Source organism: Drosophila novamexicana, unplaced genomic scaffold, assembly GCF_003285875.2.
Source record: "Drosophila novamexicana strain 15010-1031.04,08,12 unplaced genomic scaffold, DnovRS2.1 tig00000485-arrow-pilon, whole genome shotgun sequence".
Taxonomy (NCBI): Eukaryota; Metazoa; Arthropoda; class Insecta; order Diptera; family Drosophilidae; genus Drosophila; species Drosophila novamexicana.
The window spans coordinates 584,569-724,404 of NW_020824808.1; the positions used below are offsets into that span (position 1 = coordinate 584,569).

General features: G+C 40.0%; 18 protein-coding genes and 1 long non-coding RNA gene across 24 annotated transcripts in view; 11 read left to right on the top strand and 8 right to left on the bottom strand.

Moving 5' to 3' along the window:
- The first annotated feature begins 18,980 nt into the window (after positions 1-18,980).
- LOC115761719 (serine/threonine-protein kinase 32A) lies at positions 18,981-36,768 on the top strand. 2 transcript variants are annotated; one of them, XM_030703598.1, is made up of 9 exons: positions 18,981-19,222; positions 31,692-32,010; positions 33,042-33,097; positions 33,153-33,318; positions 33,531-33,601; positions 33,674-33,800; positions 35,224-35,349; positions 35,508-35,689; positions 35,748-36,768. In XM_030703598.1, the coding sequence occupies exons 2-9, from the start codon at positions 31,956-31,958 to the stop codon at positions 36,351-36,353; spliced, it is 1,389 nt and encodes a 462-aa protein (XP_030559458.1). In that variant the 5' UTR covers positions 18,981-19,222; positions 31,692-31,955; the 3' UTR covers positions 36,354-36,768. The 2 variants fall into 2 exon arrangements, with proteins under 2 accessions (XP_030559458.1, XP_030559457.1); XM_030703597.1 differs by lacking the exon at positions 18,981-19,222 and adding an exon at positions 31,473-31,570.
- On the bottom strand, positions 29,264-30,785 carry LOC115761720 (ubiquilin-2). Its single transcript, XM_030703599.1, has one exon. It carries the CDS (start codon positions 30,654-30,656, stop codon positions 29,493-29,495), a length of 1,164 nt encoding a protein of 387 aa, XP_030559459.1. The 5' UTR covers positions 30,657-30,785; the 3' UTR covers positions 29,264-29,492.
- LOC115761721 lies at positions 32,127-32,981 on the top strand. Its single transcript, XM_030703601.1, has one exon. It carries the CDS (start codon positions 32,254-32,256, stop codon positions 32,680-32,682), a length of 429 nt encoding a protein of 142 aa, XP_030559461.1. The 5' UTR covers positions 32,127-32,253; the 3' UTR covers positions 32,683-32,981.
- A 338-nt stretch (positions 36,769-37,106) lies between the features above and the next one.
- LOC115761717 (methenyltetrahydrofolate synthase domain-containing protein) lies at positions 37,107-42,244 on the bottom strand. Its single transcript, XM_030703596.1, has 6 exons — positions 41,886-42,244; positions 39,650-39,820; positions 38,867-39,582; positions 38,724-38,792; positions 38,453-38,669; positions 37,107-38,386 (listed from the first exon to the last, which is right to left on the bottom strand). The coding sequence occupies exons 1-6, from the start codon at positions 41,947-41,949 to the stop codon at positions 38,019-38,021; spliced, it is 1,605 nt and encodes a 534-aa protein (XP_030559456.1). The 5' UTR covers positions 41,950-42,244; the 3' UTR covers positions 37,107-38,018.
- Positions 42,245-42,398: 154 nt separating this feature from the next.
- On the top strand, positions 42,399-46,238 carry LOC115761716 (ATP-dependent RNA helicase SUV3 homolog, mitochondrial). Of its 2 annotated transcripts, XM_030703594.1 has the most exons (7): positions 42,399-42,499; positions 42,785-43,114; positions 43,173-43,676; positions 43,731-44,040; positions 44,101-44,235; positions 44,293-44,922; positions 44,982-46,238. In XM_030703594.1, exons 2-7 carry the CDS (start codon positions 42,799-42,801, stop codon positions 45,388-45,390), a joined length of 2,304 nt encoding a protein of 767 aa, XP_030559454.1. In that variant the 5' UTR covers positions 42,399-42,499; positions 42,785-42,798; the 3' UTR covers positions 45,391-46,238. The 2 variants fall into 2 exon arrangements, with proteins under 2 accessions (XP_030559454.1, XP_030559455.1); XM_030703595.1 differs by lacking the exon at positions 42,399-42,499 and having other exon boundaries at positions 42,731-43,114.
- A 56-nt stretch (positions 46,239-46,294) lies between these two features.
- On the bottom strand, positions 46,295-50,491 carry LOC115761727 (synaptotagmin-14). The gene is given in 5 exon segments (XM_030703607.1): positions 46,295-48,298; positions 48,361-48,564; positions 48,945-49,591; positions 49,655-49,816; positions 50,006-50,491. Coding segments are annotated over 5 exon segments (2,004 nt in total). The 5' UTR covers positions 50,046-50,491; the 3' UTR covers positions 46,295-47,347.
- A 375-nt stretch (positions 50,492-50,866) lies between these two features.
- LOC115761397 (programmed cell death protein 2-like) lies at positions 50,867-52,792 on the top strand. The gene is made up of 3 exons (XM_030703154.1): positions 50,867-51,038; positions 51,381-52,462; positions 52,518-52,792. The coding sequence occupies exons 1-3, from the start codon at positions 50,931-50,933 to the stop codon at positions 52,771-52,773; spliced, it is 1,446 nt and encodes a 481-aa protein (XP_030559014.1). The 5' UTR covers positions 50,867-50,930; the 3' UTR covers positions 52,774-52,792.
- LOC115761398 (F-box only protein 9) lies at positions 52,789-54,781 on the bottom strand. Its single transcript, XM_030703155.1, has 3 exons — positions 54,506-54,781; positions 53,742-54,450; positions 52,789-53,682 (listed from the first exon to the last, which is right to left on the bottom strand). Exons 2-3 carry the CDS (start codon positions 54,422-54,424, stop codon positions 53,043-53,045), a joined length of 1,323 nt encoding a protein of 440 aa, XP_030559015.1. The 5' UTR covers positions 54,425-54,450; positions 54,506-54,781; the 3' UTR covers positions 52,789-53,042.
- Positions 54,782-55,126: 345 nt separating this feature from the next.
- On the top strand, positions 55,127-57,080 carry LOC115761337 (DNA-directed RNA polymerase III subunit RPC3). Its single transcript, XM_030703074.1, has 6 exons — positions 55,127-55,474; positions 55,545-56,046; positions 56,102-56,207; positions 56,268-56,617; positions 56,681-56,848; positions 56,910-57,080. The coding sequence occupies exons 1-6, from the start codon at positions 55,200-55,202 to the stop codon at positions 57,075-57,077; spliced, it is 1,569 nt and encodes a 522-aa protein (XP_030558934.1). The 5' UTR covers positions 55,127-55,199; the 3' UTR covers positions 57,078-57,080.
- An 11,164-nt stretch (positions 57,081-68,244) lies between these two features.
- LOC115761612 (hemicentin-1) lies at positions 68,245-80,617 on the bottom strand. Of its 2 annotated transcripts, XM_030703414.1 has the most exons (16): positions 80,529-80,617; positions 75,923-76,446; positions 75,529-75,848; positions 75,250-75,453; positions 75,034-75,185; positions 73,452-73,596; positions 73,181-73,311; positions 72,944-73,103; positions 72,251-72,420; positions 71,945-72,068; positions 71,711-71,871; positions 71,024-71,165; positions 70,828-70,951; positions 70,379-70,764; positions 70,077-70,306; positions 68,245-70,011 (listed from the first exon to the last, which is right to left on the bottom strand). In XM_030703414.1, exons 2-16 carry the CDS (start codon positions 76,303-76,305, stop codon positions 69,778-69,780), a joined length of 3,066 nt encoding a protein of 1,021 aa, XP_030559274.1. In that variant the 5' UTR covers positions 76,306-76,446; positions 80,529-80,617; the 3' UTR covers positions 68,245-69,777. The 2 variants fall into 2 exon arrangements, with proteins under 2 accessions (XP_030559274.1, XP_030559273.1); XM_030703413.1 differs by lacking the exon at positions 80,529-80,617 and having other exon boundaries at positions 75,923-76,528.
- Positions 80,618-98,189: 17,572 nt separating this feature from the next.
- Positions 98,190-103,593, top strand: LOC115761419 (band 4.1-like protein 5). 3 transcript variants are annotated; one of them, XM_030703176.1, is made up of 10 exons: positions 98,190-99,054; positions 99,662-99,809; positions 99,870-100,046; positions 100,261-101,311; positions 101,373-101,507; positions 101,645-101,764; positions 101,849-102,003; positions 102,063-102,247; positions 102,468-103,064; positions 103,223-103,593. In XM_030703176.1, exons 1-10 carry the CDS (start codon positions 98,839-98,841, stop codon positions 103,379-103,381), a joined length of 2,943 nt encoding a protein of 980 aa, XP_030559036.1. In that variant the 5' UTR covers positions 98,190-98,838; the 3' UTR covers positions 103,382-103,593. The 3 variants fall into 3 exon arrangements, with proteins under 3 accessions (XP_030559036.1, XP_030559039.1, XP_030559038.1); XM_030703179.1 differs by lacking the exon at positions 102,468-103,064; XM_030703178.1 differs by lacking the exon at positions 101,645-101,764.
- Positions 103,594-104,964: 1,371 nt separating this feature from the next.
- LOC115761678 (actin-87E) lies at positions 104,965-106,433 on the bottom strand. Its single transcript, XM_030703534.1, has 2 exons — positions 106,379-106,433; positions 104,965-106,165 (listed from the first exon to the last, which is right to left on the bottom strand). The coding sequence occupies exon 2, from the start codon at positions 106,142-106,144 to the stop codon at positions 105,014-105,016; it is 1,131 nt and encodes a 376-aa protein (XP_030559394.1). The 5' UTR covers positions 106,145-106,165; positions 106,379-106,433; the 3' UTR covers positions 104,965-105,013.
- Positions 106,434-109,078: 2,645 nt separating this feature from the next.
- LOC115761462 lies at positions 109,079-112,384 on the bottom strand. The gene is made up of 3 exons (XM_030703229.1): positions 111,015-112,384; positions 110,369-110,897; positions 109,079-109,597 (listed from the first exon to the last, which is right to left on the bottom strand). Exons 1-3 carry the CDS (start codon positions 112,382-112,384, stop codon positions 109,079-109,081), a joined length of 2,418 nt encoding a protein of 805 aa, XP_030559089.1.
- Positions 112,385-118,830: 6,446 nt separating this feature from the next.
- Positions 118,831-126,218, top strand: LOC115761424 (major royal jelly protein 1). Its single transcript, XM_030703185.1, has 4 exons — positions 118,831-118,914; positions 124,464-125,163; positions 125,225-125,357; positions 125,423-126,218. Exons 1-4 carry the CDS (start codon positions 118,903-118,905, stop codon positions 126,195-126,197), a joined length of 1,620 nt encoding a protein of 539 aa, XP_030559045.1. The 5' UTR covers positions 118,831-118,902; the 3' UTR covers positions 126,198-126,218.
- A 2,516-nt stretch (positions 126,219-128,734) lies between these two features.
- On the bottom strand, positions 128,735-129,164 carry LOC115761426. The gene is made up of 3 exons (XR_004017740.1): positions 129,093-129,164; positions 128,884-128,996; positions 128,735-128,813 (listed from the first exon to the last, which is right to left on the bottom strand). It is a non-coding gene; the product is annotated as an uncharacterized LOC115761426 (long non-coding RNA).
- Positions 129,165-129,497: 333 nt separating this feature from the next.
- LOC115761463 (protein yellow) lies at positions 129,498-132,714 on the top strand. Its single transcript, XM_030703230.1, has 4 exons — positions 129,498-129,700; positions 131,344-131,704; positions 131,775-132,162; positions 132,224-132,714. The coding sequence occupies exons 1-4, from the start codon at positions 129,498-129,500 to the stop codon at positions 132,712-132,714; spliced, it is 1,443 nt and encodes a 480-aa protein (XP_030559090.1).
- Positions 132,715-132,926: 212 nt separating this feature from the next.
- LOC115761423 (dolichol-phosphate mannosyltransferase subunit 3) lies at positions 132,927-133,462 on the top strand. Its single transcript, XM_030703184.1, has 2 exons — positions 132,927-133,157; positions 133,225-133,462. Exons 1-2 carry the CDS (start codon positions 133,008-133,010, stop codon positions 133,357-133,359), a joined length of 285 nt encoding a protein of 94 aa, XP_030559044.1. The 5' UTR covers positions 132,927-133,007; the 3' UTR covers positions 133,360-133,462.
- A 445-nt stretch (positions 133,463-133,907) lies between these two features.
- On the top strand, positions 133,908-137,333 carry LOC115761651 (GILT-like protein 1). Its single transcript, XM_030703491.1, has 4 exons — positions 133,908-134,055; positions 136,375-136,509; positions 136,581-136,940; positions 137,001-137,333. The coding sequence occupies exons 1-4, from the start codon at positions 133,996-133,998 to the stop codon at positions 137,178-137,180; spliced, it is 735 nt and encodes a 244-aa protein (XP_030559351.1). The 5' UTR covers positions 133,908-133,995; the 3' UTR covers positions 137,181-137,333.
- A 1,097-nt stretch (positions 137,334-138,430) lies between these two features.
- LOC115761347 (neuropeptide CCHamide-2) overlaps positions 138,431-139,836 on the top strand; it is a 7,209-nt gene continuing 5,803 nt past the window's right edge. Inside the window, exon 1 of the mRNA XM_030703093.1 lies at positions 138,431-138,626. The gene's annotated coding sequence lies outside the window, so the exon portion shown is untranslated. The remainder of the gene's footprint in view (positions 138,627-139,836) is intronic.

Sequence of the window (139,836 nt, forward strand, 5' to 3'; positions counted from 1 at the left end):
AGAGTCTTTTGCATAATATTAAAAAAAAACGAGAAATTAAGTAAATATTTGGCACGCCGATGATTTAATACACTTTTTGTCAGCTGCCCTATGAGAAGAGTGATGCCTCGTAAAAGCTGAGGTTTATGAAAAACAGTATTTTTCATTCTTGGGAATTTGTCTAGGTATCTTGAAAAACAAAGAAAGTTTTCCCAACAAGAACCTTCTTTCGACCGATCTTAACTATGGCAGCTATATGGTGTAATTGTCCGATGTTAAAAGGATATATTAAATGCGGAGCTTGCTCAAGAAATTTGGATAAGCAAAAACATTTTCCATATCCTTCCTATAGCAGCTATATGACATAGTCGCCCGATTCATTTCGACATACGAACTGCCTGCAAGAGAAAAACGGACGGCAAAGTTTCAAGATGAAAGCTTTAAACCTGAAAGACTAGTTCGCATAGCAGTAGACAGACGAATGCTGACATATTAGGGTTGAACTTTCTTCTTCTACACATTTTATGACACAATTTGATACCCTCTATAAAAGTTTATTAAATGCAAGGCTTGTAGGGAAAAGATCAACTTTTGACAGGGCTTATTGTTTACATGAAAATTACGTTTTAGTTGACAGTAAAGGTCCATATATTTTTCTACCCCTGGAGAGGGGTCACGAAATGTGTAGTCAGTCTAGTTTACTTGCTGTTTAAATAATTGCAAACTCTTTGATTATTTTTTTAAGCTGACTACATAGAATTTGGCCCTGAGGTCCGTCAGAACGGACAGCTATTCCAAATGGTTGCCACAGGAACAGTTCGTCGAAAATGGAGACAATGCACATGTGCCACGTGTATCCAAGGGTATTAAATGTTTGGCTTTCTGTGCTTAAGCAAAGAGTTTTAAAATAGTTTTATACGGAATATGTGTGAGCCGTGCAAGCAACGTTCGCTTTAACCAGTCAGTTGCTCCAGGCTATTTGGCAACATGTGTAACTGTTTGCAGTATGTTGCATTTTTTTCACATGATAAAACAAATCCTTCATCTACTTTTACAAGGACTTTGCTAAGCTTACCGTTTGGCTGCTGCCGTTCAACGAGTTCCCTCGACAATAAGTCAGCTTTAAACTAAATCCGGTTATCCTCAAGGCAGTCCTCTTGGACCCTTACTCTTTACTCTTTTTATAAACGATCTCCCCTCGGTTATATCACATGGCTGTGTACTTATGTATGCGGACGATGTGAAACTTCATCTTTCATACACTAATTCCCTTAATCACTCTCGTCTACAAGATGGTGTTAGGCCAATCAATTGCATCTAAATTGTTCAAAGTGAACACCTCATCTTGTCAGTTATACAATCGACTCCATTGCAACTTATACTAACAGTTAAGGACCTAGGCGTTCTTTTTGAATCTAAGCTCTGCTTCAATCTTCATATAGCTTCCATCGGATCCTTTCTTAACAAAACTCCTACACATCTCTCTCTTTCGCCCTATCCTTGAATACTGAATACACTGAACCTTCTTTCCCACTAATAAAATCGTTGCTTTCAGGATAACTTCGGGAACGCACTGACCATTCCCAGGTATAAGTAGGGGAATATCTTTCCCCCCACTATCTCTTTAACCTATCTACATAACACTCTGTACATTTTTTTACTTTATTAATTCTTCTTTCTTTATTTTTTCCCATTTATTGTGTTTTCATAAATAACATAACACAATTAAGATAACTTATAATTTTTACTTAAGAACGATATTTTCTCTACTTACACCTTTCTTCTTAACTGTACGCTCTTACAAACGTGCACTTTCATCAGATAAGGTAACTAAAGTGAAAAATACAAGTTGCATACAAGATTTAAAAACCTCATATTAAAATGTATGACAATTGAAATCGCTGATGTGCAAGATTTTTCATTAAATATCCTGCTAAAATACCAGGATAACAAAAATCGACAAAAATTCAACAATTACAAAATTCTGCTGCGTGCTTTCAGGCGCAGCAATTGCAAGCGGTGCGCATATTTCCACATAAACCATTTACATTTTAACCAAATTAGCTTAAAACGGGATAAAAAGGGGTTATATAACAATTCTCGCAAAAATTGTCAAGTACCTGATTGAGATAATACAATATAATTTAATATAATATAATATAATATAATATAATATAAAATAATATAATACAATATAATATAATAAAATATAATATAAAATAATATAATATTATATAATATAATTTAATGTAAAATAATATAATACAATATAATAAAATATAATATAATATAAATATTAATTATTGCTGTTAATTAAACAAGCTAGGTGGAAATGAGATTTATGTTTGGAGGTAAGATAAATCACGGTAAATATATGTATATGGTATATGATATAATATAAAATTATTTTCGGATTTGCACTCTGTTGTTGTTAATACCTTATATTTGTTTTGTACATGGTTGAATCTGAAATAATTTTTTGTGTTTTTTTTTTTTTGTTAGGCCATAAATATTTATAGCCCGACAGGCACAGTTGCTGTCAAAATACATTAAGTTTGCCAACGTTAAATTGCTCATTAATTTTGTTATAAAGCATCGCATTCCTATAGAGATAGCATATTACATTGCCATCAATAATACCTACGCATATTTATATAATATAGCGTCACTTCAAAATATTTTCATTATTTCACTTTTGCGCCTGGAGACTCGCAACGAGTTTGCCAGTGTCGGTTTCCAGTCAGCAGTCGCAGTCAAAATCGATAAAAAAAAAGAAGAAAATTAAAGAAAAAAAAGTAAAATCATATTCAGTCGAGCAAAGGATACATCAACAAAATGGCAACCGTTGTTGGCGCCATTTACCGACGCCCAAGGCCCAAGGACCCACGCCCAACGCCCAGCGCCCATTTGCATATTTAATTTGTGATGTCAAAGAAATCACAACGTTTTGCCTGCCCCGACCATATTATGCCGCCATGAATACGCGTCTTTAAACAAGCTCTAATGACTATAGTTCGAGGACCCGGCTTGAGCATGATGCGAGTGCAGGCCCTCGCCTCAATTCCTGTTCGTGCGGTGGATTTCATTAAAAATTTTACATAAATTCACACTATTCCTGATGCCTTTGTTTCTTATGGTGCTTGGCTCTTTGTGCAATTGATGATGCTCATGTGTGCCACACTTGAGCCCAAGTTATGTGACAGTGACAGTGGCAGCCATCAAAATGCACACGATGTGACTTCACTCACATTCTTAACATCCTGCCAGTTAGCGTTGTCCTTGCCGTTGTCGTCATTAACGTAATTTCTGTCTCGTGCTCATATTTGCGAGCTTTCATACCCTTGTAGAGGGTATTCTAATTTTGTTATGAAATATGCAACGCTATACTCTCTTTCTATGCGATCCAGTCTCTAAGCTTTAAAGTCTTCGTCTTGAATAGTCCGTCCATAGGTCCGTCTTTCTCTTGAAGGCAGTATTAATGTTAGAACTGGGCACACTATATTGTATATATGCCATAGGAAAGATCTGTCAAAAAGGCGGTTCTTATATGGAAAACATTTTTGTTTGACAACATTTGTCGATCAAACCTGACATGCAATATTTAAACTATGCTACTTGTATGTGAGCCAAACATCGTATCAAGATTACACGACTATATCATGTATCTCTCTAGGAAAAATCTGTTGAAAAATTAGATTTTGTTTCTTATACATCTGCAAAACCGCAAGGCTAATATCTACAAGGGTATTAGATATTCGGAATGTCAAGGTTATTCGTACTTTCTCGCATATTTCTTCTAATGAGGGCGGCGTTTTGAATGCATGTTAAGCTTAAGGGCTATTTAGCAGCTACTTTTTTGATCCTGATTTAAAACTGATTCTCTATCATTTGCTTGCCTTTGACTTGAATTTAAAATAATTAAAAATAATTTCTATAATTTTAATATGCTCCTTTTCAGCTGCTGCTACTCTTTACATTTGGCCTCCCAAATACTCTCGTTAGCTTTTCCAGTCAACAGGTTGGTTCGCCTGACAACAACTTCAAAAGCTTGAAGCAAACCCAACTGAGTTGCAGCTTTCTTCAGCCCGGTGGCGGCTGTGGCATTGCCTCCACCTGCTCGACACATAATAAGGACACCGAGGCAACAGTGAAGCCATGCGAGTGCCCCATACGGGTACTGGCTGAGTATAGAGACGTTGTCGACATATTTTGGTCCTAACTATGGTTACCCTTTTGAGGATGTCCTTTTGAGCGCAACTCCTGTGCGGACGAATATGTCCTGTCGATGTATGTGGTCTGTGGTGAGCATTAATGTATTGTGCGTTATTATTGTCGGATTTAGTGTGCGCCCAGTCGACCAATAATGCAAAACAACTGAGTAGACAAAAGTAAACTGTGAGAGTATGCAAGACTGGAAGATACTCTGTGCTCCGAAGATTTTAAAAAGGCGTTCCTTTAAATGTAAGAGTATGAAAACTAATATGTCAAGATCTTATTCAAAAAGAGAAATTGGAGAAACATGAATCGTTTTGTTTTTTAATACAAAAAATAGCTGGAATGATTCCTTATTCTAGGCGTTCACAAAAGCTTGTTAACGCTTAAAGCAGCACAATTTGGGCCAAGTTAAAGGTTTCAGTTGCTATGGAAAGTTTTTTGTAGTTTTTGTTTTGGCACGCAATTAAATGAGGCGTGTCGACCTTTGCGCTGCTTGGCTCAATGTCAACTAATGACCAAGTCAACAAATCCACAAATAAAAGCACACACTCACACATACACACACACACAGGCAAACACACCCACAGAAAGAAATAAAACGTCTATAAATGCAATCGCTTGACAAAAGCATATTTATGATATTTATGCAACGATATTAAAAACAATGACACCCACGGGACGTCAAACATTTTCAGACGCCGGGCTGCAAATTGTTTACGTTAAATCGCGCCGCACCAGCTGCCGCAGCTCACATGAAATGGTGTTATATATTTGAATTTAGAGCACATTCGCCATTGAAATCCCGTCTGTGCCAACTGTAATGATTGGCATTTCAATTGTACAATTGTCTGCGGCACACAGTTCGTATACGCAATGGCAAATAAATGACAGCGACTGTGCGGCATGTTTGTCATTGCACAAACAAATTAATTGTATTTGTGCTGCTCTCTCAAGTGCACAATAAATAAACAATGACAACATATACAGCGACACACCTGCACAGGTGCCAATATATTTACAACAAAGAAGTACAGACTAGATTAAGTACAAACTAAGATTAGCTTGAAGTAAACAACAAATTATTTAAATACATATAAATTAAAATTAAATTAAAAACATGATAAAATCAGGTTTTTATTATTATTAATTGTTACTTTTATTCAATTTATGTGCTATTATAGAATTGTATTGGATATTCTAGACGTTTTCTTTTGTTTAAGCTGACAGCAATATAAATTTAAATGCATTCAGCAGATATTATAAAATGATGTCGCTTTGGTCAATTTTTATTTGCTTCAAAAAAAAACATTTATATGTTCATCTTTTTCATTTGACCCTAGTTGAATTTGTGTCGATTTAATTAACTGTCCAGCGCAGCGTTTTCGATTGTTCATTCAATTGTATTGTTTTTAAACAAATGTGCGAATCGAATAGAAGAGAAAATGAAATTAGGTTGTGTGTAATTGCCAGGCTTGAAGGATAGATAATTGTAACAACAATTTGCTATAAAGGCATTTCCTTCCTGGCCACGCCAACAGGAAAGCAACGGCAAATATGTACATGCGATAAAAGCCTGGCCAATGTAACAAGCCGTTAAGAGTTTGGCCAAAACAAGTTAGCAAAAAGTGCACATATCAAATGTGCGAATGTACATGACTTGTAGATACCCAGTATATAAATGCTTAAGCATTTGCTTGCTCTGACTATCGCTCACATGCACTCAACAAAATTTACAGGGTATTCTCGAACAAAAAAAAAAACGACAACATTATCGCTTGTTGACTGTGACTGTGTAGTTCCGGCTATTGCAATTGCTGTTGCCACAAATGCTCAGCTTCAAATTGGGCGCCCAGCAGCATCAACTCCCCCTATCCACGCTCACTATTGCCCTCCCCCCTCCCCATTGAGCCGCTCTTTCGCCCTCTCAAGCGCCTGCGCGTACTCCCAGCTAATGGCATCGCCTGACAAGTGTCTGAATGTCTGCTTTCAGTTTGTTTTTGGACATTGAACGTGGCAGTGCTAAATGTAAGAACTCCCACGCATTGTCGCACGTTTAATAAACTTGGCCAAAAAGACGACAACGCGACAGTCAAACTGTGTCTGCGTGTGCTGTGTGTGTGTGTGTGTGTGTTTGTGTGTTTGTGTGTGTGCGCGCTAACTGTGTGTGTTTCGAGTGTGTCAGACTCTGGCGCCAGCAATGTGCAAATAAATATCACTTACACACATAAACATCCCAGGAACAAGCCGACGGGGCTTGAGACATCATCCACTGGCGCCGCTTCGCATGCAAAAGCAACTTAAATACACGGTTCCAACGAAATACGGAACGGAATAGGCAAACGTGAGTACGGGCCTGTGAGTCCGGACAAATAGAAACGGCTTTTGGCATAGGCAATCAACAGGAGCAGGTCCAATTTGTGCTGCTCTAATAAGTCTTCTGTTTATTTGCAGCTGCCTTTTGTTAGCCAAATTGGCACAGAAGTTGGCCCGTTTTGTGTACCTTTTTTCAGCCATATACGAAATGCCAAATACGTGGCATTTTAAAGCACTTCAGCTAGTGGCATGCCGCAAATTCAATTAAAGCCTTTGTCGAGGCACTCACAAAAGTGTTGAGACCTGGCCTGGGGATGGGGAGTGTGTGTGTGTGTGTGTGTTTGCGTGGGCCACACTCTCAGGCTGTGGACTAATTGAATTTGACCAGAATGTAGAAAGCTATGCTCACAAAATAAAATAATGATTTATTTCGATGAGGCATGCCCCTGGTTTGCCGCCACGGGTGGCCCACCAAATGCCAATTTATTTAAACAAAAAGCTGTATAGCCTTTGACAAAAAACTTTGACTGAGAAAGGTAAATCCACAAAAAATTAAAAAAAAAAGGTGAAACTCGAAATGTCAAATTAATAATACTCGGGCACAAGAAAAGTGTAGTTTAAATGGGGTAAAATTTATTTCGCAAATAATAAAACCTCTAAAGTTAGAGAGCTATATAACTTAGGAGGAGCTGATTATACTCTGTTTACAAAGTGTAAACGAGTTTATTGATGCCGATCACGCTTCGGCTTATGGCTGTTGATTGGGTGCAGGCTCGCTGAGGTCAAAGCTAAACAGTAGCTGTCTGGAATTGCGACTTCGTCCGACTTTCTAGATTGCAAAAGCCAAAGAGAGAGAAACCTAATACCTAATACGCCCCTTTGACAAGCCTACGCACAGCGTATGGCAAGGATTTTAACAAACTGCACACGCGTCCTTTGATTAATGTGCGCCATTAGTTTAAGCTAGCGGCAAGTTTTAAAATCCGTAGCATGCTTTATGGCGTCGCAAGGTGGGTGGTTGGAAAGCTTGTTCTTTTTTCGAAAGCTTGTTGCGGAATTTGTGGGGAAAGCGACACGAAACTCATTTCCCGTCAGGCCGGGCCATGCAAATTGTTTACGGTGCGGTTAGTCTTAAACAGGATATTGTTTTCCTAACTGCTTTCGCTTTAAAGGGAAATTAGCATTTAATGTTGACTTTGTTGGTTCGTTTCGCAACATTGAATATGGTATGGTCAAAATACTTTGAAGTTGCGCCGACTACAAGCGTGACCCATGTTTTTGACAGTTTAATTAGAATCAGCCAAAGGACTCAGCTGACTGTCTCACCTGCTCCAAACACATATCTATCTATTTAACTTGGGCTTTCAAGCAGTTTCAAGCCCTTAAATGTTGCTGCCTTTGTGTGTTTTGGTTCCATTTAAATTCGAATATTCAAGTTTGACCTCATCCACATTGCCTTTGTTGGTCTGTTTTGAGTGAAAACTCAAGAGTTGAATAAACAGTGCAAACATTGAAAAGTTAACTTTCCTATTTGTATTTGCATACTCCATACTCCATTCGGTTAAAAGAAGACGCTGCTAACACACTTTTGACAGTAAGTGTAGCACTTAAAGCCAGAGACCGGAGAAATACCAGTAGCATCAGCAAAACCAATGGCAACACGTACTTCTGGGTAAACAGTGCGAAATTCAAGTTAAGACGATTGCCCAAGATTTTGGATATGCTTTGGTGGCATACTCACCCACCATTTCAAGCTCTGGCCGCACGTGACTCAACTGTTGGACTTGTTTTGTGGGGGCAAACGAACTCGACACGGCCATAAAACGCAAAATGAAACAACTGAATGTGTTTAATCAGAGCTTTGTTGACTGGTCAATACCCTGTAGCGAGGCTTTGAGGTAGTATACTTAGCCAGTCTTTCATTATGCAAGCACTTATACTTTTGTGACTTTTAGCCTTATAAGTCGATAAGATTAACAGAATGTATATTATTATTATTATTTGGCAAGTGACCTCTTCGAAAGGTATCTTTTCCCATCTTTAGCTCTTTCTATCTCTCCCTCTCTTTGCATGCTCATGAAAATTTCTCACTGTATTGTTCTCCCTCTCTTTCTTTCTTGGTCTCTCTTTCTCTCTTTGCAATACAAGTAGAATAAAGTTGAAATGTTTCACATTAATTCTAATATTTGACGCTACAACACACAACCCTGTTATAGCCGGGGGCTTGACCTGGAACCTTGAAAATTAATCAACTGATGACTGAACACTTTGAAAGTTTGACGTTATTTACGGCCGCCTGTTGCTCATAACTTAAAACCCATAACAGCCGATTTGAATGACTACAGGGTATACGCAATAAAATGTAACAATGCCGCTTGGCGATTGTTTAATGGCCTGTATGTACCTAAACATATATTAAATTGGATGAGTATCAATGGCGATTTGTTGATAGCGCACGTTACGGCAATTTCGTTCTTAAATAATCACAGGCGCGCTTCAAAATTAATGGCCAAGCCAACAAATTGGCCAAAATTGTGGCCAAGAGAACTTCGCTAAAAAGTTTGGGCATAGTAAAAAACTTTGACCGGCAATTACTTTCAAGTTTTACTCGAAATCCTAGCAATTGTAAACAACTTATGTTCTATTGTCTTTGCAGAAATATGAAAAGCATATCTTGAAGAAATTTCAGTAAGTTTTTTAACTAAAATAGTTATCAAGTTCAACGCGGCAAACTTTTCTCTAATTCACAAACTGAAATTGATATTTTGATAAAGAGAGAGGGAGAGAAAGAGAGAGAGAGAGAGAGAGAGAGAGAGAGAGAAAGCGACAGGCACATTCGTTTCGGCTTGGCAAATATTTGTGTTTTTCCTTTTCGTCCATTCTGGCATGGAACTGTCAGGCTGAAATGTTGACATTGCTTTCAATTACGTCAAGCATCAAATTGGCCAAAATGAACAAAGTGGCCAATTGGTCTAGTCTGGCTTAAACGCTGTGCAAACAAGTTTCAAATGCTAATTGAATCTATCCTACGTTTTTTGGCCCGACTGCTGCCAAATGAGCTTTGAGCTCACATACTATAATAAATTAGTGTGTCTGTGTGCGTGTCTGTCTGTATGTGTGCGCTTTTGGGTGCGAGCTAATCACATTAAATCATTTAACCAGCTAATTTGCATAACACGATACCATGTCAACGGACATTAATTAACCACACACACACGACTCCAAAGGTAAAGACATTAAACGGCATTTGGATAGAATTTAGGAAAATTAAACATAATATCTTAAAAATACGTTTGCGGGTTTATTCTATCCTCCCATTCTGTGGACTTTCTAACATTCGCAATACGAATTTAAAGTTTTTTCGCAAAATAACTAATTAAAACTAACATTTTTCAATTTGCACAGTGAAACACACTAAGTTTCAAAGTTTTCTTGATTTTCTAAAGCTTCACGAAAACAAATACATTTTACACTTTCTACCCATTTGCAATGGGTTCAGGTTGGGCTCTAGGCAGGAGAGTTGCCGGTTACTTATTATACACATACATACATACACTCATATTTACATACATACACATACATACGTACACTCTAAACAGATGTGGCTTCTCTTGTTCCATTAGTCTCACACTATAAATCATTTTTTTTACTAGCTTTTTAACTAACTAACTTTTTACAAAAATGCATTGTTTTTCTTAACCTTGCAGGAAGTGTAGTGAGATAAATATGTATGCATAAATATACATACAAAATTACTGTGGCTAGCATCTGTATTTATCGATTAGAAGAAAGTTGAGAGGAAATCTTAAGCGTCTTAAATCTTTATAAGCGGTATTGAATAAAGTATATTTTACAAAGAGAGAGAGAGAGACAGAGAGAGAGAGAGAGAGAGAGAGAGATAGAGAGAGATAGAGAGAGAGAGAGACAGAGAGAGAGAGAGAGAGAGAGAGAGAGAGAGGGAGAGAGAGAGAGAGAGAGAGAGAGAGAGAGGGAGAGAGAGAGAGAGAGAGAGAGAGACAGAGAGAGAGAGAGAGAGACAGAGAGAGAGAGACAGAGAGAGAGAGAGGGAGATCAAGTAGTGAACGGAACTTACAGACATATACTTATCTAACAATAGACATGTATAAAAAATAAATCAAACTCACACAAACAGTTTGCAATTCAAAATAGCTGCAGGATATAAACATGCTCATCATGTTAATCGTCTTAGTTATGATAAAGCTTTGGCAATGCGTAAACTTTAAAATGCTTGTTTGGCTTAGTAGCTGGTATCGTGGATATTTTTAAAATGCCTCCAATACATAGTTTTAAACACATTATGTTTGACAAAGCTGAAAGTTTTAAATAGTTTGTTATTTGCGAAATTTGAACTTCTTAACTTTGGCAACAATTTTTGATTGCTTTCAGCTGAAACTAAACAAAATACCAGCGATCACGTAGCTTAGTCTCACTTAACACACACTGACTGTCGCTGCTGTCTGGCTGATGTCCTTTGGCAGGATTTAAACGCCAGGTGTCAATAAAGTTCGTCTGCCATTTATCGTTTGTCAAAGTGAAACTTTTACTGCCTGCAAACACCTGCAGTTATTTACTTTGCGCTGTGTTTTTTTTTTTGACATTCTTAAGCCTGAAAACATTTTAAAGTCGTTTTTTGTTGTCTGGCAAATATTTCGGATGCTGCTTTTCGAAGATCTGATACACAGAAGAGTCAGAGGGAGAGAGAGAGAGAGAGAGAGAGAACAGCATTAATCTTATTTCTAGTTTTTTTACTTTTTGCCTTTTGCCTTAGACTTGGTCTCTTGACTGTTGGCTTCAAAAACACACCCGTCTCACCGAATGGAACACCCTGTTGGGCAGAGAGGGGTAGAAAGACATGACATCACGTTCGAGTGTTTTGTTATTTTAGTGGCAAGGAAAACACAGCAAACAGAGGCACAACAAGTCTTATTGCCAAAGACATATCGACTTTGCTATGTGTGTGTACATGGCCCAGAATTGCCTTTGGGGCGAAAATAACACACTTCAGTTGGTTTGATGCCTGTGCGCTTCATTAGATTAAAATAAGTCTGGGCCCTGGGCCCGGTGTCGTATACTTAATGAAGAGAGTCTTAGCCCAGGTTGTTCAACACACAGGTTATAAGCCAACACTCAAAACGCATTAGCTGGCAAAATGTGTGCAACCAAATACAGAATTCCAGCTAAAGGGCTTAATTAGTCAAACTTTGAAAGGCTCACTTTTGGATGCAAACCATGCACTCGCTTCTTGTGGCCTAGCTTGGCAAAAGTTTTGCCCACTGGCTTGGTCAGATTATTAACAGTTTGCCAACATTTTTCCCCGAATGTGGCAAATAGTGCAAGCACACGGGGCATCGCGTTTAATTGAAGTTGGGTTCACAAAATGTGGCATATGGGCTCTCGAAAATTTATTAAAACCCTGCGGGCTTTATACGTGGCAAATATTTTAAGCTATCAGTTAATTAACCATTCTAATTTGAGCTCCATTTTTACCAAGGGTCGTTAGTGTTAGTGTTTCATCTCAAACGATATTTTAAACGGATTTGTAAATATGAGCTTAAAATTTAAAGGCCGTGGTTCACCATTTTCCACCTAACGGGTAGCTTTTATGAAAAAGAAAATAGACTCTGGTTTGCACATTGGGTCATTTGCTGCTTGCAATTCTCAACAAGTTAAAGCTTTGCAAAGGGAACCAGGCGTCTGGAATTCTAAACTCGACTGCACAGTCTGCTGATGATAGAACGTAAAGGTTAACCTATTAACTTTTTAGTGTTTATAAAACTAGAGTATCTTCTAATCATGCATTCGTTGGTGGGCTTTTATTAACACTCTAATGAAATGTCGAAGATTGAGTTCTTCATAACAAAACTATTTTGTTAAACATGTTTTTTAATCTTAACCAAACAGGCAGCTGCTATGAGCCTCAATATATATCAACATATGAGTACATAAATAAAAAACATTATAAGAATTAAAAAACATACTACTCATTTTCTACATTCACATAAATGCATTTAATCTTCGGCTTGCTTTGCTTTGTTATTTATTCTTTACCATTTAGCTTTAGAAATACATTTTTGTTGCATACTTTTGTGCGCCATAATTGTGTGCCATGCACAATAAAGCGGCGCGTTAGCCGTTAGCGCGTAGTCAAGAGCCCTTTGGGTTCCGTCTCAGACCTCGAACCCAACAGTTTAATACTGGAAAAGAAAACATGTTGCGCGTATTTGCGTGTTTTAAATGAAAAGCATTTCTGCGGCAGCCTCTTTAATGCGCTCTGCCAAACGCACTGCCGCTTTGTGCAAGACAATCCCTTGCCAACACATCCCTCTCCTTATCTTCCCATACAGACACGTACAATGGAGCACACTCTCCTCTTGTGCTGGCATTATGTGTGAATCTCATTAACGGATGCAATGCGTGTGCACAACTGTGGGCGGGATCTGTGGGCGGCATCTACTTATTGAGTGCAATGGGCTTGATAAATGCAAGCATAATTGGCAGTGAAATGGTTAAATAACAAATGGCTTGGCCTGAGAATAAGTCGGTTTATTTAGGACTGTAAAAATGAAGAACATAATTTCCTGTATAGTTGCTTAATAAATCTCTCAGTTGCAATTGAGTTTCCTCATGTTTTCTGAAATACCATCAAAACTTTAAACATGTTATATACTTTAAACATTTAACTTTGTGTCTCGTTGACTAGGAAGAATTAAGGAAGAATTAAGGAATTAAGGAAGAATTAAAATTCATTCATTTGTAGACTGAACACATATTTTAGATAAATATAAATTTTAAATGAATATATATATTTAAATAAATATATGTATTGATATGGGTAAAAGGGTACCAATTTTTAATGGGTTCAGGGCATAAAAAGCTTATGTATCTATTTATATTATTATTATTATTTAAACAGTCTGTTATGCTTTAGGCAATAATAATGATTGTAACTCATTGGCAATGAGCCATTGTTTTCTCCAATTAAACCAAATAACCATAAATTTAGGATAGAATTTTATTCAATTGAGAGCGTTTTTATTTGTATTCATTTCTACAAAAAAAAAGGAAGTGCCTTTCATGTACTTGTGTGAAAATGCCAAAAATATGTGGCAATCGATCAATTGCATAGTCAAGCAACTTAATTATGTATTTATAAGGTGAACGCAATGAACGCCAGAAGCAAGGAAAATAATTTATGCGACCAGACCGTTTCTTGGCTCTGTCAATTATGCATGTGCAAGTTGTGTGGAAGCTGCGTGCTTCTGGCCATGGCCATAAGCCTGCTGGCCATTAAGAGCAAGCAGCAAGCAGCAACCAGCTGGTCAGCAGCCGTTGCTATCAACGCTGCGATAATTGTCTTTAATGACATGCCAGTTAGATAGATGGCTGGACAACCATTGGGAGTCATAAATGCCACTCACTGACGCATCGCCATTGAATATTCGCTCGGAGATGGATGTGTCCATCATATGAGACCCATCAATAAATGCAACCACTCCAAATGGGCAGCAGCGGGCACTTAGTTCTGTTATGAGCTCCACACGGCAATTCTGCGGGCCTTATCAACGTCCGTACCGCTCCGAATGGCCATGGTTGTAATTTTTTTTGTTTTTTTTTTTGTCGCCGTCGGGCGATTATTATTGCATATGCTTGGCTGTTATGACATCTGTTTCGACAACTTCCCGATCCCAGCGTGATGTGAAGAAGACAACATAATAAAAACGGCATGACCATAAAAAGGTTTGTTTGCCAACAGCAAACAGCCACCACCCACAATTTATTGTCCATTGGACCTGGGCTGGCTCTCTTGTTTATCACAACTGGAGGCGTTCAGGCGACCGTTGGCAAAGTTCAAAGCTTGTTTGCCATTAACCAGCAACAACAACAATATGAACAACAACAAATTTAAATCTCCTTTGGACTGCTGCCATTTGGCCAAAAAGTGTTGCAATATGTGTTACATGGGCTCGAGGGACCTAAAGTGCCGCAAAATGTGTTTTCCTCAATTTCAACATTGTTGCAAGGACAAACAGAAAATGTTGACAATTTTGCCTGGCATACGTACCACACACATACATAGGTAATAATTTGAGTGCATAATACATGCAAAATCTGCTGTTCATGAAAGAAGTTGAGAGGGACCATCAAATCCTTTGTGAAACAATATTATCTCATAACACTCTCTTCTCTAAGTAAAAACAATGTATATTGGTTTTATGCAATGTGTTTCCGACAGTAAATTCGTACATCTATCTGTTCGAAATTAACGCAATTATTATAGGCTTTAAATTGGGGTTTAAAATATTTTAATGCTTAACATAAGCTTTAACATACATTCTGTGACTTGATTATGTGACGTCACTAACCTACTACATTATCGCGTACTCCAATGTTAATAAATTTTTTAAATAAATATTTGTTTAATTTAATTATTTACAACATTTCACAGCTTTTGTTTAACAAACAAATCATAAATGTGTTGCTGTATTTGAACTCTTCATACTGTATGACTTTTTATCCTGTATGGATAAAAAAAAACTGCTTATAATTTAAAGTATTTTCGTGAACGTTAACCAAGTAAGTTGAGTAAACAAACACGGGCTGGCCACCATCCACAAATAAAACTACAATTAAAGTTGACTTTTCAGAGGATTAGTGCAGGTGTGGACTTTGCGAGCAACAAGTTAAGCCGAGCTCAGGCCTTCTGCACAATCTTAATTACCTGAATAACATTCACGCTGACAACATATTTGTGCCATTAATATTTAATGCAATGAAATCCAATGAATGTAAATGCTGTTAAAGACTCGCAACTGTGGTCAGCGCTGGGCGAGGATTTGGTTCGCACTCTTAATGTTGGTTGCATCACATAAGACCCTGATTAAAATCCATGCAGTGGCAGCGTCTAAAACAAGGTCAGAGGTGAGCAAAAAGTGCAACATAATATGAAAGGATTCCATGGAAATAGTTTTTGTGAGCCTGCGGTGCTTGTGTGCACTTTTTATATTTCTTTTTGTATTTGTTGAGCTTAAAGCGGCAAATGTGGGTTGTAGCTGGCTGCAGGGCAAACGGTCCACTCAACGAGGTTAAATCAATTGAGAAATGGCTGGGAATTAATGCGTTTAAGGGCCAGAAATAACGCGTTGAACTACGACGCGCTGGGCTACTAATTAATGCAATGCAATTACCGCGATGTCGGCTCATTAAACATTTTTTATTTTTTAACCATCTGTCATGAGCTGCGTCCAAGCTTAGCTCTCTGCCAATTAATCGTGCGCATTTCAGATTCCAACCAATTTCTGCATAAATATACCAATTTTACATGGCTTTTGTTAGCTTTGCAGCAATTAAAAATACAAAAGATACGCCACGGTTCCGCTTACAAATGCCAGTTGAAATAAGCGATGGGGTGTACGCGACCGGGAAATACCCTGTACTCAGCTTTTAAGTGATTAAATCGCACCCTCGGGTATAATATCATATCCTGGTTGAAAAAGAAAAACAAGTTTTCGCGTTAACAATGTACCGTATGTGACGAGGAAGTACCCTGTAAACAGCTTTTAAGTGATTAAATCGCACCCTCGGGTAATATAATATTGAATTTAGTATAGTATCTTACTCAGTTCAGTTCAATATTTTGCTTGCAGCAAAAGAAATGGAACTAGTTGTTCCTTCTAGGCTAAAACCAAAAGCAGCTTCCTGCTGATCCAAAAGTACACAGACTTGGTAAATATTTACCTAAATGTACACTGCTCAAGATAATGTAGCACTTGATGGGTTTGGTAGGCAAAAGAGAAAATCAATTGTTCTCCATTTTCATACACTCAACGCTAGCCAAATTCATCATTCAACAATGCTTAAAATGAATTTCGCTACACTTTGTAAGCAACGGATGAATGCATGGCAAAACCCCCAGCGAATGTGAAAACAAGTTTTGCAGAGAAATTGTTTCGAGGAACAGGGAAATGTTTGTGTCTGGTTTTTGTGCCGATAGCATTTCAATTTTATTGGATTTGAGTGTATTCCAAGGTTGAATCCATTCGATAAGCATTCGCTGCACGATTCCATGAATTTAACTTAATTTTCTGGGAAGCACTCTGATTTTTCTCGTTTAACGTCGGGCTTATTGTTGATGACTGAAGCACGGAAAGTGCAACTGTTTCTGATATCGACTGTCCACAGAACACGCCCCAACGCCCCCTCACCAAAGGTGGCTGTTGCAACAGCAAAACTTTGTCTGGCAATTTAAAAGCAACATGTAATTTAATTGATATTTTCCTTTGAGGCATCGTTTACTTTATTTGTTGTGCTGTGTTGCGGCTGTCATTTGGAGTGGCAACATGCAACACTTTTACGCAGCATTCAACAATGAAAATTAATAAGGCTGGCCTGACTTTGACGCGACCTTATTCTTTGCACTTTTCTATATGAGACGATAAAGGGAGCTGGATAAGGCAAAAAATAAAATAAAATATTTTCCGTCATGAAGCAAACGAACTACTCGTTTGACCAAGCTACGAGCTAGGAATTTATTAAATTCTCAAATTTCTCAAGCATTTAAAGGGGAAATTCCATTACAAGGCTGCATTTGCTAACATGCGAAAAATATCCAATAAAATGTAATTTGATACTTAAATAATAGAATACAACATTTTCACAAGCTTCGACTTGTTTTTTTTATTTAATAAATACGCTGCCATGCAATATAATACAAAGTAATCTGACTGAAGGGTAAAACATTCACCTCTGACTTAAAGGACTCGTCGACTGTCTTTGCTAAAGGTCCTGGCAAATAGCTCGTTACTGGCGGCAGGTGGCCAGAGCAGGTGAATTGGGAGGCAAATGCAAATAATAGCTTGAATACAGTGCTCAATGTTTGCGGCAAGTACGAAATGCATTCAAAATGTTAGAAGAAAAACACAAGTACTGCGCCCTCAACTCGTTTTATTTACATTTAAGGCAGCAAATTGAATTAATTTAGGCCTCAAATCCAGCTGTTTCTAATTTATCTGCTCGGCAACGGCAAATTCAAAATTAAAAGTTAACATTTTCTTTTTAACGTCAATTTTTTATGTCACCTTCCAAGATAAGCCCAGATACAGTCTATGTCGTCTGCGGGCGACGTTGAAACAAAAGCAACAACGACATTCGACCTAAATCTAAGGGAAAAACAAAAGAAAGTATAAAATACACCTACCCTGATACTCTTCACTCGCCGAATTTTGAATACACTTCGTGTTGTAGACACGAGAACTCGTTGGGCGAAAAACCAAAATTGATTTGATATTACTTTTACTTCAAGTGAAGCTGAGTAAAGTCTGAGTTGGTTTTTATACGGACATAAATTTAAAAACGTGAAATCCGCAAAGAAGGCATGTCCTAGCAGATAACAAACTCAAATGCTCTCGGCAAGTGTACAAAAAGTTGGCAAAACCTCGGATAAAGCATTTCCATGTGAGGCGCACATAGATGCAGACGGCCACTTGGCCGGGCTAAAAAAATGGCGCTTTAAGGCCCTTTGTTGACACAGACACACACCAACATGAACACACACACACACACACCAACACACAGGCGCCCGAGTAGGCTGTAACACACTTTAACCGAATTGGATTATTGGGCTTGCCGCGCATCGGGCACACGGTTTCGACTTGACTGAAATTAAATTCAGCTTAAAGCGGGTTTGTCTGCAGTTCTTGTGTGTTTGCTTTTGCTTTTGCTTTTTATTTTAATTTTGCTCTGCAAGGCAATACCAAAATAATCAACAATGAAATTGTGTAAACAATGCGTGCGGCGCACAGAAGTATGCTAATAAAAAAATTATGAACAAAAACGAATTGCCCAAAAGAAAAGACGGCACACCTGAGCCCAGGTGGCACAACGCAACAGCTCCAACATATCGCTTACGCAGAACAAAGTTTCCAAAGCAAATAGAGCTTACAACAGCTTAACACACACACATACATACATGTATGTGCATAAGTAACGAGAAAATCTACTCGAAGCATCATTGGATTTGACGCACCTCCCACCCCACAGCCCACACAATATGTGAGATAAGACATTTACTTAACTAATGTAGACAAAAATGTCGTAAAATATATTAGCAATCAATTTGCGTTTAAAGCACAGCAAAGCAGCTAACCCAATTTCTATGGCCGCCTTAAGCATAGGCATACGAATAATAATAATAATAATGATAATAAAGCCTGGCTAGCCAACTTGGCTAATTGGCGCTCATTCATAAAGCGCGCAGTCCAAAAAAAGAAAAACGACTCTCTTCGGCTCTCTTAAAAGCTAAGAGTCTGCGTGCTAAGCTAACGCGTTGTGCGCACTGTCTGGCAACGCTGGCCGCATAATAAATAATAAACAGTCAGCGTGGCGAACAACAGTTGTTAGTTGAATATTGGCAGCTCCCGCAAACGGTACTGCGACGCATTAGCCTGAGCAAGTTTCACAATAACGGTACTTCTGATAGTGCGTGCGTGCGCGCGTGTGTGTGTGTGTGTGTGTGTGTGCGCGTAAGCGCGTGTACTTTTCTTAACAATCGCGTGACTTTAGCTGGCAAAGCACAGTCATACCTAAGCGGCAGTTCAAAGCGAAATAACAGGAATATGTTTACGAATTGTTGTGGCCGCTTTGAGACCGCCTAACATGCAACAACAACAAATTCGCAACAATGTTCACGAGTGCAAAGGTACACTTAGAGAAAATGAGGTTCTCAATTGAAATTCATATCGTTTTGTTCATATAATTGTATGTGTGTATATTTATTTCTTACATGGATTTTCTTCAATTGAAAATGTATTATAATAGTATATATATGTATTGTAATAATAATGTAATATAAAATGATTTCTACAAGAATTTATCTATCAGAAGTAAGCGCAAAGCGTTTTTTATGATAGTTCTACATTTATTAATTGTTTAGTTGGCTGCCTCGAAGTCCGGCTTTGTTTTAATAAAACAATGAAAACAATTTTATTGAATCTTGCTTCCATGTTCTACATTTATAATATTTAGTAATCCTTGATTCCGATATTAAATATTAGTTTTACAAAAGCATTCGCCTGTATAAGGCTTAAAATTCAAATTATAAAAATTTTTCATACTTAATATAATATAATTCATATAATTCTTCATATGGAATTAAAACCTTTCTTGGAATGACTAATCCTTCATTTTAAAGTGTGCCATAATTGTAAATAAAACAAGAAGTAGAAAGTTCAGGTAAAATTTATCGAACTTTTTTAAGATTAGAGTTGAAATTTGGTTTTCCAATTAAGAAGCTTCGTGTACTTGATGTGATTTTTCTGTTAGTGTATGTAAATCTTCATACACTAACACAGAAATAGCTAAGATGTAACGAGTGCAATTTGAATAACTTAACTTGTGCAATTTGGATACGCGGTTAATATGCATATATGAGTGGCTCCAGCTAACCGGTAATGCCAATCGATAAATTCTGAAGGCGAGCCCCAACCACAGCCAAGGACCCCAAGCCACGAAGCTAAAGCGTTTACTCAAGTCATAAGCATAAGAATCTCAAATGGCGGAGCTGCCATATCAAAAATATTTTAAACTCTGGTCCCGACTTAAGTCAATTTTGTTTACTTTCCGCAAATAAATGTACGCATACATGTAGAAGAGCGTGTGTGAGCTGGATTATGTCCCTCTGTGTGTGTGTGTGTCTGCGTGTGTGTGTGTTTGTGTTACGTTTTATTCTTTTCATGTCATTGAACCCTGGTCCCCTGTTTTTGGGTGTCTCTTGATTTTTAGAGAGCCAGCGCCGGGTGGTTGCTTTGCCCGCCCGTTGGGGTTGCTAAGTATTCCAATCCATGTTGTGGATTGCCGTTTGTACCTTTGACATGCGATTAATGGAGCATCTTCAGCCGGATACGTTTGGCCAGAAAGAGCATTTTGATTTATCTATGCCCGTTTAAAAACGTTAAGACCTCAAGCTTTAAAGGACTTTTCCGTTTATGCAATTACTTTTAAAACCCAGAAACGCTTCGAGAAATCAAGCACACCAAGTGGCGACTCTGGGGGGCTTCTATATACATGTATCTATGTATATATATTTGATCGTAGACATGGATATAAGTATTCAATATGCGCTCTTAGATTGAGGATGACGTCACGGAAATTTGTCATCGTTGACGATATATTTTTGCTGTACAGAGAAAAAAGTTGGTAGCTGGGCGCTGAATTAAGAACTTTAATCGAACTTATAGGAGTCTTACAATTTTGTCATGAAATTTGTTAGCTGATGACATCTTCGACTCCTTAAAGAATATATATTTCCTAGATAAGCATCAACATTCGAGTTGATTTGGCCATGTCCGAACGACTGTCGGTCTGTCTGTCCGTCTGTCTCTCTCTATGTGAACAAGTCTCTCCGTTTTAAGGCTATCCTCTTGAAGGTCTGTCTTTCTGTACATACGTTGGCAGGCAGTACATACGTTGGAACCGGCCGGATCAGACCTCTATATCATATAGCTGCTATAGGAAAGATCTGTGGAATGGTAAGCAACTTTTTTGTTTATCACGATATCTTAAAAGTTCTGTTATAGAACCTTTTTTTATATTAAGATACCTTGACCAAGGTTGGGATTTATTTGTTTCATTATGATTCTCATATATATGCAAGATACTATCAACATCGGACCATCATATCATAAAGCTGCTATAGGAAAGGTCTGTGGGTTCTTATATGCAAAATATTCTGTTTCTAAGATATTTCAACAACTGAACCTTTGCGAGCTGCACTATTCTCACATATTTGCAAAAGCAAATGTCTACAAGGGTACTAAATCTTCGGCGAGCCGAAGATATCCTTATTTCTTTAAACTGTGAAACATCAATTTTGCGCAATTTTCTTTACACAGCTTATATAATACTAAAAGCTTTTCAATAATTTACATTAAAAAGATACTTTTTTAAATAAGTTATTGAATTTGCAAAACGATGAGGTTTCCGTAAAATGCAATCAATATTTTGTATCAAATGGCGCAATCAGAACTGACTTTCAACAATAACAACAATAGCAACAATCCACACAAGTGGTAAAAAAATGGATTACCTTATGGTACTTAAATGTATATTTTTTCATATGAAAAGCCACATCAAAGTTTCAGTATAAACAACCAAATAAAAAAATTATTGTTTATTTTTTTTTTGTATTCTTTTTCATTGATTGATGCAGCTGTGCGGAAACCGGACACAGATCGTGTGGTCAAGACAACGTAAAGCAGCATGCATATGCCATAAAAATTGCACGTGTCAACAGAACCGTTAACAAGTAAAAAATGCTTCAGTCGGGAATGAACGACTAGCAGTTGTCCTCGAACGAAAGGATGCCAAAAACTTAATTTACTAAAACGTCTTCAAGAAAAAGTTATTAAAAATGATTTAATATACTCGTAGGGTATCTGGGCAGTTATAATAGCCGAGCGAGCCGCTCCAGGGTATGGGAACGTCAGGCATAATGTGAATACCGCTTATTTAAGCCTGAACCATAAACGGAAACGGTCATAAAACGTCGCCATTTACGACCTTATTATACAGATTTTTTGTGTTCCCATCAAATATGTAACAATAACAATAACGAACATCTACATAAAGTCCGTGAATATTCAGTCTTGAGGTATCGGGCTTAACGGACAATATCAGCGTACATCAATGAGTTGTACACAAGGGAAGGTACTTGTGCTAATGCCGGAACGAGAGCACTTATCGCCAGATAATCCAGATATGCACACACTATCTTATCCAGTTGGCAGTAAACCATTTTATTGACTGCTATCAGCAGCAATTTTATTATTTGGCCCATATGGCAATAAAGCACATTTATTTATTTTATTTTACGCAGCACGTAAATATGAAATAAAATAAACAAAAAAATAACGAGAATGTAAGGTTAATACGGCGCGCCGAAGATTTAATACCCTTGTAGTCATTTCCCACCTGCAAAAATGTGGGATTATTGAAATATCTTTGAATACAGAATATTTTGTCATTTAAGATCCTGATATTCCACCGATCTTTCTTGTAGATCTAAGATCTTAAGATCTCGCATATATATATGTGAATCATAATGGAACTAGTAAATCCCAAGTTTGGTAAGATAGCTTATCTTAATAAAAAAAGGTTTCCATATTAGAACCAACTTTTAAGATATTTCTATAAGCAAAAACGTTTCCCACACAAAAACCTAATTTTCTATCGATCTTTCCTATGCTATTGGTATGATATAGTGGTCCGATCCGGCCGGAGTTTCAAGACGATAGCTTTAAAAGTAAGAGACTCGTTCGCATGGAAACAGACAGACCGACAGTCGGACGGACATGGCTATATCAACTAGGTTGATGCTGATCTAGAATTTATATACTTTATGGGCCGGAGATGTCCTTCTGTGCGCCACACATTTCATGACAAGACTATAATACCCTGAACAAGGGTATAAAAACGAGTTGATAAAATGAGATTCTGTGTTGCCTTTGAAATTGATGTCCAACATATTCATTAGGGCCAAATAAACGGAAATGGAAATGTCAGCAAGTCGTCAGGCGTCAATAGCTTTTTTCTGTTTTCAGCGAGATGGGAGAGGGGGGGGGGGGGGCTGCCCTTGCCTATGGGCCAAATTTAGCCCGATTTGCCGTCATAAAGGGTTAAGGCACGGCTCGTTGGCCACAACTTGAACGGGCTGCTGGCGCCAACTGCTGTTTAATTAGTTTTTCCGGCAAGAGCAACAGATTTTTGCTCCATGACCTAATGTAAATATGGAATAAATAAAAAAGGAAATGTAAAGCCGCCATTAATTAAGGAGTCCTTTCCAATTTGAGCAGGCAACTGGAATGACAGCGGGCCGCAGAGTGTGGGCAATGCAAAGGATCAACAAAACTTAGAAATTGTGCCGTCATTTTGATTGATGTCCCTTCATTTGTGTTGATAGCAGCAGCCAAATGGCCGAGTCTCCCTTTTGTTTGGTTCGTTTTTCTTTTTGGGATGAATACTCATATTCTGCCTACGTAATCTTTGATTAATGAAGCCTCGCGTGTTCGATTACACATACGTCTACTAACAAGAAGAATTTGATAGCTTAGCTCTATCTAAGCCACACTGAAAATATTCTATATCAAACGAAAAAAGTAACCTTATTAATTATTCACTATTTAGACCCCAAAACAATAACAATTAATACTTATTGCACTTTTAAACTTATAAGCCTCGCAGCTGCCAAGGAATTGCGTCAGGGCTTATGTTCTGCATACTTTGTTTTTTTAATTTTCATAAAAATAATTTCATTTAAAACAAAATATTTTTAAAATTTAGTTTTTCAAGATTTATTATTTAACCTGGAACTAAGGATATTTTCGGCACGCTGAAGATTTAATACCCTTGTAGACATTTCCCATTTCCATTTTGTAGATATGTGAGTTTATTGAAATATCTTTGAAAACAGAATATTTTGCCTAATAAGGCATCCTTTTATTAAGCAGATCTTTCCTATAGCAGCTATATGATAAAATAATCCGATCTTGATGAGATTTTACGACTTTACGATTTTTTGAATGGTCGCGTTGGATACCAACATCCACTAGCTGGGCATGGGCGATCCACCACCACCGATGAGCGCCGGCGGCTACGGAGATCGCATGTACGGTTGTGATCCGTATCCGTAGCCGCCTTTGCCACCGCCGCCGCAATGCCTGGATGACCGCAAAATGGTCGGCTTTAGGGATTACGATTAATGTGACCGCCGTTTCGAGAATTCACGCGATCTGTATGAGGGTCGCTATCAGTCGATTTCCCGTTGTTAACCAATGCCTCTGCCCTCACTGTCATGCAGTGTCTCTCGTGGCTGTAACATAATAATGAGTGAAATAATCATCATAGTCCTTCTTGGCATCCCTGTCATACTTATCATAATTCTATAGCACTGACTGATGATGACGACAACAATAATGTGGCAGGTAACAAATATGACCGCCATTATATAAGCTTCATCATTATTTCATAGACACAGACAGACGGACAAACGGACGGGCGGACGGGCATGATCATATCAACTCGCCTGTTGATGCTGATCTTGTACAGTATATGTATTCCTTAAGGGGTCGGAGAAGGTGACACCTTCTATGCATTACACATTGCAAGACGAAATTATAATACTCTCTACAAGGGTATAAAAAACTGCGAATGTCAAACTTCATATAAAAAACAACCCCAAGAACTGTTAAAAAATATTATTTGAATAGTACCCAAAGCTCTCTTAAATGCACTTTGCCTTAGAAAATGTAAATAACTGAATCAAATAATACCTTTGACCTTATGTTTGCGTCGGTGCCGTATTTGTCTTTCATATTGATGTGGCTTTCATTATTTATTAAATGATTTTTCAGATATCTTTTTCTTAGGGTCTTTCCTTACCCATCTTGGATGTAAAAAAAAGGAATGTTTGAAATTGAATACCTCTGAGCTGCTGCGTTTTAAGGTCAAAGATGTCTGCTTCTCATTCTTACATACATTTCCACGACTTTTTAATACCCTTTTTGGCCCATTTTAGTTGAGAGTTGGGGGTATAATTACGCGTAGACACCACCGCTGCACCATCCACGTCCATTATTGGGCTATTTTGGCGTACCCAAATCACACAATTGTTAATTATGTAAAATCAATAGGCCAGCCGCAGCAGGGAAAGGCAAACAGAAACAAAAACAAAAGCGGCTAAGTTAAGATATTCAGTGAGAGGGGGGCCATTGATTTTTGCCAAGCACTGTGGCGTAAAACATAACATTGACTGGATTCTGTGTGGTGCTTGCTTTAAGTAAATCTAGCGCAACTTGGCTTTAATCCTGCAATTCAAAGCCCAGGCATGCCCAAAATATTCTTACACACGAGCTGAACGTTTGCTCGCCATGGAAGAGAGAAAAAAATATATGTAAATACATTGGACTTAGAGCGGGTTAAGGCCACATAATGGTTTGGGGGGCAAGGGTGAACTAAATGAAGTGCTTTGCTCAAGCCCGAAACAAAAAACGAACAGCTGAAAGCACCTGAGGCGCCATCCTGCCAGAAATACTGGCAACGGATCGGAAAGCAAAACGAAACAAAAGATTTCTGGCAAAATCCTTTAACCCTGCTCTTCCACGTACTTCATCTCCATATAATGAGTTTAGAAATCGGCTGCAAGCACATGCTAAAATTTTGTTTTATGAGTCTTGGGGGGGATTACTTACGGCTTCTCACTTCCCTGAACATAAAAAGAGGTGAAAAATACGCGCAAAAGGATTTCCGTGTAGTCAACTTCAGTTGAATAAATACACACACACATAAATCTTAAAGTAAATAGAAAGTGTTTTTTTTTCGGTTTTTCTTTAAGACCGTTTGCAGCGTAGAAAATCAAAAAAGCTTTCAGTGGAAAATCATAAGCTCAACTACATAAATCTAGTCGGCAGTTCTCGAGTAGGGGATAACCTGAACCCTCTTCTACTGGACAGTCATAAATACACCTACGATGAGAAAGCTACAGATAACAGCATAACAGATGATAGCTATAAAATGAAAGATACTCGATATATACATATATACTATTCAAGAAGCTTAATTTAAAAGTCTATGATGCTGACCTAAGAGATTGGCTCGATATCAATTTTGATCGACTTCACTAGGCACTAGGCGGCACTACTTTCCAAATTTCAAGTCTTTAGTTCTTATAGGTTCCAAGATCTTTGCGTTCATACACATGGACAGTTGGACGGATAGACAAACAGACGATCGACTCGTCTTTTGTTGCTGATCAAGATTATATATATGCTTTAAGGTGTCGGAGATATTTGCACAAAGACATTATTCCCTTTTTATCCAATTTCAATGGGTTGAGGGTATAAAATATTTTAATTTTTTCAGTCTAATTATCAAATCGATTCGACTTCAAACAAGTATGCAGGCTTGGTTCTTCCTGATAGAAAATTCTTGATGCACCTCAACCAGCTGTTTTTTTGCTGTCTGCAAATAAAACATGACATTAATGTTTCTTTGAAATGGAAACCAGCTCTAAGGACTTGGCAAAACTTTGCTTATGACACTTTTACGTTGCCGCAAAGGAGCACACAACTTTTTACACTGTCCGGTTACCAAAGCCGCACGCCGGATGTTTCTGTCCGGGCAACAAACGTTCGCTGCTCAGATGCAGATGCCACAATCTTGGTGGGGGGCCAACTGCAGATGCACTGACTCAATAAAAGATGTTGGCAAACTAAATAATTGCTGTCAGCAACTGAAACCGGCGGATGCAGCAAATCAAATGTATCCAGACTCAACCAGAGCCACGTCAGTTAACATCTCAAGGTGACACTTGGCCCCTGGCCCCTGGACCCTGGACCCTGGCCTCGCTGCGGCTCTCAATACCGGCTGCTGCCTCCTGCCCAGGCTAAGACTTCTCCTCCTCCTCCTCCTCCTGCTCCTCCTCCCCCTGCTTTTTCAAGCAATCACATTAAGCAAATGCTACTCTCACTCCTACTATTGTAGTGTTCATTGTTGCTGCCGCTTTGTCATTTTCATAAAATATTTAAATGCAAAAAATGAGCGGTAAGGCAGATGAAAAAAAAACCAAGTCGGAGATATCTAGCGGGTATTTTCCCAATCACGCTACACTGCTCGCTTGCAAATTATGCGTGCTCAAAGCATATTATATATTATATATATTAAATACAACAAATTAATTGATACTAGATTTCCAGATGTTCTAAAGGTTCTATATTTATGCAAGGATAACTGTTTGCTCAACATTTCATAACTCTCAATAGAATAATGCTAAAAAATGTAAAGAATATTAATTAATACAATATTATTTTTTAAATTTGACTTCGGAATTTTTTATTTATTATAAAAAGCTTTCCTAATAAAAGTAGCAAAAGAAGTTTTTATAGGTAAAAGTATTGAAAAATGGTCGTTTAAATTAATTTCTGAATTATTTTCAACTTTTAATAACTTTCTAAATATTGGTAACAAAAAGATATCTGAGGTGAAAAATAATTTTGCAAACAAGAATGTTTCTAGAATTTCAAATAAAATATAACAATAAAGTTTTTAAAGGTACAAAAAATACTAAAAGCAAGCATATCCTATAAATATTCTTAGAATATCACTTCTGAAATATTTAAAAAAATTTTGAAAGCAATTTTTTTAAATTCTTGCTGAAAATTATGATTTATAGTCCTAGAATTTCACATCTGAAATTTTTGTATAGCTACTGACAAATTTCTAAATATAGGTAGCAGAAAAAATGTTCAATGTTACAAAACAATACTGAAAATTTGAAAACTCTTTAGAAAGTTATATCTTAAAATACTAATCAACAAATTATGAGAAATAATCCTCGAATTTCACATCCAGAATTTTTTTGAAACTATTCAAAATTTTCAACAAAATTGTTCTTGATTTTTTGAAGAATTCTTCAGTAACAGAATAAATTAATTGATTTATTCGGCTTAAAGGTGCAGAGATATTTTTGCAATTTGTTGTATAAGCCAATATACTTCTTTTTCCTTTGGAAACAGTGTAAATATGTACTGTTGGTGTTTGCGTGTGTGTGTGTGTGTAAGTGTAAAAACTCTGCAGCTGCCGTCGTCGTCGCAATGTCCGCCGGACACGTTCCTTCCGCGCCATTTTGTCACCTAAGTCGCCTCCCCCGAGATGCCTCCCGTTATACCGTTAGTGTGCGTTTTGGCCTTGTTGTTTTTGTTGCTGCCCGCTTGTGTATTTGTATTTAAATAGCATTACAGCATAAATTGCTAAATCTTAAGTTTGGTTTAGTTAAACGAAAAGCTAGTTATAAAAGGAAATGTCTGAAGTCATAAGCTGAAACAGATGAGAAACATATATTTAAGACCGTGTTTTACTGCTTTTTGAGCTACTGCATTTGTGTTTATTTCACTTTATGCTGACCTTTCAACTTGAACTATCTTCGACAGCTCAGTTAGCAGCAAAAGTCCGGCGCTATCCATGACAGGATAATATTACTTGAAATCGCAAAACTTTTTCCCAGCAATTTGCAGAAAACTGTCGCATAGTTGAAATAAGCAAACGGCGAGCAAATTAATTTGCTTAAATTTGAAAACTCAGCAAGGTGTAAACAATTAGCAGCAGCTGTTAATTGGAGCACGGATTAATCAACAACACGGAATGCAACAACTCAAAAGCAAAGTTTGCAACAAAAGTACAAAATTAATTAAGATATTCAAATATAAAAATATACTATCCCAAATACAGATACTCTGCTGCGCATATGTGTGCGACAGTTTGTCAAGTTATTGCCACAAAATTGACATGTTTGCGGCCATAAAAAAAGCGAATGAAGAAAAAGTATATAGAGATCGAATGCGGCAACTTGCGGCACGCGTTGCTGATGGAAACTGTCAGGACACTTGCGGCAGAGGCGCATTGATGGATGACTAAAAAGGATGACTAAAGCATTGCCCAGCCAGACAGAATTGTTTCAATCAATCATAAATGAAATTGCGACAGCAAATGGACGCGCCAGGATTTGTGCGTATACTCTAACCGAAGGTCTCGGTTAACAAGGATTTGCTAAAGTACGTTTGTGCATTCCATACATAAGTATATTCCTATGGTTTCCATGGAACGTTTCGCCGTTCGCCCATTGTCCCACAAGTTTTCTTTCAGACACACATTTGCACAACTTTATTTGGACCCATTTAAAATGGGTTGTGGGTACAAAAAAAAAAAATAAAAGAAAAAAAAAGAGAAATTGATAAAAATAGATTTATCATTTTGAATGCTATTGCAATTGCTATTGATTGACGGATACAGAGCCAATGCACCAAACCGGAGCGTCTGAGCGACAAAAAAAGGAATATGAATGGAAATAGAGAGGGGGGAGGGGGGAACTATTGAAACATTGTGTAGATTGATTCCAATTTTGGGATTATGGGATTTATGTACTAGCGATTCCACTGCTCCAATAGCTTGACGGCCGTCTGTATGTCACCGGCGGACATCAGCAGGGCGCATATGTTGCGCTGGCGATCCGTGTGGCCCAATGTGGTCAGCTGCAGCAGCTGGGAGCGGAAGCGCTGCTCCCAGCGGCTATCGTTGCTGGACATAAAGTCAAAGAGATTTAGCGAGGAGACGGTTGGTGCCGGCGGAGCAGCTTGTTCGACTGCTGGCACCAGACGCTTTCGGACGCGTATGTCCAGCTGACGGCGCGCATTGTCCGCCAGCTCGTTCAGTTGTCGCGCATGTTCGAGGGTTTTGTTAAAGTCACCCAACTGCAGAGACTGCATCATGTGATCGCATTTCTGCGTCAGATCGGCGACCATGCGCTCCGCGTTAAGCGCAAATCCATCAACCGTTTCCGTTTTGGTTTGACGCCAGGGATTCGGCAGTGGCATCTTATTTTCACGTCCACGCTGTGGATTATCAGCGCTGCGCTTGCAGCGGCATGTCTCCGCCTCCTGGTAGTTCATGGCCACATTATCCTCGTGGGCCTGACGCATGAAATAGTTGAGCTTGCCGAGCAGGCTGTAGCCGCCAGGCACCCACTCCATGCGCATTATATGCATATCACGTTTGCGTCCCAGCTCCTGAACCTTGGCTGGATTGAAGACCGTCGAGAATAGCTCACGCAAATTACGATCGCTGCTGAGAAAGTGACGAAACGATGCGTTATCATCTATCATGGTCTTGATGCGTGTGTCCGATTGCAACATGTCGCGCAATGTGCCCGGATCCTCGAGCAGCGGCTTGAAGATGTCGCCGCTCTTCAAGATCCAAGTGCGGGCGTTCGATGGAGCCGACGGGCCAGAGCTGCCGCTGCCGCTGCTGCTGCCGGCAGCATTGCTGCAATCGTTCACAGGAGGCGAACCCTTCGCCAGCTGACGGAAGACCACATGCACAGTGACGCCCGAGATGATGCCAAGGCTATCGATGGTGCCCTCGTCGCGCAGCACCTGCCCGCCAAATACCAGAACCACAAAGTCTATGGCCTGCTCAAATCGCACCGCAACAAGCACACGCAAATTGCAGATCAGCTCGTTCTGGCGCACGGAGATGACAGCCGAGCCGCTACCGGTCTTGGCAGTTATATCGATGGTCTTACAACACATGGCCACGGGATGCGTATCGAATGCAGACGGATTCCAAAGCAGACGCAATCGTTTATTTCAATTTCTTGTGTTGTATATTGTATAAATAAAAATGTTCTACTAATGAGTCTGCATGACAACTGACTCAGCTGCCGAATGTTCGAATGTTTTGCGTTAAGAGCAAACGTTTGCTGCGGTTACTTTGTGCTGCCCTTTTTCGAAATACATAAGCACATGGCTAGGCAGACCCCATTCGAAATCTTTGAAATCGTTAACTTTTCGAAATTAGAGATGGCCGCTCATCAGGATTTTCCCATCGCCGCACGACACGACCATAGCTTGAAAGCACGCACGTAAACTTTTATAATATGTTTTGTTTGGTATCATAATTTTTATACCCTGAACCCATTAATCGAAAACAAACTCGATCTGCGCGGGAACTAGGAGCATCTACATCTAAAACTCCAAGTCTCTAGCTCTTATAGGTTCTGAGATCCTTGCGTTCATACATACGGACGGACGGACGGACGGACGGACGGACAGACAGACGAACATGGCTAGATCGACTCGGCTATTTATGCTGATCAAGAATATATATACTGTATGGGGTCGGAGATACTTCCTTCTGCCTGCTACATACATTTGGATTTTGCACAAATACAATATACCCTTATACCCATTTTTAATGGGTTCAGGGTATAAAAAACATAAACTTACAATGGTTGTCATTTTTTAAAGACAATTTAAATTAACTTCATATTTATTTTTCGATAAATTGTAAACGAAAATAAAATAAAAATAAATTTATATATGTGCTTTAAACATGCCAAAAAACTACAAACTAAATTTATCGAATTTTTGGTAACTAATTTTTTTTCAATTAACCCTTTTGTTACTTCTACATCTGAAACAAATGTATAATAACAGATCCATTGGTAAGGAACATGAAATTAATTAAAAATGCAAAGCGCTTTTATTAACACAGCTTATTATTAAGAAAAAAACAAATGTGGCTTTATCTACATCGATCTCTTGCCATCTTTTGTGGTCTTTTAGGTGCACCGCAATGAGCTGCCATAATAATAACAACATTCTCAATAACATCAACAAGGAGCTGGCATAGTTAAGCTCGTGTGGCACTTCCAGTCCGGGGCAGGACATGACAGCGAATCAATTGAATTCAATCAAATTGCCACAAACAAGTCGAAAGGGAGACAGAGCAGGAGCAGCAGCAGGAGCAGCAGACGGGGACGAAAACATAAACAACAACAAATAGATAGTGAAACCGTCAGGAGGACGGCACATTAATGTAGCTACAAAATGGGCGCCAGCTCGTCGACCAGATCCGACACAAGTCTGCACCAGGATGATGATGGTGAGTTTGGCACACGAGATATCCATTAGGATAACGAGCACCGGCTTACCCCGGTATTCTAAGAGTATATATATATCTATATTAGATTTTTAATTAAACATTTAAGAACCATGTGAGGAATAAATTCTTAAGCCAAAACTCCTGTTAACTGAGTAGCTCTGGGCTAGAAATTCAAAGAAAGAAAAAAGTATTTGCAGCACAGGCGCTCGCAGCGCGACAGAGTTTTGAAATTGGGAGTTGGCCATGGAGCATCTGGATGAGCTGTGCCTGCAGCAGATATTGGCATATCTCAGACTGCCCGATCAGCTGGCCATGTTGCAGTGCGATGAGCGCTGCTATTCGCTGCTGGGCAGCCTCTGGCGCCGTCACCTCACCCGGATTGAGCTGAATCTGCTTCAGGTGCCGCTGTGCCTGGAGCACTTTGAGTTTTTGCTGCTCAATACCTGGAAAGAGCTGCGCGTGCTCAGGCTCAACTATGTGGATAAAGAGAAGTTTGAGGTGCTCGTCAGGCACAGGTTTCCCAAGCTACAGATGCTCCAGATTGATGCCCTGCCTCCCTTTTTCCTCTGTCATCAGAAACAGCTACAACTCAGACGGATTATGATTCTAAAGAAATATGAGGATAATGCTGCTGGGGCGTCTGTTGCCCAGCAAACCCAGTTGACCTGGTGATGACTCCAAAAAAATAAAAAGTATGCCCACCAAATACGAGCTTCCCATTTTAAGTACACCTGCATTAAGTTTCATTCGATCGCCTATCTAAAGTCTAGCCTTTGACCTGAGTAACAAATTGACTGACTGATTGACTGACTGACTGATTGAGTGACTGACAGCTCCATTTTTAACTGAAGTTTCCCTATGAGAACAAGTGCAACCCGTACTAACCCGGGTCTAGGTATATTCCTCCCGGCTGCTCATCCGATCTGCTTCAAACTTTTTTGCATAGCTCTTTAAAAAAAAGCAGCTTTCAGGACAAAATGCTTTAATAAAGGACAATAATATAATATTTTAAATATCTTTATGTATTTCAGTTAACTTTGATCATTTTCAAATCCTGCGCGCCATTGGCAAAGGCAGCTTTGGCAAGGTAAGAGACATCCTATTACCCATTCGGTCAGCTCTAAATCTGGGCATCCTTGCAGGTGTGCATCGTACAGAAACGGGATAGCGGCATCCTCTATGCCATGAAATATGTTAGCCGCTCAGTATGTGAATCTCGCGGCGCTTTGGGCGGTGTGATCAAGGAGGTGGAGCTGCTATCCTCATTGGAGCATCCATTTCTAGTGAATTTATGGTTCTCTTTTCAAGGTAAGTACGCAAATACACCTGAACTCGCACTCGCTCAGACACTTACATATGCAAATGGTTGAGCTACCTGTAGAGCGAGTGCCACCGCCGCTGATTGGCAATCAAAATGCAAATTAACTGTGTGCATTTCTTTTGATGTCTGAGCATTCACTTCTATCTTGTTCTTGTTCTTGTTCTTTTCTGTATGTGCTCCCAACGCTTAACGCTCATAGATGAGGAGGATTTATTCATGGTCTGCGACCTGTTGACGGGCGGTGATTTAAGATACCATTTACAAAACCGAGTAGGTTGCTCTTTGGTTTGCGACACTTAGCCAACATATGTATTTCGTATTTCTCGAACTCTCGCTTGACAGGTGGAATTCTCCGAGCAGAGTGTGGCCTTATTAGTGTGCGAGCTGGGCAGTGCCCTGGAGTACCTACAAACACAGCGTGTGATCCATAGGGACATTAAGCCCGATAATATTCTATTAGATGATGCAGGTGAGTTCAGCAAATAAGCACACAATCACACACACTCACACACTCACACACACACACACACGTACACAGTCAACAAGAAGTTTGGCAGCCAATTTCAAGTAATTTCTTGGCCAAGTCGGCCCAAAAGCATCCATAATTCATTAAATTGTCCTATGTCCGTGCTCAAAAATTTATTGATTTCATGTGCAAAAATCAAGCAAAAGTTTTGTGCCCAAGTGAATACTTGAGAGCAGGTTCAAATTATTCATATGCGCCCGCCCTGTCAGGCTTAACATCCTGCCGCCTGCCGCCTGCCGCCTGCCGTCCGCTTCCTGCCGCCTGTCACCTGCTCCTTAACTACTTAACATATATTATTTATTTAGCTACATCGTATTTACATATAGGTTTATGCCTTTGCCAAATAGATAGCTTATTTCTGTGTTTGTACTAAACTTTTTTGGACAGTGTAAATTGTATAATTACATTATTGCAATTTTCATGCTATTGTTATCTATGGGCAGACAATAGATTAATTATGGAGAAAGCTTTAGCATTTCATTTAAGTGCAGTAAATTGATATTGAGATAAGTTTAAGCAGCGTACGGCATTTTAAGCAGGATTAACGCCTAAAATAATGTATTTATATTAGTTATTAAGAAATATACATATATACTTTTTAATGCTCTATGGCCCACACAATGCTTAGCAGGATAATTAACACACTATATAAGCTATTTTTCGATACAAATTATTATTTTTAAAAGGGACTTTTTTTTAAATTATCCAAAAGTTGATACGACTTAAAGTAATTATTATGAATATTTAATTATTTGTTTTTAAAAAATGTACCTCTACAAAAAAGTTCACTTTTTGGTACAACGTATCACCTTTTTTGGTATATATATATATATATATATATATATATATATATATATATATACATATATATATATAGATATGCATGTGTATGTATTTATGCCCAATTTATGCATTTCACAATATTGAAGAAAACTTATGTTTACGTTCAAGAAATGTACACATGTACATTTAATTGTTCCTCTTAACGCAAATCATGAAAAGCAAGTCAAATTGAGCTGATCAAGAGAACTCGTCTATAAGCCAGCATTTACTTCCACAAAAAAAAAAAAATGTAAAAAAGTAAAAGCAGATAAAAAATGCTGTTCGAGATTTAAAATGAGGTTCGGATATAGACTTCTGTCTGTAACATATAAATTCCATTAATTAGTAATGGACATAAAAAGGATTTATTAAATACACACACAATATATTATTGGAAAAGGAAAAACTATTACAAATATCCAATTCAATTAACTTAAAATGTCACACACACTCTTAACAGACACACACATACAGACACTCTCACACACACTGTCAATATTGGTATATGGGTAATTGGAAACCAATTACGTGCGCTTAATTGCAGGACACGCTCATTTGACTGATTTTAATATTGCAACGCGCTTGCAAAAGGACTCCCTCGCCTGCAGCATGTCTGGTACGAAGCCATATATGGCGCCAGAGGTCTTTATGTGCGCCCTGGAAGAAGTTGGTAAGTTGCAAATTGTATGCACGGGGCGGACGAGGGTATGACATCTATTCCGGGACAACAAATCAAATTAAAGCTAGAGCTGCTGCTGTAGCAACAACAACAAAAAAGAAGAAGATGCTTAATTGAATGTTTCCGGTCTTTGGTAATCTAATTTGCAGCTGGATATAGCTATCCAGTGGATTGGTGGTCCCTGGGTGTTGTGGCCTACGAGATGAGGTCGAACACACGGCCATTTGTCCTGCACTCGCACACGCCGCTGGTGGAGATTAAGAACGTGCTGAACACCTCGGTGCACTATCCGCATTACTGGAGTCACGAATTTATAGATCTGTTGCAAAAGGTGGGCGGCAATTAAAACTGGCACCAATTATATCTAATTATTTGCATCTCTCCTTTAGCTGCTCTGCGTGCATCCTGGCGCACGGATAAGCTCACAACAGGAGCTGCATCAGACGCCGCTGCTGCGGCCCACGGATTTCCAGCTGGTGCTGGAGAAGAGTATAAAGCCCGCATTTAAGCCACCCGAAGATCATCTTAATTGCGATCCCTGCTTGGAGCTGGAGGAGATGATTGTCGAGACGCGACCGTTGCACAAAAAGAAGAAGCGCCTGGCCAAACAGCGTTCGGCGCAACGGGACAGTGATCCCGAAACGGCGCTCGTTAAGGAGTTCATTGTGTACAATCGCTTCAAGGAGCTCAAGCGCAAGGCCATGGAGAAGAAGGAGAGTGACTGGCAGCGCGAACTGGAGCTGGCCATGGCCAATTCAATAGTCAACAGTCTAGCGCCCATACAGGAGAAGCCAACGTCGTCCTTGGCCACAACAGTTGCGCCCACAGCTACTGCTTTAAATGTTTGTGCGCGATGCACAAGCTCTCCACCCGCACAAACCAAGGATAGTGATAGTATTGAATTTATAGACCGCACACCATCTCCGCAGGCGGCTCAGATGACGCCCACGCCGCGCAGATTCTGTTGCAAAACGACGAGCAATGTACGGGAATAAAGACCCAAATTCAATAATTGATCTTCAATGCACAAACTAGTCCTACTTAATGCCGCAAGGTTTCTCTCGTATAGCTTGAATAGAAAAAGGAAAAAGCCTGCTGTCAATCCAAAAGATACAAAAAGTAATGCATATATATATATATATCTGAGCTACCAAAACCTTCTACAAGGATTTAAACAAATATTTTTCGAGCAAGCGCATATAAGAAAAAATGAGAAAACCTTATATAGTACTTTGTAATTCACACGAAACTAACACCAACGCCGGTTTGCACCTTTGTATGTACATATTATATAGTATTTTATAAGTATTGCGATCGCCTGGCTCCAACTGTACATTTGATGTAATGTATTTCGATATTGATGTACCTATTTTTTAGATGTTAGCCGAAAATCAAAATAAATGGTAATGTCCCCTAGACAAGCGTTAAAAATTTTCATTCCTAATACATTGGCATTGGCATTAAAAGTTCAAATTCGTTAAATCTTTATTGCACAGCTGACGAAAAGAATGAGTTAATTACAATAATAAGCTTGGCCAATTCGATTTTTTTGTTTTCCATTTTTATTTCAAGTTATATTTCATTCATGTTTCACATAAGTTTTTATTTGCTTTAATGCGTTTTCTTTGTATAAAAAAGAGTAAATAATTACGGTTTGTATGTATAAATTTTTTGTTTTTCACACATTTTGTTGATCTTCATGTTTGTTAAAATATATATAATAATTGTATGGGTATTGGTATTGGTTGTGGATGTGTGTGTGTGTGGTGTGGGGGGCAAACACTAACCAAAATTACAATAATAATATTTTATTGTTCGTTTCTATGTTGGTTTCGTTCAGCAAAAATGCAACATGTTAATAGTTTGTTAATTCAATTTCTTCAATCCACGTTTTTTTTTCTTTTTTTTTTTTTTAAATTTTGTATATATATATTTTTTGTTTTTGTGGTTATTTAGAATTCACGAATAATCAACATTTGTTACACTGATCCCCAAGCCATAAACTGTGCGTGCTCCCAGCGATAGCAGCTCAACTGTTTTCGGGGACGCACGCATTCAGCTGCTGGTTGGGGCCATGTGTCCAAAGGTTGGGAGAAAAATGTATAGAAAATCGTAAAATATGTAACATATTTTTTCGGTCTTGTCGTTGAGAAAGGACAAGTTAGTGAAGTAGGGTTAGTAACCTAGCTTGAAATGATGATCCACTTGCAAATGTAGAACGAGTATTCCATAAATATTATTTTTGTTTTTTCATTTCATTTAACGAATTTTTTTTTGTTTTTCTTTTTAGCAAAAACAAATGCAATTGTTTAAAAAAAAGCGTCAGAGTTTTCTGTTGGAAAAACGAAATTTTGCTGTCGCTTTGTTTGTATGTTGTTAGAAAGAGAGAATGAGAAGAAGAAACTACAAGCTGAAAATTATGCGAAATTGTGTGGGTGAGTTTTTCTTTCTTTTTTTTTTTTTTAGTTTGATTGTATGTGTGTTTGTGTGTGAGTTCTTTGTGTTGTTGGAGCTCAATTCAGTTTGTGTTTGTTTTCTTTGTGTTAGTTTTCTGTTGTGTCTAAACAAAATGTTACTCTTTTTCGTTGAACTCCACACGTGGCGCTGGCGGCGGACATCCGCCTTGGCCGTTTTGTGGCAGAACTACCGACATGGTCATACTATACTGTGGTTGTGTCCACAGACTCAATACGTGAAGCGGCTCCTTCACCGGCAGCGGCATTGCCGCCCTCACCATTCACATTAGTATTGCCACCCTCGCCAGCGCTGGTATTGCCACCGGCATTCTTTTTGGCGCCAAAGTTAAGTAACTCTACGTTGACATTAATGGTTTTCGTTTGCACTGGTGCATTCACATTCTCAACTGGCGGCTCTTCTGCGGCTCCAGCAGCTGGTGCTGAGTCGCCACCACCGGTGGTAATGGTTAGCGAGAGATCGTTCAGCGACTTGAGCACCTTGTCAACATCATCCTGGGTGCTTGGAGCGCCGTTGCGATTACCAAAGTGCAAGAAACACTTTCCAAAATGCCCTGCAAATCAAAATGTTTCAATAATTAAACGTATCCAGCATGGTGTTATGCCAGTTGGCTACGTACCCTTCCATGTAATCGACAATGGATTACATTCGCGCTTACGCAGCTCGGACTTCAGGTCCTTCACGCGAATGTCGCGTGTCAGGTTTGTCAATTTAACACAGAAATCACGATGCGGGCGATTCTTCTTCTTCGGGCGACGTTCGCCCGCACCACCCTCATCAAATTTACGATCTTCACTCTTAACACCAACCTCGACTCCAGACTGATCGCCCTCAGACTGCAAACAAAAATAGTTAGCAAGGGCTTAAAGAATTCACGAGCTGTTGCTTACCTTGTTTGTGCGTCTGCGGCGGTTGATGAAACGACCCTTGCGGCGTGGTGTGCGCTTCTGCGCATTATCCTTAACGAAAGAGAAATTTACATTTGTTTATTATAAATATATTTGAAGTATATAAACATATTTTGCAAACATACGCCTTGTTGTTCGTTGTCAGTCTGTGAGGTGGTGCGTCCTGGGTTTCCTCGTTGGAAGCGACGACGCAACGGTCCACGACGGCGTCTACTGTTCTGATGCTGCTCAACATCGGTATCCTCCTCCTTCAGGGTTATCTTCTTACCCGCTTTCTCCAGCTGCTCCTTAAGTTGCTGCAGCACAGGCAAAATCTTCAAGCGACGCTCGGACAAAAGTTCCCAGAAAACACCGTTTGGACGCGGCAAACGCTTAGCCACACGTATCACCTCGGTGGGTGTTACAATAATGTCCACTGGTGTATCGTATTTTTGGAACAAGTTAACGGGCAGCGTGTCAACGACCTGCACATCGTGCACAATTGTTACAATGGCCGTTTCCGGCGTTATGACGCCCAGCTCAATGAGCAAGCCAATGTCCAAATCGGCAAAACCGTTGCCACGTCCAATGCGATAGCCATCACGTGATACCACCACCGAACCAATGACAACCAAATCAAGCTTCAACTCGCTGTCCAGACCAATTTCCGAACGGAACTTCTGTATATCCTGGACGCGCAATGCTTCTTTCTTTTGCTCATCGGTGGCATCGGCCGGCACATCGACTTTAAGGCAAAGCGCGGGCGAGTCCCGTGTGCTGGGCAAATATACAGATTTATTGGCCAGCATTGACTGTTCCTTAAAGTCATGCAAGGCGCGATCAATGTTCACTTTGATGTGCTCTATAAAACGAAAGCACATTAAATATATATTGTTAAGAAGTTTACACATGAGCAGAACATAACCTACGTGCTTTCTTGAACTCCTCCTCCTGAATGAGCAATGCAGCGGCCTTATCGGCATCAACGAACGCAGGAATACGGTTGAATATGCCATTGAAGCCGATTCCAACCTTGCCCTCCTGGATTTTTTTCCAAGTTTGAACGCGCAGCGAGCGCTTTGTCGGCTCTGCGGGCTGAGCTGTTAAAGACACACCCAGTTATTAACTTTTTATACTGCTAGTTATTTATACAATAATCAAAATGTTATGCATAATCCATATTTATTTCGTATTTACTTAGGTGGTCAACTGCAAAAGAAAACATGTTTCCATACATACGAAACGTTTATATATTCTAATGAACATACATTCTGTTTTGGCTCAAAAAAGAAAAACAATGTTTTGCAATAAATACGATTTTCCGTTAAAAGACTTGTCAGCTCCAAAACAACGTTCACCTGACGGATGCCACATTTTTTGAAAAAGATTGGGACGAAAAAAAAAAATTAAATAGAGTTACGAGAGTTCGGTATATACGAAACTAGAGGAAGAGTAAAAAAATTCTTCCAAACTTCTAATATGCAAAGGTGGTCAATTCACAGGTTTTATTGAATCGAAAATTCTAAATTTATATATGCATTAATTGTGTGCCTAAGCATGTTGCTTTTGTTGTTCATGGATGGTGTATGGGGGGATCTAAAAATAAACACAAACAAATGCGGCTGCCGCGGTAGATTAGAAATTGTGGCGACAAGAGAGAGAGAGAGAGAGAGAGAGAGAGAGAGAGAGAGAGAGAGAGAGAGAGAGAGAGAGAGAGAGAGAGAGAGAGAGAGAGAGAAACACTGAGCGGCGGCTAAGCGAGTGACAGTTACATGGAGAGAGGAGAGTGAGTGCAAGATCTCGCATTACCGGCAACAAAATCATTTTGATTTGTCAGCAGTTGTTTTCTTATCGCTGACCCGTGATTAACGCATGCATGTTATCACGCCAGGTTCATGTCGGACAAAATATTTCTATGTATAACTGATAAACCGGTTTTCACGCCCAGCAAAGATATTTAACGTCGACTAACTAGCCACACACAAACGGAATTATAATCAAAGACGACAATTTAACTAAACAAACGTCTTTAAATAACATTTGGAATCGCCACCAAATAACTGAAAAAAAAAAAGAAAAAAAAAAGAGTTGCCACCTGTCCGAGTTACTATATGCATGCAGCATACATACTTACACATATTAAAATTAAGACAGTAATTAAAAATTCAGAGCAGAGCAAAGCAAACACTTTGTGTGTGCGTGTTCAAACATCTAATAGGCAAAACATTAAAAATATCGATATTGACGTATGACCAATAAGTTGGCAACGCTGGGACAGCTCACACATGCAAACAAGCGCGCGCTCAGTCCTAAACACACACACACACACACTCAAATAGCATTTCTCAGCGATGAGCGCATCAAGACGCGCGAATTTTTCAATTAATATGTATGTACATATGTATGTATATGCAAAAGTATAGTTTTGTTGATGCTTGCAGGAAGAGCAAGGGGTTTATGAACATACATACATACACTACATACACTTTTAGTTCGACTGACATTAACGCGAGAGCACAGAATAAAAAAAAATAAAAAAAAGCATTCATATGGGCCAAGAGCAACCAAAATGATTCACTGCGTACTATTTGGGAGTTCAACTTAGTAATTGCAGAACTTGTAGCATTTTGAGCATAAAATTGCGCGCACCGATGACGTAATTATAAGGAGAAAACACAAAAACGAATTGTCGAGCAACAAAATAAGTGCTCATATATGTACATATATATGTATGCATGTACATACCCACTACGCACACACATGCATACACATTTGTAATTTGTTGTTCTTTTTGCTGTACTTCTTTTAGATTTTTTGCTCGTTTTGCTTTACGTTTTACAGTTTCTAATAGCGAAATGGCAGACAGTGTGTCAACTCTCATTTACCGCTAGAATCAATCAGGAAAAAAAAATATGAAAGAAATATGGCGGCAATTTGACAACTTTATGTCATTGCTATAACAAAAATGGCTGTACGAATATGCAGGAGCGCTGCGCCTTTGCCCTTGATCCATTTTTAATGTTTAGAGACGAAAATCACAATATTGAAATAAATATTCAGCCCGGCAAATAAGTACTTAAATACACACACATCTATATACTTATATGTAGATGGGAATGATATGCTCGCCAACAGAGAATTCTTTCCCTCACCCCGAAAACTTACTTGTCGATGATACCTCCGCGGCGGCGGCAGCGGCAACGGGAGCTTCGTTGCTTTGATTTTCCATCGTTTTTCGTTTATAAATTGTGTACTTAAACTGTTCTTTTTTAGCTTTTCTTTTTTTTTAACAATTATTTTTCTTTCACAAATTTACACAAGTTACAGAGCAACGTCTACCTTCTCCGGCTGCTTCCAACAAACCACGTTTCTGGCCCGATGAAATTGTATTATATCGATATCGGTTTGTATCGACGGTCTCTTTTTTTTTACCACGCGCGAAAGAACCGCTATGGAATTCAGTATATTTTTCAATTGATTTTTAATGTTCAGAAATAAAAATGCACAATTAAAAATTAAAAAATAACACAATTTTAACCGGAACAATCAATCACTAACACGTATTGCGATGTTATGAGAAACTAATGCAATCCCAATTCAATTCAGGTTGACAATAAAGTCAATGGTAATTTGTTCAATGTGATATAGGATTAATTTCTTACTTCTGCTTGTCAAGTTAACGCCATCTTTTTTCGTATAAATCACCCGACCAATGTGTTAAAAAATTTTCTGTCAAAGTCGATAATATATTTCGCGATCAACGATTTGCCGATAATTGGGTATGTAGCTTAAATTTAAATAAAAGTGGTAAAAAGAATGCCGAATGGCGGCATAAATAAACAAAGGTATTTCGATATCGATAGATTTATGTCAAAAAATACTGTTTTGTTTTGTGGTATTTTTAAAGGTGGTATTTTGTACAACAAAACAAAACATAAAAAACCGCGAGTTGTGAACAGCGTACAGCGTACAGCGTACATTATGTCACAGCTGTTCTTTACACAACGTGGAGCGGTCGGTCGCTCGAGAAGTTTATTATTTGAATTTCTTCAATTAAAATCCAGACGGTACGCGCTCGATGCAAAACCCTAGGCACTATGCAATATCAACTGGCAGGCGTCTGCTCTGCGCAGTGCGCTTGAGAATCGGCTTTGGTTCTGCCACCGAAGAACGTTGCGTCCATCGTGCTGCAATTCACTACTCGCGTAATAAAAAACATGAAACGAATGTTTCGGCGCTGTTTAAGCCGGTCCAGGTCCAGGCCAATATCGATGACGAGGATGTGGGATCCGAGCTAGTTGGCAAGCTTGAAAAGTCTGAGCTGTTGAAGATTCTAAACAAATTCGCACAACGTCGTGAAATCAAAGCCCTGTGTAGTGAAAATGGGTTGGATTGTAAGTTGTTTCCGGTAGTATCCAATTTTCTCATTTTGTCTAATGCCCCCGCCTTCAGCCTACCTACAGCAACAGGCCTTTGGCTCTTTTCGTCGTTTCTGCATTGAGGCTGAAAATCTGCCGGCTGATGTGCATATTATTTTCAGCGACATAATGCATGGTGCCGGCCACATAGACGACATATTTCCCTACTTCTTGCGTCATGCCAAGACTGTTTTTCCTCATCTAGACTGTATGGACGATTTGAAAAAGATATCAGATTTGCGTCAGCCGGCCAATTGGTATAGCAATGCCCGTGCCATTACACGTAAGATCGTCTTCCATGCTGGACCCACAAACTCTGGCAAGACATATCATGCCATGGAGAGATATTTGGGTGCCAAAACGGGTGTCTATTGTGGACCACTTAAGCTGCTCGCCACGGAGGTATATAACAAGGCCAATGAGCGTGGCACACCCTGTGATCTTGTCACTGGTGAAGAACGTAAATTTGGCATCAGCGAGAACTCACCAGCAAACCATGTGGCATGCACCGTTGAAATGACCTCCGTGAATACACCTTGTAAGTGGAAGACTTTAATGCCTTAAAGCTAGCTAACATTCGATATATAAATAGATGAGGTGGCGGTTATCGATGAGATACAACAGATACGTGACCCACAGCGTGGCTGGGCTTGGACACGAGCATTTCTAGGACTGATTGCTGATGAGGTACATGTCTGTGGTGAGGCGGGCGCTCTGGAGTTGCTAGAAAAAATTTGCGAAACTACAGGTGAAACGGTAGAGGTGCGTCGCTATGATCGCCTCACGGAGCTAACTGTGGAAAGATCAGCGCTAGGTTCTTTGGACAATGTTATGCCTGGAGATTGTATTGTTTGCTTCAGTAAACATGATATCTATACGGTTTCGAGAGAAATTGAAGCGCGGTAAATGTGCAGAAAATTTTTTACTTATCCATTTGCGTAATATATGAATTGAATTTATAGAGGCAAAGAAGTCGCTGTTATCTATGGTGGATTGCCACCGGGCACGAAACTTGCTCAGGCTGCTAAGTTTAATGATCCAGAGAATAGTTGTAAAGTAATGGTGGCCACTGATGCTATTGGCATGGGCTTAAATCTGTAAGTTTGTTGGATTTGATAAACTTTTTACTGTTTTATTAAAGTATACACTTACAGGAGCATTCGTCGCATTATATTCTACTCTTTGGTCAAACCGACAATGAATGAGCGAGGCGAACGTGAAATCGACACAATTTCTGTGTCTTCAGCTCTCCAAATAGCCGGACGTGCTGGTCGCTATCGGACTCAATGGGAGCACGGCTATGTAACAGCCTTTAAGGCTGAAGATCTGCAAACCCTTCAACGTATACTTAATCAAACGCCGGAGCCTTTAAAGCAGGCAGGCCTTCATCCCACCGCTGATCAAATAGAGCTTTACGCTTACCACCTGCCGAACTCAACGCTAAGCAATTTAATGGATATTTTTGTGAATCTCTGCACTGTAGATGATTCCTTATATTTTATGTGCAATATTGAGGACTTCAAATTTCTTGCCGAGATGATACAGCATGTTCCTCTGCCATTGCGCGCACGCTATGTATTCTGTTGTGCGCCCATCAACCGTAAGATGCCTTTTGTGTGTTCAATGTTTCTGAAGATAGCTCGGCAATATAGCCGCAACGAACCGATTACATTTGATTTTATCAAAAGAAACTGTGGCTGGCCCTTTAAGCTGCCCAAGACTATACTGGATCTGGTCCATCTGGAATCCGTGTTCGATGTTATGGACTTATATCTGTGGCTAAGGTAAGGGGAAGATTCGTCTGTTTTTAAGATCTTGTCTAATAATTTACATTTCCTTATAGCTATCGATTTGTGGATCTGTTTCCCGAGGCGGCAAACGTGCGCGAAGCTCAGAAAGAACTGGATGAGATCATACAGCAGGGGGTCTTTCAAATAACTCGGCTGTTGAAAAACACAGAGGCAGGACAGGATGGCGAAATACCAAACTACACTATGCGTCGTGTTACACAAATCAAGGAGCCGCGCTTGCCGAGCTCATCCCGTGGGCGCCTAACGGAAAGACTGTTAGCTCAGGGACTACTAACACCTGGCATGCTGAGCGAACTGCGTAAGGAGTGGGATGCACAGCACCATTCACAGCCACAAGCAGCGTCAAGCGTTAAAGACTCTCAGGAGTGTTACACAGACAGCGACGATGATGATAATTGTACAGCAAACTCTAAAAAGACGCGGCGAAAACGCAGAAAGTAGTAGATGGACATTGTTAAAGTAATATGGAGCCATAAGCCCCAAGTAGCTGTTGTTATGTTATCATTTTATTTTAAGTCACAATTATGTAATATTAAAATTATTTTTTAATAATCAACAATGACAATTTAATTGCTTCAAATTGAAAAATAGAAATTTGTAATCTATTCCAGGAAAATCCAATCACTTCATTCATTGTTTTATGGAGGGAGTTTCTACAAAGAGGCTGAAGTACTTTACAAATAAACATCAATTTATTTGCATGACTTTCCACTGATGTATCATAATAATTGTTTAAAGTTAGATGCACACATAGAAGCTTGTATAATAAATATGTTTTTATAAAAATGACTTGACAAGATTTAAATATTCTTTATGTGTACCAACTTCATTGGTTCTTCCTCAACTGTACTTAGCCCTCCAAACTTATCTATGTATTATTTCGATTAACTTTTAATATCGCAAAGTTCAGTAACAACGAGCACATATTCATATTGAATTTGTGATTATAAAATATTGGACATCGAAAACATAGAGATTTTTAAAAAGATACAAATATATGTAATAAAATATTTAAACTATCTTTTAAGGTTTTTAGGTTCTTGCATATGAGCATTTGTTGTACATAGTTTAATACTTGCTTTGACAATTAAAAAATCAATTTAGTACCGACATTTATTAAAGCTTTCAATTTTCTATCTGTAATTACATGGTTCGAGCCCGACCCATGTAATCAAGGTAAATGCCTTCCGAGCAGCCCGATAGTAAATATGCCTCACTTAACTCTTTGGTTATTAGTACATAGAATTAGTTCTTTGCTATTTTCAACATTTAATGTTGTTTTTATAAATATTTTGTTTAGATTTTTTTTCATATATATTTTCCAAGCAACCTGCATTAAATATGATTAAATGGTGCTGGATTTTCCAATTATATTTATAAACTTGATCTGCCTCGTAACATTCACTCGGATGTACAATAGATTTTTGTGCGTATTTAATTTGAATCCTAAGGTACTGGTATTTAATATATCCATATAAAAACTGGAACAATACGCAATGATTTTCTTGTTAAAAATCTCAAGAATTTCGTTTTTTTGTTTTGTTTTTTTTTTTTTTTTTGCATTTGTAATGTGGTATGCATTGGCTACAATTGTGGCTGTTTTGCTATTTATTTGCAGATCTTTAGCCGGAACACTGTGAAATGTGTAACACGACGAAACATTAGTTATATAGCTGTATTCATTTCAATTTGGTTTGCACTGTTGATTTTCTTTCACTAACCAATCCAGATGTTAAAAGCTACATATTCCTTGTCGTTGTCACACATCCAAATGTTTTGTCTAACACACATGTGTAACATTGCTAGTATGTACGTATGTATGTATGCAGGTGTATATATTATAATTCGTTTTGCTTTTCTTTGGGATTTCTTAATAATTGTAATAAAAAAAGTGCTAGTCCTGTGGGACCATCAAAACCTTTGCGGTTAGATATACATATGTATTTTGTTAAGTTGCAGAGAAATAGTAATTACAAAAAATTGACATGCGAATACATGTCGCTGTTATTTTGTCTTTTTCATATCATATTGATTATCACAAACAATTATAAAGTTTAAATTTTTAGTAATAAGTTATGCATATGCAGTTGCGTACAAAATTTTAGTATTCTAATTAATTGTTTTGTTTCGTTATGTTTGTGTTGCTACTTTTTGTTATCTTCACACATTTTATAAGAAGTGTGCGACAAATTTGATTTGTTTCCAAATTACAAAAATTTTGTTTAGCCCTCGTGGACTAACATCTGGCTGCTAGCCAGATCTTCCAAAAATTACAATATGTAGTTTTTGGGGGAACACAATGTTACCAATGTTAACGTTCAAAATATGCTCCACTTAAAAAAAGCCCAATCAAAATGTTTAAGGTAACCAACCACCGGTTACTCGAACTGACCAAATTTTAGACAAAATCAAGCTCCAAGCCGGGCTCAATGTCGACTGCAACCGCATTGTCTGCAGGGAATTGAACCTTATCCATCTCCTTGCGCGCTTTATCCTTGGACTTGTCCTTGAACGCAGCAAAGCCCAGTTTCTTGAGCGCCTTACTGCTGCGTCCTGAGGACTGTCCCAACTGCTCGAATCAGGAATCCACCAGTACATGCCAACGCGCCAGCATCTCTCCCTTGGGCATTTCGCAGACATCGGCCCAATGCGCACACTCCTCCGGTCCAGATGAGTTTAGGCCCAAGCTAAACCAACCGACCATCTCGTTCTTCTTCATGTGCCTTTTGGCATACACCGAGATCATGAGCGTCACATCGTTCAGCTGGAACAGCGCCACTTGAAACGCAAAGGTCTCCTTGAATAGCGGATTGGGGCCCCTTCGTATTGACGTTTTGGCGCGTGAAATCTCCTGACCAATGCTGCTAACCATGCACAGCTTGACATACGTGTCCGGCGCCTTGTTTAGCATTAGGCTGCGAAACTGGCTACCCTTGATAATCTCCACACTGAGTCGACCCGTGACACCGTTGTAGCTAAGACCCAAAAGCAGCTCCGAGACACCTCCATGCTGCATGGAGGATGTGGAGCCAGCGCTGTCCGATCTGGCCAAGCTCAACAGGTCGCTGGTTGATCCCAAAAGCGATGTTGTGTTGCGTGGCTCCAGCGGCAGCCACAGATTAGTCTCTAGCTCGAAATCGACAGTAGCAAAACTTACATAGGCCTCGCCTATGAGGCGCTCCTTACGCAGCCGCTCACATCCATACAGACGCACCCGCAGGCCCATGTTGTTGACATCCTCGGGATTTACACGATGCAGCAGAAAACTTTCCATATACTGTGGATTCTCGCCACTGCGTATCTTAGTCTTGTGCTTTTGCTTTTTGTTGGGCAGCATCAGAAGGCGCACCTAAAAAAACAAATAAAACACTAGATATTTGGGCTTGATTCTCAGGCGAATTAATTACCCACCTGGGTGTGCGTCTGCTGGCCATTACCCAGTGGTGGCAAGCATCTTGCCTGCATCACGTGCACCGTCATTTTACGCATGGGTGCATCGTACAGCAAGGACATCTCCAGTTCAATGGGTCCACGCGGAGCTGTGCTCTTTGGATCGCTGACCAGGATATCATCGGACTTAATAGAACGCAAGTCGCTGGTATCGAAAAGAGGTTCCTTAAAAAGAATTTTATACAATTAACAAATATGTTCTGACACATCATTGTTATACCCTCAAAGAGGATATTATCAACTTGGCATAAAATGTGTAACCAATTCAAGGATAAATCTCCGAACCTGTAAGGTATATATATTATTGATCAGGACGACCAGCTCTGTTGATATAGCTTTGTCCGTCTGAGTGTCTAGTGTATGTTAAAGCTAGGAGTCGACCGCTACGGATCGCAATCCAAGCATTCGTATGAAAAACATTTGTCTCTTCAAGAAATCTGAGCCAAACCAAATAGGGGAAAATCGGGTATGAAAAGTCTATTATGTGACGACTATATCTCTGCAAGGGTATTGAATCTTCGGCATTTCAATACTATGAAACTTACATCATCGTTGTTGTTGTTGCTGTTGTTGGTTGTGTTGTTGTTGTTGTTGTTGCTGTTGCTGTTGCTGCAGTTCTGATTGTAGTTATTGTTTGCAGTGATGTTATTGTTGTTGTTAGTTAAGCTAGCAATTGGCACCACCACCACGCTATCCCTCTCCTTCTCGGGCCTCGGTGGCAGCACGTCGACTTTGTGCTGATATTTCTGTGACTTGGCATAGGAATTTCGCATTGATGCTACCGGAACAGCTGTGAATGGGATATATATATAATGCATATATTGTATGTGCATCCACTTGAATTAGAATCACTTATTTGTACCTCTGCTTTCGGCTGTCAAAATGCCAGTGTGACTGTCAACAGAGGCTTCGATGGAATCATTGGAGCTGCACTCGCTATGCGATGAAGGAATGCCGACCTTGCCCCGTTCGGCAATTGCCAAAGGGTCACGTGTCACTGTGACCCTTTGCAGGTCAGCTTGATGATAATTGAAATTGTGACCTGTCAGTGGATTCCTTTGGTCAATGCCCATGCCATAGCCGACAAATTTGCCATTTGGTAGAAGGTTATTATTCTGCTGATGCCAGCGCAGGCGTCGCAGCATATCCTCCTCAGAGTCGGAGCTGGTGTTCTCATAGCGACGTTTGCGTGCTGAATAGGCAATTGTTTTGAAATTTAATGAATCCTATGGTGCTCCTCTATTAAAGAACTTACTAATCTTCTGCACACACTTGGCCGCCAAGTGTCGCTCGTCACAGCAGTTCATGCCATGCCGATGATGAAAGCAGCATCTGCGACTTATGTAGAGGAACAGCAGGAGCAGCAGCACTAATACGCCAAAAAATGCACCCAGGAGAGTTGTGACCTCTACAGTACCTTCAACAATAGACAAACTATTATTTAAAAAAAAAAAAACAAAAACCCAGTAAAAGAAATACACCTTCATCAGCACATGAAAAGGCAACAAATGGAAACCGACGTGCGCATATCGGAGACCTACCCCACCATACCACTCGGTCACCCAGTAAATAACAAATGAAAATTGACATTGACACATTGACTTACCCAATGAAGCAGTGCTATCCACACCAGATGCAACAATCATGTTGGTTCATGCGTGGGATCGTGTTTAAATTTAAAGCTTCCTTATAATTAATTTCTAAAATACTTAATCATATATGTGTAGCTTATACAAAAATTGCGTTTGATTTCTATTGAACTAATTTAAAAAAGCTCATGAAATGACAGCACAGAGTGTACCACGGTAAAAATTTAATCGATTTTTCACAGGACAATGACTGTTTTGCTCGACAATTTCTATATGACAGCAACCGAAATTAAAGGCTCAAATTCAATGAATTACTTTAATTAGTTTTCGAAATGCTACGTTTTTAAAACAATTTAGGTACACTATTAATAACAATTTTTTACAACTTCAAATCGGACTTTTACTATTAAAATAAAGTGTTTCGTTTAATATAAACATTTTTGTCCGCGTCAACGAGACGTGCGGCACCGACTGTAGTAAATTTTCTAATAATTTTACACTGGCTCTTCGAGCATTTGTAATATTTTCTCACGTATAGCAATCACGGTAGCAAATATACGTGAAAGGATTCGAAAGCTTTCCCCCACATCCTTTGTGTGTGTATAAGTAACAGTGAAAGCTTTAGTTGGCCAAGTGTCATGTCCAAACAACTGTTGCTTTGTTACAAATAATTTCGGCTATTAAATCAAACAATAATTTTTAAAATAACAAAATAACTTAATTAAAAAAAAGGAATTTATGATTATTTCAAAACGGTCGCCAAAGTTCAGTTTAAACGCAATTTTTACCGTTTTATATATCGATGCCAGTGTGCGACGACTTATCGATGAATTGCTACCATCGCTATATCGATAGGAGCCAACGGTGTGTTGGACAAGTAAGGTCGCTGCGAGGGGTAACCTTTTTTTGTGTCCAGCTGAAAACGATTTAAAACATGAAAAAATGGCAAAGAATAAATCAACGGTGTATTTAGGCTACGATGATGAAGAAATTACGGCCAAGCAGGCTGCATTACTCAATAGCTGCACAAATAAAATAGGTGGAGAACCCGTAAGTACAAGCGCTGAGCAATTTTGTAGTTCCTTTCACAGGATTCTAAGAAATATAAGTGAGAGTGAATATCTTATTTGATAAAGGACCTATATTTACGTATGAATATAGAGCTATATTTATGTTATGCGACATCTTTGACACCGCACATTCATTTTGACCGATTTAGTTGAATCCATAACTATTCTGTGGATGCTCACTTAGCAATCCCTGTAGGTTGTCACAGCTATGCAAATGTCGCTCATCTTGCACACAGACATAAGCAGCATGCACACATACATACTTACGTAGTGAAGCACATGCCGAGACAGCACATAATTAAAATTGATTTTTTACCAATAGAATTGGCCGCGACATGAAGTTACCGTGCCCGCCTGCCCACTGTGCGGCATGGTACGTCCTTTGATTGTCCAGATGTATGCGCCCCTGGACCGTTCGCAATTTCATCGCAATCTCTATGTATTTGCCTGCGTGAGCCCAGCTTGTTCGCAGAACCAGAAGAGTTGGGTGTGCGTGCGCACTCAGCATTTGGATAATCAGTTTGATGTCATCAGCGAGCAGTCGCCCAAGTTGGTCAGCAAGCTGAACAAGAAGAAGAACAAGTCAAGTGCCTCGCCAAAGGTGAACTGGTGTAGCGGAGCTGATGACTGGGGCTGGGGCGAGCCGGAAATCGTGGACGAGGCCATGGATCAGACGGCGGATGATGAGCAGAACGAGCGCAATGGCAATGTTAGGCCAAGTGCCTTGCAATATGAGAAGGCCGATGATGACATCGAGATCTCAGGAACTGGGGCGCACGATGCAGCCAAGTTGGGCGATGATGATGATGACGATGAGAGTACCTCTCTTGAAAATGATTTGGTCTGCGGGTTTGGTCAAATTGATATGAACTCACCAGAGAAAGCTGGCGAGGATCCGAATGCCAATTGTGCTGCTGCAATTGTGGCTACAGCGAGTGGCGATGTAGCCGGCGCAGGTGCCACGGCATTGATATGCGCGGAAATCGAGGGACCCGAAACGGATGTTGTGCTAGTTGATACACCAAAGAAACCGGAGCGAGATCTTATTGCGCTGCTGAAGCATACCTCGTTGCCGGCCACGCTGGGACCGCTGTCCCAGATCAAGGACCTCACGCTAAAGCCCATTTACATTGCTGTGGATGTGGAGACCAATGCGAAGCAGGAGGAGTATGAGAACTATGGTGGTCTACTTTCAATGGATCACATACGCGATTTATATCAAGAGTACAAGCTGCAGGATGAGAATCCAGCGCGTTCGCCAATTGCCGACGCCGCATCAGTTGCGGGCGGCAGTGAGGCGTGCGAAGAGCAGGAGGCGTACGAGAAGGCGCTGCCCGCCCATGGTGATGTGGTGTTTCACAATTTTATCACAACTATACAACAAAATCCAGGCCAGATATTGAGGTATTTACGGAATGCTTAATGTAGGCATGTGCTAAATATACTAAATCTCTTGCAGATATTCCCGTGATGCATATCCACTGTTGGTGGCACCGCTTAACGAGCCGCTGCCAAAGTGTCAAAACTGCAAGGGTGAAACCATATGTGAGGTGCAGCTGCTGCCCACGCTAATCCCAAAGCTGCGATTCCAACTGAATTCCTGCAATGCGCCAATCGAATATGGCAATGTGTTAGTTTTTACTTGCCTCAAGAGCTGCTGGGATACGCCCGATCAGATGCGCTATGAGCACGTAGTGGTGCAGTCCGAAACATAGATCAATTACGCAGCCAGTCCGAAAAACGATAACAATTTATTTCAATTGCAAATTGCATTAGCTTAGATAATGAAAAGCTAAGCTTCTTCACTTATCCTAGGATGATTTTATGCTCTAGTTGTTAAGAACGTTGTACGCTTTTAGACAGCAAATGCCGAATAATCGCATAGTTGCTAACGACTCGTTATCTCCATTCACACTAAAAACTTTTAATTAGAGAAACGCTATGCAATTTGTTTTATTAACATGGTCGCAAGTCAAAGAGAACTTTAGGTCAGCGGCGCATCTGCATCCAGATGATAGCTCTTAACGGCGGAGAACCACAGCGGCGGATACTTGGCAGCAGTTAACTCGAACTCAGAACTCGTCTCCACCTTGTTACGCTGCTGCACCAAGGTGTAATTGGACCACACCAATTGGGCAAATCGTCGCTTGGGTGAGTTCATGATACGCAGCTCTATCACATATTGCGTGTTGTTTCCTTCCTCTTCTCCGGGCAAAAGGCTGCCACGGCGATGTCGCTGTGCTGTGGCTCTCGGTTGCTGTGTTTTCTGCAGCACCAGGGTGACAGTGCTTCCAAATAGTCGATAACGACCGCGCAGTACATCAGGACGTGTATGATATATTTGCTTCAGTTTATTAACGCCCTGCGCAGGCTCATCGGCATTGGTCATCATCAGCACCTTGCCATCGGGCAGAAAGCGTATATAACGATAATATTCAACTAGCTGTAGTGGCCTATAAAACTGATCCTGGAAACTATTTTCACCCATGCGCAAGTAGGTTGTTTTGCTTATGTAGCAGCCATTGAAGAGCACACGCTCACGACGTATGAACATGTCGCGCCAGGTCTCGTAGCATGCACCACCATCCTTGGCATCCAAGCTGCCAACATTGTTACCCCACACTCTGGCAGACAGATAAATTATTTAACTTTTGATATGACGATGAAGAACCTTGTTACTCACTTCACGCAAGCCAAACGCCACAGCTCCTCGTCACGTCCATACACATAGAAGCCTTTGCATACGGCCGAGAACTGTTCCAAGGAGCGCATATCCAGCTGCGAGGACACCACCCAGCGCAGTATATGAAGTAGAATCTCGGCTGGTAGATCGGATATATGTAAGTTGCTTCCTGTCGTCAGAACATTCGTATCGCGACTGTTTATTAAGATTTTGCCACCGTAGATTTCCTCGCAGCAAAGATCGCGCTGGAACTTCTCGTACAAGCCATCAATTGGTACGACATCCTCTTTAGCCTCCGTCTCGTGCAGATCGAGATTCTTGCTAAAATTGCTGAGCAGATTGTGGTACGTTTTGTTGACATCGTTTTTCAAATTTTGCTGCTCATAAAACTTAAACTCAATATCAGGTACAATTTGGGTGGCCTTGCGGTAGTAGGCCAGAGCATCGTACACTTTGCCCCGCTGCTCCAGCTCAACGGCAGTGCGATATAAGCTCTGAGCCTTGGCCTCTGCATCAATGTCTTCAAATGCTGCCGGCTGCTCTTCCGCTTCGGCCGGCATACGCGAGGATTCGTGTTGACCTTGTAGCTCGCGCTGCCAGTTCACGCGGAATTCATCGAGCGCACGGCTTTGATAATCGGATGAGGTGTCCGGCTCGGCCATACCCAAGCCGCTATCCGACATTGAGTTGTCCAATAGGGGCGAAATATCTGGTGAAATGTGCAAGAGTTATGGGCGCTTATCTTATCTAACGCAAGCTCTAACCTGTAATTACAATTTGGTTTTCTAGTAACTCGTTCGATACAGCTTTATATATATATCCGTGTAAAAATCAAAAGCGTTAGACACTATAATAAATGGGCGTGCGTATTGTTGATAACGGCCACACGTTATTCTACCCATGGACTTTAAAGTGGTTTTCCGCTGCATGGACAATATATCAGGCAGTCGAATTATTTGGCACAAAAGCCCCACTAGCCGAATATTTATAGAATAAATATTTTGCTGCGCAATGTTTTTCTTGCTAGTATCGATACTTTTGTTGATACAACGACTTTTGCAACATGTGGTACGAAAAGTGGTACTTTATTTATTCAATGGTACAAAGTAAAAATTGGTTATATTTTTAACTTTGGAATATGTCAAAGCTTTCGTATTTTGAATTGCGTATTTTCTTAAAAGATTATAGAGAACCAAAATTGTAACTTCTTTTGATTTTATAGAATTTAATACTAAAAAATCCACACCAAGAGGTACTTTTATATGCAAAAATTGTACATTGTACCATATGTAGTAGAAATGTATTTTGTCAGTGCTTATAACACTGAAATAGCTCACAGATATGACTATCGATATATCGATACATCGCATGGTATCTCGCGCTCTATGTGGCCGGTGGGTTTGTTGTTTATTATTTTGGCTGGTTAAAAGTATATTGTGATTGTTCGGTAGACTTGATATGTCTGCTGATTACGCGCACTTGTGCTCATCCATTCTGGAGCAATGCTTTGGCAAAGTGGTGCAGTCCGTGGCGGATTGCCTGTTCTCAGCCACCACGCGCACACTGTCACAAATTGTGAGCAGCACACATTTCTCGCGAAAGGAAGTGGTGCTCGCTCTGGCCGTGCTCATCAAATTTCGACTGGTCAATTTTGAGCCATCCAAGAACAATCCATTTCTGCCCGAATATTCGCTCAGGCGGGAAGATGTGATATGCCTGCTGCGATACTCCCGGTGAGCTGGAGCTACATATACTGTAAAATACATTTATTGTGGCAGATATAACCATTTGTATATATTTTAGCTACATACACCTCGTCCAGACCAAGTACGGCAATGTTGGCGCTTCTATAGCGGAGGAGCTGCTGAATGCGGGATCGGAAACGGCAACCGGTTTGCTGCTCAAATGTTTGTCTGATGGTGAAAACAAAGCGGAGAGTGCCGAAACCTACAGGGACACATTTATAAAAATGATAGCCGATCATTATATCATCAAAATACCGGAGCTAATGACTGGCGACGAGTCGGAAGATGCTGTACCCAAGTTTCAGACAAACGAATGCGATTTCTTCGTGCCACCCAACATTGATCTGCATCTGTTGGCCCAGATACGCAAAGGTGAAGCGACACTGTCAAAGGCATTGGATGGGGCCATCGTCTGGAGCCTAAACTATGATCGTTTTCATCAGGAGTTCCGTGATGACATCATGAGACTCGCCATGGAGCGGAAGCTGGGCGAAAATGCCGCCGAATGCTTTAGTTTCATTCTGAACCTAATATATAACACCACAGATCCGTGGCAGCGGGTATGTGTTCGTTGTCCAAAGAGGCTCTAAACATGATATATTCATTCTTTTATAGAAAGCTTCCAATCAAATTACATTCGTGGAGATAAAGCAGGCAATCGAGCGCAAATCCAATAATTTGGAGTTGATGAAATTCTTGGATCAATATATATGCCTGATAAGTAAACAAACCTCAAATAGTTATACACATATTTTTATTAAAAGTAAAAAACTCTTTACAGCTGACGATTCACTTGGTTTTCTTCGCAAAGTGGGCGATATGGGCGGTGGGCAGTATTTGGTGGACATGGAGAAAGCATTCGAATCGCTGGCTCTTGCCTGTGTGGAGTCCGTTATAACTGAACGCTTTGGCTCGAAAGCGGCGCGTATATTTCGCGTGATACGTTTTAAGAAGTACATCGAACAGGAGGATTTGCAAAAGGAGGCTATGATACCCGCAAAGGAGGCCAAATCCCTTGCCTATAATCTGTTCCAGGAACAATTCATACATGTTAAAGTTATCAAAAAACCTGGCGGGGGAGGCAGTGGGCCGGCCAAGGCTTTTTATCTTTTCCAAATCAAAGAAAAGGATGTAAGAAAAAATGGTGCCTCAAGTGCAATATTGCTTTTAATAATCTTCCGATTTCCATTGTAGACAGTACGCATGTTGCTGGACAATTGCTTCAAGTCCCTGTACAATACAATAAGACGGTCCAACTATGAGAAAAACGAGCATAAAGGATTGATTGAGAAGTCTCAAAGACTGGACAGCATAGTTGAGACCATGAAGGAACGCGGGGAATCGGACGAATATATAGCTGAGGTATTACGTTTTACTTATAAAAATGTGTTTATGTGTGTTCATTAATTGCTTTTTATTGTAGATTGTTGAGACATTTACGCCGCCCGAATGTGAAATTTTGAAGAAAGTAAAACATCGCATCAAGACCTTGTCTAAAGCTGAAATGACTCTGGATGATACGATATTTCTATTGCAAATGTATCAGCACCATTGTACGACACTTCCGACGGGCATTCAAAAGTTTAAATAAAATTGGTTTGAAAACAGGAAGCTTTCCAGCTTGTGTGTTAAATCGTAATGTAGGTGGTGGTATTAGGTAATCGTATTTTAAGTAAGTGTAGACATTAACCTTATCGTACTCAATTTACATAACGAAAACGAGGAACTCTCCAACTTGTATGCTAAATCGTATTATAGTAGGTGGGTAGAAGTGGTGGTGGTAATGGGTAATCGTAGTATTTGTGAGTGTGGACACTAACCTTATCGTGCTCAACTTACATAACGAAAACGAGGAGCTCTCCAACTTGTATGCTAAATCGTATTGTAGGTGGTTGCGTAGAAATGGTGGTGGTAATGGGTAATCGTTTTATAAGTAAGTGTAGACATTTACCTTATTGTATTTAACGTATATTTAGTACATGGTGGGCTAAAACTTGAAAACCTGTATTTTTGACACATACGATATTGGACAACTTTTAGTACATGCATTTTGGACCATTGGGATATTTACTTACTTTTAGAAGTTTTGCTATTCATGCTATTTAGCTTTTGTTTGCCTAGTTTTTGGAGCATTATAACAACCAGCTTATTTTAAGTAGCTTTAAACAGTCTGGCAACTCAAAAAACCTACATGGCAACTCTGGCCTAATTTGAATTTGAATTTAAAAAAATGGGAAAATCATTGAAATAATTAAAACGACTGTTCGTGTGTTCTTTGTTGAGAAAAATATTTATAAAATGTGTTTAAAGAGTTAAAGTAATTATATTTTCACTTTTATGCAATACTAAAACGCTCTGTGGATGTTTTCTGCATTGAGAGCTAAAAAGCATATTTAGAAATAAATAAATATTTAATAATTATATCTCACTTGATTTTAACTATTAGTCACACTCGAAAGCTCCACAACGCATATATAAAACTAATAAAATCAAAGAAGAGAAACAAAACAAATATAAGATACATTTTGAACACAATGATAGCTGAGCCCTTTTATCTAAAGTCAACCCGTGCTATTTGGCGTCGAGGTGTTAACGAGCATTTGATTTACTTATTTTTTACACATGACCCTTGACATAAGCTCGCTTTGACATGGGCAGCATATGCATGTGCTGGTGCCCGTTCAGCAAAAAGTGCTCACCGGAAGGTAAGAATACCAATAAAAGCGTAAATTAATTAACAATATCGTATTTCCATATGCTCCACAGCGGGCATGGCAAAGTCAAGGGGCCCAGCCGCAGTTTGTCAGCGGCCACACGACTTAAACCCGCCCACAAAGGCAACGCCCACTCGCAGAGCCTATGTTTATTTGCATAAGTAGCTCGTTTGAGCGTGTCTGGGTGGGGGTGGGGATGGGCGGAGAGCAGGGAATACGCTTCCCTGCATGTGCGTACAAATTACAGGCGCAAAGAATACGCCTGGCCAGAAGGAATTCAACTGTCGGAACGTTGTGCCTCATAATAAGCGAAGCTAACCAGAATCTTGACTAAAGAGAGCAAAGGGATTGCGTTCACCTTGCTGGCAAGCTCCTCAGCTATGACACACAAATCGTACGTCTAAGCGGAAATATATTTGTTTTCAGACAGTTTTATCTTTCGGCCACAAGTCAAATCATATGTCATCTTCAACGGTAGCACATTTTGCAATAACACAGGATATCAGAAGTCGAAAACGGACAGCCCGGACAGCCCAGACAGCACGGACAGCCCGGACAGCCCGGACAGGGCAGGTGTACAGATTGATGCCCGATGCGGAGAGACATTATTAACAAACTTTGCATTTGCCCCGCATTGGCATTGGTAGCCACCGCTGTGGTTGGGCTTTATGTTAATCACGGCACACGCAAAAGGATGTGATGGGTGGGGTATCCAACATTTGACAAATTGCTCACTGTGACGACTATGGGTTTAAGAAGAACTCTCCCCCATGCCCCTCCTCACTCGCTGTGTGTGTGTGCGTGATTTATGTGGATGTGAGAGCATGAGTTTGGGGTTAGAGATTAAGCTTCTACCTTAAAGGTAGAGGTAATTAGGCGCTGCTGCCACAGCACTGCTTTTCCTTTCTCTAAATGGTAATGTATATGTGAATTTTAGCACGTACAAACGTGTTGCAACCTAATTAAAATTATAAACAACAACAAAAAACACAAAAAAAAAAACGAAAATGATGGAGTCCAAGTCCTTGACACGAAATGCCTAGCCAGGCTCGCTAGCTACTCATCTTATGCGTCACACAAAGTCAAATTCGTGGCAGCCCAAAGCCAAATGCCACTCAAACCATTCAGGCACGAACGTAACTCACATCTGAGTAATACGAGAAGGGTCGTTGGGAGTGGGTGGGGTGGGATGGCATCTACAACGAGCTGAATACTGAATGCAGCATGCAGCATGCAGCAGGCCACATTCTGTCTGGGGTGGTTGCTTCCTGCGGCTCCGTTGTTCCAATGTGCGGGCTGCATTAATGTGGCTTTCACAAGGCAATTTCATAGCCAGGCGGACATACGCCTGCATATGCAGCACTCAATTCCCATTCAGGAGGTGTTTCTGGAGAAGTACCTACTATTTCTAAATAAAGGACGTTAATTGCATATGGCCTGGACTACAAGTCAGCCGATTACCCAGCGCGCGCGAGAGAGGGAGAGAGAGAGACTGATTTATGCCATGGCAATGTAAAAATCTTATTATAAAAACTGAATTTAGTAAGGTTTTTTGCAGGCCACACCAGCTATGTGGCCCCTCTCGCAGCTCACCCTGATAACCCGCAAAGAAGGTAGGGGAAAGCGACGAAGAGCTCACAGGATTCAACCTGTCGAACTGCCCAATCAGGCACTTGGATCTAACTAGATCTAACACAATAAAACTTAGGACACAACACTTACAAATATGAAAACCTTTCAGACTTTATCATTAATAACAAAAAGGCCCTTTTATTGTGCCGCATTTGCTTCAGCTTAATCACCTTTTTGTTGCTTATAATTCACAAGTGGTTCTCGCATGGAACCCTAGCCCAAAAAGTATTTAACAAATTAAGTTGTACTGGAAGACACTTGACATACTTGCTCAGTTTTGGTTTTGGTTTATTTAACCTGCTATACCCTGTACCTATTGAAAATGTTTAAGGGTCTATTGGTTTTGCACAAAGGATGGAGTCCTCTTCAATCCCGTTACGTGTATATGTTCTTAAACAGGACGACGAGCTGGGCCATTTTAGCCAAGTCCGTCTGTCTGTGTTATCTATACGAACACGAGCATATGGAAATATATAAAAACTTAAGAGATGCATATAAACTGTCCCGTACCATATCCAAAACGAGTTTATCATTTTGGTCGATATCTCTTGAAATTTCCAAACTATCGATACAAATCGATTATGAAACTTGGTTGTTAATGCACAACTCAAAAGCTGCTCGAATACTATTCAATTTAGTTTAACAATTTCGGACTATTTCACATTTTGTAAGAACCAAAATATTATATTGACTGAGGCGCACAGGGTATTGGGTAGTCAAGCACACTCGACTACAGAGTTATGAACAACTTTAATCGAAAGCTGCTGGGCCTAAAAAAGTAGTTACATTAAACTCAATTAAACTAATGCATTAAAACTGAGTTTGTTTAACTCCTTGATGTGCAACTAGGTTAGGCAGCTGCCAAGGAAAAGTATCAACAAAACGTATATTATAATAAGTATCTATGCATATCATTGTAGTTCCTTACACCCGAGTTCAGTTTAATTCTTAGACATAGTTATGAGATAATTCATTCCATTTTCAGCATTAACACATTTGCTCGTTGCCCCAACAAGACAGATTGCAGATACAAATAAGATGTACCAAAAACTAAATAAAACAAGTAAGAGGTTCTAGTCGGGAGCTCCCGACTAGGGGATACCCTGAACCCTCTTCTTCCAACATCAAATGCATATATATATATATTTTAGAAGCTATGTATATGTCAAGTTTGGTGACTCTAGCTCTTATTATTTACCAAAATTGCCCAAAAAACAGGATATCGATATCGATTCTTATAGATTGCTTGGAGACGGAGCAAGTTATCGATTATCGGAAACAACCTATATCTGCGCGGGAACTAGGAGCATCTACATCTAAAATTTCAGTCTCTAGCTCTTTTAGGTTCTGAGATCCTTGCGTTCATACATACGGACGAACGGACGGACGGACGAACAGACAGACAGTCAGACAGACGGACATGGCTAGATCGACTCGGCTTTTGATGCTGATCAAGAATATATATACTTTATGGGTTCGGAGATGCTTCCTTCTGCCTGTTACATACATTTGGATTTTGCACAAATACAATATACCCTTATACCCATTTTTAATGGGTTCAGGGTATAAAAATAGTTTATTTATTTACATTGTAGGATTGTAGGATAGTTTAATTTAAGCTAGATTCTGAGTTGTATAAAATAACAAAATACAAAAATGTAACTTAAAGTAAATGTAATTTAAATATGTGCAAAGCACATTGTCGAGTAATTGCCTCAAGGCTACAAATTGGTATTTAATCGAGCTGCTCTAAGCACGAATTTCTAATTAGGCTCATAAAATATTTAACGCAAATTTAAAACAATATTTATTTGAATTTTCATTACAGTCAAAGAGAGATCATGTATGCCAAATCACAAAATAATAAAAGCGCCAAGAATTTTGTAAACTGATCTAGTTAAGAAGTCAATCAGCTTAAGGCCTCAATTGTAAATTGCCAGAATGAAAAATATTGGACTTTTGAATATAAAATAAACAATAAGAAAGATGTTTTTGTAGCAAATGGAATTGTTTCATTTGGGAAATACAATACAATACTCTATAATATAAACAATCAGGTTCACGAAGTAGAGGGCATATTGTTATATTCTTATTTTGTTGGCAATATTTATATATTTAAGATATATTTAAATAGGGCAGACTGATGTACTTATAACTATAAAGCGCTTAAGTGCTGACAATATCTGAATGCTTGCCAAAAGACCCTGACATAGTTATAAGAACTTCTATCCACATAATCGTTGTCCATGTATCTATATACATATCCATATCTATATCTATATACTTATGTGTATATGTATATGCACGTATAGCTTTCAATCTATCAAGTACAAATTGGTTTTTGAGTTCACGTAGCCTTTGGATAACTACGAGCGGCGGCATCGCTGTCGTACCCATTGCCGTTTGTCTGATGCTCTCTGATACTGGCATTGTAGTCAGGTGGTCGCCCACTCCCACGATTACAATCAATATAAATCACATTTACCCAAAGCGAAAATGTTTTCTACTTCAGCGGAGAAGCCAAAAAATTCATACGCAACAGGGGAATTTGCTGTTGGCCCTCTTTTTTTTTTCTACTTTCTGCTCATTTTTACATACATATGAAGTTGCGTACATACATATTTACTACAACCTATAACTGCTGATAGAGCCAAGAGAGAGAGAGAGAGAGAGAGGGAGAGAGAGAGCTGGCAGCCCCTGCTCCTGGCACCTAGTGAGCACGTCTATTTTTTTCCATTTGGCCAAAAAAAGGGCAACCAACCAGGCACAGGCGAATATGCAACAAATTCTCATTCAAAACACGCACGCAAATTTCTCCAATTCGCATGTATGGCAAAAGGCGAAACAGGGACCCTAACAGGGATGGGGTGCGGGTACGGAGGGGGGGTTACTGAAACCGAACCTAAGTGTAATAGAATGAGGATCGAAAATGTACAACAAAGGATGGCATAATAATAAAAAATTTAAGATGTGTAAAAAACATAAAAAGAAAATTCATTTGCGCCAAATTTGTGGATTTCACCTTAATCTTTGTGCACCTACCGCCCCTCCCCGCTTGGCGGCGACCCGTCGACAACAATGTATGCGAAAAGTCGTTGTAGTACTCCAATGAGTGGATTCTATGTTCTGACTCTGGCCCTTCCGCTGATGCTTCCCGGCAAGGGTTTAGCCCAAGTCGTTCCCTTTTATAGGTTTGCGGTGAAAGCGCCACGTTTAAAACTCGTATTTGTAGATGCAGATGCCTATATCTATGTGGGACTCTGTGTGCGTGTGTGCGACCGAGTGTGTGTGTGTGTGTGTGTGTGTGTGTGAGTGGGTGGGCTTAGCCATAAGAGCTATTTAAGTTGACTTGCCCCGGCCCTGAGTTTTACAATCGCTTACGTGCCGCATGTACTCGTCTGTGTGTGTGTGTGTGTGTGTGTGTGTGTGTGTGGGCATACTCGCCTATTAAATCATGTATGCGCCGTAATAAGGAAGCCACATCTTGTATAATGCACATACTGAATCTTAAATTCAGATTCACACTAGAACGACAGCAAAGCTGACCAAATTAATGTCGTGCTCTCCCCGATCTGGCCCCTCCGCCACTTAGTTACGTACTTGCCCATCCAACTTTCAATTGAATTAATTGAAATTCTTCAGTCAGTAAAATACACATGAATGCGTCTGTCATAAGTTTAGTACGTTTTTAGATATATGTACATAGCTACTAGCATGCAAGATATACCATAAATATATGCCACTTATTAAGTATATACATATATATTATATGTATATTTACTTATTTCACAATACATTTAGAGACATCATTATCGAATAGATAACTGGACTATTTGACTACTTTATCACAAGGATATATTCATTGACTGGCTAAAGGCTTTGATATATTTTAACTTATAAGCACAGGCAAAATATACTGAAGACTAGTTTAACAGACTTTAAAAGCCTTTACAAACTTATGTAAGCCTTGCAAAAATTAACATATTTTTTTTTAAGAAAATGTGGTCACACTCTTCTATCGGCCTTTTAAAACTGTCGCGTGTGGGTCAGGGTTATGTAGAAAAAAAAAATTATGAATGATTATATTTTTTAAAAATATATAAAATATATATAAAATAAAATGCTTATATAAATAAATGAAAATAGAAATAAATAAAAAATAAATATATATATATATTTATTTCTTGTAGTTTCGAGCTTTTAATTTATTGTCGAAGCAACTTTTAGATAAGATAAATGAAATTGGCATATTCGTTTAATTAAAGAGTCTGCTTGGCTAAGGGCAAAAAGTTTTTGTTTAATTAAGTTCGTTCATTATCGAATTTTGTGTATTTTCAACGAACCCACGCAGCTTATGGCTATAATTAGAAGTTTGTGTTCTAAAGGGCAAAGCATCTCTAACCAAAGAAGTCTCAAAAGTTGGCAATTCTCAGACAGTTGTAATTGTTAAGTTTATTAATTTTGCTATACACCAAAATTCAGTGCTAATTATATTAATTTTCTTTAATTAAGATTTTCTTTCTCTATTGCAGTGACCCTTGCTCACTCGGCATACCCATATACCCATTTTTGGGTGTTTCCGATTGACCCTCATGATGCCCCTAGCCAGAGTGCACATTATTCAAGAGAATGCCCAGCCCAGCCGAGCAGCTGGCTAGCAATTGACCAAACGTGTGGAGCAATTTGATGTGTGTGTGTATATAGGGGATTTGGCACTTGGGACCAGCCTATTCTATAATGTGGTATACCGTATACGCAAGGCAATCTGTATTTGAATCTGAATCTAAATCTGAATCTGAGTACGCCTGGCTGTCTGTCTCTCTGTCTCTCTGGCTGGCTGGCTGGCTGTGTGAAAAGCCGGCAATGGTGGCGATTTAAGATTGAAAAAAATAAACTGTAACAAGCTGCATTGAGATAAAATAATCTCTAATGAAAAGGGGGCTGATTTTCGACGACTTCTATAAATGCGGGACATTTGCCGGGCTTAGTTAATAATCAACTGCGCCTGTGCCGGGCGGGTCGGTCGCTCGTTCTTTTTGTGTTGCGGAATTGAAGTTGATGTCGTACATCATCAGATACATTTCTATATGTATGTATATATGAGGGCGGCGTGTCGGACACACACACAAACACACACACGACTGAGGCTCGGTATTGAATTGATGGTTATTTTCAAAAATCCAATGACTGTCCGAGCGATCGCTGCACAAATCAGTTGAAGAATCGCACTCGAGCGACAATGTTCTCGGTCGCGCGTTGCAAGACTCAAACCCGAACTCGAACTTAGATCGGAGCATACAGAACATTGCATTAAGAAACTATTTCAATTTCAACTGTGCTTCAAACTTCTGCTGGGCAACAGCAAATATCAACATATTCCATGCATAACAATGAATATGTATAAAAAAAATTATAATATATATAATTTATATATATTATTTATTGAAGAACGACAGAGAAGCACGAGCAGCCGCTGCTCCTACGACGACAACTGGTCAATTCTCCGTGCGGGGTTAAGACCCCGCAAAAGGCGCGATAATCATAATCGTGTTGTCGCCGACAAACTTGGGGGGAGCACTGTGTGAGCCCCCGCAGTGTCCAGACCCCGTGCAGTTGTGCGCCAACGATTCTCAGACGCGTGGTTGCTCTGTTCAACACTCGGGATTGTGCTATTCCAAAGACTCTCACATATTGTAACTGAGCGAAAAACAGCAAAAAATAAAAAAAAAGAAGAGATTTAAATATCGTATAAACAAATTTGGTCTAGTTTCCTGCAGGTTTGTCGTAGATATTTAAAGCAAGAAGAACTCAAATGTAAAGATGTTTTTTACTTGTATTAATTTGTTGCACTTTTCATAAAAGCTTGTCAGGTTGTGAAAAATATTAAAGAAAAGTTTTGTCGTAGCTATAAATTTGATGCATATTCAGAATTAAAAGTTCGGCTGAAAGAGAAATTTATAAGTAGAAAAGTTTTTCCAGAGACTAACGAATCAATTTTAATGTAGTAATTTTTGCAAAAAAGAAAGGTTGTGTTGCTCTCGTATGACGAACACTCTTAATACCCTGTATTTAATATGTGCAAAAGAAAAATAAGATTAGACAAAAGTCTATGCGATTCAGCTTTTAGTAGATTAAAGATATTGGGGCATCCCATTTTTTTTTACCAAATCGATAGATATTGAATTGTGATTCTCACCTGAGAGATTAAAAATTCTAGATACTTATATCGAACTTAGTTGCATTACCTAAACATATAAAAATGTTTTTATTGCTTTTTTTTAATTTTTCGCCATTTCGACTATATTTAATGAACAATCAAATTTGAATGATGGCTAGATATATTATATATGCAGGCACATTTTACATAATGAATGTTACAGGGTATCTCAACGACCGAAAGCCTTCCTTCACTCATTTGACATATCAATATTGCAGGCGGAGCAGCACAGGAAATCGTCTTAGTCATATATTGTGCTATCAATTGATACTTGTACGTATTAATCCATGTTTTTCACTTCAAATGTTATATATATATATATATATGTATAGAGAGAAATTTGCATTTATCTGTTTGGTCGTTTAATATTGTTGTAGCCATTGTGCTACATTGTTTGTCGCATCTTGCAACCGCAATTTGCTGCATATTTTTGGACAAGCTTTGGTACTTGACGCATACAACAGAAAACTCAATCAAATGGAGGCAAGTGGTGGCAACAACAACAACAGCAACAACAACAACGACGACAACAGCAGCGACAACAACAACAATAAGATTCCTGCTACACATTGTGTGTAGTTTTTTATTCGTTTAAATTCAATTGACTTTGAATGCTCCACAATGAAGGCAAACAAGCGACACACACGCACAACCAAACACAACAGAAGACAGATCTGATCCAGAATCAACTGTGCCTCCGTTGTTGTTGCTATTGTTGCTCTTGTTGTTGTTGTTGTTGTTGTTGTTGTTTTCGTTGAAGCGCACCGAGCGGCGCAACGGAAAACGAATGAGGGTCAATTAAGCCAATTTAAATTTAATAAACTTATGTATTATGTGCAAGAGGTTACTAGCCATAGCAATATGCCATATATGACTTGTTATGATACACAGACACCGAGAGATGGGTAGAGAGCATGAGATAGATAGACAGAGAGAGAGAGAGAGAGAGAGAGAGAGATAGGCAGAGGCAGGCAATATTCCAGAACTGTTTCTGTATTTAATTTTCTTTTTTTTTCGGGGGTGGCAAACGAGTCTTGATATATCTAAGTACATTTCAGACGCGGGCTGCACAGAAGGTTAAGTATATATACATATTTATATATATACATATATATTAATAGCATCAAACCATATAAATTATAAAGTGCATAGTTCAGAATACATTACAATGCCGATGGCATATGCCGCACTTACTCAAGCTGTCATTTCAGAGGGATTGTAGTGTGTGGCGTAAGGGGGTTGGGGAGGGGGGGGGGGGGGGTGCACAAATATTTGATGTGTGATGCCATGTGGTATGTAAATACCTACCATATATATACATATGCATATGTAACTCATCATTTTAATATCGTTTGCAGAGCTCTTTCTCTCTCAGATGGATTCGCCCTGAAGAACTTGCTCTCAGTGCGGCAAATTAAAACTGAAGAACTCACTTTAAATGATGACGAATTAAAGCTAGATAATGTATTCTCATTAGCGGAAGATTAAAGTGAAAAAACTTACTCTCACTGAAGAAGAACTTTATCTGAAGAACGCGCTACAAGAGCAGAAAGATGCAAGCTGAAGAGCCCGTTCTTATTTCAGAAGGATTTATTTCAAGAACTCGCTCTTATATTAGAAGGATTTAAGCTGAAGAAAAAATACCTTCACATGCAGGAAGATTGAAGCTGAAGAACTCGCTCTTATTTCAGAAGGATTTAAGTTGGAGAACTAGCTCCAAATATAAGATCAAAGTTGAAGACCTCGCTTTCAAAAAGAATGAAGGAATTCGCTTCACTTGAAGGAAGATTAATGGACTTAATGGCTCAAGAACTCTCATGGACTTAACCTGAAGAAATCGGTACAACTTCAGGAACATTCGCTCTCATTGGGAAAGAATTAAAGTTGACGAGCTCCCTTACCATGTGGAAGGATTAAGGCTCGCTCTCCATTGATCCGTTGTGACTCATATTTGGTATAGATAGTACTCTATAGTACATACTTTTAGTTTGTGTCCAGGACATATTGCTTTCCTAAGTACTAGTGCCGCAGGAGTTAGGTTTGTGTCCGCAATGCCTCCTGCTGCCCAAGTGCTTATTAAAGCGACGAGTTTTCCACCAGCAACAATTCAAAGTGTACTTTATTTATTTTATTTTATTTTCCTTTTATCATTTTATTACTTTTAATTGATTTAATAGTATCTTTGTTTTTTTTGAATAGCTTTAAATACTATTTTTTGTTGACAATTTATACTAATCTTTGCAGTTACATTTTATTTTTTGCTTTCAGCTTAAAATTAACATATTTCTGGGCCAGAAATTCTCTAAAACACGCACACACACATACATATGTACTAATTATCTATACTGTGTCGCCAAGTGTGTGCTCTTCGAATACGAAGACTATACATGCATATATATATACATATATATACATATATATATATGTATGTTTATTTAGGAAGTCTGTTTATGTCAATTCATTAATAAATTAATTTATTACGCAATGCAAATTATGTTGAGGACACAGTTAGCCTTTAATTGTTCTATATCTATACATATATATATATATATATTATGTATATATACATATATATATATATTCATATCTTAAATGCTTAACATTTTATTCTGGTTTTCTTTTCTAGTTTTGGGTAGCCTTTCGGTAGTTAAAACTATTTATGCAACAGCATCGAAAACAATATATTCTAATAGAATTTCATTTATTTACAAATAATTTAACATTATCATTGCATTTTAGGCATTACACAAATAAATTCCGGGAAAACATTTATGCTATACGAAGACTTTTTACCATTCGTTACACAAACTAACTTAAGACTAAACTAAATGTTTATATACACAAGCCTTATTAGTTAAAAATACACGCCTAGTTATAAATAAGCACACACATTAGAAGTAGTTAAATAGGGCGAAAATAATACTTTCATAGACTTTGAGAATTGGACATACTTATGTACACGGATATATATCAATCAATATATATGTATGGTTTCTCAGAGATGTGACTCCCGCAGAACTCTGTTGGGTCTGGCAGAGTGCAGCTCCTGTTTAGATAAATTTGATAGCAGGGCATAAATTAATTGGAATTGTTTCTTTTCTGAAAGGGATTTTTTCATTGATATGCTTTTTGTTTTTGTTTTTTGTTTTTTAGGTAGGGCTTACATTAACCACGTCTCGGGGATAAGCATTATTCTGATTCAAGCAAAAACGTTAGATATGATTTGCAGTTTCTGGGTTTGTCCGGGATATGTAAGTATGTAAATGTAAATATGTATGGATTGCATCGAGAAAAGAATATGATAAATTAAACAACAGATATGCATGTATGCTGCATCATTAGGTATTCGTTCAACGTTAACGTTTAGAGTATTAGATCTTAATTACAACAAATGACAACGAGTTAAGTATTTACAAAACGAGTCGATTGCAATTACACATTTGGCATTGTTACCTAAATTAATAATGCAACAATTACACAGAAATGCTTAAAGTTAAAGAAGTCTTGCCTCAAACCATGCGAGTAAATATCTATATATGTATATGTATATATATAGGTGTATATGTCCAGCTGCTAGGGTATTACGATATTTATGTATTAATACAATTGCATTTGTTTTTACACTCACACACAACTACATGGATGTTTATATATATAAAGTAGATACATATATATATATACGTATAATTATTGTATGCAGATATGTAGCTTTAATGCATGTATGATGCTTATATACAACTTTCCTGTATGCGATTCGAAGTGGTGACTACTTCGGGCCGAAAACGATATTCACTTAATGACGAGGTCACCGATGCATTATTCGGACTGAGCAGACTGACCTCCATTGGCTGCGGTGTTAGATGATATGATGATGAGGGCGTCGATGTGCTTATATTATATGTCAACGCACCCAGCGGCGGGCTACACGTGGTTATGCCCTTCTTATTGAGAGTAGCATAGCTCTGTGGGCGGAGGCGATAAAGGGAGTATATTTGAGTTTCAGCTCGTATCGATGTCAGTTACTTACAATTTGTTTACTTGGCCGGAACGTATAGTGCAGCACCTCGTTGCCTGAATTGCTCAACAGGCCAATGGTATTGGCATCCGTGCCTACCAGACCTGCACCCACACCCACGCTATCCGCATTGCTCTTGCGCAGCTCCGCGTCCCGCCCACCACAATAATCGCGATGCGTAAGCCGCGTCGCGGGACTGGCAAAGCCTGGTGATGCGCCCAAAGCTTTCAGTGGGCGTTTCTCTGTGGGAAAATAACAATATTGGAGGAACAGTTGGTTGCAAGGACCTGGGGAATTCCTATTGGAACACGTACCGTACTGATTGGGTATAACATCTGGATCGGTGTCATCTATCTCAGCCTGATCGCTGAGCACTTGTGCATTAGTTCGTGTGCGTGCCGTCGAGCGCAGCGTATCGCCGCCCATGGAGATGGCCAAGCCTTGGCCACTTGGTGATGTTCTCGTGCCACTGTCTATGCTTACCTCGCTCAGTGTGCCACGTTCGACCGCATTCCGATTATCACAATTAATTGGAAGGAGACTGTGGTGCGACTGGTGATTGGACTGGTCGTGCTGTGCCTGTCCTTGCGCCTGGCCATGCCCATTTGTGTGCGGGTTGGGATGCAACGGGTCCAGCTGGCAGTCAGTTGGTATGGCCAATTGTGTGTGCTTTACGGCCTTCAGATTATCATCGTTGCGGCTGCAATTCAAATTCGTGCATTAGGCAAACCGGTTGCCCATTAAGCCGTGCCATTAAACATACCGATTTGAGAACCTTCTATATATGGCGGCCAGTATGATGCAGGATATGGCAAACAGCAGGCCACAGACGAGCGTCAGGCCAGCCAGGAATGGCGACAGCGGCACACTTAGCCCCGTGGAGCTGCCTGTAAAAGTAACAAATCATGATTATGAGGCTCAGTTTCAAGGCATACGCTAGTTTCAATTTTCGAACTGACCGGTTAGTTTTGCCACGCCCTTAAAGTTGATGTCGTCTATAATGGTCGGCTCCGAGCGACCCTTGACATTTACTGCGAATATGATCATGCGATAGGTGGCTGCCGGATCCAGGTTCTCAATCACAAATGTCACAGGTGTGTGCTACATTTGGGCATATATAAATAAGGTGTAGATATAGATATTATGTTTGGATATATTCTGAAGAACATTTCAAAATTCAATGTGAAAATAAACAAAATGCAAGTCGAACTAAAAACTCTTTAAATGCAAAGTCAAAATCAAATATAAACCAATGTTATTGAATTTATTTTAACCTAATGACAGATGATTTAAATTACATAAATACAACAAAAATGCAGGCTTAGGAGACGCCAGAATAGAATATCGCCAGAAACTAATATCTAGCTTATAACGTCAAAAGTTTTCTATTTATTAAAGTTCTGATTCTATTTATCTATTTCTATTCTTTATAAATTTCTTTAGGATGGCGAGTAAAGTATTGAATTAATGAGCACTAAGCAATGAAAAGTATTTATTTGAATATTATTTTATTTAAATTAATGCGGCATTAAATTATATTAAGAATTTCGTGTAAGATCTCATGTGCTACGCTTTTACTGCGCGCACATTTTAAGTATGCATATATGTATACGCATATATATAAATTTAAAATGAAATATACTTACGTTTATTGTTATATTTCTGGCCAGGCGCAGCGACTGCAACTCGACCAATTCGAGCATAAAGCTCTGTGGCAAGCCGCCATCGAATCCCTCGACACAATCCACCTGCAGCGAATCCACCGATTGATTGCTCACCGTACAGTTTTGCAGTGGAAACGGACGCCCTGAAGATAGATTAGATCACATTACATTATAGATACATCGTATATAGTTTTCGATAATGGCAGGGAGACCTACCCGCTGCGACAATTTGAAAGATACAGGGACTCTTCTGCAGGCCAATGGAGTTCTTGCCCCAACAGGAAATGGTGCCGTAGTCCAGGTCCGAGCTGGGCGTATAATTTAAGCGTGACATGCCAGTCTGCAAGAACAATTTGCTGTAGTATTTGGTTGACCTAACAGTCCAGCACTTGTGTGCCAAGATGATGAAATTAACTAAAATCCGTAACTTGAAATGCTTTGGCTCTTAAGCTCTTAAGCATCTCAATCATTTTAAACATCTTACAATTAGAGGAGGAGGGCGGAATGGGAATGGGTGCTTACCTCACTGGAGTGCAGACGGGCGGGCAGCTCCGTTTGCTCCCCGGATGAGTTGAAGGTCCAGTGGAAGGAGTCGGCTGGCGGGGAGGCGTCCACTTCGCACTTCAGTGCCAACGTCTCGTGTTTGAGGGCGCCCAACAGCTCCTCGTGGTCGATGGCACAGATGGGCGCGTCTATGGGTGAAATAAATAATTAAAGCATTTTATTAAAATATTTAATGCCCAGCCGAAAGTGGCTTAAATAAACCGCACAAATATGGGCTGCGGTCTTTAAAACTTCTATGAATTAATTGTGGACTGCAGTTGTGGGTCGCTCTCATTTGGGATACATGAGACCATTCGCGTTGGAGCCAGAGACAGAGACAGAGCCGTGGCTGGTGCCAAGGCAGGCCATGCATTCATTGCGCCATAATCTTGGTCATTAACGTGGTGTTTGGGAGCTGGTTCGGGGCATGGGGAATGGGACATGGAGCTTACACTCGGCTACGCCCACGCCCACTTAAGTTTGGCTGCGACGGCATTTGGACTGCGGCCAAGCCGGCAATGAAAACCCCCTTACGTAAATGCATTAAAAGACATTCAAGCTCAAGGATTAAATTGTAAATTACATAGAGACGTTGGCCAATGCCAAATTGCGGTGGCGCGCCCAACTCGGTTCACAGTTCCCAGTTCACAGATTGTCCGGGCATTTACTTACAGCGTATGCGCAATGTGACCGGATTACTGAGGCCTTTGCCCTCCGAATTGACAGCCAGACAGGTGTAGTCGCCGGCGGAGGCGCGCGAGACGCTCTGCAGCACCAGGGATTGATCCGACAGGATGATGCCCACAGAGATGTTGTGCTGTAGCTCCTTGCCCTGCGCAACGTTGGCAATGTGGTGATGGTTGCGTGAGTTGAGCTTTATCATTGCCAAACATTATAATAATAGCTTACATTGTGAAACCAGGACATCTTGTAGGGCTTCGGATTCGATTGCACTATGCACTCGAAGTAGGCATCATCGCCCTCCTTAATGTCGTCCGGATTCAGCGAGGAGCCCATCTTCAGCAGCGTTGTGGGCTGGTCTGCAAAATGCAAACAGAATTTCTCATTGTCTTCTATCACAGCCAGGATCTCTGAGTAATTAGAAATCGCTGCAGGTGGCCCACACCGTCCACATCGCCAACAGGCAGCTTCGTCCTTAAATACCTAACCAGCCACTTACAGTGCACAATGAGGCGCCATTTGTCCTCAATGGAGCTGCCATCGATGAATTGATTTTCTGCCCGACATGTTAAATATTTGCCATCGTCCTCCCGGGTGGGCGTGAACGTCAGTATACTTAGGGATTGATTGTCTGGCTCATTAAACTAAAAAAGAAGCGCAAACAGAGTCCATTACGAAATGAATAATGAAAAAGAAAGCTGAGGCGAGAGCAAAAGCTCAAGTGAAACAGATACAGAAACAGGCACAGACACAGAAACTGAAACTGAAAGCGAAAGCTTGAACCTAACTCTAAATGAAAATAGCTGCAATTATAAGTACAGTTAACGCCCCGAGGGCCGATCAATAGGTAATGAGCTTACATATTTACTAACGAAACAAATTATCCAAATTTAGCAACATCACAAAACTAAAACTTTACTCGCAGTTCATTATTTATTCCGTTGCGCCGAGGTAAAGTTTTGTTTTCTTAAATTATTAAGGAGCGCAGCTCGTACTATTAATTATTTATTGACCTTAACTTTAAATCAATCGAGTTTTCTGTTCTCTTTTTAATAAGCTCAACAGAAAAGCAGAGCTAACTTCGAAGTGCCGAAGCTTAAATACCCTTTCTCTTACTCTTAGCAGGTTTTCGATAATAGGCAGACTTCATTTATGATGGAAAGTTTTGGGCGACTTTATGATATATATTATTAATAAATTAAATTAAATTAAATTTTATTAAGTAATTATAATATTTTATCAGTTATTTTTTATTGTTATTTATTTATAGATATATATATTTTTTATTTATTTGTAAATGTATTTAAGACTTTGAAATTTAGGGAAAGCAAATCCATACATTTTAATTAATTTGTATAGTTTATATATACATGTATATATATATTTATTTTGTTTATGTTCAGGGTCGCATTTATCTAATTATAAACTTCAGATATGATAAAGATATCTATTCTTTCCTAAACCAATAAAACTGGCATTTTGTCGTAATTTTACCTAACTAGAATCAACTGGGTTTTTATTAATATCCTTAAGAGTTTGCCTAAGTGAGTAATTTAGTTAGTTAATCAGGAACTTTTCATGTACTTAAACATACATAAGTATATTTAAAAAATAAATTTTAGTTATAAACATAATAGAGAAACCGTTCTGTGACTTCTGGAGTAAACCCATAAGATGTTGAAAATTTGATCTGATTAGAATTAACAAGAGTTTGCTTAGATGGGTTATTTAGTTATTTAATTAAATGTTTTCCTCCTACTTAGACATACATGCATACAATATATACAACATAAACATTTGATATAAAATATAAACAAAATACAAAAACCTTTCTGTAACTTCTAGAGTAAACCCATAGAATGTTAATAATTTCTAATTTGAATCAATTTTGTTTTTGTTCTTCTTGTAAATAGGCTAATTACTTATTGATCTAAACTAAGCCACAAACACACATATGTGTGTGTAAGTACACCATTATATTAATTATTGTGTTTTCTTAATATTAATGAGCGCGTGTAGTTGTTCATATTAAATGGGAAGCATTTATTTATTTTGAAGGGCGAGCTGGCTGAAATACTTACGTTCTTGGTGAGTTTCTTTAGCTGCTTGTTGCCCTTCCACCAGGTGATTAAAGCCGGCGGCTTGGAGCCGGAACTCTTGCACTCAATATCATAGGTACGATCCGCGGAGACAAAGCGATCCTTGGTCAGGATATGCACGGCCACAGGTTTCACTGTGGACAATAAAAGCAATGGATGAGCATCTAAGCCAGACATTGAGCCAGCTATTAGACCCACAGTTGACATCCAATATGACGACCTTGTTGTTTGGCGGCGTCAGATTCGTATTGCTGGCTACGCACACAAGTCGCGCATTCAGATGCTGCCGCCCAATATTGGGATAGGATAAGTGGTTAATGGTTTTGCCATCGGCGCGCTGATCAAATGACTCATCGATGACCGTGTTATCCAAGTACCAGGTAACATTGGGGCGCGGCCGACCTGTAAGCCATTTAGTAAATCAATTAGATGTACGGCTCTCGGGCGTTGGAGGAGAGGGAGGAAGTTGACCCTTACCGCCGGATACCTCGCAGGCCAGCACAATATCGTTGCCCTCGTTGAAGGACTCCACATTGCTGGTCTTGTCATGCCTGTTGGGCTCATAGATAATGGGTCTATCCGGTGGCACAATAACAGTCAGGTTTATCTTCAGATTGCGGGTGGGTGAGTTACGAAAGTCCACACGGCACCGATAGGCGCCCTCATCCTCAATCCGCACATTGTCGATTTTCAGCTGCGCTGGATGCGAGGTGCTGCTGAAGTGGGCCCGCGTTCCGAAGGCCAGCGGCGAGGACCAGAGACGCGCCTGCCCGAATTGACGACCGCGCACATCAAAGCTGCAAATATAGAGTTTGGACACATGCCGCTGCAATTGGGCCAAGTTGCTAATTAAAAACTCCGCACGACTCACTTGTAGATGGGCTCGCCATCGCCCTCGCGAAACCAGAGCACCATATAGACGGCATCGTCGCGTTCCAGCGGCGTTATATCACACGGCAGCATGGCCTGCCTGCCCAGGACACCCTGCACCGATGTCAACGGCACCGGTCTGTCCAGTTCGTGTATGAGCTCGTCCGGCTCCAGATAGGAGCACGTCGCCAGACTCCAACAACTGGATATCAGCAGCAGGGCAACTAAATGCACCGATGCCATCTTATCATTCTTAAGCAGCGGGTATCGTTGACAGCTGACGTTCTGCTGGAGCTGTTGCTGATCCGGCTCCGGATCCTGCTGCTGCTGCTGCTGCTCCTGCTGGCAATTGCAATTGTAATCGTTGTTGAGCTCAGAATGCATTTCTCTGCGTGCTTTCCTTTGCCTTTTAATTCATTTATATATATTTCTCTCGTACTCCTTTAAGCCTTCAAGTGGAGATTAAGTGCCCGTGTCAAGTTGCTGGCCATCTTGGGCTCGGTTACGAGGGGTTTGCTTCTCTGGCTGTGGGTAAAGCGTAAATGCATTCAAAGCCAATATATATATAAGTGAAATGTGTTTGTGGCAACACTTAATGAAATGCTTCAAACAATTCGCATTTCAAAGGAAAAATTAATTATATTATTGACAGAAATACCGGAGCAAAGCTATCTTCAAGTGTAAATACTTTCATTGAATTTCTTGCATGGCAGTTTAGCAAAAAGTTTTTCCATCTCAGTGCTAATTGTAAGCCAGAAATATTAGCCCTTTTATATATGGATTAGCTGAATTGTTATTTAATTCTGGGAAAAGGAAAATTGGTTACACAATAAAGTTCACATTTTCCGCTCGACGGAAAACTGTTTATGGAGTTTAGTCTACAGATGTAGTTGTATCCAAAGCTGATTGTAAATTGCAATTATCTGTATAATCAAGAAGTTGCTGTGGCTGTATCTACAACAATCTAAATCTACCTGAACTATCTTGAACTGCAGTTTCTAAGCTATATCGTATATAGATACAAACATATATCATACAAAAATGAGTTCCAAGTGCATCGAATAAAGAACTAAAAGTTGGCATCATCTAAAACTTGCCGCCTATTTAGTCTCGTGGAGTCGAAAATTAACATTAGTATTCATACTTTTCACGCAGGATGTGTGGATCTTGCGAAAAGTGTGAAACGCGTCTTGAACAAATTATCTTAAAGATCTTGGCAATATATGTATTTTAGCCCGCCACTATACACTTAAATCTTTAAGCTTTATTCCCACTAAGACGGGGTGAAATTTCATAAAACTTTCAGCAAAAATCTTTTAAAATCAATTGCATAAAGTTTGAAAGACGTCTCAGAAGAATTCTCATAGAGATTTTCGGAATTTTGTGAAAAGTGTACAACACCTCCCAAATGAATTTGCATACAGATTCCTGGCAATTAATTTGCACACGAAGCTTCACACTCAAATATATAATACTCATTTCCACCAAGTGGGAGTGAAACTTGCGAAAAGTGTGAAACAACTTTCAGATGGAGTTGAACAAGGATCCCCTAAGAATAGGTTTGAGTGTGAACGGATTGTAAACAAGCAAAGTTTCATTCATGGGTGGAAGTACCCAAAACCTCGCCATAGGGTAACTAGAGTAAGAATTACAGCTATCTAGCTATTAGGGTTCGAGCTGTCAGGACGAACAGTTTTATATAAGTGTAGGACATAAGTTTGTATACAACACAAGGATAAGTCCTCTTCCCATCATTTCTATGACAGCTGAGTATGAAAGATGAAAAATCTTGAAGCCATACCAAAAATGAAATCAAGTGCAACGTTTTTTTTCAGCAATCAACAAATTTGTTTTACCATTAATACGTTTGCTGATAACTTTGAGGCTTGCCAATCCTTTCGGGCGCAACAATTCTCGAATTGAACAGTCAACAACAATTGTGAGTATTGCTTGCCAGAGCACAATGGCAAATGTCATATGAGTTCTGTTCGAAATCTTTGTTTTTGATAGATGAGCTCATGGGCATGAAAATGAATTCATGACGTTATTGCGGTCAATCGTTCAATATATATACAAATATTGGTGAAATTCTTGCTCAAGCTCCAGCTCAAGCTCAACTGTCAGCATAATATCTTTAAAAATGTAGAGTCATTTATTTGGCACATGGTCCGAATTGCCAAAAAAAGCAAAGAAAACACAGAAAGAAAAAAAAATAACACTGACAACAGCTCACACAAAATAACTTTGTTACTCAGAGGTTATGACGAAAGTAAGCATGATTGGTTAGCTTCCTCTAACTGCACCTACCCATTCCTCTGGCCAACTCTCGCTCATCTCGACCATAAATTGTGGCTATGGAATGTGACACACACAAACTAGCCAAAGGCTACTCTGGATTGGGCTTGTGTCTCTTTCGCTCTCGACTGCCTTATAAAGGTATTAGATCTCTGGGCTGATAACGGAGAGAAGAGTTATGGGTTTTCACAAACTTTTAAAGATGTCGTGGCCAATCAAACATGGCTCATGATCATATATCCACAAGCACTCAAAGTTATGGCCATAATGCCCCTTTATGGACATTTAATATTATAACTTAATTAATTATTACGATTTTCTAGACAAGGGGAAACAACAAAAAAAAAAAAAAACTAAAAAATACTGCTCGTAAATATGTATGGCATTCACAATTTGCCTATGAATATGATTTCAGTTTGTTTTTGTTGCCGCCAACTCCGACAATGGGCCTATGGGCCAGCTTTTCAGCCTTTTAGCCTTTCAGCTCGATTATTTGTTTTAAATGCCAACGATTTGTAGTGAACCGGTTGTGGCTAATGCGAAACATACATCAATGAACTTGAATTCTTGCTCATTGAAAATTCATTAGGTTTTATCTGTTTTTCTGTGGCCACAAAAAGTAAAAAACCAAATAAATAATAACGATAGTAATAATGTACAATAGACGCGCTGATTTATTCATTTTTTGCCTTAACAAATTTCGTAAATTATTTTAATGTGGTTTTCAACAATTTAAATGGCAATTTCCCAATTTCATTCATTAGCCATTTGCTTTTTGCACAATCAGACAAATGAGCTACAAATGAATCTCAGCTGAACTTTGATATTCGCGCGTTTGCCAATGGCTGAATTAAAGGGAATTTATGTTAATTGAAAAACACTCAACTTACACGCATTCACAATTAAATATTTCGCTGCTGCAAAACGGGCATCTTAAATAGTGCTAAGCGTTTTCTAATGGCGGCAATTAAAACGCTTCCCGCCATAAAAAATCATTTTCAGTGCGCGGCACATGTGTGTCTGGCGCGGGGGAGGGGGCTGGTGGGTTGGGGGTTGTGGGGCGTTGTCCATGGCCCAGGTGCGAATTTGCTTTTCAGCATGAGAGCAGATCAAAAGATATTTGCATTTTAAACGCAGCCAAAGGTGCCAACATACGCTTCAACAAGAACAACAGCGGCAACAACAAGAATTCGAGTTCTCTTAGTGTTGCCGAAATTTGAATACCCTTTCGCACAGTTTGAAGCTATATATTGAACTGCTTTTTGCTATTGAGAAAGAAAGAAAGGAACTTTTTCCTATACAAAGTGCAATCTCGATTTGATTTATTGACAGGGATTAAATGAAATAAACTGAAAAGAAAAAAGTGCCTCAACTTTTGAAGAATCGTTCAAAAGGCAGCCTTTTAGTTTGCCTGATTCCAAGGATTGTGGCAGCACGAGAAGACTTTGCCAGAAACCAGAAACAAGTGGACAGGTGGACTCACACAGGGCACCTGTTGAGACTGACTATGAATGTATATATCCACCGATATGTACCTTTTGGCGTCGCACAATGCGTGACACACTGACAATACCCTGCGCCAGGGTATGCTAACAAGTGCAGCTTGTCATACAGCAGGCTCCTTGGGGAGCGCCTGTGTTTGCTCAGATGCCTGGCGCATATATCTTTTACATATTTAATATATGAGCGGTTAAGTTTGTTAACTGCTTGATGGGCAGCCGGTTATAAAGGCAGGCGTGTCGGCCGCTTTGAGTGCGGTTTGTTCAAATCGCCCGTTGTTTATTTGCTGGCCATTTTCAACAAAAACACCTTCAGCTCCAATACAAAATATGATACAAACCGGTTTCCCTATTTTTCTTCACAAGTTTTTTTTCTTTACATTTTTGCCTTTTGATTTAACAAAAAGACAAAAATTGTACACGACGCTTTAAAATGCTAAAAGATGTTTGGGCCGAGTGCTGGCGCTGTGGCTGCGGCTCGAACGCTCTGGTGTTGCTAATTAAGATTACAGACATTGATACTTTACGGTACGCAGTGGCACGTACAAATACAGATACAGATACAGATACATAGTAAGCAGATATACAGGTACAAACAGGTATATAGTATATAGCGTTCGTGTGTGTGTGTTCTTGCCTTAGCTTTGAAAAGGTTTTTTATGGCAGCCAGTTGATGGGCATATTAAGGTGCTCTATCAACAACTGACAGCAAGGCAAGGGCCTTTTTGGCTTATTAATTATGTAGCTTAATTTGCGATTATGCAGATATGAGCATAAATTTGAAGGAATTGTATTAGCTGCCTGATAACTCACCAGTTTAATATATGTGCATACTCGAAATCGGTTCATTCAATATTCCATGTTGTTGTATATATTTCTTTTTTTTTGTTCTTTTGCTTATTGTGTTTTAGCTGGGCTTAATGTTTCAACTGTTTTGTTATTGTTTCTATTTTTGCTTAAAGCTTTTTTCTTTATATTTAAGATCAATGCGCGACACGCCGTCTGCGCTTGAAATACAAAATATATTTAACTATTTATATATAGATAGATGATGATTAGGGTATATGCATGTGCCTGCTTTCATAAGACGCGCACGCACTTAATTGGCCAAGATTTAGGTTCACGCTTTTGGCCATATCATTTAGCACTCGACCCACGCGGGAGCACAATAAAAATACATTTCTCATATTGTTGCCGTTGTTGTTGCCGTTGTTGTTGCAGTTGTTGCTGTTGTTGGCGGCGCTGCCAAGTGTAATCAAGTGCCACTAAAGATCTCTCGAATCTCTCTCGTTTTGACAACTATTACCATAACAAATCAGCGCGCCTGGCTCTGACAGGCCAATTGAACTGCACAGCCCGGCAGCAAACAGCCGGAACAACTGCGACAACAACGACAATGTACGACAAAAAAATATTTACACGGCACTACTATCGAAGGGGAACGGTGGAGGGGGGGGGGGGGTGGATTAGGCGGGGGGCAGGCAGTCGACAAACCGCCAACGCCAACCAGTCACTGTTAACGTTACCGTTACAGTTACAGCGTCACCAAACAATTGACAGGGGAACGGGAACGGGAACGGGTACGGATACCGTAGATTTGTGTAGCAGGAGAAGCAGAAGGGCGACAAAAACGTTGACGAGCAACGTGAAACGAGGCAAAGGAACGGCTAGGACCACGTTCACGGGCCGTGCTTGGGCTTATCCTTGTGTCTGTATTCGCCTCTTTTTATGCCACAGTCGTAAATTCCAATTATCGACGAAGTCGCAGCACGGCGGCAACAGCGCCAACTAGCCCCGCAAAGAGCCAACAGGAGCAAAAGCCGGCCTCGAGTCGAGTCGAGTAGAGTCGAGTCGCGGCGTGGTGAGACGAGGCGAGACGAGGTGAGACGAGGCGAGTCGAGCTATGTGAAGTGGAGCGTTTTTCAAAGTCAGAACCCGGCACGCGGCGCACGAACCCGGAATAATGTTATTCTTGTTGTTGTTGTTGTTGCTGCTGCTGCTGCTGCTATTTTAGTCACTGTTTTGTTTCGTTTTCATTAATATATTTAAATTTTGGTAATCCTTGTTGTGTGCCATCAGGTAATGCAATTTGTATTGTGTACCGCGGAGCACTGTAACTGAAATTGAAATTGGAATTGCCCGAGCACTAGTGTCGGGGTCAATACAACTTATATGCTGGACTATGTTGAATCAATTGCACTCATAACATTTTTTTTTTTTTGGGGGTTTTTGGTTAAGCACTTGGGCAAGGCGAAGTCACTAAAATATCACAAATACCTTAACAGTCTTTACACACACACAGACACAGATGTAATAAAATTTAACATTTGTGAGTGCGTTTGAGTTTGCCTGTGTGTGAGTGTGCGAACGTGTGGGTGTGTGTGTGTGTGTGTGTGTGCTTGGTCTGCGCTTTAAACGGATACCCTTAAGCGAACGTATTGGGCTACATTTCAGCGTACGAGCGCAGAGTCCGTGTGCAACATGTGTACCGTTATAGCTTCGCGTATCAACTGGATACACGACTTCACAGTCGTCGCACTCGTCGCTGCGCTGGTCTCGTGCTGGCGTCGCGTCGCTGCGACTCTGCTTTGATTTTTCGAAATTCGAGCTCGCGCTCTAAAGAGAGAATCGAACTGTGTACAACAGCAGCCCAAGCAGCCGAGACGACAGCTAAAGAGCTCCGAATTTTCGAGCTACTTGGACGTGCCTTTGATTTAATTTGTGGCGTGCATGCATTTATCAAAGAAAGTATGGAAAAATGTATCAAACTTTGTAAATTACTTTTTGGCATACAAATAAATTTGTATATGACTTTATACAAATTGTTATTTACTTTGCTAACAGATACTAGCTCTGGAATGTACGGAAAATATAAGTATACAAAATTTTATTATATTTTTGTGAATATGAACTTGACTTTATTTGTAGCGTGCATGAATTTATCAAAGAATTTATATAAAAATTTACAAAGTTTTTAATGAACTCTGAGGCATATTTAAGCATGGACAACTTTTCTATTATATACTAGTGCTTGGATTCTACACTTTGGCACCTTCAACAAGCCTTTTTCCTTTTTTAAACAGAATTTACACACACGTATTTGCATCTTACAGATTCTTGTGTATCTTATTGATAAGTCTGAGCCCGATCGTAAAGCGGCATCTAATTCAATAACAGTAATAGGAAAAATTAAGCTAATAGCATAACATGCCATCAGAGTGAGCTCTTCTGTTAAACAAGCATGCTTCAGCCACTGCTTTGATTTTTCGAAGTTCGAAAAAGAGCGCCTAACATTAGCCACAGCACAGCTAAAGAGAGCTAAAAAGCGTGAAACTTGGCGATATTCGAGTTGTATGTTAACATTATTGAATATCGTAGATGCTTGATAACGGTCGCTGTGGCTAACATGGGGCTCTTAGAGTTCGAAAGAGTCTTTAATGGGAAGTCCTGTGCAACATTATTGATATATTTACAGTAATATTTATTAATAAATAGTCTACTTACGGCACAAAAACTGTGTATATTTATTTAACTATACATATTGCGAATTGAAATTTTATTAATAAATATTTATTTGGCAACACTTGTGACTGCAATTAAAGGAAAGTCCTATTAAAATAAGTTTTATAAAAATATATAATTAAACACTTTTAAAATTTGTATATACTATAAACCGAAACAGGTTTAAATCACATTTGAATCATTTATGATGCGTTTTATAGTCGAACATACATAAAAAGATTATATGCCATGGGCGACCATATTCGACAAGTTTTTAATTGGTTTTGGAGTTGGTGCTAATTAAATACTGAATTTGTTTTCAATAAGCCAAATTGATTAAATAAAATGCTGGATTTGTTTTGAAACGGTTTTCAATTGAGAATTGTTGTTTGTTTTTATAACATCATAACAGAGAAAGCTAATTATCAAAGCTGAAGTGCCTGAGGTTATTTGAGCATCAAATATAATATGTTTCTGCACATATGTATCTATCATATTTAATCAATTAATTAACACATGCACATTAGTATAAGTAGATGCAACGTTGGCTGCAGCTCTGTCATAGTATAAACATATATATATATATCTGGTCTTAATTAAAAGTTGACTTGCCAAATATTAGGCCTAATAACTCGAATCGACAGGTTTCGGATAGACGGCAGTGAGAACAGACACATTATTGACATTTCTGGCAAGAGCCGAGAAATTGTTGAAGCCACAAAATTGTTGGCAAACAGAACAAGTTCCAAATAAATCCGTTTGATCGGCAGCATATATAATTTGGTATCAATCAATGTGTTGAGCTGCTTTTAAAAATAAATTCTTCAGCCTCTGAAGTAGATTTCCATAATTTTATTTTTTGTGTGCCTTCTCTCTCCCTCTCTCTTGCCCTCTGTCTTTATTATTTTGCAGAAAACAATTCACTTTTATATGGCCAGATGTTATTCATCATGTGGCTTTGTTGTGCCTTATCGTGTGATTGATGCGCCATATTCACACGATTCGATATCGGAAAGGAAGTAGTAAAGATGCTCGAGCAATTTACGAGTACAAACACAGCGTCTTTCATTTGCACACTGAGAAAAAAAAACGAGGTCCGCAATTGTAAATTGAATATGCTTTAATTGAGAATTTACGAGTGCAAGCAAAGCAGCTTGTATGTGCATATATATGCTTATACACTCAGAGAAAAACGCTGTTCGAAATTGCAATTTGAATATTTCTAGGGATACAAGCATAGCTTCAAATATATATAAGTAAGTATATATAAGTATATATGTTTGTACACTCAGAGAAAAACTCGGTTGGAATTTGAAAAATTAATATTCTTAAATTAAGCATTTACGAGTACAAAACACAGCGCCTTACATATATGTCGTATATTTGCTTATACACTCAGAGAAAAACGACGTTCGAAACTGTAGAATTTATAAGTTTTAATAAAGAATGAACCATTTTTGTAATATGAATATTATTACTCTTTGGTATAAAAGCTCGACTGTTCATTATACAAAAAAAACTTTATTAAACAAAAAAAAAACATTTTTACAAGTTTTTTTGTATTTCAATTAACTCAGAAATTGTAAACTTTTTAAGATTAGTTTAGTTATCATTAAAAAAAGTTGTTGAAAGCAGAAATACTTAAGATAATTTTTTTAGCATTAGATAAAAGTTGTATATATTTAGATGAATTATTAAAATATAGTTCAGCTGGAATTATATAAAGTTAACTCATTCGATAAAAGTTAATAAAAGAATATCTAGATTTCTTAATCTAGCATAAGATAAAAGTTAGCTTTTGCCTATTTTTCTTTAAGAATTCAGATTAGCTTATCTAACATTCAATATAAGTTAATTAAAGAAGAAGAACCTAAGATAAGTCAATCTAGCATTTGCTAAAAGTTTAGAGTAAAAGAAACTTTAATTTTTGCAACAATGAGAACTTAGCATTAATCTAGCTTTGCATAAGAGTTAATTAAAGAATAATTACTTAAGGTATGTTAATCCAGCATTAAATGAAATTTAATTATGAACTGAATACTTGAGATTAATTAACTTAGCATTAGCTAGAAGTTAATCAAACAATACCTACTTAAGATTGGATAATCTAGCATAAGATACGGGCTTACAAAGGAAGAATTGCATAAGATAAGTTAATCAAGCATCAGATTAAAGTTATTCAAATAAGAATTACTTAAGACACAGCATAAGAAACTTCAATTCTGGCAACATTAGAAACCTAGGCCCTAAATTAGTGAGCACTTTTTCTCTGAGTGCGTATGGTATATGCACTTTAGAGTACATTATGACCACCCATATATATATATATATATAAGTATATATGTAAATGTCGGAGTGCAATCACCTGGTCCACAATCGAAACGGGTGCATTAAATCGTTAAAGTAACATATACAAATTAATGCAAACAAATACACGAGTGCTTCCAACAATTCTTCGTATATTGTTTCCCATCCCCCACCCCATAGAGCCAGGGACGGGTGACGGGGGACGGGGGGCAGATCTTGTCAATAGTTACGACTTTCTGATGTGCCATGGAATGCAAAGCAGATCAAAAGCCCAGGCACGAGCGACAGAGGCACGAGGTGTGAGAATTCTCAAGTGAGCTGGCCGTGCACTCAGCTGCCGCAGACGCAGTCCCAGGCGGGACTGCAGCATCTTGGAGTTAACACTGGGGATTTGTGGTTTATTTTTGGGCATTCTGCTGGCCCAGCCGGGCGAGCTCATAAAATAGGTGTGGTCATATCATCAATAAATATTCTTTGGCTGCTTCAATAAAAAGAAGAGCGACTAGCAAATTAGCTAGAAAAATACAGGGGAAAAAAAGGAATACAATGTTTAGAGCTGAAAGCAGTTGCATGCTGTGCAGTGTAAAAATAGCTGCATCAATGGCATGCGTATGTAAACAAAAGAAAATGCACCACATGAAATGTATCTGCAGCTGCAGCCATAGCTGTGGGTGTGGGTGTATCTGCATCTGTATGAAATGCTCCGATCGCGTGTCCAGGCTTATACGAATGGGAACCCGAGACGATTGTGTTTTGTAATCATTTGCATTTTGTTAGGGCCATCAACAGCAATATTTTCGGCATGTATCTGCGAGATACAAATGTATCTATGCAAAACTGAGGCTGCTGGTGGTGTAGCGTTTAAAAGCTCATTTCTACATGCGTTACATGTGTTCCATTCAGCTCGAACATTTATTATGCACAACGCCAAAAGGAGTGCCCCGTCAGAGATGTATCTGTATCTGTGAATGTATCTGTAGCTGTGCCTCTGCCTGTGCCTGTGCAATTTGCATAGGGCATATATTATATTTTCTAGCGTTTTTAATGAATTGCTTGTCAAACAGCAATTAATGGCAGCTGCCTGTCAAATTAGACACAGCATCGGCTATTGATGACTTAATGACAACTTCCAAATGGAAGCACAAAGAACTTAACAAATTTATTAAATTTACAATGAATCGAGACTGAGATATGTATTTGATAATTTGGCCAAGACAACAATTTGCATATGAATGGCAAAATATGTCGTTTTTTACACAATATTTTAGCCATCTACTCGCAAATGGCGTGCTTTAGGCCATTAACGTGAGTTCGTTTCGGTTTTTATTCGAATCGGATGGGGGAACAATGATTCTGGCCTGCTCATGGGCATGTCTGTGGGTGCCTCTCAAATCTATATGCTCATCGATTTATCGTTGAACACACTTACACACTAACAAACAGGCAGGCAGGCAGAGCCACGTGCTTAATACGTGCTTAAATGTTAACATTTCAATTTGCAATTTGGAGCGTCTGTCGCTCTTCTTTCTCTCTGTTAGTCTGTCCGTCTGTCCACCTATCCGTGCTTATATTTGCCTGTGCTTATATCGCATGGCCTGGCCAACCGTTACGCACTCGCCACGCCCAGCGTGCTAAAATGTTTTCCAAACATGCAAAGATCATTTCCACACACACACACACAGCTGAGCCAGAGCTAACCAAACCCTTTGACATGTATCTGGTTGCTGGCTCTCAAGCCCAGCCGCACATTTAGATACATTTTATACACATGTTTAATCAGAATTCAAAGGCACGCATTATTGAATAAGCCCCGAAAGAATATATATATATATATGTAAATATATATGTATTTATATATATTATATGCCATATAAGAGCGCTGCCATGAGTATCCGTATCCGTGGCCATCGCCCGCCGAATGTGTGTGCCCAGATAAGATACTTTATTGACATTGCGTGTCTAAACACTTTACCGCTAAGCTAGTTGTTGTTGCTATTGTTGTTGTTATTATTATTGTTGTTGTTGTTGTTTCTTGATTGTGATTGTGCGCTTTAAGCTTATTTGCATACCCATAATTCTTTATTCCGTGAGGTGTGCGTGTGTATTGTTTGGCACGAGCATCGCATAGATACATTTACGTGTGTATCTATCGGAAACACACAATTTTAATCAAAACACAAAACTTCGCTGGAATTGCCGCGCATTTAAATATATATTTGGATATTAAGCAGTTTCAGATACATATTTATGCAGCACAGCTCCACTTGGGAACACACATCGATGCTATCTGTCACCTTTCTAAGCCCCAACCCGCTCCCACACACAAGTCCAATGGGCTGTTAGAGTTCTGATCATGGCTTAATCTCAGGTGACGCTCTTTTAAGCACTTTTTGACCTATTCTCCATGCAATGTTTGATTTGGGTTTTTATTTGTTTTACATATGTCCTCTTTAGGGAGGGAACACCTCATAGAAAAGCATTAAACAAATTGTTACCATCTATTAAACATACTTCACATACTTAACAGAGCGAAAGCTCTGATTACAGGCAGCTCCCATAACCGGACATATTTCTCGAAAATTTGTTGACGAGGTCTTCATCTATGCATTACACATTTCATACCCTATTAAAGGGGTATAAACCCAAAAGAAGATTTCACAAGACTTACTTTGCTTCAATATTAGGAATTTTATAAACAAAGAAACAAGGACCAAAAAGCTCAAAAAAGTGCTTTCGCTTTGTTGTTTCCTTTTTAGCGTTTTGTACGTTATAATTCGCAACAGGTTTAAGCTTGGAACTGAAACTAAAGTGCATGCTGGTTTAAAGTTGTTGGCATAGTTGTTGATGATAGAACCAGGCAGGCTCTCGAAACAGATCTACAGGCTCTCTGCTTACCTTTTTTTGAACGAAAAGAAAACCAAAATATTCATTTAAAGTTGGATAAGAAAGGCTATCATTTATTTTTATCACTATTCCTTCTTCTATTACTTCTTTCTGAATGTCTTCCTAAGCCAAATGTAAATACTTTGAAAATCAAAACTTGAATTTTTCTTTTTCTTTATTGCACAGCAAATTGAAAAACATGCGATGAGCTCGTGCATGGCCCAAATATTGCCCACATTTTTCCCTAGATATGCGATGGCAATGCGCATTTGGTTAAGAAAAATACCAAACTTGAAGCAATCGACCACAACCCAAGTGTCTGGCCATGATGATAATGATGATGTAAACGTTGATGCTGACGATGATGATGATGTGACTGTCACCAAGCTAGCCGCGTGTGACTGTGTGTTGTTGTCGTTGTGGTCGCCCCAAATCATTAATTTGAGAAAACGTGACTTTTTTGCCATATTTTGAATTCTAATTCCACTCATTAGTCGGCGCTGTCGCCGTTGCCATTCTAAACATAACTTCAAAAGGTGCAGACTGCACTTGTGACACGTTTCGTAATCTCTTGGCTGGGTTGGCTGGCAAAGCCTTTTTCGCAATTTTCCATAAGCAGGCAACAGAATACATTGCACTAGAAGATGTGCAGCTCTGACTGCCAAGATGCCGCCGCCGAGCAGCAGATACAGATACAGATGCTAACGCTAACCTGCAGCTAAGTACACCTGTATATATGACTGCGGCCTCTGTGTGTGGATGTGTGTGGATGTGTGTGGATGTGTGTGTGAGTGTGAGTGTGTTGAGGGGCAACGTCAGAGTGCATTACAAGCTCAAGTACAAGCTATTTCCGCAGCGGAAGGCAACACATTTGAGTTTGCCTTTTGTGCCCGAACCAGCCCGGCTCAGGCAACGGAGCTGCGTCGTCGCCAGCTCGAGTCTAATTAAAATAAGCAAGAACACTGCAAAAGGTCGACGTTAGATAGTTTTCCAGTATGGGTGCATGGGTATATGGGTGTGCCTGTTAACCCTATATGCAGTCGGAGATTTGGCATTCGGCTGCAGTTACCAACACGTTGCATAATTGGCCATTTCTGTGTGCAGTTGCCGCACGTCATGCTCAATCTTAATTAACAAATATACATGAAAATAAAAAGAAAAAAAAAATATACTTAAAAAGGCGAAAAAGTGTAGCTCGACCAAAGATGCGACATAAAATGCAATTTACGACTTGTCATAAAGGGAGAGCCCGCCATATAGTAAATCATTTTTTATGTAGCCAGCTCGCAGCGACAAAGCACGAGTAGCAGGGGCTACTAACAACGCAAATAAGCCACGGTTAGGCCGAACATAAAATCCTTTAGCACCTTTAAAATGGCCAAGCCGCAGTCAGAGCCGCAGCTCAGCCCAAAAGCCAAGGGCCATTCGACAGAGCAGGACGAATGCGACTGCTAAACAGCTAAACAGCGAAATTTATACAATCAACAAATGACATAAAATTTTTGCTGAACGACGCAAGAAAAAAAAGAGGACAAAAATGGAAAAATGGCAAAAAAATGACAGCAGAGAAAAAATAAATTGCATGACAAATTCCTGTCGAGGGTCGCTGGTACGCAAGTCGAAGTCGAAGTCGAATGAGGATGCCAAGAAATGATGGACGATGATTATATGAGAGGCAGGCAGAGCACAGGCTGTCTGCATGCTAGCAGGACCTCAGCAAGGAAGAGAGACAGAGAGGGACTGAGAGTGGGTGGGGTGGGTAGAGCGCAGCAACAATTTAAGTCCTCAAATTCCAGCATGTGGAGCAATAATAATAATTTTATTGTTTTAACACAGGTAACAAACGGAAAGTTATTTCAGCCACAGCTGAGCGGCTTTTAAAAACAAATCGTAGGGTGAAGCCAGCGAGAGCCAGCGAGGACAACAGCCAAGCAGCCAAGCGGCCAGGACAACAGGCACAGGAGCAGCCAGCACCCAAACAAGGATAAGCGCCAGGCAAGCGTAAAGATACATATAAAAGAGGTTTTCGTTTGCAAATGCGGCGCAGCAAGGTGTACGCTGTATACAAGCAAACCAATCCAACGAACACACACACACACACACAGGGAGAGAGACAGCCACACACACACACACCGACACACACACATAACTTGAACAAGAAACAAATAAAAATGGCGAAATAAAGCAGAAAAGATCTGCAGCGAAATATTTTTATTGCCTTTTTGGCAACGCGCACTCACACACACACACACACACACACATTGCTGCCGCCTTAGGTGTGTGTGTGTGTGCCTGTTTGTTTATTTGTGGATCTCTTTTGATATATAAGCAGACAGCGGGGGGGTAGCCCTACGTATAACCTAACATAATTTACGCGCCCATAATTTGTCATAAAAATCTTCCAGTAATAATTTAATGTTGAAATGCAAATTTTTAATACATTTTCATACCCTATACGTACAGGGGGCCAACAAATGGGCACAAAGGATAAATCGGATACGCATTGTTTCGCAATAAGAAATTAAATATTTGTATTTAAAGAAAATATTTTTTCGCAATGCAAATTAACAAGACATTCGCATAGTTGTATAGTTGATAGTTGATATTCCCCTGGGAATATCAGTTTTACAGAAATAAAAAAATTGTATTAAAATATAAAGATAAAATAATAAGAGGTAATAAATATGATACTCGCTGCGCTGTTTTTTCGGCTCCACAGGATATGCTCTGGTCGTGTACCTCACCTGGCAACTTTTTGCTCAGCTGTATGCTCTATAAATTTGGCCAACACACATTACATAATTTATACCTATGTGGTACAGCTGGGCTATATATTGCATTTAACAGAAATATCTTATAGGCCTTGGCTTTGCCGGCTTTTGATTTGGCCACTTGAGCCGAGGCAACTGACTGAAATAAGTTAAGCCCTGCTGCATTTTCCATTAGTTCGGAGAACATTTCTTTATTGTCGGAGGATAGCGACGTCACATTATCGACGGCTTGCATTCACAGAAGTACAGACGGTCACACTGGCAACATGTTAAATAAATATGTTAAGCATTAGTGTTAAGAAGTGTCAGTTAGTGGGGCAGGCACAGCGAAACGAAACAGACAAACGCATAGTATTTAATAGAGATATCAATCTTTAAACATTTTGCTGCACAATTAAACTAGCGATTAGCAAATACGTGCGCTATATATAAATTTCGTAGTAGGAGTTTTGTGTGATTTACCAGCAAAGATTTGTACAACTGCCGCGACTGCTGTCAGCCTCAATTGCCACACATGAGTGCGTTGTAAACATGTTTATGTACAATCGTAAGTAACAAATATTTAAAGAACTTTACAAGATGATATGTGAGCGTGTTTTATGGCTGCTAATGCTGCTGCTGCCTGGGAGTAAGACAAATGGTTACTTCATCGCTGTTTAATCTTTATGGCGCTTAGGAGCGAACCCGAACCCGAAACCGAATCCGAATCAGAACCCAAAATCCCAATTCAAACTGGAACTAAATCATAATCATGGCCAACAAATACTGCGTGTCATTTGAGCGCACACATCATAAAGCAGCAATTAAGACAATGTTAAAATCGTAAGCGTCAAAAATGCCATAGAAAACTCTGACGCTCAATAAAAAGAAAAAACTGTCATAAAAGCAAAACACAGCGACAAGGCAAGAAAGGATCGAGGGGTAGGGGAGAAGCAGGAGTAGGAGGAGGAGGAGGAAAGGGACCCCAGCCAGACGTTAGCTGGCAAAAAAGAAGAAGTCAGTATCTTGCCGTCATTGGCAACGCGGCTAATTGCCAGTCAAAATGCTATGCGAAGTAAAAATATGAGATAAATGCGTGGTAACAACATTAAATTCCTGGATATGAGCTCTTGGCAAGATATAAAAAGTTTCAATTTATCTCGTTACAATTGTAAAGAACCTAACGCTACAACAAGCTAGCATTTGTCTCAGACGTTCACTTTAATTTTAATGCGAGCAGTAACAATTTAATAAACTTGCTTCGTTTTAATTTCTTTTCAATATAAGCTATTACAAATAAGCCAAGCATTGGTTTAAATAAAATATAAATTATTGACAGCAAATAACATATTCGTGCTTGGGCTCACATCTGTTAATTACATGCTTCTATATTAAGCTTAAAATATTTGAATTGCTCTTTCTGCGAAAAATGTGAAACACGTTTCAAATGATTTTTCATATAAATCCTTGAAAATTAATTTGAGAGCCAAATAGGAATACATTTTTAGAAAAGTGTGAAGCACTCTCAAATGAATTTGAACAAAGATCTTTGAAATTAAGTTGAGGCCAATCGGATGGTAAACAAAAAAGTTTCATACAAATGTTTTTCGAGATTTTTCCATACTTTCGGGTGGAATTCCCCGAAACCCCGTCTTAACGTGCCCCTTCAACAGCTCTTACGGTTTGGGCTGTGCGTTGATCACCAATCAGTCAGTCAATAAGGCAGTCAGTCAATCAGGACAAAGAGTTTTATATACAGTCATATATATAATAAACTGTATATTAGGCTAAACCAGTTTTTTTCAGCATTCATAAATAAGTTAGTTATATACATTGCACTACTTTGCAGTCAACGCGAGCTTTTATTTTTGTCACTGTTAAGTTTAACATATGTTGATTACTTTCTCTGTTAAGCTTAACATATGTAAAGTTATAGCTCTAGGACTATGTAAAAGCACAAGATTAATTGCCTGTTGAAATTTGGTATTCAATATCAAGGCTTTTTATTATGATTGCTTCTAAACTATTAACAAAAAGTCAATTAAAATGCTTTTTTTCTTTAACTTTTTCATATTTGTTGCAGCGCTTGCAAAAACTTTGTTATAAAGATCTTTTCGAGCTAAATAAAAGTAAATCTTTGCTTGAGCAAATTGTTGTTTTGGCAGCCAAAGTTAATTTATACAGTTTTTTCTGAGTGCTTAGTTTATTAAACTGCTGATCTAATATACATTTATCTGCTTAGAAATGGAATTGAACAAATCACAGCGATAGCCGCAAGAACCGCACACATCAAACACATGAAAAACTGATTCTGTCACCTTAGGGGTGTGTGTGTGTGTGTGGATGTGGGTGTGGCTGAGTGTGTGTGTGTGGGAGGCGGAGGGGGAGGGGGTGTGCGGTTTTGAGCCTAACTACAGTGTAGGGGGAATAACGGAAATGACTCTTAGGAGCAGTTCTGGTCGCAACCAATAGCCGGACGTAAAGCCAAACCATTCGGCGTACTAATGCAGACCTAAGGCAAATATAATTGCGTGTGTGTGGGTGCGATGGCGGTTGGATGGCGCTCGATGTGCCGGGCCATTGTGGGCTATTTTCTGCACAATGTTACAAGACATTTGCATGCAGGCGCCATCTGGCTGGGGGTCTGGGGTTTTGGGGTATTTGTGGTAAGCGTATGGCCAGAAAGACAACAACCAAGCATTTGACAATTGTGCTGATGTCGAGCATTGGTCACCGACTTAAATACACAGAGAATCCCCAATTCTGCCTCAGCTGGCCAAAGACGACTGGCTGTCACTGCCACTGCTGCTGCTGTTATTGCTGCTGCATACGTGCCCAACAAAATATTGATTTAAATGAGTTTCAGTTTCGGTTTTCATTTCCTATACCCAAAAATTCCAACAATCAGCAAATTGTGCTGCTCAATGAACTACTTTTTCTGCTCTCTCGAGCCATTCTAGTGCTACTCGTTAGATGATGGCCAGGCAAACTGCATGATAAGCAAAATATTGCACATTGATGATGAGCTGCTTCTCGCCAGCTTGCTGGAACAATGTGGCTGTGGCCGGGGCATGTGGCATGTGGCATCTGGCATGTGGCATGTGTTGTTGCGTGTCCGCCCTGCCTGCAGAGCTAAACGCAATTTTTGTTGCTCCACCGATCGAGTCCTGAGCTCGGGATGGTCTTACACATCCTTGAACTCGTCTCTTTACATTTAAGCCAAATAATAGATATTTTATACTTGTCAAAAACAAAAAAAAAAAATGCAATAATATAATATGGTATATAATATGATTGAAAATGCAAGCACAATAAATATTGAATTAATAAATACTATATGGTAAATTTTACTCAGCTTAAGCTTTAAATCATAAAAAGAAATTATTTTTTAAAATTTCCGCTTGCTGAACTGCTTTAAACTTGTCTGAAAGGCAACCCAAAAATATGCTCATTGTGCTATTATTATGGAAAAGTGAGTTTGCGTTGCCAAGCAAACACACACATCAATAATATAAACTACAATTTAAAGTTGATAGTTTTATTGTTGCCACATCCCAGGGGTGGAATCTTGGGGCAAGCAACTAATGCCAAACAGTTTTTGCTGTTTGCTGCCAGGGCCAAACCTAGCCCAGTTTGTATATGTATATGTATATGTGTATGTATAGAGTTATCTGTGTGTGCGTACATATGTCCGAATCAAGTGTAAATAGCCAGAAAACCTTTCAACTTCTTTGGTGTTGGGCAAAAGTCATTTGAAGTCATTTTAGAGTCGCAGTCACCCGAAAAAGCCGCAGACAGTCAAGCAAAGCGAAACTGTTGCAGAGTATAAAATAAAATAAAAAAGAGAGCCGAGTCCTGGGCAAAACTTTTGCCTTAGTTTCTACCTAGTGGCATAGAAAAAATATTTGAATATATGTAATACTCATTTGCATATTGTTTGGCCATCGTGTTATAAGAAACCAGCTTCCAACCACTCTTTAAGTTCAAAGCAAGTTTCGGCCGAGTGCCCTAGAGCTGAAGCAGGCGCTTGGGGCTGGGTCTGAGGTTGGACTGGGCTGGGCTGGGGCTGGGGCTTGGAGCACAACGCATTCAGCTTGATTGCAGCTACAAAGCTCTTAAAGTAATTAGTGGCATAAATTAAAACCCCTGGCTAAATAACAATGGCCAATTGTTTCAATGACCCTTGTGCCACTTTTAATTGTTGCAATGCTGCGAAAAGTTTTAGACCTAGCTGCCCGACCGGACCTGCTCGCTGTTCCCGTTCTGGCTTTAAGCCGCTTTCAGGCCAAAAGAGTTGCTAAAAAACGCCGCTGCTTTCCCTCTCTCTCTCTCTCTCTCTCTCTCTCTCGCACTCTCACTGGCTCTCTCTCACTCTTTTTTCGGTGACACCACAGTGGAATGGTGTTTGGCGAGGAAGCGGTCTGGGGCTGCGGTCACTAAGCGCCAACGCCCCAAATGGCGCTGCAACAAAAGCTGCCCCAGGGCATAAATAACTTTTTATACATTTCATATGTTTCCTTTTTTACGGAAAGGTCGCAGTGTTAAAAAACGTTGACACATTTTAAATTGTATATGAAATAAAATAAATTGTGCATAATTTTGTAGATTTTTTGCAAACCGAACCCCTCCCAAGCCCCCCGGGTGGGTCCCGCCCTCGCTTAAACTAATTATTTTGCAGTCAACAAAGTGTGGCAAAACATTTGCAACATTGATTTTCAATTGATTTTGGCTTTTGTCGCCGCTAATCATAAAAAAGTGCTCATCGAAAATTACAGGCCAGAATAAAACAAGCTGTTGACTTGCCAAATAGCCGTGAATTATTCCCCCAGGGCGTAGGTGAGCGCAGGTAACGGGAATCGCTTAGTTGGCCGAGAATTTGCTGAGACAACAAATGTTGTTGTGCCGCAGTCCAAACTCAATGTCCCACCTTCCCCCGCCGCTTCTTTCGTTGAAGGCAGCCCGGACGCCATCGCATCCTGTGCTTGTCTCCTGGCCGACAATAACGAGCCGAGTGTCGAGACCGAGCGCAGCGGCAGGATATCGTAAAGCGACATACAATCACACATAAAATTTTACAACACGAGGATGTTTTTTATTGCAATGACTGGTGCTCGTTCTGGCACCCTCAGCCACACCAGCGCCAGCATCGGAGCCATGTCCCTCGTCGACGTCGCGTACCAATCGAGAACTTAAGTAGCCAATTACTGGAAAGTTCGAATTCCTTGCTATGGATATCACTCCTTCGCTGGCATTTGGCATTCTGGCCTCTTGGCGAGTTTGTTAGCGTACAGCGAGTAAATAGCAAAACATTTTTCTATTTAATTAAAATGAATTTACCTTTTCGGTTGCCCGAGGCGACGCTGGCAGACTGATTTATGGATGGCCACCAATAAATTGCGACGACGCCTCAGCCGTAGCAATTTAAATCACGAGCTGCGGTTTTAATTAAAAGGAATTTATTTTGCACTCAACTGCAGATAAAATGCACAACTTTACGCGCGCACCACCAAAAAGTAAAATATATTCATATACCGGAACACCCCCAACGTGACATTGTCAGGCCAAGAATACGCACGCCTTGCCATTATCGATAAAATTTTACAAATACAAGCTGCCAGGGGGGGGTTGGGTGGCCCAAGTAAAACCCTTTGTAAACACGTCTATTTTAGGCAAAAGGCAACATTAGCCATTTCCTAATTGTGACCACACCCATCAAAGCAAACCATTTAGCTGCCTGTCATAATTACGGCCTACGCATGTTGGCCCGGCCAGTTTCATGGCCAGGCCAGCTCTGGTTGTTGGCTGGAGCATCAAGCCGTCTTCAAGTCGCTCGTTCGCTCGCTTTGTAATTACGTGTAAGTCTGAAGATACCAGTGGCCATCAAGTTGGCCGCAGATCGGGTTTCCTTATTAGCCAGTGATTAATCATGCACATGCTATAACGGCCGTTCTGTAATTATGCTGTCATATCTCTGAAATGCATTTCATCTAAGTGTAAATGCATATCTGTTCGGGACTGAGTGAAAATTGATAGCCAATAAACGTAGATTAATCATGCTATTGCGCATGAATAGTTTACGCTTTTAGCAAATGTTATAAAGGAAAGCCGAGCTAACAAACCCAATCCAACATCTCGGGGGCCCACTAAAAGCTCGATATAAATATGAACCAACAGTTAAGAAGGAAGAAAACAGTACACCCACACACACACACACACACACATACACCCACGCACACAGACACACCACACACATGAGTATACGGAAATTGTCGGCGATAAATCTCCCATTTACCTTTAAACTCGAAATACTGCGACCAACGGGGGTTGTGTGTGTTGGCTGACTGCGTCGCTTACAGTTACAGTTCCAGCCCTAAATCCACTAACAAATAAAGGAATAAATTGCCCATAAAAAGGATTTTGCAAATGCCGGCTGCAACTACAAAACCCCCTTGTGCTACGTATTTACAGCTGTGGTGGGACTCTTGTAACCGTAAGTTAACTGATAGTTTTCTTTTGGTTCAAATCAAAGTTAGTTATATTATTCATAAAACGAAGACATACTTTGTCTTTATTTTATATAGCTGGGGGTTATTACTACTTTTATTACTCTATTACTCTTAATCCATCTGATTTTGATTTATTTGGCACAAGTCACACTAAATGACAATATGTTTTCCAAATTATTCTTGTTTTTATTTTATAAAGCGCGCTGCTTTTTGAATTTGATAGCAATAATCGATTAGTTGACAATCGAACAACAAGTGTTGGTAAACACGCAAAAAGTAACGCGTCCATAGCAGAAGAGTGCCACAACCAATAGATAATGAAATTTAGTTGAACTACTGCTAAAAACTTTTATAAGCACTTAATATTTAATTATGCTTTTTTAAAAAAAGTTTTAAGAATTCAAACAAAGGTGTGACCAGCTGCGAAATAGTGTGACATCGAAAATTTGCGATGTGTATCGATACATAAAAGAACAAGCGACATTTTCACGCTAACGTGACTCGGTCACACTACGCACTTTACCATCATCGCATAAAAGTTTGGTTGAAAGTACAGCAAATGTACAATTTACGGCACCATATCTAATATACTTACACATTAACATTTTACAACTCGCGCCTACTAATGCTATAAAACGAAGCGCTAAAAACATTCGCCTGTGGAGAAAGGAATACCGCAGCCGTCGTCGTGTTCTCTGACAGGAACGAAAGGAACGGAACGTGTTTTGGGCGGACTTGTTTTTTATGCCAGTGCGGAAAAGGGGACGCCGCTGCAACTAACTGTGTTTTGGGGAAAAATAGCCGCGCGGCTACAGGAGCGCCAAGCCAGCCCCAGCTCAACCCGATTTATTAGTGGATGGCCAAGTAAACGGGGGGCGTGCGTGTATCTGTGTGTATATCTGTTCCGTACAAGAACAAGTTGCAGCGCACTTGTATGCGCTTGTCTGTGTATTGGTGTCTTCAGTTCGCTTGTGCTCTGCAGGTGTGCGTGCGTGTGTACGTCTGTGTGTGTGCGTGTGTGTTTGCGCTGTGGTCTTGATGTCTGCGCTTTTTCCCAGACGACGGAGACGCGAGCACACAGGTGAATTATTGGTGCAATACGCTGTGTTGGCAACAAAGCCAAAGCTACCAACAAAAGACCAAACGACACTTGGGTAGAACGACGGACTGCAAAAAATGCTGCGTTTTCTAAGTCGGCGCAAGGTGCGCAACAACTATCCGGATAATGCGAGCAACGTTCGTGGTGGCGGCGGAGGAGGCGCTGGAGGCGGCGCTGTCATTGCAAGCAGCAGCGGGTCGCAGATAAAGCCCCAACGCATCGTGGTAAACAAAAATAAAATCGACTGCCGTGTTATACTGCTGGACAATACTGACCTTTCCATCGAATTATCGGTGAGTATAGAATTACATTTTGCTTATCTACAGGGACACGCGAGTTTGGAAAAGGGGTTTTCGCGCCGTAGGGGTGTCTTGTGTCTGTTTGATTAAGGTGGAGTACAAACATTCCATGATTGCATGCCTGTGTCTGTGTATGTGTGCATGTGTGTGTACGTGTGATAAACACAAAATTTAGTGCTGATCGAGCACATTATTTAAGAACTTCTCAAAAAACAAAAACAAACGTGATTAGTTCAGGGCCACACTTGATACTTCGCCTTAGAGATGGGCGCGTGTCGTGTTATCTTTCATGACATAATCCCGCACGAAACTGTCAAGAAATTTGAGGAGCTTATAAGAATCAAATGAAATAAAGAAAACTAAAATATTTATTAAATTTTAGCGAGCACCGAACAGATTACAAGCCGTAAATCTTGATTCATTATTTGTTTTCCAAGTAAATAACGACTTAACAGCTAATATATATATTTGGGAATTCGTGTGTTTCGTGATGCACTTGTAGAATTTGTTTTTTCACAACGATTTCCAGTCTTGTGCCATCTCTACTGTGCACGTCATTGGCAAACATTAATAAATTTTAATTTGGTTTCATTCATTGCAGAAAAAAGCGCTCGGCAGCTTCCTCTATGAACAGGTATTCTATGCCTTGGACATTATTGAGAAGGATTACTTTGGGCTGCAGTTTATGGATGCTAATCATGTGAAGCACTGGCTAGACCCCACCAAGCCCATCAAGAAGCAAGTAAAAAGTGAGTGCGCAACGATATTGGCAGCTGCGTTTAGTTTTTAATGCTTTATTTAAATTATAGTTGGACCACCGTACACATTTCGTTTGAAGGTCAAGTTCTACTCGTCGGAGCCGAATACGTTGCGCGAGGAGCTAACGCGTTATTTGTTCTTCTTGCAACTGAAACAAGACTTGCTAGAGGGGCGTCTAGACTGTCCGGATGACAAATCTGCTGAGCTCTGCGCGCTGGCCTTGCAGTGTACGTGATTCCCACTGAGTTAGCAATTGTAAAAGAATATAAAGTTATATACAATGCACGCTCAAAAAGTTGAATGGCCACCTTTGCTGTGACCTTTGTAGACGCAAAGGTTGGGTTAGACCAGCAACGGGTTAATGGGTAGCTTGTGCGCATTTTTTATAACTGTGTATTCTTTAATTTTGTATAAAAATAATACTCAGTTTTGCATCCACAGCGGAGTTGGGTGACTTTGACGATCAGGTGCATTCGGCAGCTACCGTCTCGGAGTTTCGTTTTGTCCCGGAACAAACGGAGGATCTGGAAATCGCCATATTGGAAGAGTATAAGACATGCCGTGGTCTAACGCCGGCGCAAGCGGAAACCGCTTTTCTGAACAAGGCCAAGTGGCTGGATATGTACGGCGTGGATATGCATACGGTGCTGGGCAAAGATAGTTGCGAGTATCATCTGGGTCTAACGCCCACTGGCATTCTGGTTTTTGAGCGTGATCAAAAGATTGGCCTCTTCTTCTGGCCCAAGATAAGCAAATTGGATTTCAAGAAGAAGAAACTTACGCTGATTGTTATTGAAGACGACGACGAGGGTCGTGAGCAGGAGCACACCTTCGTTTTTCGACTGTACAATGAGAAGGCCTGCAAGCATCTGTGGAAGTGCGCCGTAGAGCATCACACATTCTTCCGTCTGCGAGCACCTGTCAAAGGACCGTCGGCTCGTCAAAACTTCTTCCGCATGGGCTCGCGCTTCCGTTACTCTGGCCGCACTGAATTTCAGACCACGCAGCAGAGCCGCGCCCGGCGCACCGTGCAATTTGAACGTCGGCCCTCGCAGAGATTCGCCAGTCGCCAGTCGCATTTATTGCGCGAACGTCAGAAGGCTTCGCAGGAATCGGCAGCCTCTGCCGTTGCCTCGGTCAATGCACGTGCAGCTGCCGCTGCAGCTGCAGCCGCTGCAGCTCAAGTGTCGTCAGCGGCATCTGTTGTTCCTTCCGTTTCAAGCAATGAGAACAATAACGAAACATTCGATTCGCTCATCTCGGCCGATCCGTTTATTACCGTTACCCCCTCACCCTCCGTGCTGACAGTTATACAAAATTCGGCCATTATTGAGCCGGACGCGGCGTGCAGTGCTTCCATTAGCTCTTCCACTCATGCAGCTGCCACCTGTCCCTCACTGGGTCGCAATTCCCTCAAATCCAACTTTAGCAATGATGATCCGGCCTATAGCAAAATTGGCTCCATTGGCAAGGCGGCGGGTCTTTCTGTGAAGTATGCAAAATTAATTTGCTTGAAATTACCAACCGTACTTATGCCCATTTTATTGTCTTAGGTTGGAACCAGAGTACACGCCACCCTACTCACCGAATGCCACCAAGAACTTTGACGAGACGAATCCATTTAGAAGTGCGGCCACATCGCATCATGGCAGCTTTGGCAAGGCCTCAATTAGCTCGGGCCAGCTCAGGTGTGTGCCGGAATTGTCTATTGCCTTGCTATGCCACTTGTATTGCTTCTCTATTTTCTTTTGACTAATACGCATTGTTTTGTATTTCTCACGCATATTTGTGTTATGTTCTGTATTCTGTGTATATCATTGTGCAGTGTTAGGAGCGGCTTATCGGATAAAGATAGAGAGCTAGATTCATTACTTAAGTCCATTGTTAAAGATCCATCCCCATCAGTGCTTGCAAATGAAGCCATTAATGATGCTAACAGTATCAGGTAGCGTAAATAATATACATAAAATATAATAAGCTCAACATTTGTAAATTATAATATTAAATTTGCATATCTCTGTGCTTCTAGGGTAACGATTAACAAGACCTTTGACATGGATCATAATACGGAGACACTGAAGCGGCTTTCAAATACAAATGAGAAGCCCAACAATCAAGTGAAGCTGGCCAATGTGGGAGCCACTTCCCTTCCACCGGGCAATATCAAGTGCAATATACTAAAAGGTAAGATGAAATGTGCACTTTTTACTGGATTATTTCTCAAAATTTATTTGTTTGCGTAGCGCGCGTGGAGGAAGAGATGGGCGCTAGCAGCGGCAATGCTAAGCTGACCAATCAAATGTTTGTGCCTGCCGCTCACTCCGGCAACAGCAGCAGCAACATGCACGTGAATAATAATAACATCAGTAGCAACAATCATACACACAGCGATGGACCGGATTCCCTGAATGCCACCTACATATCAGTGGTGAGTTGGATAGCAAACCAGTTAGCCTCATGCCTTGCACTTTTTCATGCTTTTTCTGTACATTTATTTATTTTTTGTTTTATTTACATTCGTTGTGTGCACTTTGTGTTTTGTGTATGTGTGTGTGTGCGTGTGTGCGCGTGCTGTTGTGTGTTCGTTGTCGATGTGTTTAATGTTTGCTTGGCTTTGTAAACGCTTAAAACACACAAAATAAAAACAGGGCGGCGATAAGCTGACGCTCAGCATACCGGAACAAAAACCGAGCAGTGGCAACGGCAGTGGCAGCAGCAGCAGCTCGAGCACCATCAATAGCCATGCTAATGCCCCGGCCAGCAGCAACTCACCCTTCAGCAATGCCACCTTTGTGTCTGCCTTCAGTGGGCCACCAACGCCGCCTTCATCGCTGCCAGCGACAATAAACAACACCACCAGCAGCAGCATGGCCACCAGTGTGACAAGCATTAATACGTCGACCAGTACAGCTGCTGGCGTAAATGCTACTGCCAGCAGTAGCGGCAACAGCAGCACTGCCGCGGAACTGGCCGGTGCTACCAGTGGGACTGGCAGCTCCTTGCTGAGCAATGCCTCGGCAGCCGAAATACTCATTAATGAAATTTTCATTAACAATATCATAAACAATAATGCTAGTAACGGCGGCAACAGCAAATCAGAGGCAAAAACAAAATCCTCAACCACATCAACGCCCAGCGCTGGCACGCTGCTCTTCTCCACGCTCAGCGAGCAGGAGCGCTTGGAGGCGCAGAAGGCGAATCAGCAGCCCAACCAGAGCGAAGTCGATGCGCCGCAAAGCGAAAAGGTTTGGCCCAAACAGAGTTTGGAAACAGCATTTTTTCTTTAACTGGCCTTGCAAACTAACATATGTTTTCATTTCAATATGCACCTACTATTAACCAAGTCTACAACAAATTTTCCCTTTGTATTATATACATTTGTAAAACTCTTAATTATCCACAGAAGCAAAGCAGCAATCAGCAGGACAACAATCGCATTCCAGCCACTAGCAACAACAGGGATATGGTCTCACCCTGGCTGGTCTCCTCGGAAATTGTTTCAGCGCCCAAGGGACGGGAGCCGACCATAATACGCAAATCCGTTATTACAACACAGTTGTAATTATTGTTTAAATTTAAACATTTTTTATTTAATAAGACTATATACATAAGAATATAGCTATGACAACCTTAGACAACATTCTTTTAAGCATTCCACATAGCAGCAACATTAAAGACAATGAGAGAGCAGGTCCAATCAAAATGAAAACTGAAACTGAAACTGAATATGTTATCTGTCCATTAAATGTGCCTTAAATTATATTTACACTATATGTACGTTATGTGTACTCGTCAGCGTGAAAAGTGTGCTTTACGAAACAGTGTACTTAAATCTTACATAATGTATTCAATTAAATAATAAGTGTATAGACTGGATTTTTAATCAAGCAAAGTGATGTCTTTCTGCTTAATATGCAACGCTCTATATTATAGCTAAGAAAATGTGACAAATGAATATATATATATTTTAAAATTGCAGTATTCCAATTAACAGAGAATGAAAAAGAAAAAAAATGTAAACAAAATGAACAACGATATTGTCACAGATTTTAAATTGAATTTTTTATATTTATATTGTTGCATTCAATTTTAAATCTGGAGTCAAGCTCATGACGTCTAAACGACAGCTAACTGAACAACTACTCATATACAAACATATACATATATACTAAATATCAATTGTTAAGTGCAAAGCGAGCATTTCCAATTTTTGTATACAACTTTAAAAAAAAAAACAAATGCATTTCTATAATTAAATGTAAAATAAAAGTGCATACATATACGGAAATAATTTTTGGGCTTATTTTTTTTCAATTAGGCGGCCCATTCCAGGAAGGGCCACCAGCTGCCATATGACCTGCTATGTTCAAGTACACACGCACACACATGTGTGTACTTGAAATTCCAAGATATTTTCGCAGCAGCCGAGGGTCGCATTGTGGCACTGCAATTAGAAGACAGCCGGCAGGCACTGTTTAGTGTTTAATGTTGTTTCCAAAAGTCGTCGACGCCAAATGTCTGCACTGGTGTGTGGTCATGTATGAATTTTATTTTCAAGAAAAACATTTTCTTGTATGCTTCGCATCGTGTTGTTATTTTCATAGAATGTTATTTTTAGCCTTCTCGACTAGGGGGGGAAATAGTTGCATCTGCTGCGAGTTCTTGCCTGAAATATGAACATTTTTGGAAGAGCGAATATACATATGCACATGTACATGCCTGGTGTATAGATAGCTACACCTATGCCCGAGTGTGTGTGTGCGATGTGCACTTGCTGGGCGTCAGCTACACCTTGGTGGGGGTGGGTGTGCAAAATTACCGTAATTTCCTGCGTGCTAAAAATAATGCTAAGAAAATTCAAAAAAGAAAATTGCCACATACTTTAAAATGGATGCTATTTATTTGTAAGACTGTAAAATTTCGATTGTTTTTATTATTTTTTTTTTTTAATATGTTGTTTTTTCTCAATTTCTCCATTCGTCATCTGCGACACTTCCAATAAATATTAATATAAATATAATACATTCCATTGCTGTCTGATTGGTCGATATATGGCTTCTATGTCCGTCTGGTTGGCAGGGCAGCAAGAGGTTTTGACTTAAAATTAATCATTATTAAGTTCTAGACGCCAGGTAAGCGACGCCAGTTGTTTGTTGTGTGTGTGTGTGTGCGTTTGCTGTGTGCATGTGTGTGCTTAGAAGCACTTGCGGTGGACAATGCCAGGGCCGGATTCGTCGTACTCCTGCTTGGAGATCCACATCTGCTGGAAGGTAGACAGGGAGGCCAAAATGGAGCCACCGATCCAGACGGAGTATTTGCGCTCAGGTGGTGCAATGATCTTAATCTTAATGGTGGATGGCGCCAGGGCAGTGATTTCCTTTTGCATACGATCGGCAATACCTGGATACATGGTGGTGCCACCGGACATGACAATGTTGGCATAAAGATCCTTACGGATATCCACGTCGCACTTCATGATCGAGTTGTACACGGTCTCATGAATGCCGCAAGATTCCATGCCCAAGAACGAGGGCTGGAACAGGGACTCTGGGCAACGGAAGCGTTCATTGCCAATGGTAATGACCTGACCATCAGGCAACTCATAGGACTTCTCCAGCGATGTGGACGCAGCAGCGGTGGCCATCTCCTGCTCAAAGTCCAAGGCAACATAGCACAGCTTCTCCTTGATGTCGCGCACAATTTCACGCTCAGCGGTGGTGGTGAACGAGTAGCCACGCTCGGTTAAGATCTTCATCAGATAGTCGGTCAAATCACGACCAGCCAAATCCAGACGCAGTATGGCATGGGGCAGGGCATAACCTTCATAGATGGGCACGGTGTGGGAGACACCATCGCCGGAGTCAAGCACAATACCGGTGGTACGACCGGAGGCGTACAGGGAGAGCACAGCCTGGATGGCCACATACATGGCGGGTGCGTTGAATGTTTCAAACATGATCTGAGTCATCTTTTCACGGTTCGCCTTGGGATTGAGTGGGGCCTCAGTGAGCAGCACCGGGTGCTCCTCGGGCGCGACACGCAATTCATTGTAGAAAGTGTGATGCCAGATCTTCTCCATGTCATCCCAGTTGGTAATGATGCCATGCTCAATGGGATATTTCAGTGTGAGGATACCTCTCTTGGACTGCGCCTCATCGCCCACATAGGAATCCTTCTGGCCCATGCCCACCATAACGCCCTGATGGCGTGGACGACCTACAATCGATGGGAAGACGGCACGGGGCGCATCATCGCCGGCAAAGCCAGCCTTGCACATACCGGAACCATTGTCCACGACCAATGCGGCAACTTCATCATCACACATCCTGGCGTATGATCTGTTTTACTGCAAGAGACAGCAATTACATACACTTAGATGTTGGTCGGTTATTGGAAAATCGGAACGAGACTTCTCGAGATAACAGTGTAAAATAAACTACGAATAAACAATTTTAATGAACACCAAGATTTTTGGGAAACGAATGACGAATGAATCCTAAACAAATTCGTTCTAAAATTCACTTTATTTTCATTTTTTTTTTTAGTGATTCTTACTAACCGTTCTGTTAAGAAGGAAAAACTGTAAACTTGTATAGCAACACTTTCGCTGTAGAACTGCGAGTGGCTGCTGGACTGTAATGAGCTAATATTTATACCATTCGGGCGACCCTCAGTCGAGCAGATTTTCCACACATATACAAAAACAGAGGCACACATACGCGTACAGAGAAACAGACACGGACACAGACACAGATACAAACAGACAGATATGCAGCACATGGATGCACATTTTGCTAAAGGGGAAATTTTGAATATCTTTAAAAATAATTTGTTTCTTTCATATTTTTTTCCGAGCGAGCAAAACAGCCGTCGCTGAGCATAGGGTAAACAAAAATTGTTCACACACACATGAGCAATTGATGTACACACACACACACACACACAGTGGATCCTCCGTGGAGGCGTCGTAGGCGTTTTTTCGTCTGTGCGTGTGTGTGTGTGCGTGTGTGTCTTTATTTTGTTGTTGTTTTGTCTAATTTTTAATCAGCATTTGCACGTTGGTCCAATCCATACATGGGGATGCTTGGAGCACAAACACTTGCTCTCTCGCTCTCTCTGTCTCTGGGCAAAGAGCGCACTCTTAATTAGACAAAAAAAAGACGAATTTTTAAGCAAAACAAAAACTTAAGTATCGAAAATATTCTGTGCTACAATTCGTTGGGCGTGAATGTGGGTGGTGGTTGATGGAAGGTAGATGGTGTGGAAGAGATTGGGGGGCGGAATGGATGTCGAGGTGGAGGTGGAGGTTTCGGCACCATAAACACAAGTCGAATATTGTTAATAGATCGCATATTGCATTTATAGATCTACAAGCTGAAAATGATCGCATTTATAGATCAAACAAGCTGCACATTATCAATTATGTGGAAATGCCTGAGAATCGAGTCAATATTTGGGAAGTTTGTTTCGACTAGTTTTCGCTTTTGCTCAATATCAACTCGAAAGCAATAACAATAAATATTTGTTTGTTGTTTACACAAGAACTTTTGCCTTAGTTGTTGTTCTTGTTTTTGAAGAAAATAAAAAAAGAATAACAACAATAACAAAAAATTTCAAATATCGTGCGCTCTCACGTTTTTGCATAAGATTCTTTGACGCTGACGCGCAGATACGAATGGAAATCTATTTATATGATCAGATTTTGAATATGTTGCATATATATATATATAGTATATAAGTTTATTTGGGTATGTGTTTGGCCAGATAATACAGGTGCAAACACTGTGCGGGGCGTCAACGGCTTGGTTATACCCTTTGCTGCGTGCTATTACCCGACCCTACCCCAATTTATTTTTGTATTTTTTGCTGCTCGTTTGTTGAACGGGGAATTGATTCATAAACTATACTAGAAGATATGTACTTATTTATTTGTGGTATTTTTATTAAAACACTTAATAGTGTTTTGAGTGGGGGACATCCTAAGGTTGAACACAATCGAATCGATGTTATTTATATTAGCACATAGCTTTATGATTTTATCAGCTAATTTGACCATAATTTTTAATTAGCCATGCATATTTAATAAACTTTAATAGTTTAATTGGCTAATTATACAGATACAGAATTTTATAAAAATATTTTTAACGAATGGGAAACTTGTTCTTTCAAGGTCTTTTTTAAAGTTTCGAGCTTTGATATTGGTTTGTAGTAGATATATATATATATATATATATCATATATATAAGTGAACTAGTTGATCGGTATACATGTTCGATTCATTCTAAATGGAAATTAATAGTATTCAATGAGCATGGCGCAAAACTCATTCAGTCAAGCGGATCGTTCGACCGTTTGGCTCTATACACAAGCAGCTGATTGAATTGTGTTGGCCAGCAACAACAAAAAGATGCCAATTTGATGATACCACAACAAATGTGTTAGTCTAAAAATATGTATGTTATAAAAAATTATGAACATATATATATCTAGATATATGTGTATTATATTTGTGTACGGGCGCAGTAGGCCACCACCTTTTAAGGATGCGCCAGTGCAAAGGAGGTGACGACGACTAAGCACAGTGGGGCAATTTGTTAATCTGTTGATAAAAATAAATAAAAGCTTGCCAATGAAAATTAAGTATTTGAAATATGTCAAAATAAACAACAATATCTGTTCACAAATATCTTCATATTTTGACAAAATAAATTATCAAATACAATTTTAATCATTTAAAAAAATAAATAAATAATAAATGATGTATAAACAATGCTTCTGAAGTTTTTAAGATTATATATATTGAAATTTTAAGATTGTATATTAAATAATTAAGAGTTCCCCAAGATATAAAGAAATAGATATTTAGCAGTATTTTAAAAAAATGCATTCCAAGTTTTTCAAATTTGTGGCTAACTCAAAAATATGCATATTCGAAACTGTTTGCCATTTGTTTCGGCTATGTGCCCCTTATTTTACGCTTAGAAGCCACTGTGGAACGTCGACAACTTCTGGGATTATGACAAGCAGCCGCAACGGCAACGCTGCCGTGCATTCCACGGCAGAATGCAGTTCTGTATTTTTAAATTGAATAATGTGCCAAGAAAATATGAAATATATATAAGTACAAATATGTACTATATATATATATAAATTTGAGAAAGAATTTTTTGCAATTTGTATATTACAATCCGCAACGTTTTCCCTTGTCAACGCATCCACTTGGCGTGGCTGCGTAATACGCCAAACTGAAGCACGCCGCCTACGTCCTGCCGTAAGTCAATCGGCGGTGCAGGCAGCGCAGTAGCCGGAGACGCGTGCGCCACCTAACCACCAGGCAGTAGACCAGGCACTCCAGGACAAGGACGCCGCTGGCCAGCAGCAACAGTAGACTGGCGAAGAGAAAGGCGCCCTGAAAGGCGGCAAGTGTCAGCGCCTTGAAGGCATCCTCTTGCACGCGTGCGATCTTCTCCTGTATCATGCGCACCATGTCCAGATCCCGTGCCCACTTCTGCATATGACCCGACTCGATTACGTGCTGTATCACCGCATTGATGTGGTGCAGCAAATGATATTTCTTGGGCAGCAGCATGGCCACTGGGTACACATACAAGGATTCCCGGCGATCGAAACAGTAGAGCCTATTCCGTTGTATGTGGGCGTTGTAGAACGCGTGCTGCCGGGACACAACCACGGCGATGTGCTCGTTGTCGGCAGCGTAGTTGAGGCACTCCACAATATTATAGCAAATCTGGAACTTTTCGCGTATGTACTTGAAGGTCTACAAGAAAGAGAGAAAGAGAGAAAGAAATATATATATAAAACTGTTTATCCTGGCTGACTGACTGACTGACCGATTGGTGATCAAGAGATCAGAGAGACAGAGAAAGAGAGAGAAGGGGACCAAGAGAGAGAGAGAGAGAGAGAGAAAGACTTTAAGAGAGAATAAGAGTAGAGTTTGAGAGGCAGAGTGAGCGGGAGTTATAGAGAGAACAATGGAAAGGAAGAGAGAGGGAGAGAGACATAGAGAGAGAGCTAGAAAAGAGGAGAGAAAAAGAGAAAGAAGAAGAACAGAAGGAGAGAGAAATAAAGGGAGCGAGAAAGAGACAGAGAATAAGATAGAGATAAACAGAGGAAGAGAGGGGAAGAAAGAAGAGAGAGGGACAGAGAGATAGACAACGAGAGAGAGGAAGAGAAAGAGAGGTAGAGGGGGAAGAAGGTAACGACTGGCTAAAATCAAAGAAATCGTAAACAGAGTATGTATATTAAATGCTCCGGTGGAAAAAGCTCGACTAGCAGATACCCTTCACAAAGGTGTCCAAAACGTAAACGAAAAAACTCATACATATATACTGTATGAGGTAAAATGCAACATTTGGCATCTCTAGCTCTTAATACCTTTGAGATACACTCAATAAACATGACTTCTACATCGAGCAATTTTGATTTCACATTGGGGAAGGGAACAGGGTATCAAAAATTCTACGATTAATATTAAAAATAAGCTCATTTAAAAATTGATTTTATTGATTATGAAAAATTGGCCACTCACCTCGCCCTCCTTGTTCAGATGCCGCACGTTTTCGGAACTGACCATAATGGTCATGCGTTTGCCATAGATCTCTTCCAGTTCGCTTATTTGAGCCTGTGTGGTCGGAGTTGTGAGTGTGCTTATCAAGAAACTCTGATAGGTGTTGCTGAAGAAGAAGGCCAAAATGAAGGCAGTGAAGAAGACCAATCGCAGCGCCAACGACAAGGTTCGGGTATTCACATTAGTCGCCTGGGTTAGCAGTATGCCCAGCATGCGCAGGCAGATGGTCAGATAATTGTGCTGACTGTTAAGCTTAACAGCGGAAACATGCTGCGCCACCAGCACAGCTAAAGAGCTGACAATGATGAACAGCAGCAGCAAAAGCCAAGCACTGGTATCAAAGCTTGCCAGAAAATTGAATAAACTGTGCTCGCGCTTCGCCTTGGCCACGCACCAGGTGAGCTCATCCTGATGGTACGATGTGGAGCTGGATACAAACTGGCTAATGCTGGGATCCTCATCGATGCCGCCGACAATCATTTCGATTTGACTACGGAAAAGAGTATTAGGCTAAATACCATATTTTTTTTATCAATTTATATGCTGTAGGCATGAGTGTGGCAATCAGTTCGGATTGACAGCCATGATTAAAGACAGCTTCACTTACCCCTCAATCAGCTGCTGGAAGAGATGAAACACATTGGTGCTCTTCGTCTTGAAATCGATGCTCATGTGCAGTCGCTGGGCTATGGTCTGCACCAGCTGATACTCAATGCCAGTCAGCTTGGTGAAGCCCAAGGTTTCATCGGTGTCATGGCTGCCGGGATTGCCATTCTCAATGGTATAGTCTTCCACATCAATGCCTTCATCGTAGCTTATCTCGGTTACATTAGCTGAAGCACCCTCCTCGTAATTTGCCATCTCCGGCGCATTGGTCTCCGCAATGGTGAATATGTAGGGCTCCCAAGGACCCCGGTAGGCAGCTCTAATGGGACAACCGCTCAGATCCCTTGGAAACTTATCCTCAAAGCGGGCGCGCAAATATTCCTCGACTGTTGTCTCGGACTGAGTGCCATTTGTTGGCGCTGATCCGTTGACGTTAACCCTCTCAGCGCTATTTTCCATTGTCGATGACTCCATGGATGCCTCAGCGGCAGCATATGATTCCGAATAGGAGCGTTCTATTGCATTGAATCCCACTTGTTCATCTTCGGTTGTTTCAGTATCATGCACATCGTCTGTTGGCATATTTTCATCACTTTGATTTTCATCAGTCTCCTCCTCGAGGCTTGTCTCCTCGTCGTCATAGTCGTCACTGCCGTTGTCAGATTCTTCCCCATCCACATAGCTACAGGCATCCAAGAGATCGATGGCAATCACACGATTGCCACAATTATTATCCGGATGATATGGAAATACCGTCTTGCCATAGTAGAAGCTATTCTCTTCGCTCTGGCCAAACACATTCACGTTGTAGAGGTTGTTGCTCATAAAGGTCAAAAGTATCTCTACCATCAGGTCTGTCATCTCCTCATCTGTGTCCTCTATAGATGCCAAATAGACCACAAACTGTGCCAAGGGATTCCAGTTGAGCATGCGTCGCCAATAGCCGAATGTCTCCTCCAGATCCTCATCGTCCAGATCCTCCACAATGAGAAAATAACATTGCGGCTTCTCCTGCATGACCTGCATATTGGAATTGGAGATTTGTTTTTGCCGCGGGCTTGTTACCAGTATGCTCCACGTGTAACTCTGGTGCAGATCAAAGGCCCGCATCAGCTGTTCCAGCACATCGGGAGTGTTCTGTGTGACACTCACGCAGAGCACGGCGCCCGACAACGCATCGCCGGAATTGAAATATTTTTGTAGCAGCGCCAAGCTGCATGCCGCCTGAGACTTGTCCTCGCTGGGCACCTGCATCAAATTGAGCCCAAATCCTTGCGCCACAGTTGTGCGCGCTTGCAGCTGCAGCAGCAGCAGCAGCAGGGCCACACAAATGTGGCCAACACTTGAGTACCGTAATTGTGGCGTTGACATGCGAACGACAACTGACTGCGACACGCCCCGAGTGGGGCACGCCGCCTTGCGACATACTCTGAGTCACAAGGGAGCCCCGGGCCTCCCCATAGTTATTATTAACCAATTACCTATGCTAATTTTCAATTCATGAGCTGGCCCACGGCAACAGTCTGCCCAGCCAAGATCATGATTACCTGCTGTTTGCTTAGTTATGGAGCTGCTTAGATTGGTAGCTTGCCGGAGCCCTGCTCCACAAAGATAAAAGTCTCTCGCATAAATCAACAAACACCACATTAAATGTAGCCTGTATTTAGTGTACAATATTATTCCTGCCACACCCGGACTCTTACGATCACTGGCTGGCATAGAAAATGTGCGTAAAAGAAACTGGATATTCTACTACACATAAATGATAAGTGCCTAAAAAATGAATAAAATTGCGTGCGCCAAAAAACGACGTGAAGTCTGACAAGGCAGTATTCAGCATTCATATTCGCAAAATTTATGTACTTATTGCGACATCTCGCATAAGAAATGGGTTTTTATGCAAGTGCGTACAAAACGAGCAGTCATTCACGAGCCAAACGTTCACGACTAGCAGTTACCCAGTATGGGCACATGCAGAAAATTATACCACATTTTCATTTTGACGTTTAATTTCATCGAGCATGTATACAAATGGTTTTTAGTTAACATTCACCTTTTCTCTCGAACATTTTCGGTTTTTATTTTCTTATTCTCTGCTAGGAGACAGTGATTTTCTCTATTATACATACATGTATACTATGCCATTCTGTTATACATATTTATACATATATTTAAATAGAAGTGGAGATCAATATGCCACGAGTAGATTTCAATTTACCACGGGCGTGCACTTATAGGAAAGGTAATATCTAAAATTAAAGCATAAAACGGGCAAGGCCGGGGAATACTTGCTAGTATTTATATATTTATAGTTTTATATGACATTTTTTCATGCTCATACAAACCTTATACCATAGTCTCCAATATTAAAGCTCCTTCAAGACGCATCAGCCGTATATCTTTCTTATAGTTTCGCAACCGCCATGAGCGGGTATTACATATAGACTAACATGTTTGTGCATGTACTTAATAAACCAGTCCAGGATATATGTAAACAGGTTGCTCAAACAAACTTTTGATATCACGAGGGCAGAGAAGTGTATCTGAATGATAATGATAGAATTGAGTTCAACTGCAACAAGATTCATTCGTTTTTAAATTGCATTTGTTATGGAGCTACGCACAATTTAAATTAATTGTCAACAGATAAAACTTTATGTCAAATTTACAATTCGCATTTTCGTCGATGGTAAAAGTGCAGCCGGTTTGCAATGAGCTACAAAATATGTTAAATATTGTGCGTACACACTTACCGTTAGAGTATACACATTGCCGCAGTCCCTTTGTACAAATGGCAACTGGAGCTCTATTCAATTCCGGGTTTATTATGCTGTCATCAAGCCTTTTATGCTATGGCAAATTTAACATACAAGCTGATATGATAAACAAAAAAATATATATATGTATATAAAAAAAAGGAAATGACTTTCACTTTGTGTGGGCTGATGCGCTAACTAATATATTACAGACGTGTTATATGATATAACTCTATGGAATCTAATTACTTATTTTGTATTTTAAGTATTTATTTAATTTTTTTTTTTTAAGTGTTTTGTTAGTGTGTTTGTGCTTCTGTGCTGGCCTAAGCGTTTGACATTCAATAGAAAAATGCAACTTGCATATCCACTTCACTTTGCAGCACCATGCACACCTCCTGGTGTGTGGGCCAGCAGTGTCAGTGGTGCTGTGGCTTTGCCGTGGTGCTGGCCTTCACTCAAGAGAATAGAAATATAAATATATATGTTGGTTAGTCTATGCTCTGATTTATGGCTGTCAGAAGGAGTGCATACAATGGCAAACTGACCGCAGCTAAAAAAAGAAGAAAGACAACAAAGTAAGATCCGAATAAAACTCGTATTGTATTCGTATTTAAAAGCCATGGCTCGTTGGTTACTCGAGGTATATATCGAGGTATATATATATATGTATATATATATACATGTGCTATCGATAATCTGGGCTGGCTTGTACGGGAAATGAGCTAAAACTGAAAGTACAATGCGACGACGATGTTGGAAAACCGGCTGTTGGCGCACCTCAACTGTGGAGGTGGAGTCTTTCAAAGCCGCAGACAGCTCTAATTGGTTAAATGGGCTACTTTTATAGAGATCTTGAGGCGCGCACTCTTGAGGCGCGCATTAGGGGCGTTCAACACCACGGCTCATGTGTTGCATATTAGTTAATTGAGTCTTGTGCCGAATTTGGCATTTAGAATTGTTCAAGCGCCAGGCTAACAGAAGCCAAACAAAACTAACAAAAGCCAAAATGCTTCAAGTGCTTGGCAAATTAAAGACCTTGTCAACACACCGAAACCATTAATGAAACTGGCCGCAAACGGGTGGCCGCAACGGATCGGATTGGCCATTAAAATTCAGTCCGTTGCACAAAATAAAGCAATGACAATACTGATGAGGGGATAATGATGGCAAGGTATGCGCATGTGTTGATTGGACGGGCATTCAAATAGCCCACACAATGAGTACAAATCAAGTACTAGGGCTCAAGTCGAGAGTATGCGACTTGGCTATACCCAACTTCGAACTGCTGTAGCTACATTCCAACTTATTGAGAATGGGTAAAGGAAGGGCATACATCGATAAAAATCGATTTTGATAACTGCTTTGTATATTTAGATTATAGGCTCTCGTATAGTATACACAGAATATGAATATTTCATTTCATCGAGAGCTCCCTCATTTATCACAAAATGGATAAACAAATTTTTAAAGCCAAAACCTTGTGAGTTAATATATACACACCTACACACATATTAATATTGACTGAAGAGTACAGGGAATTTCGTAGTCGAGCACATTTAACTTTTAATTTTAGGGGAAACTAGCTAAGGTCTCGGAAAACTGAAAGCTGAAATATGCTTGATCTACAGTAAGGGAGTTAGTGCCCAGGAAATCTGTTCTAGATCAAGATAAGCACATTGCTATAAATCGATACATATCGATATTACAGCAACTAGGCGAGTTATCGTTAGTTAATGAGTTAAATTTGATCGGAAATGCCTTCTATTGCCAGTTACATGCAATTGGCCAAAACCATTATACCCTTTTTTAGCCATTGTGAATGAGTACATAATAAAGTCATTGGCATACTAAAAGTTTATTTCGTAATGTCAGAGCAACAGATACGATAGTCATAAGCGGGTCCACTCGCATGTACAAATGTGGAATCCAATCGCCACATCATGAGAGATTGGGCTTGGGCGCAGGCCTAGAGCGCATTGCTTTGCACAGATTTGGTTTCTCTATAAATTTTGTTCACTTTCGAAATACACAACAGTTAATGAGCGACTTTTGGGGGCATTGCTGTTGTCGTTGTGAAAGGAAAACTGAGGGGCGATGCCACCTACAATCTACAATAAATTGACCGGCTTGAGCTCTCAGCTCCGGCTCCGGCTCCGATGTCGTAACCGTAATCTTAAGCGTGTTATGGTCAAGTGCAGGTAAATTTCATGCAGCTCGAATTGCGGTTATATCACATGTGGCCAATTAACATATGCAAAGCCCGTGCCCAGCCTGGCAAGCTGACCTTGACTTTGGCCTGTGTTCGGGGTGTGTCTGTGCTTAGAATCGGCAATCATTAAGTACTTTATACTAAATATACATATTGGCTTCGTATATTAAGTCGATTAGCCATCTATGAGCGATTAAAACGAAGTGAATGTCTCTTGGCCTGCTCGTATTTGGCCAATTAAACCCTTGCCGGATGAACTTTTCGGGAATGTCTAGAGACTAGACATTGCCAAGCCACATAATGTGATGGTGTGTGATTCATGCAACCAAAGCTAACATGCCACATGCCTACAAGTACCCAAAATCCGCGGCAAGTTGGCTAATTCTGGCGGCACAAACCAGTTTAAATGTCGTTGTCGCTGTTGCTGTCGTTGCCGTTGCTCTTGTTGTTATTTTTGTGGCCGCAACAATTGCTTTTTATTTATAATTTTTTTTTGCATAACCCCTTTGCGGACTAGCTGCAGCTATTTTGATGACATTTTGCCACAGAATTTAACAAAAGTCGCAATTAAATTCGATTCGAGACCTGGATTTCATATGTGTGTGTGTGTGCTTTACTTTTCAATTCGATAACAATTTTGTTTTTGGCTGTCAATTTGGTCAAGCACTGGCTATGGGCAAACAAGTTGTTGGTCTAGAGCCAGGCTGTAACTGGGCTTTCACCATTCTCCAAAAGTGCTGGTCCCCATGTGGCCAGTTGAGCGCATATGCCCCGCCAGTCTTATGAAATCCAGTTGCAGTACATCCAACGAACACCTGTTTTGGATTTGTATCTTAAACATTAAGTCAAAGGGTACAGCAGTCAGGCTTATATATATTATATATATATATTTAATATGTATTCATATATATTTATTTTATTTATATAAATCAGCTTCAAAGTTGTTTATGTTTTTGTTTTATAGCCTTGAAGAGGGCATCAACAAAATTGTATCATGATTCGCAGCAACCTTCAATTAGGAAGACAGTTAAAATAATTTTTAATAAAGGCGTTTATCAAGCTGCGACCCACACAGAATTCGAAGAAAATAATTTAAGAATTCATTTGCATAAAGCAAAATATGTTGACAGCGTATAACGAAATGCTTTTTAATCTATTCTGTCCTGTCTCATAACAGTGTGTTTTTTTAATTAATTAATTAGTCACATTAACACCAGCTAAATGTTCTATGTTCTTATATGTTCTATATTTTTGAATTCACCAATTTAGAGAAAAGTGTGGCTAACAGAAAGATACATGTTTTCTTGACTAATAAGCTGTAGGTACATAAACAAGTAAATGCCTTAAATAGCGGGGAATGCGCTTGTTGAGAGTACACGACCTGTAGATACCCTTCTGTCAGCCTATTATGACAATTTACTGGGTTTTGGTCAACAGGAATGGTAAAGTAAAGGATCTCTCTTCTGTCTAATTGTAAATAAATAAAACATTACATATTCGAAGCTGTTTTTGCTTTCCATACCAAAATATCTGGTTTCGATATACTTCAATTGGCAATAACTCGCTTAGAATTGTATTGTATGAAACTAATTATATGTTTATTACGTGCCCGACAAGCTGATTGGTTAACAAAAGCCAACAGACTCAAGCGATTCTCGACAGATTTGCATAAGAATTCTTAATTGCAGAGAAACAGGTTTTAATATTTATGTCTCTTCCCGCGGCGTATTTCATCAAAAACCGAATCCGAAAGGAACGTTACAATTTGATTAAGCTTGTTTGTCCTGTGTACAATTTTTTCAATTCGTTTGCAAACTATTGAAATGCAGCCAGCCCCGCGCACATAATCGACTTGCACGCTACCGTAAAGGCTAATTTATATACGTCAGAAATTTGTGTAAATTTATTATCAAGAAATTGCGATAATGAACTTGTAAAAGCCAATTACATGTCGTAAAAACAATCAGTCACTCGCAAACAATTTAATGCAAATTCGCGGAAGATGTGCCGCCAGCCAAAAGCTCAGTTAAGGCAGAAGTCGCTGCAATTTTCAACTCTGGCCAACGGAGCGTATGAATAATCGCCGTGTCAACACGTATAAGAGCGCCAAAATGCCACTGCAACAGTTTGGAGCTGGGAACGATTTTATGGCGCCAGACATTTTCTCGCCGTTTATCTAAAAATATACCCTGTAGCGAGGCCAAGCAACGGGTATATGGCATGATATCCTATTCTGATATTTATAAGTAAGGTGAAAGTTTGTTCGTTGCTACCTATATCTTTATATATTTGGGTAGTATATATAATTATATTAAAAGCACAAAAGAATGGCGAAATTTCGGCTTATTCAGTTTTAAAGAAACTTAATTTAATTAAACACAATTGGCAATTCACACAAAATATATATAATAAATATATATGCAGTTTTAATGTTTTCATTTATTTTATTTTATTATTTAATTTACTTATATATCTTGATTATTTCCTATATTTAAATGGATTATTATGAGATTGAGAATTTAAATAATAACTTAATAATAAGTTCATACTAATATTATTAGTCTTTTGATGAAACTAAATGTTAACTGCTTTATGGTATACAATTTATTATAAGTATATTTTGTATGCAAGAAGAACATGCATTTTAGTTAAGGTTAGGTAGATTAATTAAAACAAATTAAAATTGATTTATAAATAATGTACAAATTTCTATTCCTGCTTTTTATATAGGGTATGTTTGAACACTAGTGCTTTTGCATGCAGCTTAGCTATTTGATATGTGTTAAAAAAAAGCTCTTATAAAATTCGGTGTGGCTGTGATACGAGCGCAGTCGCAAAACGGCAACCGCAACGCTTGGACGTGTCGCGAGCAGCAACAAATTAAGAAAACGAACACGAATACGCTTGGAACAGCAAGCTGAATGTGCCTCAAAGTAAGCTAATGCCAGATGAAAACCTCTAATAGAGCTAACCGCTAACAAATTGGCCAGCGCGCAGCGGCGAGTGCAACGAGCAAAACAAAAGACTTAGGCAACGAACGCGAATGCATTAGTCTGTTTGGCACGGGGCACGTCGTCGCCGTCGCCGTCGCCGTCGCTGCCGCCGTCGTCGCTGTGATTTTTAACGGTTAAAGTGGCAATTGCCATGCATTATATTAAAGTGCGGTGCGCTATTGGATTCGGATCGGTTTGCTGCAGTGCGCGGTTCGGTTTTTAAGGCATAACCAATGTTCCAGTGCGCCGCCGCCCGAATGCGACTCTCACCATATCCGCATGCATACTGCTCGTTAATGCAAGAGCACAAAATCGATTGCAACAAAATACATATATATATATATACTTATATCCAATTAAGCTATCCGTAGCCAAGGGTATGCAGTTGGCCAATAGCCTTGTCGGTCGCCGTGCTTGTTGACTTGTTGCACTTCTTGCGTGCCCAAAACAAAGAACGGTGTTAATTAAGTTGGCCTGCAACGCGTGTGTTGTTGTTGTTTCTTTTCTAACAACTAAAATCGATTGTGGCCAAAAAGTGCGAATCGGTTCGTGCTGGCATCCAAACTTGGACGTGTGTGTGCGTGTCTTATTAAACCTTTGCAAATTTTGTTCAAATTTTGTCGCAGTTTGTGTAATGCATTAAATGAAATATATTCCAAGTCTAAAAGTATATTTATATGCTTGTTCGATATAGTATATATATATATATATTTCTATGCAAACTATTGTCTAAGTTTTAAAGATCAATGGCCGGTTGGCCGGTTCGAACCATTAGAACATAAAGTTGCCAGTTCAAATGAAAACTGATACGAAATACGTGTTATTCTTTTTTGAATGAACCAAATTGAGCTATGTTGAACTTTATTGTGCTTATGAGCAAAGTCTTATCGCGACCGAACTTATTTATTTTCATTTATTTATTTATTGTTTAATCTAAGATTCAAAAGAGTTACCGCCTGAACTGCTTTACTGCTTTTTTTATTTAAAAATACCTGAGCCAGTTTAGTCTCACATATCACACTGCTGCCATATCGAAAGCAAACGATTGTGTTGTCAGATATACTTAGACTATAACGCACATGTGATATAGGGTATTTATCTCCGACTACGCGAATCTCTCGCATTTCATTATAAGGAAGCAACACATCATCACGTTTGGCCTGTGCGCTCAACTTTATGGCAGTTGCAATTTTCTTATTTGGTTGGCCATTGGCAATAATTTGCATTCATGTGTTAATGTGGCAAGAGTTGCTCTTCCGTGCGACCCTATATTAGATCAGCAAAACAATTATTTAATAATCAAATTTATATTTCCACACACCCACACACACACTCACATATATAGAATGCTCCAGTTGTTGCAATTAAACCTTTTGCCACATTGTTGCTGTGGGCCTCTATTGCGGGCTGTTTGTCTGTCTGCGTGTCTGTTCATTGTGCAACGCGTGAGAATACGTACAGGAGTGTTGCATCGGAAGGGGGTGCGGGTAGGAGGTGGCACAAAGTGTGCCGCAGATAAGGCTCCAATGGAAAGAGATCTAGTTACCAGTTGTGGCGCCTGCCTGTTAGCTGTCTTTGCTGCAAGCGCACAAAAACATAGTTGGACTCAATTTGTGTGTGGCTAACAAGTAGTTTAATTCGCCAGGGAACCAAAATCCATTTATGCAGTTCTGCCATGACTAAAGCCCACAAAGACACGAGACTTTTTAGACATAGAGAGTTCCGGCATCAAACAAATTGTGTTTGTGTGCATTATTGAAAGTAAATGCAATATTTGAGCGCCTTGTGGCCTTTGCTGGCTTATACAAGATTATAGCCGCTGCCAGTTACGAGTTCAACAAACAAGTTTGCATTATTTTATTTTTAGCTGTCAAACCATTTACATATATTAACACACATTTTATTTGTGTCTGAAAAAGGGCGACATGAATTATAACATTTATTGTGTTAGAAATCGGGCAGCAGAAGATCTGCGCCCTTTCGCTTTTGTGGCATTCATTTTGAGCCCGGCCAACGGCTGTCATCACAAGCGCATTGAAGGTCGCGCCTCGTAAGCTAATTGACAGCAGGCCTAATTCGCTGGCCAATGTCAGAAGACAGTTATTATGATTTTGATTATTTTTTGGGATTAAAATAAAAATTGTACAAATTGTACGCATTTCCGCTTGTCATTGCATAATTCTTAATTATATCAAAGTGTGTAGAAATTCATATGTACATATACATTTTTTTATGTGCCACTTGACATTTGTCATTTATGTAATTTATTAAACTCGTACAAGCCACAAACTCAATTAACCTGGCAGCTTATCTTGAGATCTGGCCAGGCGTGTGGCAATTACCAAAAGAAAGTGAAACAAAAATGAAATGAGAAATGACCAAGTTACACGCGTGTGTGTTTGTGTGCACAAAAACAACTTATTGTAAATCATAAGCAATTGATTAAGCAAGCCGAATAAGAAACAAAATATCAAATATTTAGTTTGTCACTTTGATCAAGTCGCGCATTTATTTAGTCGCCCAGTCAAAGAGCTGCTGGCTAAACGAAATGTCAGCTCATTTTAAAGGCAACTTCAGCACATGCTGTGCACCTGTGCGAGGGCTGCCTTTAATATTCGCACAGTACAAATATATATATAATAGTAAATATTTCCTTTGATAAATGCTGACAACTAAGTCCTGAGCTTGCTAGCTTTGCTATCTTTTAAGCAGCGCTCTCTTCTTTTTCAATGTTTTAAGGACTCTGGGACGTCTCCTCTGTCCTAGTTAGAGAAGGTTGTTAAACAAACTTCGCTGAAGCCTTCTGAATATAGCTCACGAAGTCTATTGCCAGCCAATTGCAGTGTTGCTGCAAGCGTCCGTTGTATCGGTTGAAAAAGGCTCCGACCTGACTGTCTATGGTACGTCTTCTATTCTTGATACAATATATCCAAATCGGCGCAGACCGCGCGTTAGTAGCGATAGGCTATTGGGATTGAGTAGGGATTGCAGCAGCTTTAAAACGCCGCATTTAGCTATATGTTTAACCTGCAAGCACAGCCCTCAACCAAGTGGATGTATTCCTGGGCCACTAATGGTACTGACAGCTATATGATATATTTGTTTGATCAATATCAATTAATCGTTAATGATCATCTTGGCAAACAAAAGATACAGCTAAGTCTTCATATAAAATCAACTTTATAAAAAAACTTTTGAATTCAGCAGTAAAATCACAGCTTGTCGGTATTTACCACAAATACTTCGTTTTCCAAACAATATGTTTCAGCACTCGAAATGATTTAACTAAAGTCAAAATTACTTAAAACATCTTCTCTTTAGGGCCATCATAATTTGTTGTTCTGCCTTGCCTTGTTTTCAGCTTTTGTTTGTTTTTATTGCTTCACTAAACAGGATATTTTAGCAAATATATTTGTGCTTATTGTTAATTAACACAAAAGTGTGTTAATATTTTATAAAAAATCACAATTTTTTAAACATCAAACCACGCGCGAAGCTAGCAAAATTATCAAAAAATTGGGTCAAGGCAGTAACGCCTTGGTATACACAAATATTTGAAATGATTTTCTATTATGTATTTATTTTTTACAAGCCGAGAGAAGAAGTAATTGGAATCTTGTTACTGCAGATCACATGGCCTATTCAAATATTTGAAGTGCTTTTTGATCAAGAGCATCTGTTCAAGTATTTAACTCTTTTAGCCAAAACTGGACACACAATTTAAGAGGCAGCCCTCGTAGCAATACGGCATTTCAATATGAAATGGAGCACAGAGTGTGTGAAAACGAGCCCCACAGACCCACAAATGTGTGTCTCTCCTTTAGATACAACTGCTCAATCTTAATCACAGACCCGACCCCGTCTTGGCCGCTGTCACAGCTGCTGTCAATTGGTGCACACGCTGGCGGCAGCCGTGCGAGACCAGGTATTAACAAGGCTAAGCATTGGCAATAGCCAACTTCATTTGAATATAATGCCATGACAATGTTAATTGTAATCTGCAATCCATGGAATTGGCTCAATAATAGATATATACTATATATATTCGTATTATATTATATAGAAGGGCCGCGCGCTTGACCAGATGTGGGAAAATAAAATTATTTACACTTGAATACTAAGCGCTCGAAAATGCAAATATACTTCCGAACATTTTTCATTGAATCACAGAGTAAACAAGGGAACGACCTAGCGACTTGGCATTTAACATGATTTAAGATACGATTTTCTACAAAAACGTGCAAATATTGTTGCTGCATTACAGAAACTTTTATAGAAAAGTTAATCATTAGCCTGAGTTCGAATTAAAGATGTATTCAATAATATATTCAACATTTCATAGAAATTGAGAGATTTTTATAATAAAATTCAATAAAATATACAAAGAAATTAGCTAAAAAGTAATTAATTAACACGAATATTTATCTAAGCATATCTATAGGAAGAATTTGTTAAGGAATCGATACCTTTTTTTATAAATCAAAGAATTTTATTCCAAAAATATTTTACTTTTATACAACTCTCAGCTTGTCAAAAAAGTATGCAATCAAAATATAAGTTAAAAAGAAAAATTGAAAATAATCATTAAAATTCAAATTAACAATTCATAATTCAAAATTGATTCATTAAAAGCTAGTTACACTCTTTTGTAGAAAACTATTTTATTGACTCAATTCATAGAAAATTGATTTCATTTGAAATGTTTTACTTTTATTTGTAGAAATTCGTTCAATTTTTTTAATAATAGTTTGTTTTCTTTATTGTAGGGAATTGTTTAATTTAATCATAACAAAGCAATTAACTTCCATCTGAAAGAAATTTCTATTGTCTGTAGAACTGTTTACCCAATTTGTTGAGTTAAGTTTATTAATAGTTTAATTATATATTATAGACAATTTTTATTGATAATATCATTGAAACTTTATTCAATCTTTTATTATCTGTAGAAAGGTTTACCCAACTTGTTGAATTTTAGTTGAATTTAGTTTATTAACAGCTAATTTTATATATTGTAGAAAACTAATTGATTGAAATGTTTACTAAATAGAAAATATATTCCAACTGGACGAATTTTCATTGTCGGTGAAAATGTTTACTCAAATTATTAAAATAAGTTTTCAATAGTTCGTTTTATATATTGCAGAAAACTGTTTGATTTATTTTAATTTTTCTCTTACCCTTCTACTCAAATAATTGAGTTTAATTTATTATTATTGCATTTTTTTTCATTAAACAAGTGTTTTTTATTCAGAAAAATTAACCTTTTCTCATTGCATATACATTTCACAAGTAATAAGCGTGAATTGTTAGTAGCTTTTGTTGAAATGATATACAGAGAACCTGACAATGAATCGTTAAGTTGTTTATTGCCTACATAAAATCAAATTATATGCATCTGTATTTAATTTGAATGATTTTTTAATTGCCTCGTGGCCCATAAATTCAGTTTAAATAAACGTTATTGTCTGTTTGATTCTTCACTCGTTTAGCCAACTCTCGCCATGCACAGCATTCTCGCCACAGCCCTTTGCCTGCTGCTCTGGTCGAATGGGCGGCTGCCTGTTGACGCCCAAGCGCCTGGATTGCAGGTGGTGAAGCATTGGAAGCTGCTGGGCTACAACTTTGAGTCAAGTGCACGGGCCAGCGATCCGCAGTTTTATAATCCAGAGAATGTGCTCATCACGGGCATTGCCGTCACAGAGGATCGTATTTTTATAGCCACGCCCAAGCTGTTTTCAGGCGTCTCCTCCACTGTGAGTTGGGTGTCCAAGGCACAGATTGGCGACTCGCCCACGCTGCAAGCATATCCCGACTGGTCCTTCTCGAACACAGCGCGCTCCAATTTCAATTGCAGCGATCTGATCTTGACTTCGGTCTATCGCCTGCGCATCGACTCCTGCAATCGCCTGTGGCTGCTCGATGCGGGCATCTCGCGCTCTCTGGAGGACTATGAGATCACCTGCCCGCCCAAGATACTTGTGGTCGATCTAAACACGGATCGTGTGGTGCGTCGCATTGATTTCCCGCCCGAGGTGTTGCGTGGTGAGACGTTATTTACCAACATGGTCATTGATGAGACCACGGCCAAGAGCTGTGACGATGTTTTCGTATACATCACGGATACCGTGGAGCCGGGCATTATTGTATATGACAGCGGCAAGGATGTCACCTGGCGTCACTCGCATCCAGGTATATAATAGGGACCACAATGTGTTCTGCTGTTTTATTTATTTGCATATTTACCGCACAGCCATGTATCCCGATCCGGATTTTGCGCAGTCCGAGATTCACAACGATCGCTTCGTGCTGATGGATGGCGTTGTGGGCTTGACGTTTGATGAGCGCAAGGGCGTGGTCTACTTCCAGCCACTGGCCACAGATCGGTGAGTATAGCAGACCCAAGTATATATGGTCTTTAGCTGCTTATCCTGGTGCAAATCTCCGGCAGTGTCTTTTCGGTTCACAAGAATGTACTACGCGGCGGTCCACTGCCGAGTGGCCAGATGCTGGATGTCAAGCTGGTGGGCAAGAAGTCCTCGCAGGGCATTGGCTTGGCGGTGTCACCGTTCGACGGCAGCCTGATCTTTAGTCCGCTCACCGAGACGGCCATTGCCTCCTGGAATCCAAGCAACAATCAGCAATCCGTGCTGGCCCATGATCGCGATAAGCTGCAGTTCGTGGCGGACATGACAACAACCCGCGCAGAGCCGGGTGTCATCTATGCCATATCCTCCAAGTTTCATCGCTTCTTCCTGAAGAATCTGAATCCCAATGAGTACAACAATCGTATAGTGCGTCTGGAGCTGCCGCACGCCAAGCCCGGCGCCCCCAAGAGACCCCTGCTGGGGCATCCGCTGACGCTGACCACGGCTCCAGCCCACAACAGTTTGCTGCACTACAATTTGTACAATACACACGTGCACGCTCAGAGCACCACAAATGCGCTGCAAACGTACTTTACAAGTCCGGCGCTAACCACGCCCCTCACCACCAAGACACCCTACAAATTCGAGAACGCGGGCATTGTCAACTATGGACTGCGCAATCCATTCACAGCGCTCAATCAAGGCGAGGCCTTTCCGCCCACCAAGGCTACACGGGACAACTATCAGCGTTCCTATCTGGACACCCTCGTGGGTGGCCCTGTGACCACGGCAGCAGCAACAGCACCAGCTGCGCCCACGCCCTACTCCAACCGCCACAGTGGTTACTACTATCATTAAAAACGTATTTATAAATGTTTAAAAAACAGAAATCAGTTCTTCTATTACATTTCAAGCTCTTTATTCTTATGTGTAAATATTTTTTGTTAATTTATTTTCCTTGTAAATATTTAATGTTGCTTTTAAATAATTGGTTTTCTGTCCAAACATGAACTTTTCACATCAAAACAAGCAATCTCTCAAATATACACACACATATTGATATGCATATATAAGCCCATTTGTTTTCACTGGCCAACCGATTGACGGACTGAGTTTCGCACTGGCTGTGTAAATGGGTGGAAAGCGGGGTGTAAGACTTTGTGGTCTAACGATCGAGCATCAACATCATTTTATTGATCTTTGCGAAACTTCACTTCAGACGTGTGTCACACTTACCCGAAATTTCACTTCCCAGGGTGGAAATGGGGCTTATATGAGGACAGACAAATTTTAATTAACTCCAGTTTGGGAAAAGGATGGATTTGAGAAACATGATAAATTTCTTCAAAATTCGAAACTCAATCCTGAATCCTAATTTATTCAAAATAAAACTAAATTTACCGGGCTACTATATATATATATATATATAAAGTACATAACTCGAAACACTTGCGAGTTTTTAACTAATATAATATTTGATTTTATTTGACCTATCTAAGATCTAAATTGTAGTCGCCAATTGAAGCTATAATAAATTGATTAAACAAATTTAACTAGATAATTAAATTGCAATTTTGACGTGTTGAGCTCTACCGCACTTAAAGCTGACATTAATGAGCCATAAAATGACGGCTTAACCAGTTCTAATAAAAGTTGTTGTTTTTTTATTTCTTGGCCAGCTCATGGAGTTTTTTCTGGGCTGTGGCTGCGTTCTGCTTGGTTCGCCTGAACTCAAGTTTCATTTAGTCTCTGCTGGCTTTAATGATAAAATTAAACGCGAACAACTGCAGCTTATTCGGAAATGATTGGCCGAGTGCTCAATATTTTTAATAGTTTCCAAAAGCTGTTTGCAAACTTAATGATAATTAAATTCTTCTGCATGGCAGCAGACCCAAACAAGTAAGAGTGCGCTGGTCGGGCGTGCATGACTATGAGATACCCTAAACCCTGTGTAACGTATACAAATATCTAGCTTCTACCCCTTCTCTCTTACGTCCTTCTATACACTATTCACTTTGCTCCACTCTATCGAAAATTTACTCGGAGCTTACAGTCCGATCTTGATGAAATTTTCAAATTAATCTATCTTCAATTTTTGCGGTTTTTCATAATCCACTCCTCATAAAACATCCAGGGAATATCTAGGCAATGAGAGAGGTATCAAGAAAATGAATTGGTCCCTATCTGTGTATATAGTATATAATACGATAACCTAAATACTTAATTTGTCGTTGCTTAATGTCATAACTTTCGAGTTATGCTTTAAGAACCAAGTCCCGAAATAAATTTTTATCGATAACATGAAAATGGGAGATGATATACTTAGAAACAAAAGTGTTAGATTCGTGCTGCGTTTGGTAAAACGGAATATATATCAGATGGAGAGGCAGACATGACTATTTCGATTCTTCATGGTTTGCTCAGCTTGCTGTAAACCTTTGCACAAAAACCGTATACCCCTTTTCACATTTTCGATGGGCAAATAAATAAATCTGGCTTTTCTAACACATAGCAATTGTCAAAAACGGTCATTGGTTTTCTTAATTCCTTAGTGATGCTTTTAGAAATATTTGTGTTCTGAATTGGATTTTAGTCTTTCATTTTCATACCCTGAACCCATTAAAAATGGGTACAAGGGTATATTGTATTTGAGCGAAATCCAAATGTATGTAACAGGCAGAAGGAAGCATCTCCGACCCCATAAAGTATATATATTCTTGATCAGCATCAATAGCCGAGTCGATCTAGCCATGTCCGTCTGTCTGTCCGTCCGTCCGTCCGTCCGTATGTATGAACGCAAGGATCTCAGAACCTATAAGAGCTAGAGACTTGAAATTTTAGACGTAGATGCTCCTAGCTCCCGCGCAGATCGAGTTTGTTTCCGATAATCGATAACTTACTCCGTTTCCAAGCAATCGATAAAAATCTATATCGATATCCTGTTTTTTGGGCAATTTTGGTAAATAATAAGAGCTAGAGTCACCAAACTTGACATATAGCTTCTAAAATAGAATATATATATGCCTTTGATGTTGGAAGAAAAGGGTTCAAGGTATCCCCTAGTCGGGAGCTCCCGACTAGAACCTCTTACTTGTTATATTCTTACGTATTATCTATATATACAACTGTTTGCCTGACTGACTGACTGATCGGTGATCAACCTTATGTAATGAAGATGCACGTTAAGAAAATCGTGTGGAAAATCGCGAAAAACGTTTGCATGAAACTTTTTTGTTTACCATCCGATCGGTCGCAAACTCATTTTTAAAGATCTTTGCTCAAATTCGGTTGAGAGGTGTTTCACACTGTTCGAAAAATGCATTCCGACTTGATGGCAATGTGGGTCAAAGATTTGGTGGGAGACGTTTCGCGCTCAAATTCATTTTCATGGATCTATATGAAAAATCATTTGGGACGTGTTTCACATTTTTCGCAGAATTAAAGCATCCTCGGTGGAAAGAGCAATTCTAATATCTGTTGGTGAATTTTAAAGTTTCGTCCGATTTAATCAAACTTATTTTTTACACAAAAACTTAATGAATACCTGCTTCAGCGTTATGGGAAATTTCAGCCGCAACAGTGGTAAATTGGCGTACAACGATTGTACGAAAAGTTATTTGTTTGACGTCCCATAAGTTTCATAATCGTTTTCAAAGCCTTTGAGAAAATGTATTTTATACGCGCCGGGTTAGTTAATAGATAATCTATGAAAATAACAAAGTAAAAATCTATGTGTCGTCTTTGGGAACGAACCATGAAGCTTGTTTTTCACATCTGTATCTAAATTTGAATTTTGAATAAAACAATTTAGTACACAAACTTAAAAATAAAATGTTTTTGGCAAAATCTCATCGGGGCTCTCAGACTCTAGACTGTATTGTTTAAACGCATTTGTGAGTTTAGTTCTCGAATAATAAAACAGCTGTATACACAGAATGAATGCGCACAGGCTCTTGCATAGCTAATTGGAAAGGAAAGTTTTTACTTGAACCTGGTAGACAGAAAATCAACTAAACAAACAAGGGAATTTTGAAACTTTAAACATTAAATATATGTTCACAGCTGCCCAAACGGCGCAGTTAGAGTGTCTAACAATTTGCTATATAAATAACTGTCTTGGTTTTCAGCCAACATTCCAAGTAATCTACGGGCCTCGAGATGAGAATCCAAGCTCTGCTCCTTTGCTGCGCCATTCTGGCCACTTGCTGGCTTCCATACAGCGAGGGTGATTCGACGGCTGCGACATCGACAGATGACTCCACAACAGCGGCAACATCCTCTTCTGATACGACAACAGCGGCATCAGCCACTTCTGATACGACAACAGCGGCATCAGCCACTTCTGATACCACCACAGCGGCGTCAGCCACTTCTGACACAACAACAACCTCAAGCAGCAGCAGCTCAAGCTCCAGCTCCAGCTGCGCGACAGCTTTGAAACGGCTCAGGCGCAGGCTTCGGCGTCTGAAGAGGCAAGAGCGACAGAGGGCCGCAAGGAGGAGGGAATTGGCCGCCAGACGTCGAGCTTCCAGAGCGCGTAGAGTTGTGCTCGTACCCAGGAACAGGACCGCAAATACAAACAGGAGAAGGGTCGTCAACAGGAACAGGGTTGGAACGGTCGTAAACAGGAACAGGGTCGGAACAGTCGTCGGCAGGAACAGGCGTCGCAGCGGTTAAATTCAAATAATATTCCATACTTTTGAAATGTATATACAAAAATAAATGCAATCTTAAAATTCACTTTCGATTTCGTTTACAATTTCAAATAATAATATTCGGCTATATAATAGCTGCTTCATTTCCAAGTGGAATTTCCATAGCCCAGGTCGAAAATCTGGAGTTAGAAGATATAAAACTTTGTCTTTTGATAACTTTTGCAATTTTTTTAATTTTATTCATTTTTATTCATTCAAGGCCATTTCTAGATTCTTTTAGAAACAATCTAGCTTTCTTAGAGACAGACTTAAGAGAGAGCATTCAAGCATTAATATGTTTGTAACATAAATAACAACTAGATTAATTATTTGACATGTTTGCGGTATTCCTGAGATTCTTCTTGTGAAAAATTTGGCATATTAAACTCTTATAAGCTAGAGAAATCGATATTTATCGATTTCAGAAAAACAGAGTTCATCGAATCTGTTTAAGTTTTCGTTGTGCAACTGGATTGACGTCTGTCAAGACGAGTGTCTCTCGTCGTGCTGTTTAATATACCCACTATCCACTTGCACTGCTTACAGGGTATACACAAATATTAAAATAAATGCAAATGGAATGTAAACGCCATAAAGACATGCCATTAAACACGATGGACATATGCACTTACATAAATACATAAATATTGAACGTTCAGTTTCGACGGCAAAGTCCGCCCCGTGGATAGAGATTTCACTGGCGATCCTAAAACTGGAAGACTAACTGCAGCCCGTTGCCGGTTTCTCGTTGACACTAAAGTATTGGCCCGCAACAGCGCTTGTGTCCACTGGCGAGCGGCTCGGCCCGCTCTCGAATTGCCGGCCGACAGCATTTTCCGGCAGACTCGACCGCCGAGAAATCAATTATCGCGTTCGCTGTTGACATGCTGCGACGAGGCAGGAGGCAGGGTGGCAGCGTGGCATTGGACTGGGGGCAGGGGGCACAGGTCGCAGGCGGCATGGCGTGTGCATGTTCTATGGTCTATGTAAATCAACTTGCAGCATCCAGAGAAAAGGTGCCCATAAATCTAACAAGTATTAAACGGCACTAAACTCTGTCAGAGGGCCAGCGCGTACCTGTGCCGCGAGTGCCTTTTTTGTCTGGGCTCTCGAGAACTCGACAAGTCGACTATTTGGTCAATTAGGGTTTGTTAGCACCGGTTGGGCAAACACCTTAACGTCGGTCGCTACCTGCTGCTGCTGCTGCTGCTGAAGATCAGTTTTCACGCGTCGCCTGAACGGTTAAGACGGGATTTTCTTTTCTATGCTGTCGTGTTAACATAAAAAAGAAAGAAAATGTTTCAGGCCAGATGCATCCTGTTAGCTGTTGGCCTGCTCTTGGCCAGCGCCTGTGCCCAGAAGTTGCGTATTAAGCAGCTGCACACGCTGCACAGGTGGAGCAATCTGAGCTTTGGTGTTTTGGGCCAGAGCCAGGCGACCAACAGCCAATTTCTGCCCGTGGACATAGACATCGAGTATGGGGATGAGGGACGTCATCGCACATTTCTGACCATACCCCGCTTGAGCACTGGCACGCCCTACACACTGGCCACGGTGGCGGCGGATGATAATGGGCTGCTGGAGAATCCAGGCCTGGAAGCCTATCCCAGCATGGCCTGGCATCTGCCGGCCAACAACTGCTCCGGCATTACGTCTGCCATCAGAACCCACGTGAGTGTGGCCTCAAAACCGAAACCATCTATGCAAATTCCAACGCACAAAATCCTCCCTTTGTCTGCAGATTGATGAGTGCTGGCGTCTTTGGGTGGTGGATTCGGGTCAAGTCAACTCCATGCAGCTGTGCGCGCCACAAATTTTAATATTCGACCTGGTCAAGGATGAGCTGGTGCAGCGTTCCGCGCTGCCCCCACACATGTACACGCCCAGCATATCGATTTTTACGGCCATGGTCGTGGATCTCTTGGAGGACAGTGCGCCCAGCAAATGCTTGGGCGGCATGGCCTATATTGCGGATGCTTGGGGCTATGGCCTAATTGTGTTTGATGCGCTCACCGGCAAATCCTGGCGCATCGAACACGAGTCCATGCAGCCGTCGTTGGGCGTGCGTCGCTTTGGCAGCGCCCATGCGGGCATATTTACTGTCAGCCTGAGTCCCAGTCTGGCAGCAGGTAATTCCATTGATGATGTGGCCATGTTAGCGCCTATTGCATAGATTCTCTTCATTTTCAGAGCGCTTTTTATACTTTCACACGCTGAACAGCTTTTTTGAAATTGCAATTCCACTGCACCTGGTCAACAATGCAAGCATCTGGCGGCAGGGCTCAAGCGAGGCGGTCAGCAAACACTTTCGTATTCTGGGCACGCGTGGCACCCAGTGCGAATCGGAGGTCATGGACAGCGGCGGCAATCTCTACTGTAGTCTCATCAGCCTGGGCGCTTTAATAAGTTGGAGCGAGCATTCCAATTACACTGCAGATGCTATACGCGCTGTTGCCTACAATCCGCAACAGCTGAAATTTGTTACGGGCCTCAAGATCAATCGGAACTCAAAGGGAGAGAATGAGCTTTGGGCGCTGAGTAGTGAACCGAACCTCTTCGTGGGCGGCACCTTGAAGGAGAATGAGATTAAATTTCAAATAATTGGCTGTCGCACAGCTGATTTATTGGCCAATACGCCGTGCACAGTGCATGCCATGGATGCTGTGCACACACAATCATAGTTTAAGATTCTAAAATTAATATTAGTTAAAAACTAAAGACAAAATAACAATTTGTTTTCTGATTAAAAATTAAATTTGAAAATGTAACCACCTTTGCTGACGCGCCAAAGCTGCTTGACATGACACGCAAACAGCTGATTATGCTTATCGAATAGTCGACTTTTGCTTATCGAAATGGTTATCGGCGTCAACCTATCGGCCATCCCTAGACCGGCCGCTTGTTTACGTGTTGCAGTACGAGTATTTTAATTATTTTAAAAATTGTATATTTAAATAAGCCACAAACACTGAACATGACAAATCTACAACGTTGGCTATTCTATGCTGCGCTCTTCGCGGTGCCTTATTTAGCCATTGTGCTGGGCACAGTGCAAACGGCGGTAACAACAAAATACTTGCTTTATATTCAACTGCTGCCACTGCTGCTGTTAGTTCTGTTTGGGGTAAGTTTCCAAAGGAATAATTACTATAGTCAGCTTTGAACAATATATATCTGTTATATGGCTGTAGATTTATTCCGTGTGGACTGTGCTGTATCGTACATTTACGTTTAACGACTGTCCCGAAGCAGCTAAGGAATTGCAGGCGGAGATATTGGAGGCTCGCAAAGATCTGATTGCAAAGGGATTCAAGTTTCGCGACTGATGCCACAGAAAGTGCTTTTAATTAGACAGTCTTGTTTATGTACATACTTGCAAAACATATATTTTAATTTGTAATTCCATTAAATATAAAGAAAAATCTGTGTATGTAAAAGTAACTGTATTCCCCTGAGATGGCTCTGAGATTTCCCATTCAGATGCACGCAAAACTTTTTCAATTAGAATTTACATTATTCAAAGCGCCAAATTCCCATTGGAATCGAGCGTTACAAGCGATCCAACAAGCTGTGCTAGTGATTAACACGCACCTTAGAGAGCACCAACAGCAACGCGCTGTTAAAGCTGTACTTTAACATAAAGCGCATGGGTCTTTTCCAATTGTGCTGCTGGGCTCCACTGCTATGTTTCGGCATGTGCATTTACTACAGACGATCTGTGCACTGTACGCACACATGTACGCATACTACTTTAAGATCAAGCCCAACCCAAATTATGTTAACGTTCGCTCTCACGCTCAGACTGGAAAACGGTAAAGCCGCTGCTTCTGCTGCCCAAACCAAAAGTCGATGCTATGAACAAAACAGTTCACGCTTAGACGTCAGCACGTTCACAACTAGCGCTTAACTGAGTCCGTGTCAGCATATCAAAAAAAGCCGAAAACAAAAACAAAACCAATAGCATGAGTCACAAATTTGTACTTCTCGCCTGTCTGGCCGTATCTGTGTGCAGTGCCGCAAAGGTAAGTTTGCATAATCACAAAAAATCTAAGAAAAAATCAATTTAAAATGCAAGCAATTAGCTGGGTACTTATGAAACACGCGTTTACATAGTATCAAGCAACAAACAATAACAAAATCACGAGTGTGCTTTAACCTAATGCAGTGGGTCAGGGTTGGCACAGTCTGAAGAAGAAATGAATTCAAATACGCCTCGCGCCCTTTTCAAATGCAGCAACAAGTGGCGCGCCCAATAAAATGGGTTGAATGAACTGTTGTTGGAAAATGCCGTAGCTCCAAATTATTTAAAAGAGATACATACATGCATGCGTATGCACATATGTATGTATGTGTATGTGAGTTTATGTGTATGCATAATTAATTGTATAAATTCAGTTTTCTCTGCTAGCTGCCGACAAAATCTTGCTTTGTGTTTTTGTTTTGAGACCCAAAACCGGTTTTTAATGCCGACCAGTTTCCATTTCAATGTATTTGGCTGTGTTATGTGTGTGATGCATGTGGGAACCGGTGTTGGTCGCCGGCCACTCTTTGGAAACCCCCTTCCAGGCCAACCTGTTGTTGTTGTTATTGCTGCAAGAATGGAACGCTTAGCTGTTCTACTGCTGTGTTTCCACTACACAAAAAGCGATGACTATTCTGTCTACGAGACCTTCGACTGAACAAAAAAAGGGGGAAATAACAATAATAAGCAAATTTAGCTGAAAAGAGATGTACATTAACATGTATGTATGTATGCATGCACATGTACACACATATGTGTGTGTATAGAAATGAATGCAAATAAACAGTAACTCGCGCTGGACTTTATTTTATACACGTTTTGTCTATTGCGCATCATTTGTCGTCTTAGTCACGAGAGAGTTATAATTTATTTAGCGAGCTTTTGCACAATGTTTGGCAAAAATGTGTTATTAAGATCACGTAAAATTGCAAAATACGAAAACCGACAAAACTCAATGCTCAATTTATAAACTATATAATCAAATGTAGCGTTGAGTATACATATAATAGTTAACTTATCTATGTATATAACGTTGTATATTAACGTTCCTTGTTTTTATGAATGATTTCTTGTCAATATTTTAAAAGCCTCTTTCATTCGTTAAATAACATGCAGATACTTCTTATTTAAATATATTGGCAGCTGTTTACTATAAAGATAAAAAACCACATGTTGGAAATATACAAAAAAATGCAAAGTAAAATTATGTTCGATATGGCGGGCATTTAATACCCCTACAGGCAAGTTATAGAAGATTCAGTTCAATAATATATTCCATGTCGAGCACAATTCGCAACAGAATCACAATGCACTCGTTAATTAAAATAATGCATACAATACAATAAACAGGCATTTGCATGTGAGTGTGCATACAACGCGATTTGTTCTATTCAGCGGATTACGTAATGGAAATCAAATCGTATTCACGCATTGACGTTAGTTAACAGAGATATTTTTAACGATCTGGCAGCATAGTTTATATACCTGCCTAGTGTTCATATTTAACTGATTTTAAAGTCAAATCAAATTTTGTACTCTACTTTATATTTATACCCTAAGCCCATTGAAAATGGGTATAAGGGTATATTGTATTTAGAAGTAAGCTTCTCCGACCCCATAAAGTATATATATTCTTGATCAGCATCAATAGCCGAGTCGATCTAGCCATGTCCGTCTGTCTGTCCGTCCGTCCGTCCGTATGTATGAACGCAAGGATCTCAGAACCTATAAGAGCTAGAGACTTGAAATTTTAGATGTAGATGCTCCTAGCTCCCGCGCAGATCTAGTTTGTTTCCGATAATCGATAACTTGCTCCGTCTCCAAGCAATCGATAAAAATATTTAGCTTCTAAAATAGAATATATATATGCGTTTAATGTTGGAAGAAGAGGGTACAGGGTATCCCCTAGTCGGTAGCTCCCGACTAGAACCTCTTACTTGTTTTAATTAGATTTGTAAACTTAAGCATTAATTTAGGTAAAATATGGAAACCGTTACGATTTTTTTTTCTTTAAAATTTTCTGTTAATTTTGAATATTTGACTTCTTAATTACAAATTGGAAAACCCAGGGGCTTGCTGCCTTGGTTAAAATCGGGTAATACAATTTTCGGGTGTGTCCACTCATTTAAAACTGATTTGCATGTACAGTAAAAATGCAAATTGCCCCATTTGCCGGCTACAGAAAATGGCAACACAATGTGAAGAATGCATTATACTAAAACAGCCTGCCATGCCCACCCCTCTGTCCACCTCTGTCCCAGCCCAGCCCAGGCCAGCTAGCATGAAAGAGACTGAAATGTTTTGATATGTTGTTTACCAGGTGCCCATTGCCATTTACTACGAATCCCTGTGCCCGGACAGCGCCAAGTTTATTACGGAGCAGCTGTATCCGGCTATGAAGAGCGAGCTGCGTGATGCGGTCGAACTGACATTTGTGCCCTTTGGCAAATCCCAGGTGAGTGAACGAAACGTTTTAGGCCCAACAATGCCTCATTTGTGACACATTCACATTTGCACTCCATGCAGTTCCACACACAAGGCGCTGAGGTGACCTTCACCTGCCATCATGGTCCCAACGAGTGTTACGGCAACAAGGTGCATGCCTGCGCCATCGAGCACATTCAGGCCAACTCCTACCAAATTGATTTCACACGCGAATCGCTTACCCTGGACTTTATCAACTGCCTGATGAAGGCGGGCAAGAACTTCCCGGACAATGTGTATCCGGGCCAGCGTTGCGCCGCAGAGAGTCACGTCAACAACTGGGAGAACATCAAGACCTGTGCGAACACCACCGACGGCAGCGTGCTGCTGCGCAAGGCTGGCGAAACCACCCAGAGGCTGAAGGAGCCACTGACCAGTGTGCCCACCATTCTGTTCAATGAGGTAAACCCAAACCAATCTATGTACTAGCTAAACATGTTGCTTAAGCTTCGCCTTTTCCAGCAATTCGACAAGCAGGTCAATGAGCGCGCCCAGGTCAACTTCATTGGTACCCTCTGCAAATATGTCTCGGCACCCCAGCCACGCATCTGTGCCCAGCACAACGGCGCATCGGGTCTGGTTGGTGCCAGCGCCCTCCTGAGCACCCTCTTGGGCATCTGGTTCATAGGCCAGCTTTACTAAGTGCCTAGCCAAGCCTTTGGCGGGCAAATTTATAACTGATTTGGCCTGCAATCTCTTTGAATCTCTATAATTTGTATATTGCCTAATTGTTTTACACTCATTCTAAATTCCATGCCGTCCAAATATGAAAGCAAAATAAAACTAGAGCTTTAAAATTGAACAATTGTTGTAATGCTGAATCCCAGCTCATGGCATAGTAGCCCAATGGCCAGGACCCCCAAACTGGGGACAGTTGGGAATCTTCAAATTTATTTCAGCCAGACAAAGTCTGAGTCTGAGTCTGTCTCAACTGGAAGATCAGTAGTGTCTATAGCTATTGAAAAGTGGTTTTGGCTCTCATTCATAATAAGCATAGGTAAACATTTCCACATTAGAACCTAATATTTAATAAAATTTCAAGAGGCAGCCCTGCGGAAATGCACAACAAGCTGTTTAATATAGATAGTTAAAAAATTGATACGAGCTTTGTGCAGGGGTGTAGCTACTGTTTGATGTCAAATATTTTGATCTGTGAGTTCGGGGCGGCAACAGCTGCTTATCGACGTAATTTTTCTAGATGCGATAAGCTGCTGCTTTAGCAACAATTGAAAATAATTGTTGTAAACAAGTCGTTGGCAAATCAATTAAAAACTACCCAACTATGTATGCGCAGGCGATTGTGGAAACTGCATTTCGAATCAAAGGCAAATTATTTGATTAACATCAAAAGCGGAAAAGTTGGACGGCCTGCGGCAAAGATGGCCACGGCATAGACGTCAGCAGATGCCAACTGAATCCATTCATTGATTAACTCATATCTATTCAAATGACGCACTGCTGGCCAAATAAATCTGAGCAGCTCGCTAATTTGACATCCCAGAAGCGGCTGAAGCGGCTGAAGCGGCCGCCCTTTAGTCTATCACGGGGCATGGCAATGGGTGCTTTGGGCCTGGAGCGGACTGCGTTGTGCCAAGGTTCACAGCGGATGCCTCTGCCTCAGATCCAAATGCTGCGGCACCTACGCAAATGAATGGCACAAAAAGGCCATTGCATACAACCAGGCGGCGGTTGGCAACGCTTCGGGTCTCATTCGGCTTGCCGCGCGCTTCTGATTGGCTGCGCCGCAGTCACAACTACACCCACACACGCATGCACCCACACGCGCGCACACACGCACGCAGTCGTCCTGCTGTATAAAGCTGGGCCGTGTGCTGTTAACGGTCTCAAACGAATTTTGGCTTTCATTCGAGCGACATCAACACCAAACGCGCAGAAAAAGATTCAAAATATTAGTTAACACTTTTGAGGTGCAGTGTGGCAGCATTGATTTGCAACTAACAGAGCTGATTGCAAAGAAAAACTAAAACAAGGTGGCAACTTTATGTTAACAGCTTTAGCTTGGCTGAACCACAACCTTATACTCAACATATAAATTTAAAAAAAACAAAAGTGAAAACTCACCAATTGGTAAGTGATTTCCGTGCCTTGACGGACTTTACAGATTTTCTTTTTTTTAATCTGCCATTTTAAGTCCGAATCTCACTTGCTTTTTCAGCCTGGCAAAATTATTGTTTGCTTAAGTTGCAGCCCAACTTTCCTATAGAACCTCTGGCTCCCAACTCATACACACACACACACACACGCACGCCCATTTTAATTGCCCCTTCGGTCATATTTTGTGGCCATGTTTATTTGTTCAATTTAATTGAATCAAATTAGATTAGTGGCCATTTGATGTGGCTTAGTTCAGCTTTGCTTTGATTGCGCGTTTCAGCCTTGTTATCATCATGCTGCGTTTAACTTTGCCATCCTGGTTGCTTTGATTAATTTTTTATAAGCAGCCAGGGGCTGCACTTGCTCGCGCAAAGTTCAAAGTTGTGAATGCCGCCCACATTTGCCTAACATAAAATTAAACTGAAAGGCAAACAACTCCTACCACCAGCACCAGCTGCATGAATCCGCTCATCCTGATGTGCACACGAATACTTAAAACATAAAAAAATAAACACTATAATTCGCTGTAGTTGCGCTTTTCCCCTTGCCTTCGGAAAGCAACTTGTTGCTAACCTCATCAGTGCCCCTTATGCATAAAGCTTAACTCAATTGATTCTTCAAAGTTGTTTGTACCTTTGCTTCTGCTCAAAAAAAAATAAATTTTAAAAGTAGCAAAATATTAATTTCTTCAGTATCAAATGGGTGCTAAAATAGTTAAATGGCAAAAATCTAGATCTTAAGTGCAATTCAGCGAGAAAATTAGATTTGGTCTACATGAGCTACTACATTTTTTTATTATATTATATATATATATATATTGTTGTTTTATTAATTATGCCACGAATCAGCCATCAATATCGGCTATAACCGGTCAGGTATGGTAAATTAAGAAGCCACGCTTTGTCAAATGGACAAAGTTTAATTAAAATTTGGGGATATTCTAGTTGAAATAAACAGAAAACGATTTATATAAACTTGATTCACAATTTTGAGTTTATAAAGTTATAGACGGGCATATTTGTAAATTTGGGACCCGCAGTAGCGGGACTGAAGTCACTTCTCGTTAATTTTTACACAATTCCTAGCCATAGACCTATTTCAGTATGCTCATCTCCCAGCCGAGCTATTCCAACTAGAGCATTTCTTTTAAACATATTAAAATGCGTGACGCATTCTCTGGCAT

What these genes read in the sequence shown, in the direction of transcription:
- LOC115761716 (XM_030703594.1), top strand. Translation starts at nt 42,799, where the DNA reads ATGCAAAACCCTAGGCACTATGCAATATCAACTGGCAGGCGTCTGCTC. An exon ending in TAGTGAAAATGGGTTGGATT is followed by an intron (nt 43,115 to 43,172) that starts GTAAGTTGTTTC and finishes CCCCGCCTTCAG; the next exon opens with CCTACCTACAGCAACAGGCC. An exon ending in GACCTCCGTGAATACACCTT is followed by an intron (nt 43,677 to 43,730) that starts GTAAGTGGAAGA and finishes ATATATAAATAG; the next exon opens with ATGAGGTGGCGGTTATCGAT.
- LOC115761651 (XM_030703491.1), top strand. Translation starts at nt 133,996, where the DNA reads ATGAGTCACAAATTTGTACTTCTCGCCTGTCTGGCCGTATCTGTGTGC. An exon ending in CTGTGTGCAGTGCCGCAAAG is followed by an intron (nt 134,056 to 136,374) that starts GTAAGTTTGCAT and finishes GTTGTTTACCAG; the next exon opens with GTGCCCATTGCCATTTACTA. An exon ending in TGCCCTTTGGCAAATCCCAG is followed by an intron (nt 136,510 to 136,580) that starts GTGAGTGAACGA and finishes CACTCCATGCAG; the next exon opens with TTCCACACACAAGGCGCTGA.
- LOC115761397 (XM_030703154.1), top strand. Translation starts at nt 50,931, where the DNA reads ATGGCAAAGAATAAATCAACGGTGTATTTAGGCTACGATGATGAAGAA. An exon ending in ATAAAATAGGTGGAGAACCC is followed by an intron (nt 51,039 to 51,380) that starts GTAAGTACAAGC and finishes TTTTACCAATAG; the next exon opens with AATTGGCCGCGACATGAAGT. An exon ending in AATCCAGGCCAGATATTGAG is followed by an intron (nt 52,463 to 52,517) that starts GTATTTACGGAA and finishes AATCTCTTGCAG; the next exon opens with ATATTCCCGTGATGCATATC.
- LOC115761462 (XM_030703229.1), bottom strand. Translation starts at nt 112,384, where the DNA reads ATGTCAACGCCACAATTACGGTACTCAAGTGTTGGCCACATTTGTGTG. An exon ending in TTCCAGCAGCTGATTGAGGG is followed by an intron (nt 110,898 to 111,014) that starts GTAAGTGAAGCT and finishes TCTTTTCCGTAG; the next exon opens with TCAAATCGAAATGATTGTCG. An exon ending in ATCTGAACAAGGAGGGCGAG is followed by an intron (nt 109,598 to 110,368) that starts GTGAGTGGCCAA and finishes TCTTTCTTGTAG; the next exon opens with ACCTTCAAGTACATACGCGA.
- LOC115761678 (XM_030703534.1), bottom strand. Translation starts at nt 106,144, where the DNA reads ATGTGTGATGATGAAGTTGCCGCATTGGTCGTGGACAATGGTTCCGGT.
- LOC115761720 (XM_030703599.1), bottom strand. Translation starts at nt 30,656, where the DNA reads ATGTGTTGTAAGACCATCGATATAACTGCCAAGACCGGTAGCGGCTCG.
- LOC115761717 (XM_030703596.1), bottom strand. Translation starts at nt 41,949, where the DNA reads ATGGAAAATCAAAGCAACGAAGCTCCCGTTGCCGCTGCCGCCGCCGCG. An exon ending in CTGACAACGAACAACAAGGC is followed by an intron (nt 38,793 to 38,866) that starts GTATGTTTGCAA and finishes TCTTTCGTTAAG; the next exon opens with GATAATGCGCAGAAGCGCAC. An exon ending in GCCGCAGACGCACAAACAAG is followed by an intron (nt 38,670 to 38,723) that starts GTAAGCAACAGC and finishes TTTTGTTTGCAG; the next exon opens with TCTGAGGGCGATCAGTCTGG.
- LOC115761721 (XM_030703601.1), top strand. Translation starts at nt 32,254, where the DNA reads ATGGAGCATCTGGATGAGCTGTGCCTGCAGCAGATATTGGCATATCTC.
- LOC115761612 (XM_030703414.1), bottom strand. Translation starts at nt 76,305, where the DNA reads ATGCATTCTGAGCTCAACAACGATTACAATTGCAATTGCCAGCAGGAG. An exon ending in CGTCATATTGGATGTCAACT is followed by an intron (nt 75,186 to 75,249) that starts GTGGGTCTAATA and finishes TATTGTCCACAG; the next exon opens with TGAAACCTGTGGCCGTGCAT. An exon ending in CTTTCAAATTGTCGCAGCGG is followed by an intron (nt 71,872 to 71,944) that starts GTAGGTCTCCCT and finishes ATCTATCTTCAG; the next exon opens with GGCGTCCGTTTCCACTGCAA.
- LOC115761398 (XM_030703155.1), bottom strand. Translation starts at nt 54,424, where the DNA reads ATGTCGGATAGCGGCTTGGGTATGGCCGAGCCGGACACCTCATCCGAT. An exon ending in TGGCGTTTGGCTTGCGTGAA is followed by an intron (nt 53,683 to 53,741) that starts GTGAGTAACAAG and finishes TCTGTCTGCCAG; the next exon opens with AGTGTGGGGTAACAATGTTG.
- LOC115761337 (XM_030703074.1), top strand. Translation starts at nt 55,200, where the DNA reads ATGTCTGCTGATTACGCGCACTTGTGCTCATCCATTCTGGAGCAATGC. An exon ending in TGCCTGCTGCGATACTCCCG is followed by an intron (nt 55,475 to 55,544) that starts GTGAGCTGGAGC and finishes TATATATTTTAG; the next exon opens with CTACATACACCTCGTCCAGA. An exon ending in TCCAAATCAAAGAAAAGGAT is followed by an intron (nt 56,618 to 56,680) that starts GTAAGAAAAAAT and finishes TTTCCATTGTAG; the next exon opens with ACAGTACGCATGTTGCTGGA.
- LOC115761423 (XM_030703184.1), top strand. Translation starts at nt 133,008, where the DNA reads ATGACAAATCTACAACGTTGGCTATTCTATGCTGCGCTCTTCGCGGTG. An exon ending in TGCTGTTAGTTCTGTTTGGG is followed by an intron (nt 133,158 to 133,224) that starts GTAAGTTTCCAA and finishes ATATGGCTGTAG; the next exon opens with ATTTATTCCGTGTGGACTGT.
- LOC115761719 (XM_030703598.1), top strand. Translation starts at nt 31,956, where the DNA reads ATGGGCGCCAGCTCGTCGACCAGATCCGACACAAGTCTGCACCAGGAT. An exon ending in GATACCATTTACAAAACCGA is followed by an intron (nt 33,602 to 33,673) that starts GTAGGTTGCTCT and finishes CTCGCTTGACAG; the next exon opens with GTGGAATTCTCCGAGCAGAG. An exon ending in TTATAGATCTGTTGCAAAAG is followed by an intron (nt 35,690 to 35,747) that starts GTGGGCGGCAAT and finishes TCTCTCCTTTAG; the next exon opens with CTGCTCTGCGTGCATCCTGG.
- LOC115761424 (XM_030703185.1), top strand. An exon ending in CTGGCGTCACTCGCATCCAG is followed by an intron (nt 125,164 to 125,224) that starts GTATATAATAGG and finishes TTTACCGCACAG; the next exon opens with CCATGTATCCCGATCCGGAT. An exon ending in CAGCCACTGGCCACAGATCG is followed by an intron (nt 125,358 to 125,422) that starts GTGAGTATAGCA and finishes AATCTCCGGCAG; the next exon opens with TGTCTTTTCGGTTCACAAGA.
- LOC115761463 (XM_030703230.1), top strand. Translation starts at nt 129,498, where the DNA reads ATGAGAATCCAAGCTCTGCTCCTTTGCTGCGCCATTCTGGCCACTTGC. An exon ending in TCTGATACCACCACAGCGGC is followed by an intron (nt 129,701 to 131,343) that starts GTCAGCCACTTC and finishes GTTTCAGGCCAG; the next exon opens with ATGCATCCTGTTAGCTGTTG. An exon ending in CGTCTGCCATCAGAACCCAC is followed by an intron (nt 131,705 to 131,774) that starts GTGAGTGTGGCC and finishes CTTTGTCTGCAG; the next exon opens with ATTGATGAGTGCTGGCGTCT.
- LOC115761419 (XM_030703176.1), top strand. Translation starts at nt 98,839, where the DNA reads ATGCTGCGTTTTCTAAGTCGGCGCAAGGTGCGCAACAACTATCCGGAT. An exon ending in GCGGCGGGTCTTTCTGTGAA is followed by an intron (nt 101,312 to 101,372) that starts GTATGCAAAATT and finishes TTATTGTCTTAG; the next exon opens with GTTGGAACCAGAGTACACGC. An exon ending in ATTAGCTCGGGCCAGCTCAG is followed by an intron (nt 101,508 to 101,644) that starts GTGTGTGCCGGA and finishes ATCATTGTGCAG; the next exon opens with TGTTAGGAGCGGCTTATCGG.